General features: G+C 47.9%; 1 protein-coding gene and 1 pseudogene across 1 annotated transcript; one reads left to right on the top strand and one right to left on the bottom strand.

Annotated features, from left to right (window-relative positions):
- Nucleotides 1-35,957: 35,957 nt before the first annotated feature.
- Nucleotides 35,958-36,065, bottom strand: LOC134949043 (5S ribosomal RNA; annotated as a pseudogene).
- A 7,077-nt stretch (nt 36,066-43,142) lies between these two features.
- LSM4 (LSM4 homolog, U6 small nuclear RNA and mRNA degradation associated) lies at nt 43,143-123,009 on the top strand. Its single transcript, XM_063916299.1, has 5 exons — nt 43,143-43,279; nt 73,071-73,112; nt 80,943-81,041; nt 90,244-90,427; nt 121,966-123,009. The coding sequence occupies exons 1-5, from the start codon at nt 43,277-43,279 to the stop codon at nt 122,055-122,057; spliced, it is 420 nt and encodes a 139-aa protein (XP_063772369.1). The 5' UTR covers nt 43,143-43,276; the 3' UTR covers nt 122,058-123,009.
- The last annotated feature ends 21,170 nt before the right edge of the window (nt 123,010-144,179 follow it).

Raw genomic sequence — 144,179 nt, 5'->3', positions numbered from 1 at the left:
AGACATCCTAAAACCAGGACAGGTGTCGGTACATCAATGCACACGAGTCCTGGGAAAAATGGTAGCTTCGTACGAAGCATAATTCCATTCGGAAGACTCCACGCAAGGACGTTCCAGTGGGACCTGTGGGACTAATGGTCCGGGTCCCATGTACAGATACAACAGCGGATAACCCTGTCAGCAAGAAACAGGGTGTCGCTGCTGTGGTGGCTGCAGAGGGCTCATCTACTAGTGGGCCGCAGATTCGGAATACAGGACTGGGTCCTGGTGAGCACGGATGCCAGCCTTCGGGGCTGGGGTGCAGTCACACAGGGAAGAAATTTCCAAGGAGATTTCGCTTCACATAAATATTCTGCCCTAAGCCAAGCAAGGCCCCTGCTTCAGAACCAGCCGGTACTGATCCAATCAGACGACATCACGGCGGTCGCCCATGTAAACAGACAGGGCGGCACAAGAAGCAGGATGGCGATGGCAGAAGCCACAAGGATTCTCCGATGGGCGACCTACACCCAGGAGAATGGGGACTTCATCCAGAAGTTTTCCAAATGCGGGTAAACCGTTGGGAATGACCACGGGTGGACATGATGGCGTCCCGCCTCAACAAGAAGTTGAAAAGATATTGCGCCAGGTCAAGGGACCCTCAGGCGATCGCTGGGGACGCTCTAGTGACACCGTGGGTGTACCAGTCGGTTTATGTGTCTCCTCCTCTACCTCTCATACCCAAGGTACTGAGAATAATAAGAAGGCGAGGAGTGAAAACCATACTCGGGGTTCCGGATTGGCCATAAAGAGCTTGGTACCCGGAACTTCAAGAGATGCTGGCAGAGGACCCTTGGCCTCTGCCACTCAGACAAGACCTGCTGCAGCAGGGACCCTGTCTGTTCCAAGACTTACCGCGGCTGCGTTTGACGGCATGGCGGTAGAACACCGGATCCTAAAGGAAAAGGGTATTCCGAAGGAAGTCATCCCTACCCTGATCATAGCCAGGAAGGATGTCACGCAAGACATTATCGCCGCGTTTGGCGAAAATTTGTTGCTTGGTGGGAGGCCATGAAGGCCCCGACGGAGGAATTTCAACTATGTCGATTCCTGCACTTCCTGCAAGCAGGGGTGACGTTTGGGCCTCAAATTGGGGTCCATCAAGGTCCAGATTTCGGCTCTGTCGATTTTCTTCCAGAAAGAACTGGCTTCACTGCCTGAAGTTCAGACTTTGGTTAAAGGAGTACTACATATTCAGCCTCCTTTTGTGCCTCCTGTGGCACTTTTTGGATCTCAACGTGGTGTTGGATTTCCTAAAGTCGCATTGTTTGAGCCACTTAAAACCATGGAGCTAAAGTATCTCGCGTGGAAAGTGGTCATGCTGTTGGCCTTGGCCTTGGCCAGGCGTGTGTCAGAATTGGCGGCTTTGTCATGTAAAAGGCCTTATCTGATTTTCTGTATGGATAGGGCAGCGTTGAGGACTCGTCCTCAGTTTCTCCCGAAGGTGGTCTCAGGTTTTCACTTGAACCAACCTATTGTGGTGCCTGCGGCTACTGGGGACTTGGAGGATTCCAAGTTGCTGGACGTAGTCAGGGACCTGAAAATGTTATTTTTCCAGGACGGCTGGAGTCCGGAAAACTGACTCACTGTTTATCCTGATGGCACCCAACAAGCTGGGTGCTCCTGCTTCTAAGCAGTCTATTGCGCGCTGGATTTGTAGCACTATTCAGCTGGCGCATTCTGCGGTAGGATTACCGCAGCCTAAATCAATAAAAGCCCATTCCACAAGGACGGTGGGCTCATCTTGGGCGGCTGCCCGAGGGGTCTCGGCTTTACAATTTTGCCGAGCAGCTACTTGGTCAGGGGCAAAACACGTTTGCAAAATTCTACGAATTTGATACCCTGGCTGAGGAGGACCTGGAGTTCTCTCATTCGGTGCTGCAGAGTCATCCGCACTCTCCCGCCCGTTTGGGAGCTTTGGTATAATCCCCATGGTCCTTACGGAGTTCCCAGCATCCACTAGGACGTCAGAGAAAATAAGACTTTACTTACCGATAATTCTATTTCTCGTAGTCCGTAGTGGATGCTGGGCGCCCATCCCAAGTGCGGATTGTCTGCAATACTTGTACATAGTTATTGTTAACTAATCGGGTTCTTGTTGTGAGCCATCTATTCAGAGGCTCCTCTGTTATCATGCTGTTCACTGGGTTTCATATCACAAGTTGTACGGTGTGATTGGTGTGGCTGGTATGAGTCTTGCCCGGGATTCAAAATCCTTCCTTATTGTGTACGCTCGTCCGGGCACAGTATCCTAACTGAGGCTTGGAGGAGGGTCATAGGGGGAGGAGCCAGTGCACACCAGATAGTCCTAAAGCTTTCTTTAGATGTGCCCAGTCTCCTGCGAAGCCGCTATTCCCCATGGTCCTTACGGAGTTCCCAGCATCCACTACGGACTACGAGAAATAGAATTATCGGTAAGTAAATTCTTATTTTCTGTTCAGTCTAAATACTGGCTACTTTATTTTTACACTGCAATTTAGACTTTAGTTTGAACACAACCCACCCAAATATAACTCTCTCTGCACATGTTATATCTGCCCCACCTGCACTGCAACATTCAGGGTCAAATTTAAGGGAGAGGGCGCTCCTAGGCACAACAGTAATGGTAGCCCCTTTCACTTTTATTTTATTTTCATTGATTGGTTATAAGCCCTCATTTGATAATTGGCAATTCAAAACAATATTTAAACCCCCCCACTAACTATGACATTTTGTTTTATTTTTAATCATGTATACATATTACTAAGTAGGACGGCTTACAGGGGCAGTATGTGCATGTCCTACCAGTTTACACTCCATTCAAGAAGTGGAATGGTCCAGTACAGTGGAAATATTTTACAGTTACTGTTACATTTTTGGCTGACAGTTCAAAAATCAGCATCCAAGTGCTGCCCCCCAACAAGTAGCACCCCTAGGCACGTGCCTCACATGCCTAATGGGAAATTTACCACTGTCAACACGGTTTTGCTCAGTTGTGTGCTTTTTTTTGGCTTTGCTAACAAACCTGAATTGGGCCCTCAGTTCCAGAGACTCGTCCAGTTTGTCTGTTATCCCAGGACACAATGGTGGCTCTACAGCCCACTTCACATTCTGCCTCCCATCCACATTACCACAAAACTGCCTGAGGAGTTTCATCAAGCCACTGAGATTCATCCCCTCTCCTAATACAGAAGCCCTAGGGTTTCTGACCCAGATCAACAAAACCCAAGAGTCCTGACAGAGGTTACTTGTATTTATAATGTTATTTGCATTTGCAATGATAGGATTCTAATTACCTACCGGTAAATCCTTTTCTCATAGTCCGTAGAGGATACTGGGGTCCATTTAGTACCATGGGTATAGACGGGTCCACTAGGAGCCATGGACACTTTAAGAATTTGATAGTGTGGGATGGCTCCTCCCTCTATACCCTTCCTACCAGACTCAGTCTAGGAAGCTGTGCCTGAGGAGACGGACATACTTTGAGAGAAGGATAGATAAGGATAGTGGTGAGATTCCGAACCAGCACACACAACAATAGGAAAGTCAAGCTAACCAAACTTGAAACAGCAACAGCAACGGCTGAACCAACATTACTTAACCAAGTAACAGTGCAGGAAAAGCGTAGCACTGTGCGGGCACCCAGTATCCTCTACGAACTATGAGAAAAGGATTTACCGGTAGGTAATTAAAATCCTATTTTCTCTTACCTCCTAGAGGATACTGGGGTCCATTTAGTACTATGGGGATGTACCAAAGCTCCCAAACCGGGTGAGAGACTGCTGAGGTTCCTGTAGAACTGACTGACCAAACTGAAGGTCCTCAGAGGCCAAAGTATCGAACTTGTAGAACTTAGCAAACGTGTTCGAACATAACCAAGTAGCTGCTTGGCAGAGCTGTAAAATGAGACACCCCTGGCAGCCGCCCAGGAAGAACCCACCGACCTAGTAGAGTGGGCCTGTACAGATTTTGGACATGGCAAACCTGCCGTGAAATAGGCATGCTGGATAGTAAGTCTGATCCAGTGTGCAATTGTCTGTTTTGAAGCAGGACACCTAATCTTATTGGGATCATAAAGAACAAACAGCGAGTCCGTTTTTCTGTGACGAGCTGTTCTTTTTACATACACCTTCAGAGCCCTCACAACATCCAAAGACTTTGAAGTAGAAGAGTGTCGGTGACAACCAAAACCACAATAGGTTGGTTGATATGAAATGCGGACACCACTTTAGGAAGAAATTGCTGACGAGTTCTGAGTTCAGGTCTGTCCCCATGGAAAATTAAATAGGGACTTTTGTGAGACAAAGCCCCCAGCTCTGACACACATCTTGCTGAAGCCAAGGTCAACAGTGTGACGGTCTTCCATGTAAGATATTTTACGTCCACCTCCTGTAACGGTTCAAACCAGTCCGATTGGAGGAACTGCAGCACCACATTGAGATCCCAAGGTGCCGTGGGAGGCACAAAGGGAGGTTGGATGTGCAGAACACCTTTCAAGAACGTCTGGACCTCAGGACGTTACCCCCTTTCTGGCTTGGATCATAGTCGGGATAACCTTTTTAGGGATCCCACTCCTGGCTAGAATCAGCCGTTCAACTTCCATGCCGTCAAATGTAGCCGCGGTAAGTCCTGATAGACGAACGGGCCCTGTTGCAGAAGATCCTTGCGAAGAGGTAGAGGCCATGGATCTTCGAGGAGCATCTCCAGAAGGTCCGTGTACCAGGCCCTTCTTGGCCAGTCCGGAGAAATGAGTATTGCTTGAACCTTTTCCCTTTTTATTCGCTTTAGAATTCTTGGGATCAGAGGAAGTGGAGGAAACACATACACCATCTGATAGACCCATGGAGTCGTCAGGGCGTCTATCGCCACCGCTTGTGGGTCTCTCGACCTGGAACAATACCCACTGAGCTTCTAGTTGAGACGAAACACCATCACGTCAATCTGCGGATATCCCCATCGACTTGTCAAGCACCTGAACACTTCCAGGTGAAGGCCCCACTCCCCCGGGTGCAGGTTGTGTCTGCTGAGGAAGTCTGCTTCCCAGTTGTCTACTCCCGGAATGAAGACCGCTGACAATGCCACAGCATTTCTTTCTGCCCAGAGGAGAATTCTTGACACCTGCTGTTCTGCTTTTCGTTCCGCCTTGTCGGTTTATGTACGTTACTGCCGTCACATTGTCCGACTGGACCTGAATTGCCCGATCTTGAAGAAGATGTGAGGTCTGCAGAAGGGCATTGTATATGGCCCTGAGTTCCAGAATGTTGATTGGAAGGATGACTTCCTGACTTGACCATCTTCCCTGAAACTGCACCCCGAGTGACTGCTCCCCAACCTCTGAGGCTTGCGTCTGTGGTTAACAGATTCCAGTCCTGAATTCCGAATCTCCGTCCTGCGACGAGGTGAGAAGACTGTAGCCACCACAGAAAGGAGATCCTGGCTCTTGGCGACATACGTATCCTCTGGTGCATGTGAAGATGCAATCCGGACCATTTGTCCAACAGATCGAGCTGGAAGGGTCTTGCGTGAAACTTTCCTTATTGAAATTCCTCGTAAGAGGCCACCATTTTCCCCAGAAGGCGAATGCACAGATGCACCGACACCCGGCTTGGATTCAGGACATCCCAATCCATCGACTGGATTACCAATGCCTTTTCCAACAGAAGGAACACCTTTTGTGACTCCGTGTCCAGTATCATTCCCAGGAATACGAGCCTCCGTGTTGGCTCTAGGTGATATTTCGGAAGGTTCAGAATCCACCCGTGATCCCGGAGGAGTTTGGTTGAGAGAGCAATGCTGTCCAGCAACCTCTCCCTGGACGGCGCTTCTATCAGGAGATCGTCCAGGTACGGAATTATGTTCACTCCCTGATATAGTAAACGAGGTCGCTCATTTCGTGAGCGATATAGTTTACTATATTGTCCAGTATGTACGCTGTAAATGACAAATGATGCGTGGTCCAGCGGATCGTTAACGACCCTCTGTGTCGGCTGTGCATGCCACTCAATTTGGACTCATTGTCCAAAGCTTCATGCACGCCCGGCCGCGGCATGATGTCACTGTGCAATATCACTAGCAATATCGCACAGTGTGTATGCCCACGTCGGGCAGCCCGGGCCGGGAGGGAATCACACTAGGCGATTCCGCTCATGGGGCACATCGCCTCGTGTGTACCCATCTTAAACTTGGCAACACATGAAGCGATGTGTACAGCTGATCCGATGGAGCAGCCGTGGGCTGACATATCGGGGGGTCCCCACACATGGGGCGATCAGGTGCCCACCTGCTACGCCGCCCCTTTTACGCATAGCGCACAATGGGATCGTCCACCCACATCGCTGATCTTTTGAACGTGCAGAAAGATCAGCGTCGTGGCCGGACAACCCCAGAGGTGCGCGCAATGGATGACATCATGCCCACACACGGAACGATATAGCTACTATATCATGCCAATTCGTCGGATCAACAAGTATATAGTTCTGGGTGTGGGGGCCTTAAGAAAAAACTAAAATTTTCAGTTTTTATCTCCCATTTAAAGCTGAAGAATTGGGGCGTTGCTGCTCTTTGAAATGGAGGGATGGTTATAGCGCATGCCACGGTGAGCGGAACGCACCTCCCAAAGGTCCCACCATTCCTGCCAATGAGGGCAATGGGACCATCTGCTGGAATTGGTGCAGCTGGGCTGTATGCAGTGTACACAATTTTTTTGTGTGGGTCCGCACCAGTCAGAAAAAAATACATATATAATGCAGAAATAAATATAATAGGATTTTAGTACCTACCGGTAAATCCTTTTCTCCTAGTCCGTAGAGGATGCTGGGGGTTCCAAAAGGACCATGGGGTATAGACGGGATCCGCAGGAGCTTGGGCACACTGAAAAGACTTTGACTGGGTGTGAACTGGCTCCTCCCTCTATGCCCCTCCTCCAAACCTCAGTTATAGTAACTGTGCCCAGGAGAGACGGACATTTCGAGGAAAGGATTTTCTCTAACGTCCTAGTGGATGCTGGGGACTCCGTCAGGACCATGGGGATTAGCGGCTCCGCAGGAGACAGGGCACAAAAATAAAGCTTTAGGATCAGGTGGTGTGCACTGGCTCCTCCCCCTATGACCCTCCTCCAAGCCTCAGTTAGGTTTTTGTGCCCGTCCGAGCAGGGTGCAATCTAGGTGGCTCTCCTAAAGAGCTGCTTAGAAAAAGTTTTTAGGTTTTTTATTTTCAGTGAGTCCTGCTGGCAACAGGCTCACTGCAACGAGGGACTTAGGGGAGAAGAAGTGAACTCGCCTGCGTGCAGGATGGATTGGCTTCTTAGGCTACTGGACACCATTAGCTCCAGAGGGATCGAACACAGGCCCAGCCATGGAGTCCGGTCCCGGAGCCGCGCCGCCGACCCCCTTACAGATGCCGAAAAGCGAAGAGGTCCAGAAACCGGCGGCAGAAGACTTTTCAGTCTTCATGAGGTAGCGCACAGCACTGCAGCTGTGCGCCATTGTTGTCACACACTTCACACCAGCGGTCACGGAGGGTGCAGGGCGCTGCAGGGGGCGCCCTGGGCAGCAATGAGAATACCTTGTTCTGGCTAAAAAATACATCACATATAGCCCTTGGGGCTATATGGATGTATTTAACCCCTGCCAGGTCTCACAAACTCCGGAGAAGAGCCCGCCGAAATAGGGGGCGGGGCCTATCTCCTCAGCACACAGCGCCATTTTCCTGCTCAGCTCCGCTGCGAGGAAGGCTCCCAGGACTCTCCCCTGCACTGCACTACAGAAACAGGGTAAAAAAGAGAGGGGGGGGCACTTTTTTTGGCGTTTTTGATATATATCAAGCTGCTATAAGGGAGACAACACTTCTATAGGGTTGTTCCTATATATTTATAGCGCTTGGGTGTGTGCTGGCAAACTCTCCCTCTGTCTCCCCAAAGGGCTAGTGGGGTCCTGTCTTCGATAAGAGCATTCCCTGTGTGTCTGCTGTGTGTCGGTACGTGTGTGTCGACATGTATGAGGACGATGTTGGTGTGGAGGCGGAGCAATTGCCGGTAATGGTGATGTCACCCCCTAGGGAGTCGACACCGGAATGGATGGCTTTATTTATGGAATTACGTGATAATGTCAGCACATTACAAAAATCAGTTGACGACATGAGACGGCCGGAAAACCAGTTAGTACCTGTACAGGCGTCTCAGACACCGTCAGGGGCTGTAAAACGCCCTTTACCTCAGTCGGTCGACACAGACCCAGACACCGAATCTAGTGTCGACGGTGAAGAAACAAACGTATTTTCCAGTAGGGCCACACGTTATATGATCACGGCAATGAAGGAGGCTTTACATATCTCTGATACTGCATGTACCACAAAAAGGGGTATTATGTGGGGTCTGAAAAAACTACCTGTAGTTTTTCCTGAATCAGACGAATTGAATGAAGTGTGTGATGAAGCGTGGGTTAACCCCGATAGAAAACTGCTAATTTCAAAGAAGTTATTGGCATTATATCCTTTCCCGCCAGAGGTTAGGGCGCGCTGGGAAACACCCCCTAGGGTGGATAAGGCGCTCACACGCTTATCAAAACAAGTGGCGTTACCGTCTCCTGAAACGGCCGCCCTCAAGGATCCAGCAGATAGGAGGCTGGAAACTACCCTGAAAAGTATATACACTCATACTGGTGTTATACTGCGACCAGCCATCGCCTCTGCATGGATGTGCAGTGCTGGGGTGGTTTGGTCGGATTCCCTGACTGAAAATATTGATACCCTGGATAGGGACAGTATTTTACTGACTATAGAGCATTTAAAGGATGCATTTCTATATATGCGAGATGCACAGAGGGATATTTGCACTCTGGCATCGAGAGTAAGTGCGATGTCCATATCTGCCAGAAGAAGTTTATGGACGCGACAATGGTCAGGTGATGCGGATTCCAAACGGCATATGGAAGTATTGCCGTATAAGGGGGAGGAATTATTTGGGGTCGGTCTATCGGATTTGGTGGCCACGGCAACAGCCGGGAAATCCACCTTTTTACCTCAGGTCCCCTCCCAACAGAAAAAGACACCGTCTTTTCAGCCGCAGTCCTTTCGTTCCTATAGGAACAAGCGGGCGAAAGGACAGTCATATTTGCCCCGAGGCAAGGGAAAGGGTAAGAGAGTGCACCAAGCAACTTCTTCCCAGGAGCAGAAGCCCCCCCCCCCCCCGGCTTCTGCAAAGCCCTCAGCATGACGTTGGGGCTTTACAAGCGGACTCAGGGGCGGTGGGGGGTCGACTCAAGAATTTCAGCGCACAGTGGGCTCACTCACAGGTGGACCCCTGGATCCTGCAGATAATATCTCAGGGTTACAGGTTGGAATTCGAGAAGTCTCCCCCTCGCCGGTTCCTAAAGTCTGCTCTGCCAACGTCTCCCTCAGACAGGGCGACGGTATTGGAAGCCATTCACAAGCTGTATTCTCAGCAGGTGATAGTCAAGGTACCCCTCCTACAACAGGGAAAGGGGTATTATTCCACACTATTTGTGGTACCGAAGCCGGACGGCTCGGTAAGACCTATTCTAAATCTGAAATCTTTGAACCTGTACATACAAAAATTCAAGTTCAAGATGGAGTCACTCAGAGCAGTGATAGCGAATCTGGAAGAAGGGGACTTTATGGTGTCCCTGGACATCAAGGATGCTTACCTGCATGTCCCAATTTGCCCTTCACATCAAGGGTACCTCAGGTTCGTGGTGCAAAACTGTCATTATCAGTTTCAGACGCTGCCGTTTGGATTGTCCACGGCACCTCGGGTCTTTACCAAGGTAATGGCCGAAATGATGTTTCTTCTACGAAGAAAAGGCGTATTAATTATCCCTTACTTGGACGATCTCCTGATAAGGGCAAGGTCCAGGGAACAGCTGGGGGACGTAGTAGCACTAACCCAAATAGTGCTGCAACAGCACGGGTGGATTCTGAATTTTCCAAAATCTCAATTGACCCCGACGACACGTCTGCTGTTCCTGGGAATGATTCTGGACACGGTTCAGAAAAAGGTGTTTCTTCCGGAGGAGAAAGCCAAGGAGTTATCCGAACTTGTCAGGAACCTCCTAAAACCAGGGAAAGTGTCTGTGCATCAATGCACAAGAGTCCTGGGAAAGATGGTGGCTTCTTACGAAGCGATTCCATTCGGCAGATTCCACGCACGAACTTTTCAGTGGGATCTGCTGGACAAATGGTCCGGATCGCATCTGCAGATGCATCAGCGGATAACCTTGTCGCCACGGACAAGGGTGTCTCTTCTGTGGTGGTTGCAGAGTGCTCATCTGTTAGAGGGCTGCAGATTCGGCATACAGGACTGGGTCCTGGTGACCACGGATGCCAGTCTGAGAGGCTGGGGAGCGGTCACACAGGGAAGAAACTTCCAGGGAGTATGGTCAAACCTGGAGATGTCTCTTCACATAAATATACTGGAGCTAAGAGCGATTTACAATGCTCTAAGCCTGGCAAAACCCCTGCTTCAGGGTCAGCCGGTGTTGATCCAGTCGGACAACATCACGGCAGTCGCCCACGTAAACAGACAGGGCGGCACAAGAAGCAGGAGAGCAATGGCAGAAGCTGCAAGGATTCTTCGCTGGGCGGAAGATCATGTGATAGCACTGTCAGCAGTGTTCATTCCGGGAGTGGACAACTGGGAAGCAGACTTCCTCAGCAGACACGATCTACACCCGGGAGAGTGGGGACTTCATCCAGAAGTCTTCCACATGATTGTGAACCGTTGGGAAAAACCAAAGGTGGACATGATGGCGTCTCGCCTCAACAAAAAACTGGACAGGTATTGCGCCAGGTCAAGAGACCCTCAGGCAATAGCTGTGGACGCTCTGGTAACGCCGTGGGTGTTCCAGTCAGTGTATGTGTTTCCTCCTCTGCCTCTCATACCAAAAGTACTGAGAATTATACGGCAAAGGGGAGTAAGAACGATACTCGTGGCTCCGGATTGGCCAAGAAGAACTTGGTACCCGGAACTTCAGGAGATGCTCACGGAAGATCCGTGGCCTCTACCTCTAAGATGGGACCTGCTTCAGCAGGGACCGTGTCTATTCCAAGTCTTACCGCGGCTGCGTTTGACGGCATGGCGGTTGAACGCCGAATTCTAAGGGAAAAAGGCATTCCGGAAGAGGTCATTCCTACACTGGTAAAAGCCAGGAAGGAGGTGACTGCACAACATTATCACCGCATTTGGAGAAAATATGTTGCGTGGTGTGAGGCCAGGAAGGCCCCAACGGAGGAATTTCAATTGGGTCGATTCCTACATTTCCTGCAAACAGGATTGTCTATGGGCCTCAAGTTGGGGTCCATTAAGGTTCAAATTTCGGCCCTGTCGATTTTCTTCCAGAAAGAATTGGCTTCAGTTCCTGAAGTCCAGACTTTTGTAAAAGGAGTACTACATATACAGCCCCCGGTTGTGCCCCCAGTGGCTCCGTGGGACCTTAATGTAGTTTTGGATTTTCTCAAATCCCATTGGTTTGAGCCACTCAAATCGGCGGATTTGAAATATCTTACATGGAAAGTAACCATGCTACTGGCCCTGGCTTCAGCCAGGAGAGTGTCAGAATTGGCGGCTTTATCGTATAAAAGCCCATATCTGATTTTCCATTCGGACAGGGCAGAACTGCGGACGCGTCCTCATTTTCTGCCTAAGGTGGTGTCAGCGTTTCACCTGAACCAGCCTATTGTGGTGCCTGCGGCTACTAGCGATTTGGAGGATTCCAAGTTGCTGGACGTTGTCAGGGCATTGAAAATATATATTTCAAGGACGGCTGGAGTCAGAAAATCTGACTCGCTGTTTATACTGTATGCACCCAACAAGCTGGGTGCTCCTGCTTCTAAGCAGACGATTGCTCGTTGGATTTGTAGCACAATTCAACTTGCACATTCTGTGGCAGGCCTGCCACAGCCTAAATCTGTCAAGGCCCATTCCACAAGGAAGGTGGGCTCATCCTGGGCGGCTGCCCGAGGGGTCTCGGCATTACAACTCTGCCGAGCAGCTACGTGGTCGGGGGAGAACACGTTTGTAAAATTCTACAAATTTGATACCCTGGCTAAAGAGGACCTGGAGTTCTCTCATTCGGTGCTGCAGAGTCATCCGCACTCTCCCGCCCGTTTGGGAGCTTTGGTATAATCCCCATGGTCCTGACGGAGTCCCCAGCATCCACTAGGACGTTAGAGAAAATAAGATTTTACTTACCGATAAATCTATTTCTCGTAGTCCGTAGTGGATGCTGGGCGCCCATCCCAAGTGCGGATTGTCTGCAATACTTGTACATAGTTATTGTTACAAAGAAATCGGGTTGTTATTGTTGTGAGCCGTCTGTTCAGAGGCTCCTACGTTGTCATACTGTTAACTGGGTTCAGATCACAAGTTGTACGGTGTGATTGGTGTGGCTGGTATGAGTCTTACCCGGGATTCAAAATCCTTCCTTATTGTGTACGCTCGTCCGGGCACAGTATCCTAACTGAGGCTTGGAGGAGGGTCATAGGGGGAGGAGCCAGTGCACACCACCTGATCCTAAAGCTTTATTTTTGTGCCCTGTCTCCTGCGGAGCCGCTAATCCCCATGGTCCTGACGGAGTCCCCAGCATCCACTACGGACTACGAGAAATAGATTTATCGGTAAGTAAAATCTTATTTTTGTTTAAACTAAGGGATAGAAACATACCAGCTCACACCACAAACATACCGTACAACCGGAGTAACAGTAAACCAGATAACAGTATGAATTAACAACAGCAACAAGCTGAAAACAACCAATACACAACCCGTGTGTAAACTAATTTAACCAGCAAGAATACGTTGCAAGTAACAGTCCGCACTGGGATGGGCGCCCAGCTTCCTCTACGGACTAGGAGAAAAGGATTTACCGGTAGGTACTAAAATCCTATCTTCTCTTACGTCCTAGAGGATGCTGGGGACTCCAAAAGGACCATGGGGTCTATACCAAAGCTCCAACACGGGCGGGAGAGTGCGGACGACTCTGCAGCACCGATTGAGCAAACATGAGGTCCTCATCAGCCAGGGTATCAAACTTGTAAAACTTAGCAAAGGGACTTCCGGTTCCGGGTTGATGGCGTGAGGCAGCACTCCCTGAAGCTCCGCCGCGACCCCGCTGACAAAAACCTTCTAAAGGCTCATAATAGCCTCTATTTGCCCAGCCTGGCTCTTCCCCTTACATCCGCAGCCCCCATGGATCGTTTTGTGACCCCAGTGACCGGATCGGGCGCGCAGTCACAGCGCCTGGAAAAACGGCGCGCAGCGGGGACAATGACTCCGGAGGTCGGCCCTGATCCTGTCTCCCCAGCACCAAAGAAGGTGGCAGCAGTGGTGGTGCCTTTATCGGAACGCGATGCAGACGCGCCGGTATCGTATGCCGACGTGGTCGACGCTATCCGGTCCACCATGACTCCTCTCCTCACTCAAGCAGTAGCTGATATCACCCAACAACTGCAGCAACTGCAAAGCAGAGTGACTCGCACTGAAAGTCAATTAGGAGCTGCCATGCATAATGTTGAGGAAATACAGCAAGTTGTGAAATCTTTAACTTCTGACAACTATCACATTTGGAATAAGCTCGATGATATCGAAAACAGATCGAGGAGAAATAATATCAGGCTTGTGGGCCTACCTGAATCTGTAAAAGGCCCGGCACTTGCACACTTTGTCAGAACCACGCTTCCCACTCTCCTAGGAATTGAACAGGAATGTCGGGACCTGGTGATTGAGAGAGCGCATCGAGTGGGCCCGGCTCCCACCCCAAACAAGCCTCGCCCGAGAGTCACGCTATTCCGATGCCTTAATTTCCTACACAAGTCAGCCTTTTGGTCGGCATCGCGACGCATCAAAGATCTGCAATGGGAGGGTCATAAACTTTTTATTTTCCAGGACTATTCTGTGGAGCTGACGAGGGCCCGGAAAGCCTTTTCGCCTATTTGCTCACAACTCGTAGCAGAGGGCCGCAAATTTGGCTTGCTCTATCCAGCCCGTTTACGCATCTATGATGGATCCTCCTATAAGGACTTCCTTTCCCCAGCAGATGCTCATGCCTTCCTAGGTGAACTTTCTCATCCACAGGATACAGACATCTCCGATCGCCCAGCCACCACGTCCAAATGAAGGTTATATTCCTCTATCACACGTATGTGCCGCTGTAATTTGAATCTGAATGGCCCCACACACCATTGTTAACCCAAGTTATGTTGTGTTATACCTCCGCCACAAGTTTACGCTGTATCAGCACATTTCATATTGCGTTTTTCACTGCTCATGTGATAGTACTACTATACTTACCATTGTTGATTTAAGATGTTGAAATGTGCTGTCTTCAGGTTGGTTTTATTAATATGCCTGTCACACTGATCAGCTGCTAAGATACAGTGTAATAATGCTCTGCACTTTTCCAAACTTACAGGGTAGCACCGCACTTATAGCTTGTTTATTATATTATGCTCTAATGCAACTTAAAGCCACCTTCACCCCTTATTTATAATAGTATTAAGATATGACCTCTGTATATGCAGGGCAAAAACACAGTTTCCTCATTTTTTGATTAGAGACGGTGGGGTAGGGGTAGGCGGAGCTTCTACCTCATGTTCCACTACCGGTTGTTACGTTACTGTGGTTTACCTCTCTTTTCCTACACATTTCTTTTATGGGAAGTCTCGAGTCTTGTTGCTGTGTAGAACATTTAACACCTACACCATTGTTTTTTAAGACTCGCTGTTTAGGACTACTCTGTTGCTTCTTATGTTTGTCTCCCATCTCCCTTCCCTCCCCCTCTTTCCTCATAACTCTCCCCTCCCCCTCCACAAAGTCGGATCACATTTACCCGACCTACCTAGACGTGGACGATGGTGACAGTATATTGACTCTCTTCCTCAAACCATGCCTACCTTGACTATTGGCTCATGGAATGTGGGTGGGTTCAATTCACCAGCAAAAAGGAGAAAGATTCTTATTTATCTGAGCAAACAAAATGTTGATTTAGCATTCCTACAAGAATCACACTTAGTTCCCGAGGAAGTCGCAAAACTAAACACCTTAGGCTGGTCTGTTCTAGGTTTCAGCTCCTACAACTCAAAAGCTAGAGGGGTAGTCATTCTGATCAAAAAACACACTCCCTATGAAGAATTAACAATTTGCTCTGATGAATCTGGTAGAATAGTATTGCTGACCCTCAAGATCCACGGTCATCCCTTGACACTTTGCAATGTATATGCACCATCTACCTACACCAAAAAATTCCTCCAATCTCTGATCGCCTTGCTGACCCCACACCTTTCCTCCTCCATCATACTATGCGGAGACTTTAACCTGGTGACATCTCTTCTACTAGATAGATCCTCCCCACCTCCTAAAGGCCTGTCCCTCCCGAAATTAGACATGCTTTCATTTGCAGAGAAACTCTCATTAGTGGACGTTTGGAGGGCTCTCCATCCCACTGACAGAGAGTATACCTGCCTATCCTCTGCCCATCAAACCCTATCCCGAATTGATTATATTTTCTCATCTCACACCCTTTTTCCCTCCATAGTGGACGCTTTGATAGCCCCCATATCACTCTCTGACCATGCCCTTGTAATGGCCTCAATACAAATCTCGGAGACGCAGGATTCCCCCAGACTCTGGAAATTCCCTTCCTATCTGTCCAAGTCAATGAAATTTAGGAACAGACTCGAAGCGGCCTGGGAAACTTATGCCTCTGACAATGCAATACATGCAGATTCAGATCCCATGCTATTTTGGTTGACAGACAAATCTGTACTAAGGGGAGAAATAATGTCTTATGTAGCTGGCATACGCAAGAAACACACGGAACATTATTTGAAGTTCCAATCAGCCCTGACCTCAGCCTTTCAGCAGTTCAAATCCACACCAAATGATTCGACCAAACATAATTACCTCTTGACAAAAACACATTTTGATGAATTCATGACGACGCTTGGGGACAAGTATATGTTCAATGTCAGCTTTAGATTCCATAAATTTGGAAACAAAACGGGTAAACTACTCTCCAACCTCCTACGCGGTTCTCACCCCCCCCTGACCACACGTCCCCTGATGAAAAAAACGGGTACATTGACTACCACCAATGCGGAAATCTCAGCAGTCATGCGTTCTTTCTACACTGACCTCTACTCCCCCACAGTTCCCCGCCAATCCCCCCCAGACCTGACTACGGAATCAGAGCCTCCCAATAACTGGGAATCCCTGCCGGTGCCAGAATTGCCCCCGGAGCTAAGCCAGTCTCTAACATCCCCGATTACACTGGAGGAAATCCGCCAGACTATAGGTCAATTTAAACGTGATAAAGCCCCAGGTCCTGACGGCTTCTCAGCTGATTTCTACAAATTACTTTTACCAAAACTAGAGACCCCGTTACTACATGCGCTTAACAATATGCTCTCATCGCAAACACTCCCGCCACACTTTAATTCAGCCATCCTTAAAGTCTTACCCAAGCCGGGCAGAGATCTCACCCTCCCGGGATCCTACCGCCCCATTTCCTTATTAAATCTTGACTACAAATTGCTAACCAAAATTCTAGCTGAACGTTTGAAAATGCTCCTTCCTCACATCATTCATCCAGATCAAACGGGCTTCATATGGGGCAGACACTCAGAGATCAATGTCAGACGCGTGTTAGCAGCAATACAGACATCCCGCACCTTACAACCTATAACCCCTGACCCTTCTTATATCCTCTCCCTCGACGCAGAGAAGGCGTTTGATCTGGTTGAATGGCCTCACTTATACCACTCCCTAACAAGATTTGGCTTCTCGATGGCATTCATAGACTGGATTAAGCTCCTTTATAACAACCCTCAAACTCAGGTTTCTTGTAATGGAGTCTTATCAGCACCTTTCCCAATAGGTAGGGGCACACGGCAGGGATGCCCATTGTCCCCCTTATTGTTTGACATAGCTCTGGAGCCTCTGGCAATAGCCTTGCGAGCCTCTAGGAAATTCCAGGGGATCAAGATTCGGGATGTGGAACTGAAGGTGGCACTGTTTGCAGACGACATGCTGCTTTTCATTTCAAGACCTGAAGTCTCCATTCCTGAGATTCTCCACCTCATTTCCTCCTTTGGGAAAATCTCAGGTTATCGTATTAATGTGTCAAAATCGGAATTAATGCCCTTGGGGACTCCTCACACACCTGACACACAATCTGCCCTTAACATGACATTACCGTTTAAGATGGTCCTAGACAAAATCACATACTTGGGGATACAAATTCCATCTGACATGACCACCTTATATAACGTCAACTTTACTCCGATGCTACATAAGCTTACCACCACCCTTGACGCATGGAAACTTTTGCCCCTCTCACTCTTGGGCCGAGTGGCCGTTTTACAAAGTATATTCTTCCCACGTCTATATTACCTGATGCAGATGTTACCCATACGCCTTTCAATAAAGGACTTGGCCCACATTCGCAAAACTCTCACTAAATTCCTCTGGAAGGGAAAGAGGCCCCTCATAGCCTTCAAAAAACTGACCGCCCCCCGCAGAGCAGGAGGGGTAGGTTTACCTGACTTTCTTTCATACTCCCTAGCTGCCCTTTTCCGTTGGACTGCTGATTGGCTGACAGAGGGACATGCTTATACAGACCCAGCCTTGGATGAGGCCATGTTTTTCCCTTTTTCTCCCAGTGCACTCCTACACTCTACTCCAAAGTCAATTCCTCCTCATATCCTTAGCTCCCCACTATTTCATGATATATATTATGCCTGGATTAAAATAAATAAATTGTTCCACAGGAACCATATGTCCACGCGACAAATCCCTCTCTGGGGCAATCCTGCATTTCCTCCATCTCTCACGAACGCAATCTTTAACCACTGGAGAATCAAGGGGCTAGCAAACTCCTCTAAAGTGTATGACCCAGGAGGACATTTTATTACATTCTCTTCCCTCCAAGAGAAATACAACATCCCACACTCACAATTTTATATGTATTTACAAGCTCGACACTACCTCACCTCCATGCCACACTCCAATGCCAGCCCCCCAGACCCACTGCAATCAATAATCACCTTATGTGAACGGATACCCTTTCGCACTAGGATGCTATACAATCTCCTTACTGACATAGAAACACCTCACAGATGGTCTCGATTACTATTACAGTGGCAGAAAGATATTCCCTCCCTACCCGACACTGCATCCCTAAGCACCTATTATGACTCAACCATGAAGATCCTCTCCTCCGCTTACCTACAAGAAGTTCACCTCCGAACCCTACAGAGGGCGTATGTCCCTCAAACTCACCACGCCAGATTTAACCCCCTGATATCGGGAAAATGCCCCAAATGTGGATATCACTCAGCAACTTTCTATCACAATTTTTGGGAATGTGGATACATCAGAACATTTTGGGGTAAGGTACTCAACTGCATTAACTCTCTGCTACATACCCAAGTTTTTCCAGACCCCTTAGCTTGCCTATGTGCTAACTTCACTCAGTGGGATTTGGACACTCAGGGACAAAAACACATACCGTTACTGACCATCCTAATCACGGTATCGAAAAAAGTAATTCTCACTCACTGGATATCTAGATCTAAACCTACGCTAGCGGAAGTACACAGGAAGATGCTGCAGATACTATATTTCGATCGCAGATCCGCATTGACTCATATAGAAACAGATGTTGTTAAATTCTATGCTAAGTGGGGAACATACATTGCTTCACTTCCTTGTCCCACGCAAACCCACATATCCATGGTCTTTGAATCAACTGAATGGTTCTTACTCCGACAAATTTCAATACAGTCTCCACCGCCATGACTGATCACCAGACCCTATATCTCCTCCCCCCCTCATTTCCCGTCTTCTTCCCTACCCTATATGTGTGTCACCCCCCTCCCCCCCCCACAAGACGTGTTTAGCTACATCTGTCTGAAATAACAGGTATACAGTCAACTGGAATAACTCTGGCAGTTCCAATGTCGAAAATCAAGGGTGGCCGCTTCCCAGGTTCAAATTACTTTGATAAGTCAAGTATCTGATTTGATGGTCTCTACACTGTATAAGATATTACAAAAAACATGATCTGTTGTTATCACCCCTGTTACTCCTTCAGAATGTTTGACATCTGCCTTTTACTTCTGATATGTCATTTGTACCTGATGATCTTTCATTTTGTTGTATTGTAAAACCTCAATAAAACTGATTTATAAAAAAAAAAAAAAACTTAGCAAAGGTGTTTGAACCCGACCACGTAGCTGCTCGGCAAAGTTGAAGTGCAGAGACCCCTCGGGCAGCCGCCCAAGATGAGCCCACTTTCCTGGTAGAATGGGCCTTTACTGACTTCAGCACCGGTAGCCCAGCTGAAGAATGAGCTTGCTGAATTGTACTACAAATCCAGCGTGCAATAGTCTGCTTCGACGCAGGATGACCAATGTTGTTGGAAGCTTACAGGACAAACAGCGCCTCTGTTTTCCTATCAACAGCCGTTCTGGCGACGTAGATTTTCAAAGCTCTCACAACATCAAGAGACTTTGGAACTGCCCCAGCATCCGTAGCCACAGGTACCACAATAGGTTGGTTAATGTGAAACGAAGAAACCACCTTCGGCAGAAATTGTTGACGAGTCCTCAATTCCGCTCTATCCGAATGGAAGATCAAGTACGGACTCTTGTGAGATGAGGCCGCCAACTCTGACACTCGCCTGCCAGACACCAGAGCCAACAGCATGACTACCTTCCAAGTGAGAAACTTTAACTCAACCTTACGCAAAATGTTCAAACCAGGAAGACATAAGAAACTGCAAGACCACTTCAAGATCCCATGGCGCCACAGGGGGCACAAACAGAGGATGGATATGCATCACTCCCTTCACAAAAGTCTGAACCTCTGGGAGGGCAGCCAATTCCTTTTGAAAGAAAATAGATAAAGCCGAAATCTGCACTTTGATGGAACCCAATTTCAGGCCTGCATCGACGCCTGCCTGCAAAAAATGGAGAAACCGACCCACATGAAATTCTTCCGCAGGAGCAGTTTTGGTCTCACACCACGAAACATACTATCTCCAAATACGGTGATAATGTTTCGCCGTAACCTCCTTCCTAGCCTTAAGGAGAGTGGGAATGACCTCCCCGGGAATACCTTTTCGAGCTAAGATTTGGCACTCAACTTCCATGCCGTCAAATGCAGCCGCGGTAAGTCTGGAAACACGCATGGTCCCTGCAATAATAGGTCCTCTCTTAGAGGAAGCGTCCAAGGATCTTCCACCAGTAATTCCTGAAGATCCGGATACCAGGGCCTTCTTGGCCAATCTGTAACGACGAGAATCGCCTGAACCCTTGCTCGTCGAATGATTCCCAGCACCGTTGGAATGAGCGGAAGCGGAGGGAACACATACACCGACTGAAAAACCCACGGAGTCACCAGGGCGTCCACTGCACTGGCTTGGGGGTCCCTTGACCTGGAACAATACCTCGGAAGCTTTTTGTTGAGGCGAGACGCCATCATGTCGATCAGCGGAATTCCCCAACGCTTCATCACCTCTGCAAATACCTCTTGGAGAAGAGCCCACTCTCCCGGATGGAGATCGTGTCTGCTGAGGAAGTCTGCTTCCCAGTTGTCCACTCCCGGAAGGAAGACTGCTGACAGAGGGTTCACGTGTTGTTCCGCCCAGCGAAGGATTCTTATGGCCTCCGCCATAGCCGCCCTGCTCCTCGTTCCGCCTTGACGGTTTATATGCGCCACCGCTGTTATGTTGTCCGACTGCATCAGGATAGGTCGACCCTGAAGAAGGCTTCTTGCTTGTAGCAGGCCGTTGTAAATGGCACTTAACGCGAGAACATTTATGTGGAGACAAGATTCCTGACGCGACCATTTCCCCTGGAAATTTCTTCCTTGGGTGACTGCGCCCCAGCCTCGGAGACTTGCATCTGTTGTCATTAGGACCCAGTCCTGGATTCCGAACCGGCGCCCTCCTAGGAGGTGAGAACTTTGTAGCCACCACAGGAGAGAAAACCTGGCCCTGGAAGATAGACTTATCTTCCGGTGCATGTGCAGGTGAAACCCGGACCATTTGCTCAGCAGATCCCACTGAAACACCCGGGCATGAAACCTGCCAAATGGAATGGCTTCGTACGCCGCAACCATTTTCCCCAAAACCCGAGTACATTGATGAATCGACACACTTGTCGGCCTCAGAAGCTCCCTGACCATCGTCTGCAGTTCGAGAGCTTTGTCTTCCGGAAGAAACACTCTCCGTAACTCCGTGTCCAGAATCATGCCCAGAAAGGGCAGCCGAGTGGTCGGAATCAACTGAGACTTTGGCAAATTTAGCACCCAACCGTGTTGTCGCAGAACCGACAGGGACAAATTCACATTTCTCAAAACCGTTCCTTGGACCTAGCCTTTATCAAGAGATCATCCAAGTACGGGATAATTGTAACCCCTTGCTTGCGAAGGAGCACCATCATTTCTGCCATGACTTTGGTGAAAATCCTCAGGGCCGTGGAAAGCCCAAACGGCAACGTCTGAAATTGGTAATGAGAATCCTGTATCACAAACCTGAGGAAAGCTTGATGCGGAGGATATATCGGGATGTGTAAGTAGGCATCCTTTATGTCGACTGACGCCATAAAATCCCCCCCTTCTAGGCTGGAAATCACAGCTCGTAGAGATTCCATCTTGAACTTGAAAACTTTCAAGTATGGATTGAGGGATTTTAGGTTCAGAATCGGTCCAACCGAACCGTCCGGTTTCGGTACGACAAAGAGGCTCGAGTAGAACCCCTCCCCCCGTTGGGACAGGGGAACGGGAACAATGACCCTCTGTTGACACAATTTTTGTATTGCTGCCTTCACCACCTCCCTGTCCGGAAGAGACACTGGTAAGGCCGAAATGAAAAACCGGTGAGGGGGCACCCCCTGAAACTCCAGCCTGTATCCCTGAGATACTATATCTAGGACCCAAGGATCCAGGCCTGATTGAACCCAGACCTGACTGAAGATCCGCAGATGGCACCCCACCGGTCCAGACTCCCCCAGGGAAGCCCCAGTGTCATGTGGTGGACTTGGTAGAGGCAGGGGAGGACTTTTGGTCCTGGGCGCTTGATACTGCAGGCGACTTTCTTCCCCGTCCTCTACCCTTTGAAGCGAGGAAGGACGAACCTTTTCCACGCTTGTATTTATTTGGACAAAAGGACTGCATCTGCTGATGTGGTGCCTTTTTCTGTTGAGTGGGAACATAAGGAAGAAAAGATGACTTACCCGCCGTCGCGGTAGACACCAGGTCAGCCAAGCCGTCACCAAACAAGACATTACTTTTGAAGGGGAGAGCTTCCATAGCTCTCTTGGAGTCGGCATCAGCATTCCATTGATGGATCCACAGCGCCCTCCTGGCCGAGATCGCCATGGCATTGGCTCTTGATCCCAAGAGACCAACATCCCTCGCCGCATCCTTCAGGTAATCTGCAGCGTCCTTGATATAACCAAGAGTCAAAAGAACATTATCTTTATCAAGGGTATCCATATCAGCAGCTAAATTATCAGCCCATTTAGCAATAGCACTACTCACCCATACCGACACCACAGCAGGTCTGAGCAATGCACCCGTATTAGCGAAAATGGACTTCAGAGACGTCTCCAGCTTGCGATCCGCCGGATCCTTGAGAGCTGCCGTGTCAGGGGACGGAAGCACCACCTTCTTAGACAAACGGGATAGAGCCTTGTCGACATTTGGAGACGACTCCCATTTTTCCCTGTCATCAGAGGGGAAAGGATACGCCATGAAAATTCTCTTGGGAATCTGCCACCTCTTGTCCGGCGACTCCCAAGCCTTTTCACAAAGAGTATTCATTTCATGAGAACGGGGAAACCTTCACCTCAGGTTTTTTTCCCTTTGAACAAACAAATCCTTGTTTCCTGCACCGCAGGTTCGTCAGAAAAATAAGAATTTACTTACCGATAATTCTATTTCTCATAGTCCGTAGTGGATGCTGGGAACTCCGTAAGGACCATGGGGAATAGCGGCTCCGCAGGAGACTGGGCACAAAAAGTAAAAGCTTTAGACTAGCTGGTGTGCACTGGCTCCTCCCCCTATGACCCTCCTCCAAGCCTCAGTTAAGATATTGTGCCCGGACGAGCGTACATAATAAGGAAGGATCTTGAATCCCGGGTAAGACTCATACCAGCCACACCAATCACACCGTACAACTCGTGATCTGAACCCAGTTAACAGCATGATAACCGTAGGAGCCTCTGAAAAGATGGCTTCCAACAATAAACAACCCGATTTGTTTGTAACAATAACTATATACAAGTATTGCAGACAATCCGCACTTGGGATGGGCGCCCAGCATCCACTACGGACTAGGAGAAATAGAATTATCGGTAAGTAAATTCTTATTTTCTCTGACGTCCTAGTGGATGCTGGGAACTCCGTAAGGACCATGGGGATTATACCAAAGCTCCCAAACGGGCGGGAGAGTGCGGATGACTCTGCAGCACCGAATGAGAGAACTCCAGGTCCTCCTCAGCCAGGGAATCAAATTTGTAGAATTTAGCAAACGTGTTTGCCCCTGACCAAGTAGCTGCTCGGCAAAGTTGTAAAGCCGAGACCCCTCGGGCAGCCGCCCAAGATGAGCCCACCTTCCTTGTGGAATGGGCTTTTACAGATTTTGGCTGTGGCAGGCCTGCCACAGAATGTGCAAGTTGAATTGTACTACAAATCCAACGAGCAATCGTCTGCTTAGAAGCAGGAGCACCCAGCTTGTTGGGTGCATACAGTATAAACAGCGAGTCAGATTTTCTGACTCCAGCCGTCCTGGAAACATATATTTTCAGGGCCCTGACTACGTCCAGCAACTTGGAGTCCTCCAAGTCCCTAGTAGCCACAGGTACCACAATAGGTTGATTCATGTGAAACGCTGAGACCACCTTAGGGAGAAATTGAGGACGAGTCCTCAATTCCGCCCTATCCGAATGAAATATCAGGTAAGGGCTTTTATAGGATAAAGCCGCCAATTCTGATACGCGCCTGGCTGAAGCCAGGGCCAACAGCATTACCACTTTCCATGTGAGATATTTCAAATCCACTGTGGCAAGTGGTTCAAACCAATGTGATTTTAGGAACCCTAAAACTACATTGAGATCCCAAGGTGCCACTGGAGGCACAAAAGGAGGCTGTATATGCAGTACCCCTTTGACAAACGTCTGAACTTCAGGCACTGAAGCCAGTTCTTTCTGGAAGAAGATCGACAGGGCCGAAATTTGAACCTTAATGGATCCTAATTTTAGGCCCATAGACAATCCTGCTTGCAGGAAATGTAGGAAACGACCCAGTTGAAATTCCTCCGTAGGGGCCTTCTTGGCCTCACACCACGCAACATATTTTCGCCAAATGCGATGATAATGTTTTGCAGTTACATCCTTCCTGGCCTTGACCAGGGTAGGGATGACTTCATCCGGAATGCCTTTTTCCTTCAGGATCCGGCGTTCAACCGCCATGCCGTCAAACGCAGCCGCGGTAAGTCTTGGAACAGACAAGGTCCCTGCTGGAGCAGGTCCTTCCTTAGAGGTAGAGGCCACGGGTCCTCCGTGAGCATCTCTTGCAGCTCCGGGTACCAAGTTCTTCTTGGCCAATCCGGAGCCACGAGTATCGTTCTTACTCCTCTCCTTCTTATGATTCTCAGTACTTTTGGTATGAGAGGAAGAGGAGGGAACACATATACCGACTGGAACACCCACGGAGTTACCAGAGCGTCCACCGCTATTGCCTGAGGGTCCCTTGACCTGGCGCAATATCTGTCCAGTTTCTTGTTGAGACGGGACGCCATCATGTCCACCTTTGGTTTTTCCCAACGGTTTACAATCACTTGGAAGACTTCTGGATGAAGTCCCCACTCCCCCGGGTGGAGGTCGTGTCTGCTGAGGAAGTCTGCTTCCCAGTTGTCCACTCCCGGAATGAACACTGCTGACAGTGCTATCACATGATTTTCCGCCCAGCGGAGAATCCTTGCAGCTTCTGCCATTGACCTCCTGCTTCTTGTGCCGCCCTGTCTGTTTACGTGGGCGACAGCCGTGATGTTGTCCGACTGGATCAATACCGGTTGACCCTGAAGCAGAGGCCTTGCTTGACTTAGGGCATTGTAAATGGCCCTTAGCTCTAGGATATTTATGTGAAGAGACGTTTCCATGCTTGACCACAAAACCCTGGAAATTTCTTCCCTGTGTGACTGCTCCCCAGCCTCTCAGGCTGGCATCCGTGGTCACCAGGACCCAGTCCTGAATGCCGAATCTGCGGCCCTCTAGAAGATGAGCCTTCTGTAACCACCACAGGAGAGATACCCTTGTCCTTGGAGATAGGGTTATCCGCTGATGCATCTGAAGATGCGATCCGGACCATTTGTCCAGCAGATCCCACTGAAAAGTTCTTGCATGGAATCTTCCGAATGGAATCGCTTCGTAAGAAGCCACCATTTTTCCCAGGACTCTCGTGCACTGATGCACTGACACTTGTCCTGGTTTTAGGAGGTTCCTGACTAGCTCGGATAACTCCCTGGCCTTCTCCTCCGGGAGAAACACCTTTTTCTGGACTGTGTCCAGAATCATCCCTAGGAACAGTAGACGTGTTGTTGGAATCAGCTGTGATTTTGGGATATTTAGAATCCACCCGTGCTGACGTAGCACTACCTGAGATAGTGCTACTCCGACCTCTAACTGTTCCCTGGACCTTGCCCTTATCAGGAGATCGTCCAAGTAAGGGATAATTAATACGCCTTTTCTTCGAAGAAGAATCATCATTTCGGCCATTACCTTGGTAAAGACCCGTGGTGCCGTGGACAATCCAAACGGCAGCGTCTGAAACTGATAATGACAGTTTTGTATCACAAACCTGAGGTACCCTTGGTGAGAAGGGTAGATTGGGACATGGAGATAAGCATCCTTGATGTCTAGAGATACCATATAGTCCCCTTCTTCCAGGTTCGCTATCACTGCTCTGAGTGACTCCATCTTGAATTTGAACCTTTTTATGTAAGTGTTCAAAGATTTTAGATTTAAAATTGGTCTCACCGAGCCGTCCGGCTTCGGTACCACAAACAGCGTGGAATAATACCCCTTTCCCTGTTGTAGGAGGGGTACCCTGATTATCACCTGCTGGGAATACAGCTTGTGAATAGCTTCCAATACTGCCTCCCTGTCGGAGGGAGACGTTGGTAGAGCAGACTTCAGGAACCGGCGAGGGGGAGACGTCTCGAATTCCAATTTGTACCCCTGTGATACTACCTGCAGGATCCAGGGGTCCACTTGCGAGTGAGCCCACTGCGCGCTGAAATTCTTGAGACGGCCCCCCACCGTGCCCGAGTCTGCTTGCAGAGCCCCAGCGTCATGCTGAGGACTTGGCAGAAGCGGGGGAGGGCTTCTGCTCCTGGGAAGAGGCTGCATGGTGCAGTCTTTTTCCCCTTCCTCTGCCCCGGGGCAGGAACGAGCGGCCTTTTTCCCTCTTGCCCTTATAGGGACGAAAGGACTGGGTTTGAAAAGACGGTGTCTTTTTCTGCTGAGAGGTGACCTGGGGTAAAAAGGTGGATTTTCCAGCCGTTGCTGTGGCCACCAGGTCCGATAGACCGACCCCAAATAACTCCTCCCCTTTATACGGCAATACTTCCATATGTCGTTTGGAATCCGCATCACCTGACCACTGTCGCGTCCATAACGTTCTTCTGGCAGAAATGGACATCGCACTTACTCTAGATGCCAGGGTGCAAATATCCCTCTGTGCATCTCGCATATATAGTAATGCATCCTTTAAATGCTCTATAGTTAATAATATACTGTCCCTATCCAGGGTATCAATATTTTCAGTCAGGGAATCCGACCAAGCCACTCCAGCGCTGCACATCCAGGCTGAGGCGATCGCTGGTCGCAGTATAACACCGGTATGTGTGTATATACCTTTTAAGATATTTTCCAGCCTTCTATCAGCTGGTTCCTTGAGAGCGGCCGTATCAGGAGACGGTAACGCCACTTGTTTTGATAAGCGTGTGAGCGCCTTATCTACCCTAGGGGGTGTTTCCCAACGTGCCCTAACCTCTGGCGGGAAAGGGTATAGTGCCAATAATTTATTAGAAATCAGCAGTTTTTTATCGGGGGAAACCCACACTTTATCACACACCTCATTTAATTCATCTGACTCAGGAAAAACCACTGGTAGTTTTTTCACACCCCACATAATACCCTTTTTTGTGGTACTTGTAGTGTCAGAAATGTTCAGTGCCTCCTTCATTGCCGTGATCATGTAACGTGTGGCCCTACTGGACATTACGTTTGTCTCGTCACCGTCGACACTGGATTCAGTATCCGTGTCAGGGTCTGTGTCGACCATCTGAGGTAACGGGCGTTTTAGCGCCCCTGACGGTGTCTGAGACGCCTGAACAGGCACTAATTGATTTGTCGGCTGTCTCATGTCGTCAACAGTTTTTTGCAAAGTGCTGACATTGTCACGTAATTCTTTAATTACTACCATCCAGTCAGGTGTCGACTCCCTAGGGGGTGACATCACTAACACAGGCAATTGCTCTGCTTCCATATCATTTTCCTCCTCATACATGTCGACACAATCGTACCGACACCCAGCACACACACAGGGAATGCTCTGATAGAGGACAGGACCCCACTAGCCCTTTGGGGAGACAGAGGGAGAGTTTGCCAGCACACACCAGAGCGCTATATATATACAGGGATAACCTTATATAAGTGTTACTCCCTGTTATAGCTGCTGTATTTATATATTAGCTGCCAATAGTGCCCCCCTCTCTGTTTTACCCTGTTTCTGTAGTGCAGGACTGCAGGGGAGAGTCAGGGAGCCGTCCTTCCAGCGGAGCTGTGAAAGAAAATGGCGCTTGTGTGCTGAGGAGAAAGGCTCCGCCCCCTTCACGGCGGCCTTTTCTCCCGCTTTTTTCAGGAAACTGGCAGGGGATAAATGCATCCATATAGCCCAGGAGCTATATGTGATGCATTTTTTTTAGCCATGTAAGGTTTTTATATCGTTTTTATTGCGTCTCAGGGCGCTCCCCCCCAGCGCCCTGCACCCTCAGTGACCGGAGTGTGAAGTGTGCTGAGAGCAATGGCGCACAGCTGCAGTGCTGTGCGCTACCTTATTTGAAGACCGGAACGTCTTCTGCCGCCGCTTTCTCCGGACCTCTTCGCTCTTCTGGCTCTGTAAGGGGGCCGGCGGCGCGGCTCCGGGACCCATCCAGGCTGAACCTGTGATCGTCCCTCTGGAGCTAATGTCCAGTAGCCAAGAAGCCCAATCCACTCTGCAGTCAGGTGAGTTCGCTTCTTCTCCCCTTAGTCCCACGATGCAGTGAGCCTGTTGCCAGCAGGACTCACTGAAAATAAAAAACCTATTTAAACTTTTACTTCTAAGCAGCTCAGGAGAGCCACCTAGCTTGCACCCTTCTCGTTCGGGCACAAAAATCTAACTGAGGCTTGGAGGAGGGTCATAGGGGGAGGAGCCAGTGCACACCAGCTAGTCTAAAGCTTTTACTTTTTGTGCCCAGTCTCCTGCGGAGCCGCTATTCCCCATGGTCCTTACGGAGTTCCCAGCATCCACTAGGACGTCAGAGAAATAAGAATTTACTTTACCGATAATTCTATTTCTCGTAGTCCGTAGTGGATGCTGGGGACTCCGTAAGGACCATGGGGAAAAGCGGCTCCGCAGGAGACTGGGCACAAAAGTAAAGCTTTAGAACTACCTGGTGTGCACTGGCTCCTCCCCCTATGACTCTCCTCCAAGCCTCAGTTAGGATACTGTGCCCGGACGAGCGTACACAATAAGGAAGGATTTTGAATCCCGGGTAAGACTCATACCAGCCACACCAATCACACCGTACAACTCGTGATCTAAACCCAGTTAACAGCATGATAACAGAGGAGCCTCTAGAAAAGATGGCTCACTACAGCAATAACCCGATTTTTTGGTAACAATAACTATGTACCAGTATTGCAGACAATCCGCACTTGGGATGGGCGCCCAGCATCCACTACGGACTACGAGAAATAGAATTATCGGTAAGTAAATTCTTATTTTCTCTAACGTCCTAAGTGGATGCTGGGGACTCCGTAAGGACCATGGGGATTATACCAAAGCTCCCAAACGGGCGGGGGAGTGCGGATGACTCTGCAGCACCAAATGAGAGAACTCCAGGTCCTCTTCAGCCAGGGTATCAATTTTGTAGAATTTTACAAACGTATTTGCTCCTGACCAAGTAGCTGCTCGGCAAAGTTGTAAAGCCGAGACCCCTCGGGCAGCCGCCCAAGATGAGCCCATCTTCCTTGTGGAGTGGGGATTTACAGATTTTTGGCTGTGGCAGGCCTGCCACAGAATGTGCAAGCTGAATTGTACTACAAATCCAACGAGCAATAGTCTGCTTAGAAGCAGGAGCACCCAGCTTGTTGGGTGCATACAGGATAAACAGCGAGTCAGATTTTCTGACTCCAGCCGTCCTGGAAACATATATTTTCAGGGCCCTGATAACGTCTAGCAACTTGGAGTCCTCCAAGTCCCTAGTAGCCGCAGGCACCACAATAGGTTGGTTCAGGTGAAACGCTGAAACCACCTTAGGGAGAAACTGAGGACGAGTCCTCAATTCCGCCCTGTCCGAATGGAAAATCAGATAAGGGCTTTTACAGGATAAAGCCGCCAATTCTGACACGCGCCTGGCCCAGGCCAGGGCCAACAGCATGACCACTTTCCATGTGAGATATTTTAACTCCACAGATTTAAGTGGTTCAAACCAATGTGACTTTTGGAACCCAAAAACTACATTGAGATCTCAAGGTGCCACTGGAGGCACAAAAGGAGGCTGTATATGCAGTACCCCTTTTACAAACGTCTGAACTTCAGGGACTGAAGCTAGTTCTTTTTGGAAGAAAATTGACAGGGCCGAAATTTGAACCTTAATGGACCCCAATTTCAGGCCCATAGACACTCCTGTTTGCAGGAAATGTAGGAATCGACCCAGTTGAATTTCCTCCGTCGGGCCTTACTGGCCTCGCACCACGCAACATATTTTCGCCAAATGCGGTGATAATGTTTTGCGGTTACATCCTTCCTGGCTTTGATCAGGATAGGGATGACTTCATCCGGAATGCCTTTTTTCCTTCAGGATCCGGCGTTCAACCGCCATGCCGTCAAACGCAGCCGCGGTAAGTCTTGGAACAGACAGGGTCCTTGCTGGAGCAGGTCCCTTCTTAGAGGTAGAGGCCACGGATCCTCCGTGAGCATCTCTTGAAGTTCCGGTTACCAAGTCCTTCTTGGCCAATCCGGAGCGACGAATATAGTGCTTACTCCTCTCCATCTTATCAATCTCAGTACCTTGGGTATGAGAGGCAGATGAGGGAACACATACACTGACTGGTACACCCACGGTGTTACCAGAGCGTCTACAGCTATTGCCTGAGGGTCCCTTGACCTGGCGCAATACCTGTCGAGTTTTTCCCAACGGTTTATAATCATGTGGAAGACTTCTGGGTGAAGTCCCCACTCTCCCGGGTGGAGGTCGTATCTGCTGAGGAAGTCTGCTTCCCAGTTGTCCACTCCCGGAATTGCTGACAGTGCTATCACATGATTTTCCGCCCAGCGAAGAATCCTTGCAGCTTCTGCCATTGCCCTCCTGCTTCTTGTGCCACCCTGTCTGTTTACGTGGGTGACTGCCGTGATGTTGTCCGACTGGATCAACACCGGCTGACCTTGAAGCAGAGGTCTTGCTAAGCTTAGAGCATTGTAAATGGCCCTTAGCTTCAGGATATTTATGTGAAGTGATGTCTCCAGGCTTGACCATAAGCCCTGGAAATTCCTTCCCTGTGTGACTGCTCCCCAGCCTCGCAGGCTGGCATCCGTGGTCACCAGGACCCAGTCCTGAATGCCGAATCTGCGGCCCTCTAGAAGATGAGCACTCTGCAACCAACACAGGAGGGACACCCTTGTTCTTGGTGACAGGGTTATCCGCTGATGCATCTGAAGATGCGACCCGGACCATTTGTCCAGCAGGTCCCACTGGAAAGTTCTTGCGTGGAATCTGCCGAATGGGATTGCTTCGTAGGAAGCCACCATTTTACCCAGAACCCTTGTGCATTGATGCACTGAGACTTGGCTCGGTTTTAGGAGGTTCCTGACTAGCTCGGATAACTCCCTGGCTTTCTCCTCCGGGAGAAACACCTTTTTCTGGACTGTGTCCAGGATCATCCCTAGGAACAGAAGACGAGTCGTCGGAACCAGCTGCGATTTTGGAATATTGAGAATCCAATCGTGCTGCCGCAACACTACCTGAGATAGTGCTACACCGACCTCCAACTGTTCCCTGGATCTTACCCTTATCAGGGAATCGTCCAAGTAAGGGATAACTAAAATTCCCTTCCTTCAAAGGAATATCATCATTTCGGCCATTACCTTGGTAAAGACCCGGGGTGCCGTGGACCATCCATACGGCAGCGTCTGAACTGATAGTGACAGTTCTGTACCATAAACCCGAGGTACCCTTGGTGAGAAGGGTAAATTTGGACATGAAGGTAAGCATCCTCGATGTCCCGAGACATCATGTAGTCCCCTTCTTCCAGGTTCGCAATCACTGCTCTGAGTGACTCAATCTTGAATTTGAACCTCTGTATATAAGTGTTCAAAGATTTTAGATTTAGAATCGGTCTCACCGAGCCGTCCGGCTTCGGTACCACAACAGTGTGGAATAATACCCCGTTCCCTGTTGCAGGAGGGGTACCTTGATTATCACCTGCTGGGAATACAGCTTGTGAATGGCTTCCAAAACTGTCTCCCTGTCAGAAGGAGACATCGGTAAAGCAGACTTTAGGAAACGGCGAGGGGGAGACGTCTCGAATTCCAATTTGTACCCCTGAGATATCACCTGAAGGATCCAGGGGTCTACTTGCGAGTGAGCCCACTGCTCGCTGAAATTCATTGAGACGGGCCCCCCACCGTGCCTGATTCTGCTTGTAAAGCCCCAGCGTCATACTGAGGGCTTGGCAGAGGCGGGAGAGGGTTTCTGTTCCTGGGAACTGGCTGATTTCTGCAGCCTTTTTCCTCTCCCTCTGTCACGGGGCAGAAATGAGGAACCTTTTGCCCGCTTGTCCACGAAAAGACTGCGCCTGATAATACGGCGTCTTCTCATGTTGCTTCCAAATGCCGTTTGAAAACCGCATCACCTGACCACTGTCGTGTCCATAACCCTCTACTGGTAGAAATGGACAACGCACTTAGACTTGATGCCAGTCGGCAAATATTCCGCTGTGCATCACGCATATATAGAAATGCATCTTTTAAATGCTCTATAGGCAAAAATATACTGTCCCTATCTAGGGTATCAATATTTTCAGTCAGGGAATCCGACCACGCCAACCCAGCACTGCACATCCAGGCTGAGGCGATTGCTGGTCGCAGTATAACACCAGTATGTGTGTAAATACATTTTAGGATACCCTCCTGCTTTCTATCAGCAGGATCCTTAAGGGCGGCCATCTCAGGAGAGGGTAGAGCCCTTACAAGCGTGTGAGTGCTTTATCCACCCTAGGGGGTGTTTCCCAACGCACCCTAACCTCTGGCGGGAAAGGATATAATGCCAATAACATTTTAGAAATTATCAGTTGTTATCAGGGGAAACCCACGCATCATCACACACCTCATTTAATTTCTCAGATTCAGGAAAACTACAGGTAGTTTTTCCTCACCGAACATAATACCCCTTTTTGGTGGTACTCGTATTATCAGAAATGTGTAAAACATTTTTCATTGCCTCCATCATGTAACGCGTGGCCCTACTGGAAGTCACATTTGTCTCTTCACCGTCGACACTGGAGTCAGTATCCGTGTCGGCGTCTATATCTGCCATCTGAGGTAACGGGCGCTTTAGAGCCCCTGACGGCCTATGAGACGTCTGGACAGGCACAAGCTGAGTAGCCGGCTGTCTCATGTCAACCACTGTCTTTTATACAGAGCTGACACTGTCACGTAATTCCTTTCAACAGTTCATCCACTCAGGTGTCGACCCCCTAGGGGGTGACATCACTATTACAGGCAATCTGCTCCGTCTCCACATCATTTTTCTCCTCATACATGTCGACACAAACGTACCGACATACAGCACACACACAGGGAATGCTCTGATAGAGGACAGGACCCCACTAGCCCTTTGGGGAGACAGAGGGAGAGTTTGCCAGCACACACCAGAGCGCTATATATATACAGGGATAACCTTATATAAGTGTTTTTCCCCTTATAGCTGCTGTATCTTTAATACTGCGCGTAATTAGTGCCCCCCCTCTCTTTTTTAACCCTTTCTGTAGTGTAGTGACTGCAGGGGAGAGCCAGGGAGCTTCCCTCCAACGGAGCTGTGAGGGAAAATGGCGCCAGTGTGCTGAGGAGATAGACTCCGCCCCCTTATCGGCGGCCTTATCTCCCGTTTTTCTATGTATTCTGGCAGGGGTTAAATGCATCCATATAGCCCAGGAGCTATATGTGATGCATTTTTTGCCATCCAAGGTGTTTTTATTGCGTCTCAGGGCGCCCCCCCCCCAGCGCCCTGCACCCTCAGTGATTGGAGTGTGAAGTGTGCTGAGAGCAATGGCGCACAGCTGCAGTGCTGTGCGCTACCTTGTTGAAGACAGGACGTCTTCTGCCGCCGATTTTCCGGACCTCTTCTGTCTTCTGGCTCTGTAAGGGGGCCGGCGGCGCGGCTCTGGGACCCATCCATGGCTGGGCCTGTGATCGTCCCTCTGGAGCTAATGTCCAGTAGCCTAAGAAGCCCAATCCACTCTGCACGCAGGTGAGTTCGCTTCTTCTCCCCTTAGTCCCTCGATGCAGTGAGCCTGTTGCCAGCAGGTCTCACTGAAAATAAAAAACCTAAAACTAAACTTTTCACTAAGCAGCTCAGGAGAGCCACCTAGTGTGCACCCTTCTCGTTCGGGCACAAAAATCTAACTGAGGCTTGGAGGAGGGTCATAGGGGGAGGAGCCAGTGCACACCAGCTAGTCATAAAGCTTTTACTTTTGTGCCCAGTCTCCTGCGGAGCCGCTATTCCCCATGGTCCTTACGGAGTCCCCAGCATCCACTTAGGACGTTAGAGAAATATGTAAGACATCTTTAATAGCCACAATCATGTACTGAATACTCTTAACTAACCGTGGGTGTAAAGCAGCCTCAGTGAAGTCGACATCGGAATCAGAATCCGTGTCGGTATCAGTATCTACCAACTGGGTAAACGACCGCTTTTGCAACCCTGATGGGGTCTGCACCTGAGACAAAGCATCCTCCATGGATTTCCTCCACACCTGTGTCTGAGACTCCGATTTATTTAATCTTTTAGACAATGAGGCCACATTTGTATTAAGTGTACTTAACATTGTAAGTAAATCAGGTGTCGGCTGTGCCGACAGAGCCAACTCCAGACCCGCATCTGCGCCCCCAGCAACCTCCTCCGGGGAGTAACACTCAGCTTCAGACATGCCGACACGTAATACCGACACACACACACTGCCTCAGCTAGGGGACAGACCCACAAGGAAGCCTGGATAGAGAAACACAGAGGGAGTATGCCAGCTCACACCACAGCGCCCATATATCCCACCGACAATATATGTGTAAAGCGCTGCATGTAATTACAATAATTATGCACCAAAGAACTGTTCCCCCCCCCGATTTGCTGCCTGTTACTTGAAGTGGAGCTTGGAGGTCCCGGGCCAGCGTCTCATGCAGCGGCGTGGATGAGAGAAAATGGCGCTGGTGAGCTGTGCACCGAAAATGCCTTCTGCCAGCCTGCAAGACCCAGTAACATGCTGCCCAGGGCGGTCCCCCCCCAGTGCCCTGCACCCTGTGAGTGCCGTTGGTGAAGTGTGTGGGAGCATGGAGCGCAGCGCTACCGCTGCGCTGTACCTCGTTACTGAAGTCTTCTGCCGTCACTGAAGTCTTCTGCCTTCTGCATACTCACCCGGCTTCTTTCTTCTGGCTTCTGTGAGGGGGGTGACGGCGCGGCTCCGGGAACAAGCAGCTAGGCGAACCAAGTGATCGAACCCTCTGGAGCTAATGGTGTCCAGTAGCCTAAGAAGCAGAGCCCTTAACTAAGTAGAAGTAGGTCTGACTTCTCTCCCCTCACTCCCTCAATGCAGGGAGCCTGTAGCCAGCAGGTCTCCCTGAAAATAAAAAACCTAACAAAAGTCTTTTCTAGAGAAACTCAGGAGAGCTTCCCTAGTGAGTGTCCAGGCAGACCTGGGCACAAAGTCTAACTGAGGTCTGGAGGAGGGGCATAGAGGGAGGAGCCAGTTCACACCCAGTCAAAATCTTTTCAGTGTGCCCAAGCACCTGCGGATCCCATCTATACCCCATGGTCCTTTTGGAGTCCCCAGCATCCTCTAGGACGTAAGAGAAAATATAATTATAAAGCGACACATATATATATATATATATATATATATATATATATATATATATAGACTGTTATCAGATTAATTATAAACAGTATATAATTGGCGGTGCTCCATAGAATTTTGTAGATTGGACTACAGTTTAAGGAAGAGAAAGAAAAAGACAAACACTCGTTTGAGGTATAAATGTTATAAGTATGAGAAAAGATATATACATAAAACTTAACCTTTATTTAGTTCTTGAATAAAATACTGATCCTAGTGGTCAGTGAACACATTTAATTTCAGTATTTAGAAACCTGATTGCCTGTTTCACAAATAAGGTTCAAGGTAAAGTAAAAGGTGAAAATATCAAAGAGAAGGATGTACAGGATTCCTATATGTAAAATTTAAAGGTATCCCACTTGTCACTGAGTGCGCTTAGGATATGACTTTCAAACTATTATTATTGAGCAGATTTTAACACTCCTGAAAATAGAGCCTCAGAATGAGCTATAGGTCAGTAAAGAAGAAGTAGTAGTCTCCTTGAAAAATGGCTCACTGCACCTGGTATTCTCAGGCGGTTTTCCTTCCAAGTACTAACCAGGCCTTACCTGCTTAGCTTCCGAGATCGGGCGTATTCAGGATAGTATGGCAGTGGGCCGTTATAACAGGAGAGAAGAATGAGAGCAAGGCCACTTCTGCTTTCCGTAATCAACACGGGTCAGGCTTTGTAAAGACCTTGATCATCTTTTTCCAGATGAGAGAGTGTAAGATAAGACACTTCTGCTGTCTGCTGTGACAGTTTGTTGTTCACTGGTTAAGGGGGGTACATACGGAGAGATCCGTGTTTAAAATCTAAGCAATCTGACCAGATTGCTTAGATTTTAAGCACGGATCTGTCGTGTGTATGCCCCCCAGTGATAGCATCGCTATCGCCGGTGCTAGATTGAGCCTGCATGCAGGCTCAATCTAGCGGGACTCTCACTTCACCGTTGTGTGACGTGACCGGCTCCCTGTCTGCCCCTCGCTCAGCACATTGCGCTGTGCTGAGCAGGGGAAGAGATGTGTGCTGAGCGGTCTGTGTTAAGATCGCTCAGCGCACATCTCCCCCGTCAGTACCCCCTTTTAGAGCGTAATGCCCAAACCAGAGTAACCGTCAACCAGATGAGAGAGTCTGAATTACAGAATGGTAGGAGTTAGCTTACTACAATATTGAGAGGAAAAACCCGTTGATTGGAGATGAGCAGTATAATAAGAATTTACTTACCGATAATTCTATTTCTCGGAGTCCGTAGTGGATGCTGGGGTTCCTGAAAGGACCATGGGGAATAGCGGCTCCGCAGGAGACAGGGCACAAAAGTAAAGCTTTTACAGGTCAGGTGGTGTGTACTGGCTCCTCCCCCTATGACCCTCCTCCAGACTCCAGTTAGGTACTGTGCCCGGACGAGCGTACACAATAAGGGAGGATTTTGAATCCCGGGTAAGACTCATACCAGCCACACCAATCACACCGTACAACTTGTGATCTAAACCCAGTTAACAGTATGATAACAGAGGAGCCTCTGAAAGATGGCTTCCTAAACAATAACCCGAATTAGTTAACAATAACTATGTACAAGTATTGCAGATAATCCGCACTTGGGATGGGCGCCCAGCATCCACTACGGACTCCGAGAAATAGAATTATCGGTAAGTAAATTCTTATTTTCTCTATCGTCCTAAGTGGATGCTGGGGTTCCTGAAAGGACCATGGGGATTATACCAAAGCTCCCAAACGGGCGGGAGAGTGCGGATGACTCTGCAGCACCGAATGAGAGAACTCCAGGTCCTCCTTTGCCAGGGTATCAAATTTGTAAAAATTTACAAACGTGTTCTCCCCTGACCACGTAGCTGCTCGGCAGAGTTGTAATGCCGAGACCCCTCGGGCAGCCGCCCAAGATGAGCCCACCTTCCTTGCGGAATGGGCCTTAACAGATTTAGGCTGTGGCAGGCCTGCCACAGAATGTACAAGTTGAATTTTGTTACAAATCCAACGAGCAATCGACTGCTTAGAAGCAGGTGCACCCAACTTGTTGGGTGCATACAGTATAAACAGCGAGTCAGATTTTCTGACTCCAGCCGTCCTTTAAATGTATATTTTTAAGGCTCTGACAACGTCCAACAACTTGGAGTCCTTCAAGTCGTCTGTAGCCGCAGGCACTACAATAGGCTGGTTCAGGTGAAACGCTGATACCACCTTAGGGAGAAAATGCGGACGCGTCCGCAGCTCTGCCCTATGTCGAATGGAAAATTAAATAAGGGCTTTTATAAAACAAAGCCGCCAGTTCAGATACTCTCCCGGCCGAAGCCAGGGCCAGTAACATAGTCACTTTCCATGTGAGATATTTCAAATCCACATTCTTTAGTGGTTCAAACCAATTGGATTTGAGGAAATCTAAAACTACATTTAGATCCCACGGTGCCACCTTAGGCACCACAGGAGGCTGTATATGCAGTACTCCTTTGATAAAAATCTGGACCTCAGGGACTGAGGCCAATTCTTTTTGGAAGAATATTGATAGGGCCGAAATTTGAACCTTAATAGATCCCAATTTGAGACCCATAGACAATCCTGATTGCAGGAAATGTAGGAAAACGACCCAGTTGAAATTCCTCCATCGGAGCACTCCGCTGCTCGCACCACGCAACATATTTTCGCCAAATACGGCGATAATGCTTCGCGGTGACTTCCTTCCTTGCCTTTATCAAGGTAGGAATGACTTCTTCTAGAATGCCTTTTCCTTTTAGGATCTGGCATTCAAACGCCATGCCGTCAAACGCAGCCGCGGTAATTCTTGAAAAAGACAAGTACCCTGCTGAAGCAGGTCCCTTCTCAGAAGTAGAGGCCACGGATCGTCCGTGACCATCTCTTGAAGTTCCGGGTACCAAGTCCTTCTTGGCTAATCCGGAGCCACTAGTCTTACTCCTCTTTGCCGTATAATCCTCAATACCTTTGGTATGAGAGGCAGAGGAGGAAACACATATACCGACTGGTACACCCAAGGTGTTACCAGCGCGTCCACAGCTATTGCCTGCGGATCTCTTGACCTGGCGCAATACCTGTCCAGTGTTTTGTTGAGGCGAGACGCCATCATGTCCACCATTGGTTTTACCCAACGGTTTAATAGCATGTGGAAAACTTCTGGATGAAGTCCCCACTCTCCCGGGTGAAGGTCGTGTCTGCTGAGGAAGTCTGCTTCCCAGTTGTCCACGCCCGGGATGAATACTGCTGACAGTGCTATCACGTGATTCTCCGCCCAGCGAAGGATCCTGGCAGCTTCTGCCATTGCCCTCCTGCTTCTTGTGCCGCCCTGTCTGTTTACATGGGCGACTGCCGTGATGTTGTCCGACTGGATCAACACCGGTCTTCCTTGAAGCAGAGGTTCCGCCTGGCTTAGAGCATTGTAGATTGCTCTTAGTTCCAGAATGCTTATGTGAAGAGACTTTTTCAGGCTCGACCACACTCCCTGGAAATTTCTTCCCTGTGTGACTGCTCCCCAGCCTCTCAGGCTGGCCTCTGTGGTCACCAGGATCCAATCCTGCATGCCGAATCTGCGGCCCTCCAATAGATGAGCCTCCTGCAACCACCACAGAATGGATACCCTTGTCCTCGGCGACAGGGTTATCCGCAGGTGCATCTGAAGATGCGACCCTGACCATTTGTCCAACAGATCCCTTTGCATGGAATCTGCCGAAAGGGATTGCTTCGTAAGAAGCTACCATTTTTTCCCAGGACTCTTGTGCATTGATGTACAGACACCTTTCCTGGTTTTAGGAGGTTCCTGACCAGGTCAGATAACTCCTTGGCTTTTTCTTCGGGAAGAAAAACCTTTTTCTGAACTGTGTCCAGAATCATCCCCAGGAACAGCAGACGAGTTGTCGGCATTAATTGGGATTTTGGAATATTCAGAATCCATCCGTGCTGCTTTAGCACCTCTTGATGCTAAACCCATCTCTAGCTGTTCTCTGGACCTTGCCCTTATTAGGAGATCGTCCAAGTATGGGATAATTAATACGCCTTTTCTTCGAAGAAGAAATATTATCTCGGCCATTACCTTTGTAAAGACCCGAGGTGCCGTGGACAAACCAAACGGCAGCGTCTGAAACTGATAGTGACAGTTTTGTACAACGAACCTGAGGTACCCCTGGTGTGAGGGGTAATTGGAACGTGGAGATACGCATCCTTGATGTCCAAGGATACCATAAAGTCCCCTTCTTCCAGGTTCGCTATCACTGCTCTGAGTGACTCCATCTTGAACTTGGACTTCTTTATGTACAGGTTCAAGGACTTCAGATTTAGAATAGGCCTTACCGAGCCATCCGGCTTCGGTACCACAAAAAGAGTGGAATAATACCCCTTCCCTTGTTGTAGAAGAGGTACCTTGACTATCACCTGCTGAGAATACAGCTTGTGAATGGCTTCCAAAACCGTCTCCCTTTCTGAGGGGGACGTTGGTAAAGCAGACTTCAGTAAACGGCGAGGTGGCTCTGTCTCTAATTTCAACCTGTACCCCTGAGATATTATCTGCAGGATCCAGGGATTTACCTGCGAGTGAGCCCACTGCGCGCTGTAATTCTTGAGACGACCGCCTACCGCCCCCGAGTCCGCTTGCGAAGCCCCAGCGTCATGCTGAGGCTTTTGTAGAAGCCGGGGAGGGCTTCTGTTCCTGGGAAGGAGCTGCCTGTTGCTGTCTCTTCCCTCGTCCTCTGCCTCGTGGCAGATATGAATAGCCCTTTGCTCTCTTATTTTTAAAGGAACGAAAGGGCTGCGTTGAAAGGTCGGTGCCTTTTTCAGTTGGGGAGTGACTTGAGGTAGAAAGGTGGATTTCCCGGCCGTAGCCGTGGCCACCAAATCCGATAGACCGACCCCAAATAACTCCTCTACGCATCGCCTGTCCACTGTCGTGTCCATAAAGCTCTTCTGGCCGAAATGGACATAGCACTTACCCGTGATGCCAGTGTGCAGATATCTCTCTGTGCATCACGCATATAAAGAAATGCATCCTTTATTTGTTCTAACGACAGTAAAATATTGTCCCTGTCCAGGGTATCAATATTTTCGATCAGGGACTCTGACCAAACTACCCCAGCACTGCACATCCAGGCAGTCGCAATAGCTGGTCGTAGTATAACACCTGCATGTGTGTATATACCTTTTTGGATATTTTCCATCCTCCTATCTGATGGATCTTTAAGTGCGGCCGTCTCAGGAGAGGGTAACGCCACTTGTTTTGATGAGCGTGTTAGCGCTTTGTCCACCCTAGGAGGTGTTTCCCAGCGCTCCCTAACCTCTGGCGGGAAAGGGTATAAAGCCAATAACTTCTTTGAAATTAGCAGTTTTTTATCGGGGCACCCCACGCTTCATCACACACGTCATTTAATTCTTCTGATTCGGTAAAAACTACTGGTAGTTTTTTCACACCCCACATAATACCCTGTTTAGTGGTACCTGTAGTGTCAGCTAAATGTAACATCTCCTTTATTGCCAAAATCATATAACGTGTGGCCCTACTGGAAAATACGGTTGATTCGTCACCTTCACCACCGGAATCAGTGCCTGTGTCTGGGTCTGTGTCGACCGACTGAGGCAAGGGGCGTTTTACAGCCCCTGACGGTGTTTGAGGCGCCTGGACAGGCACTAATTGAGTGTCCGGCCGCCTCATGTCGGCAAACGACTGCTTAAGCGAGTTGACGCTATCCCGTAATTCCACAAATAAAGGCATCCATTCTGGTGTCGACCCCCTAGAAGGTGACATCCTCATATTTGGCAATTGCTCCGCCTCCACACCAATAACGTCCTCATACATGTCGACACACACGTACCGACACACAGCAGACACACAGGGAATGCTCTATACGAAGACAGGACCCACTAGCCCTTTGGGGAGACAGAGGGAGAGTCTGCCAGCACACACCAAAAAGCGCTATATATGACAGGGATAGCCTTATGATTAAGTGCTCCCTTATAGCTGCTTTTATATTTATATATTGCCATTTATTTTGCCCCCCCTCTCTGTTATACCCTGTTTCTGTAGTGCAGTGCAGGGGAGAGACCTGGGAGCCTTCCTGACCAGCGGAGCTGTGACAGAAAATGGCGCCGTGTGCTGAGGAGATAGGCCCCGCCCCTTTTCCGGCGGGCTCGTCTCCCGCTATTTAGTACATTTAGGCAGGGGTAAATATCTCCATATAGCCTCTGGGGCTATATGTGAGGTATTTTTAGCCTTTTTAAAGGTTTTCATTTGCCTCCCAGGGCGCCCCCCCCCCCAGCGCCCTGCACCCTCAGTGACTGCCGTGTGAAGTGTGCTGAGAGGAAAATGGCGCACAGCTGCAGTGCTGTGCGCTACCTTAAGAAGACTGCAGGAGTCTTCAGCCGCCGATTCTGGACCTCTTCTTGCTTCAGCATCTGTGAGGGGGCCGGCGGCGTGGCTCCGGTGACCATCCAGGCTGTACCTGTGATCGTCCCTCTGGAGCTCCATGTCCAGTAGCCAAGAAGCCAATCCATCCTGCACGCAGGTGAGTTCACTTCTTCTCCCCTAAGTCCCTCGTTGCAGTGATCCTGTTGCCAGCAGGACTCACTGTAAAATAAAAAACCTAAGCTAAACTTTTCTAAGCAGCTCTTTATGAGAGCCACCTAGAATTGCACCCTTCTCGGCCGGGCACAAAAATCTAACTGGAGTCTGGAGGAGGGTCATAGGGGGAGGAGCCAGTGCACACCACCTGATCGGAAAGCTTTACTTTTGTGCCCTGTCTCCTGCGGAGCCGCTATTCCCCATGGTCCTTTCAGGAACCCCAGCATCCACTTAGGACGATAGAGAAATATATATTATCAAAAATATGAGAGTGCAACAAGTAATTCTCATAAAAACGCTAAATGTCAAAGGTCTACCAAAGACATTCATGTGACATGTGATTCCTGATCTTAGAACCAAGTCAAAGGGGGAGATTGAAATGTTTGAAAAGCCAGTTGGGAGTTTGTTTTCTCCTATTTAATAGACCGGAAAAGACAGACACCCAACTGACTTTTCAAACAATTGAATCTCCCCCAAAATGTCAACTGTCTGTCAGAGACATTAAATGGAAGGATGGTTACGGCGCACGCCACAGTGAGCGGAACACACCTCCCAAAGGTCCCACCATTCCTGCTAGTGAGGGCAATGGGACCATCTGCTGGAATTGGTGCAGCTGGGCTGTATGCAGTGTAGCATGAATAGAAAGACCTGTGCAGAATACATACATACACATATCTTTACACGAATGAGACATACAGTTGATGTACTGTTTATATCATGTAATATACAGCTCACAAGCTAGTCGCCTGAGCTGCAACGTGTAATTTCTTGGCACAGACATTACCCTTCCTATAGGCAAGAAAGCACATTGCTGATATTACACACATTACATTTTATACATTAAGACACCTCGCTTTTGGTTGTGTCTATGTTCCCATCGCAGAAACGACCAGAAAGTGACAGCACCAGAGGGCAGAAGAAAACTTCCGCCCTTACAGTACGTTAATGTTTTACCTCCACTGTCTACCCTGTCCTCTGTGAAGATTAGAATGGATTTGACAGCCAATGAGGTGAGATCTTGTACTTGAGTTGTCCCCAGAAAAATGGCGGCCACGCTACAATACATTGGCATTGTGTAACTCTAGCGTTTTAGTTCCAGGATTAGTGCGGGGCTCCTGGGTCATGTTACCGTACGGCATGTTCCCTATTGGCTTAGGGAGCTGTCAGTCAGGGGTTGTCTGTACTGTGGCGGGATGTGTGTGATGTACTAAGTGTCCGGGGAACGGAAGAAGCCGCGGCCGCACGGGAGTACGCACAGTGAGAATGGTGAGTACAGTGTGGAGATGAGCTGAATTAATAATATGTGTGTCTGTATGAATGCTGAGGTTTAATGCGGTATAACCGCAGCGTGTTTGGCTCTATGTAATCGTCTTGTACTATATGATGTGTAATGTCATAGGAACCAGACCTTAGGTTTACACGGAATACCTCCCAACGTGACCCTCTCCAGGAGGAACATAGTGCTCTGCTTCTGGACTTTTTCCTTCATTTATGATTGTCTGCACCTGTGTTGAACAGGTAAATGGATAAGAAAATAAGATTTTACTTACCGATAAATCTATTTCTCGTAGTCCGTAGTGGATGCTGGGCCTCCGTCAGGACCATGGGGATTAGCGGCTCCGCAGGAGACAGGGCACAAAAATAAAAGCTTTAGGACTAGGTGGTGTGCACTGGCTCCTCCCCCTATGACCCTCCTCCAAGCCTCGGTTAGGATACTGTGCCCGGACGAGCGTACACAATAAGGAAGGATTTTGAATCCCGGGTAAGACTCATACCAGCCACACCAATCACACCGTACAACTTGTGATCTGAACCCAGTTAACAGTATGACAAACGTAGGAGCCTCTGAACAGACGGCTCACAACAATAACAACCCGATTTTTTTGTAACAATAACTATGTACAAGTATTGCAGACAATCCGCACTTGGGATGGGCGCCCAGCATCCACTACGGACTACGAGAAATAGATTTATCGGTAAGTAAAATCTTATTTTCTCTGACGTCCTAGTGGATGCTGGGACTCCGTCAGGACCATGGGGATTATACCAAAGCTCCCAAACGGGCGGGAGAGTGCGGATGACTCTGCAGCACCGAATGAGAGAACTCCAGGTCCTCTTTAGCCAGGGTATCAAATTTGTAGAATTTTACAAACGTGTTCTCCCCCGACCACGTAGCTGCTCGGCAGAGTTGTAATGCCGAGACCCCTCGGGCAGCCGCCCAAGATGAGCCCACCTTCCTTGGGGAATGGGCCTTGATAGATTTAGGCTGTGGCAGGCCTGCCACAGAATGTGCAAGTTGAATTGTGCTACAAATCCAACGAGCAATCGTCTGCTTAGAAGCAGGAGCACCCAGCTTGTTGGGTGCATACAGTATAAACAGCGAGTCAGATTTTCTGACTCCAGCCGTCCTTGAAATATATATTTTCAATGCCCTGACAACGTCTAGCAACTTGGAATCCTCCAAATCGCTAGTAGCCGCAGGCACCACAATAGGCTGGTTCAGGTGAAACGCTGAAACCACCTTAGGCAGAAACTGAGGACGCGTCCGCAGTTCTGCCCTGTCCGAATGGAAAATCAGATATGGGCTTTTATACGATAAAGCCGCCAATTCTGACACTCTCCTGGCTGAAGCCAGGGCCAGTAGCATGGTTACTTTCCATGTAAGATATTTCAAATCCACCGATTTGAGTGGCTCAAACCAATGGGATTTGAGAAAATCCAAAACTACATTAAGATCCCACGGAGCCACTGGGGGCACAACCGGGGGCTGTATATGTAGTACTCCTTTTACAAAAGTCTGGACTTCAGGAACTGAAGCCAATTCTTTCTGGAAGAAAATCGACAGGGCCGAAATTTGAACCTTAATGGACCCTAATTTGAGGCCCATAGACAATCCTGTTTGCAGGAAATGTAGGAATCGACCCAGTTGAAATTCCTCCGTCGGGCCTTCCTGGCCTCACACCACGCAACATATTTTCTCCAAATGCGGTGATAATGTTGTGCAGTCACCTCCTTCCTGGCTTTTACCAGGGTAGGGATGACCTCTTCCAGAATGCCTTTTTCCCTTAGAATTCGGCGTTCAACCGCCATGCCGTCAAACGCAGCCGCGGTAAGTCTTGGAATAGACACGGTCCCTGCTGAAGCAGGTCCCGTCTTAGAGGTAGAGGCCACGGATCTTCCGTGAGCATCTCCTGAAGTTCCGGGTACCAAGTTCTTCTTGGCCAATCCGGAGCCACGAGTATCGTTCTTACTCCCCTGTGCCGTATAATTCTCCGTACTTTTGGTATGAGAGGCAGAGGAGGAAACACATACACTGACTGGAACACCCATGGTGTTACCAGAGCGTCCACAGCTATTGCCTGAGGGTCTCTTGACCTGGCGCAATACCTGTCCAGTTTTTTGTTGAGGCGGGACGCCATCATATCCACCTTTGGTTTTTCCCAACGGTTCACAATCATGTGGAAGACTTCTGGATGAAGTCCCCACTCTCCCGGGTGTAGATCGTGTCTGCTGAGGAAGTCCGCTTCCCAGTTGTCCACTCCCGGAATGAACACTGCTGACAGTGCTATCACATGATCTTCCGCCCAGCGAAGAATCCTTGCAGCTTCTGCCATTGCCCTCCTGCTTCTTGTGCCGCCCTGTCTGTTTACGTGGGCGACTGCCGTGATGTTGTCCGACTGGATCAACACCGGCTGACCCTGAAGCAGGGGTTTTGCCAGGCTTAGAGCATTGTAAATCGCTCTTAGCTCCAGTATATTTATGTGAAGAGACATCTCCAGGCTTGACCACACTCCCTGGAAGTTTCTTCCCTGTGTGACCGCTCCCCAGCCTCTCAGACTGGCATCCGTGGTCACCAGGACCCAGTCCTGTATGCCGAATCTGCGGCCCTCTAACAGATGAGCACTCTGCAACCACCACAGAAGAGACACCCTTGTCCGTGGCGATAAGGTTATCCGCTGATGCATCTGCAGATGTGATCCGGACCATTTGTCCAGCAGATCCCACTGAAAAGTTCGTGCGTGGAATCTGCCGAATGGAATCGCTTTGTAAGAAGCCACCATTTTTCCCAGGACTCTTGTGCATTGATGCACAGACACTTTTCCTGGTTTTAGGAGGTTCCTGACAAGTTCGGATAACTCCCTGGCTTTCTCCTCCGGAAGAAACACCTTTTTCTGAACCGTGTCCAGAATCATTCCCAGGAACAGCAGACGTGTCGTCGGGGTCAATTGAGATTTTGGAAAATTCAGAATCCACCCGTGCTGTTGCAGCACTACTTGGGTTAGTGCTACTACGTCCCCCAGCTGTTCTCTGGACCTTGCCCTTATCAGGAGATCGTCCAAGTAAGGGATAATTAATACGCCTTTTCTTCGTAGAAGAAACATCATTTCGGCCATTACCTTGGTAAAGACCCGAGGTGCCGTGGACAATCCAAACGGCAGCGTCTGAAACTGATAATGACAGTTTTGCACCACGAACCTGAGGTACCCTTGATGTGAAGGGCAAATTGGGACATGCAGGTAAGCATCCTTGATGTCCAGGGACACCATAAAGTCCCCTTCTTCCAGATTCGCTATCACTGCTCTGAGTGACTCCATCTTGAACTTGAATTTTTGTATGTACAGGTTCAAAGATTTCAGATTTAGAATAGGTCTTACCGAGCCGTCCGGCTTCGGTACCACAAATAGTGTGGAATAATACCCCTTTCCCTGTTGTAGGAGGGGTACCTTGACTATCACCTGCTGAGAATACAGCTTGTGAATGGCTTCCAATACCGTCGCCCTGTCTGAGGGAGACGTTGGCAGAGCAGACTTTAGGAACCGGCGAGGGGGAGACTTCTCGAATTCCAACCTGTAACCCTGAGATACTACCTGCAGGATCCAGGGGTCCACCTGTGAGTGAGCCCACTGTGCGCTGAAATTCTTGAGTCGACCCCCCCACCGCCCCTGAGTCCGCTTGTAAAGCCCCAACGTCATGCTGAGGGCTTTGCAGAAGCCGGGGAGGGCTTCTGCTCCTGGGAGGGAGCTGCTTGGTGCACTCTCTTACCGTTTCCTTTGCCTCGGGGCAGATATGACTGTCCTTTTGCCCGCTTGTTCTTATAGGAACGAAAGGACTGCGGCTGAAAAGACGGTGTCTTTTTCTGTTGGGAGGGGACCTGAGGTAAAAAGGTGGATTTCCCGGCTGTTGCCGTGGCCACCAAATCCGATAGACTGACCCCAAATAATTCCTCCCCTTTATACGGCAATACTTCCATATGCCGTTTGGAATCCGCATCACCTGACCACTGTCGCGTCCATAAACTTCTTCTGGCAGATATGGACATCGCACTTACTCTCGATGCCAGAGTGCAAATATCCCTCTGAGCATCTCGCATATAAAGAAAAGCATCCTTTAATTGCTCTATAGTCAATAAAATACTGTCCCTATCCAGGGTATCAATATTTTCAGTCAGGGAATCCGACCAAACCACCCCAGCACTGCACATCCATGCAGAGGCGATGGCTGGTCGCAGTATAACACCAGTATGAGTGTATATACTTTTCAGGGTAGTTTCCAGCCTCCTATCAGCTGGATCCTTGAGGGCGGCCGTTTCAGGAGACGGTAACGCCACTTGTTTTGATAAGCGTGTGAGTGCCTTATCCACCCTAGGGGGTGTTTCCCAGCGCGCCCTAACCTCTGGCGGGAAAGGATATAATGCCAATAACTTCTTTGAAATTAGCAGTTTTCTATCGGGGTTAACCCACGCTTCATCACACACTTCATTCAATTCCTCTGATTCAGGAAAAACTACAGGTAGTTTTTTCAGACCCCACATAATACCCCTTTTTGTGGTACTTGCAGTATCAGAGATATGCAAAGCCTCCTTCATTGCCGTGATCATATAACGTGTGGCCCTACTGGAAAATACGTTTGTTTCTTCACCGTCGACACTAGATTCGGTGTCCGTGTCCGTGTCTGGGTCTGTGTCGACCGACTGAGGTAAAGGGCGTTTTACAGCCCCTGACGGTGTCTGAGACGCCTGGACAGGTACTAACTGGTTTGCCGGCCGTCTCATGTCGTCAACTGATTTTTGTAACGTGCTGACATTATCACGTAATTCCATAAACAAAGCCATCCATTCCGGTGTCGACTCCCTAGGGGGTGACATCACCATTACCGGCAATTGCTCCGCCTCCACACCAACATTGTCCTCATACATGTCGACACACACGTACCGACACACAGCAGACACACAGGGAATGCTCTTATCGAAGACAGGACCCCACTAGCCCTTTGGGGAGACAGAGGGAGAGTTTGCCAGCACACACCCAAGCGCTATAAATATATAGGAACAACCCTACAGAAGTGTTGTTTCCTTTATAGCAGCTTAATATATCAATATCGCCAAAAAAGTGCCCCCCCTCTCTGTTTTTTTACCCTGTTTCTGTAGTGCAGTGCAGGGGAGAGTCCTGGGAGCCTTCCTCGCAGCGGAGCTGTGCAGGAAAATGGCGCTGTGTGCTGAGGAGATAGGCCCCGCCCCCTATTTCGGCGGGCTCTTCTCCCGGTGTTTGTGAGACCTGGCAGGGGTTAAATACATCCATATAGCCCCAGGGGCTATATGTGATGTATTTTTAGCCAGAACAAGGTATTATCATTGCTGCCCAGGGCGCCCCCCCCCCAGCGCCCTGCACCCTCAGTGACCGCTGGTGTGAAGTGTGCTGACAACAATGGCGCACAGCTGCAGTGCTGTGCGCTACCTCATGAAGACTGAAAAGTCTTCTGCCGCCGGTTTCTGGACCTCTTCACTTTTCGGCATCTGCAAGGGGGTCGGCGGCGCGGCTCCGGGACCGGACTCCATGGCTGGGCCTGTGTTCGATCCCTCTGGAGCTAATGGCGTCCAGTAGCCTAAGAAGCCAATCCATCCTGCACGCAGGTGAGTTCACTTCTTCTCCCCTAAGTCCCTCGTTGCAGTGAGCCTGTTGCCAGCAGGACTCACTGAAAATAAAAAAAAAACCTAATAACTTTTTCTAAGCAGCTCTTTAGGAGAGCCACCTAGATTGCACCCTGCTCGGACGGGCACAAAAACCTAACTGAGGCTTGGAGGAGGGTCATAGGGGGAGGAGCCAGTGCACACCACCTAGTCCTAAAGCTTTTATTTTTGTGCCCTGTCTCCTGCGGAGCCGCTAATCCCCATGGTCCTGACGGAGGCCCAGCATCCACTAGGACGTCGGAGAAAGGTGTTTCACCACTGGTGAGGGCAATCATATGTTAAGAGGGAAGTCCAGGAGCAGAGCATTCTGTCCCTCATGGAGAGGGTCATGTTGGGAGGTATGACACTGTCCTATTCCAGACAAATGGATTTATCATACCCTCTTCCTTCTTTTGAGGCATTAGCTGCCTCCTATATGTGTCACACAGCTGGGAAAAATAAGATTTTACTTACCGGTAAATCTATTTCTCGTAGTCCGTAGTGGATGCTGGGGACTCCGTAAGGACCATGGGGAATAGACGGGCTCCGCAGGAGACAGGGCACTTTAAGAAAGAATTTGGTTACTGGTGTGCTCTGGTTCCTCCCTCTATGTCCCTCCTCCAGACCACAGTTAGAGAAACTGTGCCCGGAAGAGCTGACAGTACAAGGAAAGGATTTTGGAATCCAGGGCAAGACTCATACCAATCACACCGTATAACTTGTGATAAACTTACACAGTTAACAGTATGAACAACAACGGAGCATCAGATCATCCCTGATGCAACCAAACATAATCCTTATTTAAGCAATAACTATATACAAGTTAAGCTGAAAGTGGACAAATCTATGGGGCCAGATGGGATACATCCAAGGATATTAAAAGAACTTAAAGAGGTGCTGGTAGCACCATTGACAGAATTATTCAACCAGTCATTAGCTACAGGAGAAATTCCAGGGGACTGGAAAAGAGCAAACGTAGTCCCACTGCACAAAAGTGGAAGCAAGGAAGAGGCAAACAACTACAGACCAGTGAGTCTTACATCAGTAGTAGGGAAATTGATGGAAACACTCTTAAAAGAAAGAGTTGTAGATTATCTCAAATCCGGCAATTTACTGGATCCCAAACAGCATGGATTCACTGGGGGGAGATCATGTCAAACAAATCTTATTGACTTTTTTGATTGTGTGACTAAAGTGATGGATAAAGGTGGAGCCATGGATATAGCTTATCTAGACTTTAGTAAGGCTTTTGACACAGTTCCACATCGCAGACTGCTAAATAAACTTGAAAGTTTGGGATTGGATATTAGGATTATTGAATGGATAAGATCTTGGTTGAAGGATAGAAAACAGAGAGTTGTGGTAAATGGAGTGTATTCACAGGAGGGAAATGTTACCAGTGGAGTACCCCAGGGATCTGTACTTGGACCAGTGCTTTTTAATATCTTTATTGGTGACATTGCAAATGGCATTAAAGGGAAAGTATGCCTTTTTGCAGATGACACAAAGGTATGCAACAGGGTAGACACACCAGGTGGGGTAAAACAAATGATTGAGGATCTAGGTAGACTAGAGGAATGGTCAAGAGTCTGGCAATTACAGTTTAATGCCAAAAAATGCAAAATCATGCACTTGGGTCTCAAAAATCCTAAAGCTAAATACAGTATTAATGGCACTATACTGGAAACTACTGAGGAGGAAAGGGATCTAGGAGTCACTATTTCGGATGACTTAAAAGCAGGTAAGCAATGTAACAAGGCAATGAGGAAGGCTAGTCAGATGCTTGGCTGCATTGGGAGAGGAATCAGCAGCAGAAAGAAAGAAGTAATAATGCCACTGTATAGGTCATTAGTACGGCCTCATCTAGAATACTGTATTCAGTTCTGGAGGCCATATCTTCAAAAGGATATTAATACATTAGAAACTGTACAAAGGAGGGCAACTAAAATGGTGCATGGCCTACATCACAAAACATACCCAGAAAGACTAAGGAATCTCAATATGTATAGTTTGGAGCAGAGAAGGGAAAGGGGGGACATGATAGAAACTTTCAAATATATGAAGGGTTTTAACAAAGTCCAGGAGGGAAACATTCTCCAAATGAAGAGAAGCAATAGGACACGAGGACATGCACTGAGACTGGAGGGGGGGAGGTTGAGGGGAAATTTGCGGAAAAATTATTTCACAGAAATGGTAGTGGACAAGTGGAATAGCCTCCCATCAGAGGTGGTAGAGGCTAAGACAGTAGAGCAATTTAAACATGCATGGGATAGACATAAGGATATCCTTACAAAGAAATAAGGATCAAATAAGGTTAGTGATAAAAAATAATATAAAAAAAAAAAAAGGGGCAGACTAGATGGGCCAAGTGGTTCTTATCTGCCGACAAATTCTATTGCAGAAGAAGTCCGCACTTGGGACGGGCGCCCAGCATCCACTACGGACTACGAGAAATAGATTTACCGGTAAGTAAAATCTTATTTTCTCTAACGTCCTAGTGGATGCTGGGGACTCCGTAAGGACCATGGGGATTATTCCAAAGCTCCCAAACGGGCGGGAGAGTGCGGATGACTCTGCAGCACCAAATGAGCAAACACAAGGTCCTCCTCAGCCAGGGTATCAAACTTGTAAAACTTTGCAAAAGTGTTCGAACCTGACCAAGTAGCTGCTCGGCAAAGCTGTAATGCCGAGACCCCTCGGGCAGCCGCCCAAGAAGAGCCCACCTTCCTTGTGGAGTGGGCTTTTACTGATTTTGGAATCGGCAATCCAGCCGCAGAATGAGCCTGCTGAATCGTGTTACAGATCCAGCGAGCAATAGTTTGCTTTGAAGCAGGAGCACCCAGCTTGTTGGATGCATACAGGATAAACAGCGACTCAGTTTTCCTGACTCTAGCGGTTCTGGCTACATAAACCTTCAAAGCCCTGACCACATCTAGTAACTCGGAATCCTCCAAATCACGAGTAGCCACAGGCACCACAATAGGTTGGTTCATATGAAAGGATGACCCCACTTTTGGCAGAAATTGTGGACGGGTCCGCAATTCTGCCCTGTCCATATGGAAAACCAGATAGGGGCTTTTATGTGACAAAGCCGCTAATTCTGACACACGCCTAGCTGACGCCAAGGCTAATAGCATGACCACCTTCCACGTGAGAAATTTTAACTCCACGGTTTTGAGTGGCTCAAACCAGTGTGACTTCAGGAAACTCAACACCACGTTAAGATCCCAAGGTGCCACTGGAGGCACAAAAGGGGGCTAAATATGCAGCACTCCCTTTACAAACGTCTGGACTTCAGGAAGAGAAGCCAGTTCTTTGTGAAAGAAAATGGATAGAGCCGAAATCTGGACCTTAATGGAACCCAATTTCAGGCCCAAAGTCACTCCCGACTGTAGGAAGTGAAGGAAAAGGCTCAGCTGGAATTCCTCCGTAGGGGCATTCCTGGCCTCACACCAAGCAACATATTTTCGCCATATACGGTAATAATGTTTAGCCGTCACGTCCTTCCTAGCCTTAATCAGCGTAGGAATAACCACATCCGGAATGCCTTTTTCTGCTAGGATCCGGCGTTCAACCGCCATGCAGTCAAACGCAGCCGCGGTAAGTCTTGGAACAGACAGGGCCCCTGTTGCAGCAAGTCCTGTCTTAGAGGTAGAGGCCATGGGTCCTCTGTGAGCATTTCTTGCAGATCCGGATACCAAGTCCTTCTTGGCCAATCCGGAACAATGAGTATTGTTCTCACTCCTCTTTTTCTTATGATTCTCTGCACCTTTGGTATGAGAGGAAGAGGAGGAAATACATAAACCGACTGGAACACCCACGGTGTCACTAGTGCATCTACAGCTATCGCCTGAGGGTCTCTTGACCTGGCGCAATATCTTTTGTAGCTTTTTGTTGAGGCGGGATGACATCATGTCCACCTGTGGCAGTTCCCACCGCCTTGCAATCTGCGTGAAGACTTCTTGATGAAGTCCCCACTCTCCCAGGTGGAGGTCGTGCCTGCTGAGGAAATCTGCTTCCCAGTTGTCCACTCCCGGAATGAACACTGCTGACAGTGCTCTTACGTGATTCTCCGCCCAGCGAAGAATTCTGGTGGCTTCCGCCATCGCCACCCTGCTCCTTGTGCCGCCTTGGCGGTTTACATGAGCCACTGTGGTAATGTTGTCTGACTGAATCAGCACCGATTGGTCACGAAGCAGGGTCTCCGCTTGACTTAGGGCGTTGTATATGGCCCTTAGTTCCAGGATATTGATGTGAAGACAAGTCTCCTGACTTGACCACAGACCTTGGAAATTTCTTCCCTGTGTGACTGACCCCCACCCTCGGAGGCTTGCATCCGTGGTCACCAGGACCCAGTCCTGAATGCTGAATCTGCAGCCCTCTTGAAGGAGAGCACTCTGCAGCCACCACAGGAGAGACACCCTGGCCCTGGGGGATAGGGTGATCAGCCGATGCATCTGTAGATGTGATCCGGACCACTTGTCCAACAGATCCCATTGAAAGGTCCTCGCATGGAACCTGCCGAAGGGAATGGCCTCGTATGATGCCACCATCTTTCCCAGGACTCGTGTGCAGTGATGCACCGACACCTGTTTTGGTTTTAATAGGCCTCTGACCAGTGTCCTGAGCCTTCTCCATCGGGAGATAGACCCTCTTCTGGTCTGTGTCCAGAATCATGCCCAGGAAGGGCAGACGAGTCGTAGGAATCAACTGCGACTTTGGGATATTTAGAATCCAGCCGTGCTGTTGTAACACTTCCCGAGAGCGTGCTACGCTGATCAGCAACTGCTCTCTGGACCTCGCCTTTATGAGGAGATCATCCAAGTATGAGATAATTGTGACCCCTTGCTTTCGCAGGAGCACCATCATTTCCGCCATTACCTTGGTAAATATTCTCGGTGCCGTGGAGAGACCAAACGGCAACGTCTGGAATTGGTAATGACAATCCTGTACCACAAATCTGAGGTACGCCTGATGAGGTGGATAAATGGGGACATGAAGGTATGCATCCTTTATGTCCAGAGACACCATAAAATCCCCCCCTTCCAGGCTTGCGATGACCGCTCTGAGCGATTCCATCTTGAACTTGCACCTTTTCAGGTATATGTTCAGGGATTTTAAATTTAATATGGGTCTGACCGAACCGTCCGGTTTCGGTACCACAAACATGGTTGAATAATAACCCTTTCCTTGTTGAAGGAGCGGAACCTTGACCACCACCTGTTGAAGATACAATTTGTGAATTGCAGCTAACACTATTTCCCTCTCTAAGGGGGAAGCTGGCAGGGCCGATTTGAGGTATCGGTGAGGGGGCATCTCTTCGAATTCCAGCTTGTATCCCTGAGACACAGTCTCTATCGCCCAGGGATCCACCTGGGAGTGAACCCACTTGTGGCTGAAATTTCGGAGACGCGCCCCCACCGGGCCTAGCTCCGCCTGTGGAGCCCCAGCGTCATGCGATGGATTTAGTGGAAGCCGGGGAGGACTTCTGTTCCTGGGAACTAGCTGTATTGTGCATTTTCTTTCCTCTACCCCTGCCTCTGGCAAGAAAGGACGCACCTCAGACTTTCTTGCCTTTTTGTGATCGAAAGGACTGCATTTGGTAATACGGTGCTTTCTTAGGTTGTGAGGGAACATATGGCAAAAAATTTGACTTTCCAGCCGTAGCTGTGGAGACCAGGTCCGACAGACCCTCCCCAAACAACTCCTCACCCTTGTAAGGTAAAACCTCCATGTGCCTTTTTGAGTCGGCATCTCCTGTCCATTGCCGAGTCCACAGGACCCTTCTGGCAGAAATCGACATTGCATTTATTCTAGAGCCCAGTAGGCTAATGTCTCTTTGAGCATCTCTCATATATAGGACAGCGTCTTTTATATGCCCCAGGGTCAGTAATATAGTATCCTTGTCCAAGGTATCAAGTTCCTCAGACAAGGTATCTGTCCATGCTGCTACAGCACTACACATCCAGGCCGACGCAATCGCCGGCCTTAGTAAGGTACCTGAATGTGTATAAATGGACTTCAGGATACCCTCCTGCTTTCTATCCGCAGCATCTTTTAGGGTGGCCGTATCCTGTGACGGCAGGGCTACCCTCTTGGATAAGCGTGTTAAAGCTTTGTCTACCCTAGGGAAGGATTCCCAGCGTAACCTGTCCGTTGGCGGGAAAGGATATGCCATAAGCATCCGTTTGGAAATCTGCAGTTTTCTATCTGGAGATTCCCAAGCCTTTTCACATAACTCATTTAACTAATGTGAAGGGGGAAAGGTCACCTCTTGCCTTTTTTCCCCATACATATAAACTCTCTTGTCAGGGACTGGGGTTTCCTCTGTGATGTACAACACATCTTTCATTGCTATAATCATGTAACAGATGGCTTTAGCCATTTTAGGCTGTAACTTTGCATCATCGCCATCGACACTGGAGTCAGAATCCGTGTCGATATCTGTGTCAACAATTTGGGATAGTGGGTGCTTCTGAGACCCTCACGGCCTCTGCGCTGTAGGATCAGGCATGGGCCGAGACCCCGGCTGTCCCAAGGCTTCAGCTTTATCCAACCTTTTATGCAAGGAAGTAACATTATCATTTAAAACCTTCCACATATCCATCCAATCGGGTGTCTGCGCCATCGGCGGCGACCCCACCTTCATTTGTTCCTGCTCTGTTTCCACATAGCCTTCCTCGTCAAACATGCCGACACAAGCGTACCGACACACCACACACACAGGGGATGCTCTATTTGAAGACAGTTCCCCCACAAGGCCTTTTGGAGAGACAGAGAGAGAGTATGCCAGCACACACCTCGGCGCTATATGTCCCAGGAATCACACAGTAACTTAGTGTTAACCCAGTAGCTGCTGTATATACTGTTTTTGCGCCAAATTTATGTGCCCCCCACCCCCCTCTCTTTTTACCCTCTTCTACCGTGATTTTGCAGGGGAGAGCCTGGGGAGCTTCCTCTCAGCGGAGCTGTGGAGAGAAAATGGCGCTGGTGAGTGCTGAGGAAGAAGCCCCGCCCCCTCAGCGGCAGGCTTCTGTCCCGCGTTTCTGTGTAAAAATATGGCGGGGGCCCATGCATATATACAGTGCCCAACTGTATATATGCCCACTTTTGCCAAGAGGTATCTAATTGCTGCCCAGGGCGCCCTGCACCCTACAGTGACCGGAGTATGTGGGTTTAGTGTGGGAGCAATGGCGCACAGCTGCAGTGCTGTGCGCTACCTCATATGAAGACTGGAGTCTTCTGCCGCCGATTTCGAAGTCTTCTTGCTTCTGTCACCGGCTTCTGTCTTCCGGCTCTGCGAGGGGGACGGTGGTGCGGCTCCGGGAATGGACGACCAAGGGTGCGATCCTGTGTACGATCCCTCTGGAGCTAATGGTGTCCAGTAGCCTAAGAAGCAGGACCTATCTTCAGTGAGTAGGGCTGCTTCTCTCCCCTCAGTCCCACGTAGCAGAGAGTCTGTTGCCAGCAGATCTCTCTGAAAATAAAAAACCTAACAAAATTCTTTCTTTTTAGCAAGCTCAGGAGAGCTCACCAAGTAGCACCCAGCTCGTCCGGGCACAGATTCAAACTGAGGTCTGGAGGAGGGACATAGAGGGAGGAGCCAGAGCACACCAGTATCCAAATTCTTTCTTAAAGTGCCCTGTCTCCTGCGGAGCCCGTCTATTCCCCATGGTCCTTACGGAGTCCCCAGCATCCACTAGGACGTTAGAGAAATTGGGTGTGGTATGTAAGGTTGACAGTGTCTAGGTCGACCACTACTGGTCGACAGGGACACTAGGACGACATGTACTAGGTCAACATGAGTTTTGAAATTTTTTCTCTAGCATCCATAAGGGATATTGGGGAATCTAGTAAGATGGGGTCAGGGGCGTTTCAACAGAGGAGGGGGCCCGTGTGCACCTCCGGGTGGGCCCCCTCCTCTGCACGGCGCTGTAGACTACAGCATTGAGCCGGAGTCTACTGCGCATGTGCAGGTCTCTGGAAACATGGCGCCCGCCATGATCCGGAGACCAATTTGGGGTGGCCATTTTGGCTGTGATTTCCGGTGCGATCACAGCTCCCGGTGCTGGACTCCGGAAAGGTAAGTATTAAAATGGGTGCTGTGTGGGCCCCCCCTGGACCCAGGGGCCCGTGTGCACTGCACCCATTATAGAAACGCCAATGGATGGGGTCCAAAGGAACCAGTGCACTTTAAACTTCTTCAACTGGGTGTGCTGGCTCCTCCCCTCTATGCCCACTCCCACAGTTTAGAAAAAAGTGCCCTCAGGAGAGGATGCACATCTGTGAGCTCCAGAGCGTTTTCTTCAATTTCTTTTTCAGGGGTCCCGCTAAGATCCCCCTTGTAGATTGGCACAAAACCACTTAAACTAGCACTTGTTGTGATGTTTTTAAGCTGCAAGGAGACTTTGGCAGTATAATATATCACTATAGCTCCAGCGCCACTCAGAGTGGGACCAGAGGCATTTTGGCACCTTCCTCTGCTTACTGCAGTCATCCACTGCACACACAGCGCTTCCTGACTCCTCAGCCACGCTGGATATTTGGTACAGGGTGTGACAAAGGGGGAGAGCTGCTATTGTACACTATCTGGGTCCTCTCTAGGACAGAATTTGTTAGTGTTTACTGTGATATAGTTAGCTGACAGCCTCACTGGGGCTGTACAGCTATGGGTGTGCTGGTGTCCTCTCGGTGTGTCTCTTCTCACATACAGTAGGGCAGGCGTGCAATATAACTGGGTGTCTGTGTATGTTATTGTGCTTACTGTGAAACATGGGTAAACACAAGCTGTGCAGTGTATGCCACACCAGATTCTCTCCATTATCATCTGATTCTGTTTCATGTGAACAATGCAGCCAATCTTCATGAATCAGTGAAGGGGCTGGGTTAGAGGGCCTGTCGCCTTACTGGCTAGGATCTCTTAAAATTATGATGTCTGATATGTCATCCCAGCTCACTGCTAATGTACAGAAGACTCTGCTACTACATCAAGCTGTGGCAGATTTAGCTGCTAGGGCAGATGCGGCACAGCCCCCCTCCTCATGCAGGACCACAAAAGCATGGTTTACCTGCACTACTCTCTGATACAGATGAGGATATACAGGAGATTGAAGAGGACATAGACCCCGTTAGTGGGGATCCCAAACCTGCTCTGGGTATTGAACCCCTAATTCTGGCTATATGGGATGTGTTTAAAACTCTCTAGATGACACTGCGTCACAGCAGTTGTTTTTCTTTTTACAAAACAAGCCTAATGTCACTTTCCCTGATTCCGCAGAGTTAGATGACCTATTCAAGCTGGCCTGGAAAAATCCAGACAAAATTCCAAGTGTCCAAAAAATTTGTGAACACTTTCCCATTTGCTCTTGAAGGTAGGAAATTTTGGTAGGAACCCCCAGGGGTTGATGTATCAGTCTCTCGACTGTCCAAAAAGGCGGTGCTGCCTGCCCCGGCCTCCTTTTCCATAAAGGATCCTGGGGATAGGAAAATTGAGACTACACTCAAATCTATTTACATGGCAGCAGGTGTATCGCAAAGGCCGGTCATTGCGGGTTGCTGGATGACTCATGTCTGGGCCACTCAAATTCAGGGGGGCCTCTCGGGGGGATATGCCCTTGGTCACTATGGTGACCCTCCTAAAACACATTCAGGACACTACACGTGTCCTCTGTGATCCGCTCAAGGAGATGGGGAACATTAATGCTAGGACTTCTGCCATGGCAGTGTCTGCGCGCAGGGCCTTGTGGTTGCGTCAGTGGATTGCGGATGCAGAATCCAAACGTAGTGTGGAATTCCTCCCCTTTTCTGGAGAATGGCTCTTTGGTGTTGCGTTGGATACCTGGATTTCCAAAGTTACGGCTGGAAAATCTACGTTTCTCTGACGTCCTAAGTGGATGCTGGGACTCCGTAAGGACCATGGGGATTAGCGGCTCCGCAGGAGACTGGGCACAACTAAAGAAAGCTTTAGGACTACCTGGTGTGCACTGGCTCCTCCCACTAAGACCCTCCTCCAGACCTCAGTTAGATTCTTGTGCCCGGCTGAGCTGGATGCACACTAGGGGCTCTCCTGAGCTCCTAGAAAGAAAGTATATTTAGGTTTTTTATTTTACAGTGAGATCTGCTGGCAACAGACTCACTGCAGCGAGGGACTAAGGGGAGAAGAAGCGAACCTACCTAACAGGTGATAGTTTGGGCTTCTTAGGCTACTGGACACCATTAGCTCCAGAGGGATCGACCGCAGGACCCGACCTTGGTGTTCGTTCCCGGAGCCGCGCCGCCGTCCCCCTTACAGAGCCAGAAGCATGAAGAGTCCGGAAAATCGGCGGCAGAAGACTTCGGTCTTCACCAAGGTAGCGCACAGCACTGCAGCTGTGCGCCATTGCTCCTCATGTACACCTCACACTCCGGTCACTGATGGGTGCAGGGCGCTGGGGGGGGGCGCCCTGAGGGCAATATATGACACCTTGGCTGGCAAATCTACATCATATATAGTCCTAGAGGCTATATAGATGTAAAATTACCCCTGCCAGTATTCCAGAAAAAGCGGGAGAAAGTCCGCCGAAAAAGGGGCGGGGCTTCTCCCTCAGCACACTGGCGCCATTTTCTCTTCACAGTGCAGCTGGAAGACAGCTCCCCAGGCTCTCCCCTGTAGTTTTCAGGCTCAAAGGGTTAAAAAGAGAGGGGGGGCACTAAATTTAGGCGCAATATATGTATACAAGCAGCTATTTGGGGAAAAATCACTCAGTTATAGTGTTAATCCCTGCATTATATAGCGCTCTGGTGTGTGCTGGCATACTCTCACTCGGTCTCCTCAAAGGACTTTGTGGGGTCCTGTCCTCAGTCAGAGCATTCCCTGTGTGTGTGCAGTGTGTCGGTACGGCTGTGTCGACATGTTGGATGAGGAAGGTTACGTGGAGGCGGAGCAGAGGCCGATAAATGGGATGTCGCCCCCTGTGGGGCCGACACCAGAGTGGATGGATAGGTGGAAGGTATTAACCGACAGTGTCAACTCCTTACATAAAAGGCTGGATGACGTAACAGCTGTGGGACAGCCGGCTTCTCAGCCCGCGCCTGCCCAGGCGTCTCAAAGGCCATCAGGGGCTCAGAAAATGCCCGTTACCTCAGATGGCAGACAGATGTCGACACGGAGTCTGACTCCAGTGTCGACGAGGTTGAGACATATACACAATCCACTAGGAACATCCGTTACATGATCTCGGCAATGAAAAATGTGTTACGCATTTTCTGACATGAACCCAAGTACCACATAAAAGGGATTTTATTTTTGGGGAGAAAAAGCAGCCAGTGTTTTGTTCCCCCATCAGATGAATGAATGAAGTGTGTAAAGAAGCGTGGTTTCCCCCGATAAGAAACTGGTAATTTCTAAAAAGTTACTGATGGCGTATCCTTTCCCGCCAGAGGATAGGTCACGTTGGGAGATATCCCTTAGGGTGGATAAGGCGCTCACACGTTTGTCAAAAGGTGGCACTGCCGTCTTAGGATACGGCCACCTTGAAGGAACCTGCTGATAAAAAGCAGGAGGCGATCCTGAAGTCTGTATTTACACACTCAGGTTATATACTGAAACCTGCAATTGCCTCAGCATAAATAGTGCTGCTGCAGCGTGGTCTGATACCCTGTCAGATAATATTAATACGCTAAGACAGGGATAATATTTTGCTAACATTGAGCATATTTAAGACGTTGTCTTGTATATAAAGGATGCACAGAGGGATATTTGCCGGCTGGCATCCAGAATTAATGCAATGTCCATTCTGCCAGGAGGGTATTAGAAACCCGGCAGTGGACAGGTGATGCTGCCTGTAAAAGGCACGTGGAGATTCTGCCTTATAAGGGTGAGGAATTGTTTGGGGATGGTCTCTGGGACCTCGTATCCACAGCAACAGCTGGGAAGAATTTTTTTTTTTTTACCTCAGGTTTCCTCACAGCCTAAGAAAGCACCGTATTTTCAGGTACAGTCCTTTCGGCTTCAGAAAAGCAAGCGGGTCAAAGGCGCTTCCTTTCTGCACAGAGACAAGGGAAGAAGGAAAAAAGCTGCACCAGCAGCCAGTTCCCAGGATCAAAAATCTTCCCCCGCTTCCTCTGAGTCCACCGCATGACGCTGGGGCTCCACAGGAGGAGACAGGTGCGGTAGGGGCGCGTCTCGGGAACTTCAGGGACCAGTGGGCTTGCCCACAGGTGGATCTCTAGGTTCTGCAAATAGTATCACAGGGATACAGGCTGGAGTTTGAGGCGACTACCCCTCGCCGTTAACTCACATCAGCCTTGCCTGCTGCCCTCGGAGAAAGGTAGTACTGGCGGCAATTCACAAGCTGTACTTCCAGCAGGTGAAATCAAGGTACCCCTCCTTCAACAAGGCCGGGGTTACTATTCCAAAATGTTGTGGTACCGAAACCAGACTGTTCGGTGAGACCCATTCTAAAATTGAAATCCTTGAACACTTATATACGAAGGTTCAAGTTCAAAATGGAATCGCTCAGGGCGATTATTGCAAGCCTGGAGAATTTCATGGTATCACTGGACATCAAGGATGATTACCTGCATGTCCCTATTTACCCTCTTCACCAGGAGTACCTCAATATTGTGGTACAGGATTGTCATTACCAATTCCAGACGTTGCCGTTGGTCTGTCCCCGGCACCGAGGTATTTACCAAGGTAATGGCCGAAATAATTATCCCGTACTTGGACGATCTCCTTATAAAGGCGAGGTCCAGGGAGCAGTTGTTCGTCGGAGTAGCACTATCTCGGAAGAGCTACAACAGCACGGCTGGTTTCTGAATATTCCAAAGTCGCAGCTGGTTCCTACGACGCGTCTACTGTTCCTGGGTATGGTTCTGGACACAGAACAGGATAAAAAGGGTTTCTCCCGGAGGAGAAGTCCAAGGAGTTGTTGTCTCTAGACAGAGACCTCCTAATACGTATACAGGTGTCGGTGCATCAATGCACGCGAGCACTGGGAAAGATGGTAGCTTCTTACGAAGAAATTCCATTCGCCAGGTCCCATGCAAGGATTTTCCAGTGGGATCTGTTGGACAAGTGGTCCGGGTCGCATCTTCAGATGCATCGGCGGATAACCCTGTCTCCAAGGGTCAGGGTGTCGCTGTTGTGGTGGCTGCAGAGTGCTCACCTTCTAGGGGGCCGCAGATTCGGCATACAGGACTGGGTTCTGGTGACCACGGATGCCAGCCTTCGAGGCTGGGGGGCAGTCACACAGGGAAGGAACTTCCAAGGCTATGGAAAAGTCAGGAGACTTCCCTACACACAAATATTCTGGAACTGAGGGCCATTTACAATGCCCTAAGTCAGGCTAGTCCCCTGCTTCAACACCGGCCGGTGCTGATCCAGTCAGACAACATCACGGCGGTCGCTCATGTAAACCGACAGGGCGGCACAAGAAGCAGGATGGCGATGGCAGAAGCCACAAGGATTCTCCGAGGGGCGGAAAATCATGTGTTAGCACTGTCAGCAGTGTTCATTCCCGGAGTGGACAACTGAGAAGCAGACTTTCTCAGAAGACACGACCTCCACCCGGGAGAGTGGGGACTTCATCCAGAAGTCTTCCAAATGATTGTACACCGTTGGGAAAGGCCACAGGTGGACATGATGGCGTCCCGCCTCAACTAAAAGTTACAAAGATATTGCGCCAGGTCAAGGACCCTCAGGCGATAGCTATGGACGCTCTGGTAACACCGTGGGTGTACCAGTCGGTGTATGTGTTCCCTTCTCTGCCTCTCTTACCTAGGGTAATGAGAATAATAAGAAGGAGAGGAGTAAGAACTATACTCATTGTTCCGGGTTGGCCAGGAAGAGCTTGGTAACCAGAACTCCAAGAAATGATCTCAGAGGACCCATGGCCTCTGCCGCTCAGACAGGACCTGCTGCAGCAGGGGGCCTGTCTGTTCCAAGACGTACCGCGGCTGCGTTGACGGCATGGCGGTTGAACGCCGGATCCTGAAGGAAAAGGGAATTCCGGAGGAAGTTATCCCTACGCTATTTTAAGCTAGGAAAGAAGTGAACGCAAACCATTATCACCGCATATGGCGGAAATATGTTGCGTATTGTGAGGCCAGGAAGGCCCCAAAGGGGAAATTTCAGCTAGGTCGATTTCTGCACTTCCTACAGTCAGAGGTGACTATGGGCCTAAAATTGGGTTCCATTAAGGTCCAGATTTCGGCTCTATCGATTTTCTTCCAAAATTGAACTGGCTTCACTGCCTGAAGTTCAGACTTTTGTTAAGGGAGTGCTGCATAGTCAGCCCCCGTTTGTGCCTCCAGTGGCACCGTGGGATCTCAACGTGGGGTTTGATTTCCTGAAGTCGCATTTGGTTGAGCCACTTAAATCCGTGGAGCTATAATACCTCACGTGGAAAGTGGTCATTCTGTGGGCGTCGGCCAGGCGTGTATCAGAATTGGCGGCTTTGTCATACAAAAGCCCTTATCTGTATTTTATATGGATAAGGCGGAATTGAGGACTCGTTCCCAATTCCTTCCTAAGGTGGTATCAGTTTTTCATGTGAACCAACCTATTGTGGTGCCTGCGGCTACTTGGGACTTGGAGGATTCCAAGTTACTGGATGTAGTCAGGGCCCTGAAAAGTATATGTTTCCAGGACAGCTGGAGTCGGGAAAACTGACTCGCTATTTCTCCTGTATGCACCCAACAAGCTGGGTGCTCCTGCTTCTAAGCAGACGATTGCTCGCTGGATCTGTAGCACGATTCAACTTGCACATTCTGCGGCTGGATTGCTGCACCCTAAATCTGTAAAAGCCCATTCCACGAGGAAATGGGCTCTTCTTGGGCGGCTGCCCGAGGGGTCTCGGCTTTACAATTTTGCCGAGCTGTTACTTGGTCGGGTTCAAACACTTTTGCAAGAGTCTACAAGTTTGATACCCTGGCTGAGGAGGACCTAGAGTTTGCTCATTCGGTGCTGCAGAGTCATCCGCACTCTCCCGCCCGTTTGGGAGCTTTGGTATAATCTCCATGGTCCTTACGGAGTCCCAGCATTCACTTAGGACGTCAGAGAAAATAAGATTTTACTCACCGGTAAATCTATTTCTCGTAGTCCGTAGTGGATGCTGGGCGCCCATCCCAAGTGCGGATTGTCTGCAATACTTGTATATAGTTATTGCCTAACTAAAGGGTTATTGTTGAGCCATCTGTTGAGAGGCTCAGTTATATTTCATACTGTTAACTGGGTATAGTATCACGAGTTATACGGTGTGATTGGTGTGGCTGGTATGAGTCTTACCCGGGATTCAAAATCCTTCCTTATTGTGTCAGCTCTTCCGGGCACAGTATCCTAACTGAGGTCTGGAGGAGGGTCTTAGTGGGAGGAGCCAGTGCACACCAGGTAGTCCTAAAGCTTTCTTTAGTTGTGCCCAGTCTCCTGCGGAGCCGCTAATCCCCATGGTCCTTACGGAGTCCCAGCATCCACTACGGACTACGAGAAATAGATTTACCGGTGAGTAAAATCTTATTTTCTCCCCTCTGGGGCCCCGCCAGCGAGACGCTCCTACCCAGGGCCGTCTGTCCAGTCCTTTCGATCTCACAGATTTTGATCTGAGGCCAGAGGTGCCTCCAGTGCGACTAGAGGCACCATAGGTAAGTCCAGAAAGCCTGCAAGCAACAGCTCTCAGGAACAGACTACCGCTTCTGCTAAGGACTTAGCATGACGGTACCCACCAACCGCGAGGAGATCTTGAGGTGGGAGCTCGACTGCATCACTCCAGCCGTGTCTGGGAGGCTTCCTGCCAGGATACCTGGGTCAGAGATCTCGTTTCTCAGGGCTACAAGCTGGAGTTTGACAGTACTCCTCCCCAACGATTTTTCAAATCAAGCTTACCAGCTTTGGAGGATATGCAAGTTACATTGCAACAGGCCATCCTAAAGTTGGCACAGTCCCATGTCATTGTTCCAGTACTAATACTGCAACGCAGCAAAAGGTTTTACTCAAACCTGTTCTGGTGCCGAAACCGGATGGTTCCGTAAGACCCATTTTGAATTTAAAATCCTTGAATCCTTACTTGAAGGTGTTCAAGTTCAAAATGGAATCCCTGCAAGCAGAGATTGCGGGCCTGGAAGAACAGAAATTCATGGTCTCCTTGGATATCAAGGTTGCTTACCTCCATATTCCGATTTGGCCGCCTCTACAGGCGTACCTGCGGTTTGCACTCCTGGACAATCGCTTTCAATTCCAGGCACTGTCCACGGCTCCGAGGGTGTTCACAAAGGTGATGGCGGAGATGATGGTCCAGGGAGTTAACATTGTTCCTTACCTGGACGACCTTCTGATCAAAACGAGATCCAGGGAGCTTTTGTTGCTCCATGTCGACCGCACTATCCAACTTCTGCCATGCCATGGGTGGATCCTCAACTTACAGAGTGTCCCACCTGGAGCCAACTCGGTGGTAGCTGTTCCTGGGGATGTTGATGGATACTGTGGCCCAGAAGGTGTTTCTACCATAGGACGAGGCGAGAACACTTCAGGAGATGGTCTGCATGGTGCTCCGACCTGCTTGAGTGTCCATCCATCTTTGCATAAGATTGTTGGGTAAGATGGTCGCCTCCTACGAGGCGATCCAATATGGCAGGTTCCATGCCAGAACTTTTCAGCTGGATCTCGTGAGCAAATGGTCTGGTTCACATCTTCAGATGCACCGGATGATACAGCTGTCGCCTCAGGCCAGGGTTTCCCTCCTGTGGTGGCTGCAGTCCTCCAATCTACTGGACGGCCGGAGTTTCGGAATTCAGGATTGGACCCTACTCATGACAGATGCGAGTCTACGAGGATGGGGAGCTTTCACCCAAGGGGCACAGTTCGAGGGCATGTGGTCAGCCCATGAAAGCCTCCTTCCGATCAACATTCTGGAACTTCGGGCGATCTACAATGCTCTGCTTCAGGCCTCTCCTCTGCTCAAGGATCCAGGTACAGTTAGACAATGCCACAGCAGTGGCGTATATCAATCGACAAGGAGGGACAAAAAGCAGAGCATGCATGCGAGAGGTGTCAAAGATACTCCTCTGGGCGGAAAGAAATGCAAGAGCAATGTCAGCAATATTCATTCCTGGTGTGGACAACTGGGAAGCGGACTTCCTGAGTCGTCACGATCTCCACCTGGGGTAGTGGGAACTCCAGCAGGTCATCAACCAGTGGGGCCGCCCGCAAATCGACATGATGGCTTCTCGGCTCAACAAGAAACTTCCATGGTATTGCTCACGAACCAGGGACCCTCAGACGAGGGCAGTGGATGCACTGATGTCGCCTCTGCCTTACCGGCTAGTCTACCTGTTTTCTCCGATTCCGTTACTCCCCAGGGTGCTCAAGCGCATCAGAAATCTGGGAGTCCGGGCAATTCTTATGGCCTCGGAGGGCGTGGTACGCAATCTTCTGGCCATGTCCGTCGAAGACCCCTGGCCTCTACCACTAAGAAGAGATCTTCAGCAAGAACCGTTCGTCTACCTAGACTTACGGCGACTTTGTTTGACGGCATGGAGGTTGTGCAGAACATCCTAGCTCACAAGGGCCTTTCCAAAAAGGTTTTTACTACCATGGTTCAGACCAGGAAACCTGTGACGTCAAAACACTATAATTATATCTGGAGGAGATATGTCTCTTGGTGCGAGGAATGCACGTATCTGCCTGCTGAGTTTCACTTGGGACGTTTCTTACGTTTCCTGCAGGTTGGTGTGGATAAGGGCTTACGTCTGGGTTCCATTAAAGTCCAGATTTCAGCTCCCTCCATTTTCTTCCAGAAGAAATTGGCAGTGTTGCCATAAGATCAGACCTTCATGCAGGGGATACTCCACATACAACCTCCTTTTGTGCCGCCTATGGCACGCTGGGATTTGAATGTAGTGTTGGAATTTCTACAGTCCTCCTGGTTTGAACCTTTGATGGTAGAAGACAACTACCTCACGTGGAAGATGGTGATGTTACTGGCCCTGGCTTCTGTTCGATGGGTATCAGAATTGGGAACCTTATCGTGTAAAAGTCCGTACTTGGTCTTTTACGAGGACAGAGCTCCGGACTACACAGCAGTTCCTGACGAAGGTTGTCTCTGCGTTTCACTTGAATCAGCCTAATGTGATTCCGTCCAGTTCTGACGCTTCTGCTCCTCCGGAATTATTGGATGCTGTGTGAGCCTTGAAGATCTATGTCAAGAGAACGGCTTGGATCAGAAAGACGGATTCTTTGTTCGTGCTCCTATGATGCGCAGAAAAAGGGTTGTCCTGCTTCCAAGCAGTCCATTGCTTGTTTGATTAGGCTTACTATCCAACAGGCCTATGTGTCGGCAGCCTTACCTGTTCCTAAGTCTCTGGAGGCCCACTCTACAAGATCAGTGGGTTCTTCCTGGGCGGCTGCCCGTGGAGTCTCGGCCTTGCAACTATGCTGAGCTGCTACCTAGTCGGGGAAGAACACTTTTTTTTTTTTTTTTTTTGTTTTTTTTGTGACGTTCTACAAGTTTGATACCCTGGCCAAAGAGGATACCCAGTTTGGACAGGCGGTGCTGCAGCAGCCTCCGCATGTTCCCGTCCGTTCTGGAAGCTTTGGGACGTCCCCATCGTACTAGATTCCCCAATATCCCTTATGGATGCTAGAGAAAATAGGATTTTAATTACCTACTTGTAAATCCTTTTCTCGTAGTCCATAAGGGATATTGGGCGCCCTGCGTTGACTTTTCTGCAGGTTCTTGTTATGTGGTTACCTGTTCAGCTGTTGTGGTTACCAGCGTTGCTGGTTGTTATGTTAGTGGTTTGCTGGTATGTAAATTTCACCACTCTTTGTTATCATATTTCCTTCTCTCAAGTATGTCCTCATCCCGGGCACATTTTTACCTATAACTGCCTGTGGGAAGGGGCATAGAGGGGAGGAGCCAGCACACCCAGTTGAAGAAATTTAAAGCGCACTGGCTCCTTTGGACCCCGTCTATACCCCATCGTACTAGATTCCCAATATCCCTTATGGACTACGAGAAAAGGATTTACTGGTAGGTAATTAAAATCCTATTTTTTGGGGGTCGTTCTCTCTGTACAGTGACCGGGATCCCCAATTAGTGCATGGCTACCGCTGCGCTCGGCACATGTTACTGTTTCCAATTGTAGTCCACGTGGATTGTAATGCATGAAAAAGTTAAAAAAATTGAAAAAAAATAAAATAAATTTAAAACATGTCGACCTACTTACTGTCGACCAATAGTGGTCAACCTAGAGACCGTATACCGGTAATTTGTATCCCAGGTAAGAATATAGAGGGGAACTTTAACCTTTTAAAGAGTTGAAGTAGAGAAGTTGCCAATGGCAACCAGCCGGATTCTAGATACTTCTCTAAAGCTGGGTACACACTGAAGTGACGATATTGTAAACGATATCGCTCAGGAGGATAAAGCCGGGTACACACTGGGCGACCTCGGCTAGTTGGCATTCAGCCGATTGCCAGTGCGTACACTGAACAATATCGGTGTACGATATTGTTTACTGATGTCATACCCCTCACGTCCCGAACATGCAGCTCCAAAATATTAACATTAGCTGCATGTTCGGTAGATGATGAATAAACGAGAATGACCTGCAGGTGTGCGTATCGTTCATTTATACACACTTGCTGATATGAACGATATATTGATCACATCCTTAATATTATTTCATACCTGCCAGTGTGTATGCGGCTTAAAAACTAGCGCTATTGTTTACAATATCGCCTAGTGTGTATGCACCTTAAGTCAGGCCTGGAAAAGTCAAGTACACCCAAAAGCTACGTGTGTGTGTGTGTGTGTGTGTGTGTGTGTGTGTGTGTGTGTGTGTGTGTGTGTAAAATGTATATAATTTTTTTTTATACAACAAAAACGGGTGCTAGTCCAATGTGTACTTAAAGCACTTAAAGTCCATGACAATGACTCAAGCACAGGAAAATCCACAAATTTGGGTTGACCAATCTCATCCAGATGCACACCAACTTCTCCAACCTAAAGAGAGACAGAAGCGCCTCCTTGTGCAATAATGTGTTGACACCACTAAAGTGTGTATATTCCAAACATAGGTGGACCCGTACCAAATTAAATATTTCAAAAGGCTTATCTCAGGTTGTTGTAATGATCCACACGAGGTCCTCAGCCATATGAAGTTTAACATTTATATAGATCCAGAGTATGTAAAAGATAAAATATAAAAACAAACATAGTGTAATCCAGATAACAAACAGGACACAGGAACATAAGTAAGTGCCCGTACATATATTCAGAGAAATTAAAGCTTATCTGAATAGCGGCAAACAGCATTTATCGCCCAATGCGTTTAGTCTGGGAGGAACTGTGCCTCATCCTTCTGACTTCCTCAGGGGTAATGACAAATCTCCTGTGCTGGCGTGTTTTTTTTTTTTTTTTATAAGGCAGTCCATTAGCATACTTGATTGGTAAATAAGGAATACATCATGGCTGAAACAAGATATCCTGAGAGAGCAGGAGGGAGTATGTAAAGAGAGGAGGTTTGAGATGTAGGGAGCAGTGGAGTTAGAGAGGGCCTTGTATGTGAGGGTGAGGAGTTTGAAGAGGATTCTGTTGTGGAATGGGATCCAGTGCAACTTTTGGCGGAGGGGAGTGACAGATGTGGAACGGCGGGAGAAGTGAAGTCTAGCTGCAGCGTTGAGAACAGATTGGAGGGCAGCGAGATAGGAACGTTAGAAGCCAATGAAGAGAAGGTTGCAGTAGCCGGGCCGAGAAATGATTAGTGAGTGGATAATCAGTTTGGTAGCATTCTTGGAAAGGAACGGCCTGGAATCGACAAGATTAAGCCAGAGATTGAATGGGGTAGGGGGGTGAAGGAGAGGGTGGAGTCAAGGTTGACACCCAAGCAGTGAAGTTGGAGAACGGGGAAGATGATGTTGTCAACAATGCTAAAGAGATTGGGGTGGGGGGTTTGAAGACTCTGTTAGGGGGGGGGGGGGGGGGGATTATGAGTTTGATTTTGTCCAGGCAGATGCACAGAAGCAACGGTTGGTGAGGTGAAGCAGGCATGGACAGTGGTAGAGAGGCCAGTGGTCTGAAGGGTGTGGAGAAGAGGATGATTATGGTGTCGAAGGCCGCAGAGAAATGTGGTCCCTAGATTTGGTTGAAAGTAGGTCATTGGTGACCAGTGTAATTTTTGTTGATAAAAATTTTGACTAAAAGTAATCATTAGCAACATTTAATGGCTAAAATTCAAAACAGATCCACTGACTAAATCTTGACTAAAACAAAGTGTAAAAAAAAAAGAGGGACTAACATGACTTTAAACCAACAACAATTTTAAGTAATCAAGGGGTAGATGTATAAACCTGGAGAAGGCATAAGGAAGTGATAAACCAGTGATAAAGCAGTGTTAAGTGCAAGGTGATAATGCACCAGCCAATCAGCTCCTAACTGTTAATTTACATATGGGAGCTGATTGGCTGGTGTGTTTATGACCTTGCACATATCACTTGTTTATCACTTACTTAAGCCTTCTCCAGGTTAATATATCTGCCCCCAAGTGAGAGATAAATTTACTAAGGTGGGAGTTTTTTAGAACTGGAGATGTTGCTCATAGCAACTAAGCAGATTCTATTTGCCATTTATGCTATGGGCAACATCAGGTCGACAAAAAAATTCCACCTTAGTAAATTTACGCCTAAGGCTAAACCTAAATGTAAAATCCTTGTCATAATGAACACTGTTGGTGACTTTGACCAAGGCAGTTTCGGTGGAGTGACTTGGGCGAAAGCCAGATTGGAGAGGATTAAGGATGGAGTTGTCAGAGGTAGCTGAGGTGAGACTTTATAAGCCACTCAAGTAGTTTGAAGGCGAAAGGGAGAAGAGAAAAGGGGCGGTAGGAGGTGGGGACACAAGATGAGAGACTGGACTTTGTCGCCGTGTTGGGACAGAAGGAGCACAAGGTGGATTAGCCAGGGGGAGCAGGTGGTGGGCTGCAGCTGGGAGATGGAAAAAGATTTCATGAGAGATTTCAATTTTGGAAGAGAAGGAGGCAAAGTTAGTCGCAGTGAGGAAGGAGGGGTTGGGCGAAGGAGACTGTTGAAAGTACCAAAGAGGAGGCAGCAATTATTATGCCCCTGTGGAGTGCAAACCGGAAGTAGGATCTCTCAGGGCCGTGTGTGGAACTGGTGTCTGTAGATTAAACATACATAACAACTGAATGTTTTCTTTTTTTCAGGTAATGCTGGGATTATTTTTATAAACCGTAGGTTAGAGTAGATGTATTCAACATGCAGCACTACCGATGCTGTGGAAGTACACATCTGAGCATGCCCTGCCGCAATCTTGCTATTAGGGCATGCTGGGTTGTATAGTTGCACAGCAGCAGGGGGTCCGAATGTTGCATAACCCCTTATTTAGAGTAAATGTACATTACAACACCTGGTGTTCACGTTTTTGGTGTTTATTTTTTTAGGGTAGGGTCTGAATACTAAGCAGGGCATATTTTAGTTGTGAAAGGCACAATTTTAGATGGATTCAGCACTAGAGCTAAATAAAAATTATTTATGGGAGGCGGTCAAGATCCCGCTGGAAGGGATCCCGGCGGTCAAAATACTGACGCCGGAATCCCGACCAGCACAATCCCGACATATTCTCCCTCCGTGAGTGTCCACGATACCCATAGAGGGATAATATAATAGTGTGCCGAGCATAGCGAGGCACCGTGTCCGCAGCGTGGCGAGCGAAGCGAGCCCGCAAGGAGCCGCGTTCTGCTCGCTACCCCTGTCGGGATTGTGTGGTCGGGATTCCAGCGTCGGTATTTTGACCGCCGGGATCCCGTCCAGCGGGATTTAGTACTGATCCCTTATGTATATAGTCAATGTGTAACATTATATGTAATATAATGCCCTCAAGTCAAAACATCATCACCAATTGTATACAGCGATGAGCAATCCGCAGTATTTGTTCATAGACTCAATCTTTCACATTCAGCCCCAATAAAAAGTAATAATCCAAACTTAAAACAGAAAATTAGGAAGAGATGATAGGAGTGATCAGACCTTCTGCTTACAAAAGCCAGTAACAGAGAATTTTCCCTCTGTGGTGTGCACGTCTGACATGGCGCACATACTTAAAAAGACACACTGTAGTCCGGAGACAGAGAACAGTGTAACATGGTGTCGCCTATTTATCACTGCCACACAAAACATGCAGCCATCACCGTGTAACACCAGCACCAATGTGGCAGAGACATGAGCTGTGACCAGGGGCCCAGAGAAGCTTCCCCGTGCTGTCCACATGCTGGTCTGATCCCAACACTTGGTGCCAGCAGGGCAATAACTGCCCCTGGAACACAAGCTCGGTGCACGTACTGCGCGGACATAGATGGGGGAACAGGCAAACCCAGCTAGCCTCTCCCTAACAAGTAAAGGAGGTTCACCTCTTCTCGAACTCCTACAATGTTGATTTGGTACGGTGGTTAGCAGTGTGTTCAGTTAAGGGAAGGGCTCATTTCTCGGTTTTAAAAAAAAATAAGTCAGGACGAAGTGCCTCACTAAAAAAGACTAACGTGAACACTAGTCACTTCTGCCGGCATCTTACATGTGGTAATGGCTACTGATTGAGGCTAGTATTTAAGGTGGATTGTGATTTTTGTTTCCTTCATGTGGAGGCGAGACTTTACATAGGGTTGGGACCTGACCAAGATATGATTATCATATTGTCATGGTTCATCTGTGAGCAAGTTGTATGCCGGTTTGATGAAAATAAAGAAACACCATAGTGGGTGCTACCTGTTTTTCTTGATTATAAATCATACCACCTGCCAAGGTGACTGTGTCGCTGCAACCCAGTCTGCAGAAATGATGTTAGGGCGGTGCCGACTTGACCGGAGCTATTATATTAAAAGCATATACATTTCTATATCTCTTATCCCAGTCAGCACTATGTTTGAGAGACGAATGCTACTTATGCAGCCTGAAAATAGACGTTGGTGCTTGTACACTTTCCCCGAATGCTTGTGGACTTGTGTAGTTGCTGCCCAATGGATCAGTATTCTAAGGTCTTGTGCTGCGTTCATTTACTGCATATAGAACCTTCTGTAGGTAAGGAAATGTGCTGACATATGCTGATTTCTTTTGTCCTGCAGCTTCCTTTATCTTTGTTGAAAACTGCCCAGAACCACCCAATGGTAAGTTAACTTATTTAAAGTAATTACGTTTTATTTTGTTGCATAGTAGTTGCTATCTGCTGTTGGATTATGGATCAAAGGGTCGACAGTCAGAATGTCGTCAATGTCTAGGTTGACACCAAATTGTCGACATGCACAAGCTCGACATGGTCAAAAAGCAGACACATGAAGATGTTGAAATGAGGGTTTTTTTATGTTATTTTGGTGTCAAAATATCCCTTCCAGCACGTGGTCCCCTCGTATCTTCGAGCAAGGTGCTTCGCTCGGCACAGGTTACCGTTTTCGAATTGAATTGTAGTCCACGTGGATGGTGAAGTATGAAAAAGTCCTAAAAATAAATTTAAAAAATAAAAAAACCTCATGTCGACAGTAGTGAGTGTCAACCATTGTCATGTCGACTTTTTGACCACATCGACCATATGCATGTTGTTCATTTGGTGTCGACCTTTTATCTGTTGATCTATCATCTGGATACCCTGCAGTTGGCCTAACTAAAACTCATTAGACACCTGAAGTAGACTATGGCTTCCAGTATTTACTGTTTTCTCATGAGATGAAATCTCATCTAATTTATTTCTAACGACTTCCTTGCCAAATGATGCACACTAGCGCCTTCAAGAAATGCTTGGCGCTTTCAGTGGCATCAGGGCAGCATTGGGCAAGCACTAGTGATGTTGCTGATATAAATAAGGAGGGAGGTTTGGATCAGTATGCACAGTGCTATGGTATATGCTTGCCTTTAAGAACCTGGCAACATTAAAGGACACTTCAGTTGCTTAATGTCTGTCAAGGGTTGTAAAAAGAATTTCATTTGGTAACCCAGAACTTTTTTCATTTATTTCCTGTTCATTTTTCGATATTTTGCATGATTTCCTTCTCTGAGATTACCTTGTGGGGTTGGGGTGTGGTGTGTGTGTGTGTTTTTTTTTTTTTTTTAATGCGTAGACCACGATGAAAAGCAATATGACACGGCATTATTCAGGGATCCTATAAATGGCAAACTGCAGGTTGTGAGGAAAATGGAAATGCCAATATAGGTAACAGGGCATTGGCCTACTGCTATGGCCTATGTTCCCCATGGTATTGAGCGCACAAATACTTAACATTGTTCAGGAGAGTTACTGATCCATTCTTCTAAAAGAGAGTCACTGGTCGATGGTGGTCGGGGATTGTTTCATAGGGATGCAGTTAGGTTGCTGGCAGTTGGGATCCTGGCGGTCAGGATACAGACGCCATAATCCCGACCGCTGACATTGCCGCCATCTGGAATCCCGGCTAACGGGCTATTCCCACTCGTGGGTGTCCACGACACCCATAGAGTTGGAATAGAAACTGTGGCAAGGGCACCAAGCCACCGAACCCGCAGCGTGGTGAGTGCAGCGAGCCTGCAAGGGGACACTTTGCGCTTGCCACGCTGCCGACATACTGGTGAAGGGATGCCGTTGTATATTGACGGCCGGCATCATGGCCGCTGGTATATCATACTGTACCCGTTTCATACACGTACTTTGGGCTGAGGCTATAACATGTAGTAAATCAGTGCCATGTCATTGAAACCATTGGGTGAACTTGTGTGTTCTGTGAATATGGACATATTCACCCTCAAAGATACTCGTCATTAAACAAATCTTGGATCATGGGGTGTCTGATTCGGAACCATTAAATAACAATGATTATTGAACTTGCTGTCAGAGACTGATTGCACCCTGTTCTTGTGCTCTTGTGTTGTAATAAATTATTTTTCTCTGACGTCCTAGTGGATGCTGGGGACTCCGTAAGGACCATGGGGAATAGCGGCTCCGCAGGAGACTGGGCACAAAAGTAAAGCTTTAGAACTACCTGGTGTGCACTGGCTCCTCCCCCTATGACCCTCCTCCAAGCCTCAGTTAGATTTTTGTGCCCGAACGAGAAGGGTGCACACTAGGTGGCTCTCCTGAGCTGCTTAGTGAAAAGTTTAGTTTTAGGTTTTTTATGTTCAGTGAGACCTGCTGGCAACAGGCTCACTGCATCGAGGGACTAAGGGGAGAAGAAGCGAACTCACCTGCGTGCAGAGTGGATTGGGCTTCTTAGGCTACTGGACATTAGCTCCAGAGGGACCGATCACAGGCCCAGCCATGGATAGGTCCCAGAGCCGCGCCGCCGGCCCCCTTACAGAGCTAGAAGACAGAAGAGGTCCGGAAAATCGGCGGCAGAAGACGTCCTGTCTTCAACAAGGTAGCGCACAGCACTGCAGCTGTGCGCCATTGCTCTCAGCACACTTCACACTCCGGTCACTGAGGGTGCAGGGCGCTGGGGGGGGGCGCCCTGAGACGCAATAAAAACACCTTGGATGGCAAAAAATGCATCACATATAGCTCCTGGGCTATATGGATGAATTTAACCCCTGCCAGAATACACAGAAAAACGGGAGATAGGCTCCGCCCCCTTCTCGACGGCCTTATCTCCTCAGCACACTGGCGCCATTTTCCCTCACAGCTCCGTTGGAGGGAAGCTCCCTGGCTCTCTCCTGCAGTCACTACACTACAGAAAGGGTTAAAAAAGAGAGGGGGGCACTAATTATGCGCAGTATTAAAAATACAGCAGCTATAAGGGGAAAAACACTTATATAAGGTTATCCCTGTGTATATATATAGCGCTCTGGTGTGTGCTGGCAAACTCTCCCTCTGTCTCCCCAAAGGGCTAGTGGGGTCCTGTCCTCTATCAGAGCATTCCCTGTGTGTGTGCTGTGTGTCGGTACGTTTGTGTCGACATGTATGAGGAGAAAAATGATGTGGAGACGGAGCAGATTGCCTGTAATAGTGATGTCACCCCCTAGGGGGTCGACACCTGAGTGGATGAACCGTTGGAAGGAATTACGTGACAGTGTCAGCTCTGTATAAAAGACAGTGGTTGACATGAGACAGCCGGCTACTCAGCTTGTGCCTGTCCAGACGTCTCATAGGCCGTCAGGGGCTCTAAAGCGCCCATTACCTCAGATGGCAGATATAGACGCCGACACGGATACTGACTCCAGTGTCGACGGTGAAGAGACAAATGCGACTTCCAGTAGGGCCACACGTTACATGATTGAGGCAATGAAAAATGTTTTACACATTTCTGATAATACGAGTACCACCAAAAAGGGGTATTATGTTCGGTGAGGAAAAACTACCTGTAGTTTTCCTGAATCTGAGAAATTAAATGAGGTGTGTGATGATGCGTGGGTTTCATCCGATAACAACTGATAATTTCTAAAATGTTATTGGCATTATATCCTTTCCCGCCAGAGGTTAGGGTGCGTTGGGAAACACCCCCTAGGGTGGATAAAGCGCTCACACGCTTGTAAGAACAAGGGCTCTACCCTCTCCTGAGATGGCCGCCCTTAAGGATCCTGCTGATAGAAAGCAGGAGGGTATCCTAAAATGTATTTACACACATACTGGTGTTTATACTGCGACCAGCAATCGCCTCAGCCTGGATGTGCAGTGCTGGGTTGGCGTGGTCGGATTCCCTGACTGAAAATATTGATACCCTAGATAGGGACAGTATATTATTGCCTATAGAGCATTTTAAAGGATGCATTTCTATATATGCGTGATGCACAGCGGAATATTTGCCGACTGGCATCAAGTCTAAGTGCGTTGTCCATTTCTGCCAGTAGAGGGTTATGGACACGACAGTGGTCAGGTGATGCGGATTCCAAACGGCATTTGGAAGTATTGCCTTATTAAGGGGAGGAGTTATTTGGGGTCGGTCTTTCAGACCTGGTGGCCACGGCAACAGCTGGGAAATCCACGTTTGTACCCCAGGTCGCCTCTCAACATAAGAAGACGCCGTAATCTCAGGCGCAGTCCTTTCGTGGGCAAGCGGGCAAAAGGTTCCTCATTTCTGCCCCGTGACAGAGGGAGAGGAAAAAGGCTGCAGAAATCAGCCAGTTCCCAGGAACAGAAGCCCTCTCCCGCCTCTGCCAAGCCCTCAGTATGACGCTGGGGCTTTACAAGCAGAATCAGGCACGGTGGGGGCCCATCTCAATGAATTTCAGCGCGCAGTGGGCTCACTCGCAATTAGACCCCTGGATCCTTCAGGTGATATCTCAGGGGTACAAATTGGAATTCGAGACGTCTCCCCCTCGCCGTTTCCTAAAGTCGGCTTTACCGATGTCTCCCTCTGACAGGGAGGCAGTTTTGGAAGCCATTCACAAGCTGTATTCCCAGCAGGTGATAATCAAGGTACCCCTTCTGCAACAGGGAACGGGGTATTATTCCACACTGTTGTGGTACCGAAGCCGGACGGCTCGGTGAGACCGATTCTTAATCTAAAATCTTGAACACTTACATACGGAGGTTCAAATTCAAGATTGAGTCACTCAGAGCAGTGATTGCGAACCTGGAAGAAGGGGGACTACATGATGTCTCGGGACATCAAGGATGCTTACCTTCATGTCCCAATTTACCCTTCTCACCAAGGGTACCTCAGGTTTGTGGTACAGAACTGTCACTATCAGTTTCAGACGCTGCCGTATGGATGGTCCACGGCACCCCGGGTCTTTACCAAGGTAATGGCCGAAATGATGATACTCTTTCGAAGGAAGGGAATTTTAGTTATCCCTTACTTGGACGATTCCCTGATAAGGGTAAGATCCAGGGAACAGTTGGAGGTCGGTGTAGCACTATCTCAGGTAGTGTTGCGGCAGCACGATTGGTTTCTCAATATTCCAAAATCGCAGCTGATTCCGACGACTCGTCTTCTGTTCCTAGGGATGATCCTGGACACAGTCCAGAAAAAGGGGTTTCTCCCGGAGGAGAAAGTCAGGGAGTTATCCGAGCTAGTCGGGAACCTCCTATAACCGAGCCAAGTCTCGGTACATCAATGAAAGGGTTCTGTGAAAAATGGTGGCTTCCTACGAAGCAATCCCATTCGGCAGATTCCACGCAAGAACTTTCCAGTGGGACCTGCTGGACAAATGGTCCGGGTCGCATCTTCAGATGCATCAGCGGATAACCCTGTCACCAAGCACAAGGGTGTCTCTCCTGTGGTGGTTGCAGAGTGCTCATCTTCTAGAGGGCTGCAGATTCGACATTCAGGACTGGGTCCTGGTGACCACGGATGCCAGCCTGCGAGGCTGGGGAGCAGTCACACAGGGAAGGAATTTCCAGAGCTTATGGTCAAGCCTGGAGACATCACTTCACATAAATATCCTGAAGCTAAGGGCCATTTACAATGCTCTAAGCTCAGCATGACCTCTGCTTCAAGGTCACCCGGAGTTGATCCATTCGGACAACATCACGGCAGTCACCCACGTAAACAGACAGGGTGACACAAGAAGCAGGAGGGCAAGGCAGAAGCTGCAAGGATTCTTCGCTGGGCGGAAAATCATGTGATAGCACTGTCGGCAGTATTCATTCCGGGAGTGGACAACTGGGAAGCAGACTTCCTCAGCAGACACGACCCCCACCCGGGAGAGTGGGGACTTCACCCAGAAGTCTTCCACATGTTTATAAAACTCGACAAGTATTGCGCCAGGTCAAGGGACCCTCAGGCAATAGCTGTAGACGCTCTGGTAACACAGTGGGTGTACCAGTCAGTGTATGTGTTCCCTCCTCTGCCTCTCATACCCAAGGTACTGAGAATTATAAGATGGAGAGGAGTAAGCACTATATTCGTGGCTCCGGATTGACCAAGAAGGACTTGGTAACCGGAACTTCAAGAGATGCTCACGGAGGATCCGTGGCCTCTACCTCTAAGAAGGGACCTGCTCCAGCAAGGACCCTGTCTGTTCCAAGACTTACCGCGGCTGCGTTTGACGGCATGGCGGTTGAACGCCGGATCCTGAAGGAGAAAGGCATTCCGGATGAAGTCATTCCTATCCTGATCAAAGCCAGGAAAGATATAACCGCAAAACATTATCACCGCATTTGGCGAAAATATGTTGCGTGGTGCGAGGCCAGTAAGGCCCCGACAGAGGAATTTTCAACTAGGTCGATTCCTACATTTCCTGCAAACAGGAGTGTCTATGGGCCTGAAATGGGGGTCCATTAAGGTTCAAATTTCGGCCCTGTCAATTTTCTTCCAAAAAGAACTAGCTTCAGTCCCTGAAGTTCAGACGTTTGTGAAAGGGGTACTGTATATACAGCCTCCTTTTGTGCCTCCAGTGGCACCTTGGGATCTAAATGTAGTTTTTGGGTTCCAAAAGTCACATTGGTTTGAACCACTTAAATATGTGGAGTTAAAATATCTCACATGGAAAGTGGTCATGCTGTTGGCCCTGGCCTGGGCCAGGTGCGTGTCAGAATTGGCGGCTTTATCCTGTAAAAGCCCGCATCTGATTTTCCATTCGGACAGGGCGGAATTGAGGACTTGTCCTCAGTTTCTCCCTAAGGTGGTTTTCAGCGTTTCACCTGAATAAACTTATTGTGGTGCCTGCGGCTACTAGGGACTTGGAGGGCTCCAAGTTGCTAGACGTTGTCAGGGCCCTGGAAATATAGGTTTCCAGGACGGCTGGAGTCAGAAAATCTGACTCGTTGTTTATTCTGTATGCACCCAACAAGCTGGGTGCTCCTGCTTCTAAGCAGACTATTGCTCGTTGGATTTGTAGTACAATTCAGCTTGCACATTCTGTGGCAGGCCTGCCACAGCCAAAATCTGTAAAAGCCCATTCCACAAGGAAGGTGGGCTCATCTTGGGCGGCTGCCCGAGGGGTCTCGGCTTTACAACTTTGCCGAGCAGCTACTTGGTCAGGAGCAAATACGTTTGTAAAATTCTACAAATTTGATACCCTGGCTGAGGAGGACCTGGAGTTCTCTCATTTGGTGCTGCAGAGTCATCCGCACTCTCCCGCCCGTTTGGGAGCTTTGGTATAATCCCCATGGTCCTTACGGAGTCCCCAGCATCCACTAGGACGTCAGAGAAAATAAGAATTTACTTACCGATAATTCTATTTCTCGTAGTCCGTAGTGGATGCTGGGCGCCCATCCCAAGTGCGGATTGTCTGCAATACTGGTACATAGTTATTGTTACCAAAAAATCGGGTTATTGCTGTAGTGAGCCATCTTTTCTAGAGGCTCCTCTGTTATCATGCTGTTAACTGGGTTTAGATCACAAGTTATATGGTGTGATTGGTGTGGCTGGTATGAGTCTTACCCGGGATTCAAAATCCTTCCTTATTGTGTACGCTCGTCCGGGCACAGTATCCTAACTGAGGCTTGGAGGAGGGTCATAGGGGGAGGAGCCAGTGCACACCAGGTAGTTCTAAAGCTTTACTTTTGTGCCCAGTCTCCTGCGGAGCCGCTATTCCCCATGGTCCTTACGGAGTCCCCAGCATCCACTACGGACTATGAGAAATAGAATTATCGGTAAGTAAATTCTTATTATATACTGCAACCAAAGATCTGCTCTACCTAGTGCTTTCCATACACTTGGGGGGTATACAATTGCATCGCCGGCGGCTATCCTATTAGCGCCGATGCGGCACGCTCCTCCCCCCCCGATGCCGACACTTATTGCAGATAATGCTTCAGGTGACTCGGGTACCTGAAACATAATCCACAATAAGCAGGCCGATGGAGCCGCGATAACCCATGGGATTGGGGGTTTATCCCCAAATCCATGTGTTTTTGCGGGTCCTTTTTTTGCCCGATGAAAATGGCCTGTAATAGGATACCATGATAATGGTCATTTATCGCAATATCTGCCTGTTTTCATCTGCTGAATCTAATTGGATATCCCCCCTTCTGTCCTCGGGGCACGCTAACAGTCCAGGTTTTAAGATTATCCATTACGTGCCTTGAGTGTATGTGCAGCCATAAATATCAATTGTGAATGTACCAAAATGTTATTCTTTCTCTAATGTAGTTGGTGGAATTAAAGAATGGTGAAACATATAACGGGCACTTGGTGAGCTGTGACAACTGGATGAATATTAATCTGCGTGAAGTCATTTGTACTTCAAGGGTATGTGTTCTTATAAGCAACCTTAGATGTTTTAAGTTTATTTTTTTTAGATTAATGCAACAGTAGCATAAAATACTTCAATGTATGTTGTACATTTTCTCCAATACACTATTTGTAGCCCTATGAGTAATGATCATATAGCCATTGCCCTTGCCCACCACAGCCTGACTAGAAGCATCACAACACAAATTAAGCAACCCCCTTAGAAGAGACAGGTCTTACAGTGTTATCACAACACGTTGGAATTGCTCAATCTGTTTTTATATATAGATGATTCACCGATATGTTTTTTTGCATAAGAGATCGTCTCCGACCCCCCCCCCCCCCCCCCCCCCAAAAAAAAAGTATAGGTTTATTTTTCCATAGTTTAGCACCCTGTCTCCTAACTCTGCATTCTCTGCCCTCCTCTACTCTGCCTGTTTCTCCTTATTGTGTCCATATCCCCTTGTGCGAGCAGGGCCCTCTACAGTCCCATTTTCATATAAACATTCGTATTACATATAGCTGTAATCTACTGACCCGTGGCTCCTCCTTCACTGGAACCACCTCCTGTCTTCATCATTACTGTGGGGACTGGAGGTTTCAGCTTTGTTACCTGTCTGATTTGTGGTGTCCATTTTTTGCTAGTTATAGCAATTAACAGGCGGACAGTGACCCGACAGGGCCTGCAGCTTCACACTCAAGGCTCAGCCTCAGGCCGTTAGCTATTTAGGACATCACTTTTGGCCATAAAGGTTTGTACTCCTTTTAGACAAATTGCAAATTGAACTACATGCCTAGTAAGTTATATATAAAAGAGAAAAAAAACAACCTTCTTCTGATGTTACTTACGCATGAATTACCCGTCCCATCATCTGATTCCTCAGTAATTATAGTTAACTAGTTCATATGTGTAATAAAAAATATATATTGGAAACCATGCAATTTTTAATTAAAATAGACTTACTGAACTAATTAGTTTTGTTTAAAGCACTAACGCTAATGCGCTATGTATTACACTATGCCTTTGCATCTTTGTATTGTATGACTAATTGGATTTCTAATATATGTATGTGTGGCATAGTATAATGACAGAAAACTTGCTAACTTGATTGGACACATTAGATCACATGACCATGCATTATTTTCCAGTTACTGCACAGTTCTCAGCGTAACTGCATAGTTGAACTTCCAACTGTTACATGACCATATGTTGACAAATCCAACTATAAACAATAAAGGGAGACTACTGACAGAAAGGCAGTACCTAACTGACCGCAGCACCTTCTTGCTTCACTGAACGCAGGCTGTCACTGACCGCAGCGCCTGCCTGCCTCCGTGTCTGACATACACATATCTTATGTAACAGTTGCTCAATGGGGTCCAAAAATAGCAGAGGGGGGCCAGATAAAACATAACTCCCCAGAGGTGGGGGTGATCAGCACCGTGTATCGCAGCCAAGGCAGCGCAATCAGCATCTCCCTCTCATATCTGCCCACCCCCCATTGGATAGGTTATACATGAGGGAGACACATTGCTCTGTCCTGGCTACAGCGACTGTGGTACACTGTGCTGATCCCCGGGGAGCCAGGCAAACATTCGCTGATAATAAAAACAAGTTTTAAGGTACAGTTAGCCGGTTTGGGCACCATCTATTGGCTTCAGGCGGAAATCTTTTGGATTCCGTCCTTAATGTTATTATTTAGTAGTAAATTAGATGTTGCCAGTAGATAAACATCACCGCTAAGGTTTGGCTTGCACCAGTGACCCGTTACTTTGAATTATTGGATGATGCACACATTTGACCCTCCAGGATGCCTTCCGTTGTATGATTTGTCTGTGGCACGTTTTCCCATTGTATTTACTTGATAAGACTTTTCGGTTAATCCCCTGACTTTTTACTATACACCTGTATGATTTCAAGTACCACATTTCTCTGATTTAAGGGGGGTACTCACGGAGCGATATTCTAAGCAATCTGACTAGATTGCTTAGAATTTAAGCGGGATCGCTCTATGTGTACCCCCTACAGCGATAGCGATACGCAGCCAAGCGCATCGCTATCGCTGCTGCTAGATTGGCCTGCCGTGCAGGCCAATCTAGTGGGTCGCTCACTTCACCCGCTGGGTGAAGTAAGCGGCCCCCCCATTCTCCCCCCTGCACGCTCAGCACAGATCGCGCTGTGCTGAGCGGCGGGAGAGATGTGTGCTGAGCGGTTCGCTCAGCACACATCTCTCCTGCATCGGCCCGTCTATATGGGCCTTAACATTGTGCTACTGTAACTTAAATTGTTTTCTTTTGTATGTTTGTTCTTGGGTATATTTGATTTTCTTGTTGTTAGAACTAATAAAGATTAGTTGATTTAAAAAAAAAAAAAAAGGTACTGGTTTTCACAGAAATGTGCAGGATAATACATTGTGGGGCAGATGTATTAAGCCTGGAGAAGTAATAAAGTGGAAGGTGATAACGCACCAACCAATCAGCTCCTAACTGTAATTTTTTTAAACTAGCCTGTAACTTGACAGTTAGGAGCTGATTGGCTGGTGCTTCATCACCTTCCACTTTATCACTTCTCTAGGCTCAATACATCTGCCCCTGTGTCTTCGGCTCCACTATTTCAATTTATACTCCAGTAGTACGAACTACTGAACAGTGACCTGCCTACATAAGGGCCTATTCAGTCAGCTGCGGGTTCTGTGCCCTGTGCTCACTGTTTGGCAGTTAGGATATTTCATGAACCACGCGCCACGTTTGCACAGGGCAAGGCCGCCCAGCATAATAATGGTTGCCAGATCGGGACCTGCGCATGTGCACTGGGCCTAAAAGGGGCATAACACAATCGCATCACTTTAGCAGCCCTTGCTGAATAAGGCCCAGAGTTATAGATTACATTTTGCTTTTGTTGTGTGAACAAGCCACAAGAATAAGTGTTAGCTATAATGGCTTTAACCACTTTACTGGTATGGTCAGATCACATGCGACCGTGCCGCCCCACAATGTCCTCCAGTTTTTGACGCTGTGATCCATTCTGCAGATGTGCATAGTATAATTTCTCTAACGTCCTAAGTGGATGCTGGGGACTCCGTAAGGACCATGGGGAATAGCGGCTCCGCAGGAGACTGGGCACAAAAGTAAAAGCTTTAGGACTACCTGGTGTGCACTGGCTCCTCCGCCTATGACCCTCCTCCAAGCCTCAGTTAGATTTTTGTGCCCGAACGAGAAGGGTGCACACTAGGTGGCTCTCCTGAGCTGCTTAGTGAAAAGTTAGTTTTAGGTTTTTTATTTTCAGTGAGACCTGCTGGCAACAGGCTCACTGCACCGAGGGACTAAGGGGAGAAGAAGCGAACTCACCTGCGTGCAGAGTGGATTGGGCTTCTTAGGCTACTGGACATTAGCTCCAGAGGGACGATCACAGGCCCAGCCATGGATGGGTCCCAGAGCCGCGCCGCCGGCCCCCTTACAGAGCCAGGAGACTGAAGAGGTCCGGGAAATCGGCGGCAGAAGACGTCCTGTCTTCAATAAGGTAGCGCACAGCACCGCAGCTGTGCGCCATTGCTCTCAGCACACTTCACACTCCGGTCACTGAGGGTGCAGGGCGCTGGGGGGGGGCGCCCTGAGACGCAATAAAAACACCTTAGATGGCTAAAAATACATCACATATAGCTCCTGGGCTATATGGATGCATTTAACCCCTGCCAGTTTTTCCTTAAAAAAGCGGGAGAAAGGCCGCCGAGAAGGGGGCGGAGCCTATCTCCTCAGCACACAAGCGCCATTTTCCCTCACAGCTCCGTTGGAGGGAAGCTCCCTGGCTCTCCCCTGCAGTCCTGCACTACAGAAACAGGGTAAAACAAGAGAGGGGGGGCACTAAATTTGGCAGATTAATAATACAGCAGCTATATAAGGGAAAAACACTTATATAAGGTTATCCCTGAATATATATAGCGCTCTGGTGTGTGCTGGCAAACTCTCCCTCTGTCTCCCCAAAGGGCTAGTGGGGTCCTGTCCTCTATCAGAGCATTCCCTGTGTGTGTGCTGTGTCGGTACGTTGTGTCGACATGTATGAGGAGGAAAATGGTATGGAGGCGGAGCAATTGCCTGTAATAGTAATGTCACCCCCTAGGGAGTCGACACCTGACTGGATGGTCGTATTGAAGGAATTACGTGATGGCGTCAGCACTTTACAAAAGACTGTTGACGACATGAGACAGCCGGAAAAACAGTTAATACCTGTCCAGGCGTCTCAAACACCGTCGGGGGCTCTAAAGCGCCCGTTACCTCAGATGGTCGACCCAGACACGGACACTGACTCCAGTGTCGACGGTGAGGAAACAAACGTATTTTCCAGTAGGGCCACACGTTACATGATCACGGCAATGAAGGAGGTTTTGAACATTTCTGATACTACAAGTACCACAAAAAAGGGTATTATGTGGGGTGTGAAAAAACTACCCGTAGTTTTTCCTGAATCAGATGAATTAAATGAGGTGTGTGATGAAGCGTGGGTTTCCCCCGATAAAAAACTGCTAATTTCTAAAAAATTATTGGCATTATACCCTTTCCCGCCAGAGGTTAGGGCGCGTTGGGAAACACCCCCTAGGGTAGATAAGGCGCTCACACGCTTATCAAAACAAGTGGCGTTACCGTCTCCGGATACGGCCGCCCTCAAGGAGCCAGCTGATAGAAAGCTGGAAAATATCCTAAAAAGTATATACACACATACTGGTGTTATACTGAGACCAGCAATCGCCTCAGCCTGGATGTGCAGTGCTGGGGTGGCTTGGTCGGATTCCCTGACTGAAAATATTGATACCCTGGACAGGGACAGTATATTATTGACTATAGAGCATTTAAAGGATGCATTTCTATATATGCGAGATGCACAGAGGGATATTTGCACTCTGGCATCAAGAGTAAGTGCGCTGTCCATTTCTGCCAGAAGAGGGTTATGGACGCGACAGTGGTCAGGTGATGCGGATTCCAAACGGCATATGGAAGTATTGCCGTATAAAGGGGAGGAGTTATTTGGGGTCGGTCTATCGGACCTGGTGGCCACGGCAACGGCTGGGAAATCCACCTTTTTACCCCAGGTCACCTCTCAGCAGAAAAAGACACCGTCTTTTCAGGCTCAATCCTTTCGTCCCCATAAGGGCAAGCGGGCAAAAGGCCACTCATATCTGCCCCGGGGCAGAGGAAGGGGAAAAAGACTGCAGCAGGCAGCCTCTTCCCAGGAACAGAAGCCCTCCCCCGCTTCTGCCAAGTCCTCAGCATGACGCTGGGGCCTTACAAGCGGACTCGGGTACGGTGGGGGGTCGTCTCAAGAATTTCAGCGCGCAGTGGGCTCACTCGCAAGTGGACCCCTGGATCCTGCAGGTAGTATCTCAGGGGTACAAATTGGAATTCAAAACGTCTCCCCCTCGCCGGTTCCTGAAGTCTGCTTTACCAACGTCTCCCTCCGACAGGGAGGCGGTATTGGAAGCCATTCACAAGCTGTATTCCCAGCAGGTGATAATCAAGGTACCCCTCCTACAACAGGGAAAGGGGTATTATTCCACGCTGTTTGTGGTACCGAAGCCGGACGGCTCGGTGAGACCTATTTTAAATCTGAAATCCTTGAACACTTACATACAAAGGTTCAAATTCAAGATGGAGTCACTCAGAGCAGTGATAGCGAACCTGGAAGAAGGGGACTATATGGTGTCTCTGGACATCAAGGATGCTTACCTCCATGTCCCAATTTGCCCTTCTCGCCAAGGGTACCTCAGGTTTGTGGTACAGAACTGTCACTATCAGTTTCAGACGCTGCCGTTTGGATTGTCCACGGCACCCCGGGTCTTTACCAAGGTAATGGCCGAAATGATGATTCTTCTTCGAAGAAAAGGCGTCTTAATTATCCCTTACTTGGACGATCTCCTGATAAGGGCAAGGTCCAGGGAACAGTTAGAGGTCGGAGTAGCACTATCTCAAGTAGTGCTACGACAGCACGGGTGGATTCTAAATATTCCAAAATCGCAGCTGATTCCGACGACACGTCTGCTGTTCCTAGGGATGATTCTGGACACAGTCCAGAAAAAGGGGTTTCTCCCGGAGGAGAAAGCCAGGGAGTTATCCGAGCTAGTCAGGAACCTCCTAAAACCAGGCCAAGTGTCAGTGCATCAATGCACAAGGGTCCTGGGAAAAATGGTGGCTTCTTACGAAGCGATTCCATTTGGCAGATTCCACGCAAGAACTTTTCAGTGGGATCTGCTGGACAAATGGTCCGGATCGCATCTTCAGATGCATCAGCGGATAACCCTGTCTCCAAGGACAAGGGTGTCTCTCCTGTGGTGGTTGCAGAGTGCTCATCTTCTAGAGGGGCGCAGATTCGGCATTCAGGACTGGGTCCTGGTGACCACGGATGCCAGCCTGAGAGGCTGGGGAGCAGTCACACAGGGAAGAAATTTCCAGGGCTTGTGGTCAAGCCTGGAGACATCACTTCACATAAATATCCTGGAGCTAAGAGCCATCTAGAATGCTCTGAGCCTAGCAAGACCTCTGCTTCAAGGTCAGCCGGTGCTGATCCAGTCGGACAACATCACGGCAGTCGCCCACGTAAACAGACAGGGCGGCACAAGAAGCAGGAGGGCAATGACAGAAGTTGCAAGGATTCTTCGCTGGGCAGAAAATCATGTGATAGCACTGTCAGCAGTGTTCATTCCGGGTGTGGACAACTGGGAAGCAGACTTCCTCAGCAGACACGACCTCCACCCGGGGGAGTGGGGACTTCACCCAGAAGTCTTCCACATGATTGTGAACCGTTGGGAAAAACCAAAGGTGGACATGATGGCGTCCCACCTCAACAAAAAACTAGACAGATATTGCGCCAGGTCAAGGGACTCTCAGGCAATAGCTGTGGACACTCTGGTAACACCATGGGTGTACCAGTCAGTGTATGTGTTCCCTCCTCTGCCTCTCATACCCAAGGTACTGAGGATCATAAGAAGGAGAGGAGTAAGGACTATACTCGTGGCTCCGGATTGGCCAAGAAGGACTTGGTACCCGGAACTTCAAGAGATGCTCACAGAGGACCCGTGGCCTCTACCTCTAAGAAAGGACCTGCTCCAGCAGGGACCCTGTCTCTTCCAAGACTTACCGCGGCTGCGTTTGACGGCATGGCGGTTGAACGCCGGATCCTGAAGGAAAAAGGCATTCCGGATGAAGTCATCCCTACCCTGATCAAAGCCAGGAAGGATGTAACCGTACAACATTATCACCGTATTTGGCGTAAATATGTTGCGTGGTGCGAGGCCAGGAAGGCCCCTACAGAGGAATTTCAACTGGGTCGTTTCCTGCATTTCCTACAAACAGGACTGTCTATGGGCCTAAAATTAGGGTCCATTAAGGTTCAGATTTCGGCCCTGTCGATTTTCTTCCAAAAAGAACTGGCTTCAGTTCCTGAAGTACAGACGTTTGTCAAGGGGGTACTGCATATACAACCTCCTTTTGTGCCTCCAGTGGCACCTTGGGATCTAAAATGTAGTTTTGGGATTCCTAAAATCACATTGGTTTGAACCACTTTCCACTGTGGACTTAAAATACCTCACATGGAAGGTGGTAATGCTGTTAGCCCTGGCTTCAGCCAGGCGTGTCTCAGAATTGGCGGCTTTATCCTATAAAAGCCCTTACCTAATTTTTCATACGGACAGGGCAGAATTGAGGACTCGTCCTCAATTTCTCCCTAAGGTGGTTTCAGCATTTCACTTGAACCAGCCTATTGTGGTGCCTGCGGCTACTAGGGACTTGGAGGACTCCAAGTTGCTGGACGTAGTCAGGGTCCTGAAAATATATGTTTCCAGGACGGCTGGAGTCAGAAAATCTGACTCGCTATTTATCCTGTATGCACCCAACAAGCTGGGTGCTCCTGCTTCTAAGCAGACTATTGCTCGCTGGATTTGTAGTACAATTCAGCTTGCACATTCTGTGGCAGGCCTGCCACAGCCAAAATCTGTAAATGCCCATTCCACAAGGAAGGTGGGCTCATCTTGGGCGGCTGCCCGAGGGGTCTCGGCTTTACAACTTTGCCGAGCAGCTACTTGGTCAGGGGCAAACACGTTTGCTAAATTCTACAAATTTGATACCCTGGCTGAGGAGGACCTGGAGTTCTCTCATTCGGTGCTGCAGAGTCATCCGCACTCTCCCGCCCGTTTGGGAGCTTTGGTATAATCCCCATGGTCCTTACGGAGTCCCCAGCATCCACTTAGGACGTTAGAGAAAATAAGAATTTACTTACCGATAATTCTATTTCTCATAGTCCGTAGTGGATGCTGGGCGCCCATCCCAAGTGCGGATTGTCTGCAATACTTGTACATAGTTATTGTTACAAAAATCGGGTTATTATTGTTGTGAGCCATCTTTTCAGAGGCTCCTCTGTTATCATGCTGTTAACTGGGTTCAGATCACAGGTTGTACGGTGTGATTGGTGTGGCTGGTATGAGTCTTACCCGGGATTCAATATCCTTCCTTATTGTGTACGCTCGTCCGGGCACAGTATCCTAACTGAGGCTTGGAGGAGGGTCATAGGGGGAGGAGCCAGTGCACACCAGGTAGTCCTAAAGCTTTTACTTTTGTGCCCAGTCTCCTGCGGAGCCGCTATTCCCCATGGTCCTTACGGAGTCCCCAGCATCCACTACGGACTATGAGAAATAGAATTATCGGTAAGTAAATTCTTATTTAAATATGTAAAAAAAATAAAAATAATTAAACTATATTAAATAAAAAAACAACTATAAAAACTGTTTTGAGGGGAAAACTAGTCAGTTAAGTGGTGAAGCAGAGTAGAAGAGCTATTGTAACCATATTGTATTTTGAGAACTATGGTCAGTATTTCAAAACCAACCATTTCTAAAATAAAAAAAAACACCCACTCAGTACTTTAAAAAAAAAAAAATTAACGGTCATTGCTATGTTTTTAATGTTTTCACAAAGGTCATAACATTTGTTTACAATAAATCATCAAATGTATTAGGAAAGCTGATATGTTATCATAAAGTAGCTTTGCTGCTGTATTTAAACTATAGCTCCCATCATCCCACCGATTGGTCTGTTTAGCCTGATACTAGATTTTCAATTATTGTCCTTGGTGTCTGTAGTAATTTAATTACATCACATTGAACATCATCTGAGCATATGGACATGTTCTCTTGCATTAAAATTATCATATAATTAGGTTGTGTTTTCTTTTTAACAGGATGGCGACAAATTTTGGAGGATGCCTGAGTGCTATATACGTGGCAGTACTATTAAATACTTACGCATCCCTGATGAAATTATTGATATGGTAAAAGAGGAAGTGATGTCAAAGGGCAGAGGTCGTGGTGGAATGCAGCAACAGAAGCAGATGAAAGGTAGAGGAGGTGGAGGAGCTGGGCGAGGTAAGTCTAGTTTTTGTATAGTATGCTATGGGGGAATTCAATTAGCCGTGGTAAATTACCCCTGCTAACTGATCCACGGGGGCATATTCAGTTAGACCCCGGCTAAGGACACAATCGTCCTTCTGGTCAGCTGACCGCTATGCTACCAGTTTCCCAGAGGTCTCAGCCAATTTGAAGCAAGCAGCTCCTATAAAAGGACTTCTAAAGCAAGGACGTGCAATCAATAGGCAGGGGAGCTTCCCCTGTCATATTACCTGTCAAACTGATTAGTAAAATGATTAGAATAATACAAAGAAGATATTTATAACATAAACATCCTCTTTGTTTGATTATTTTTATAGTTCTCACCAGCTTTGTGGAGCTGCAGGGAGATGAGGCAGCAACATCTCTGCCTCTGTTTTACAGTCAGACACTGCTTTGCAGAGCTGGGGGCGGGGCCACACCATGGGCAGTAACGCTTCACAGAAAGGGAGCTAATGGAGGCATGCCAAGTGCACTGTAGTCTGAACTCAGTCGGCAGCAGCAGCAAGAGAAGACACAGGGATGCAGGTAGGAGACTCAATGGACACTGTACTTTAGTGTAGTAAGGGGAAGCGTTACAGTGAGTAGGGGGTGAGACGGGCTCCAAGCATTCAGACCCATCCCCATGTGTCCCTCCCCAGCCATTTACCTCGCCGCACATTACTATTCTGGAGCGCTCACAGGTTGCTAGTGCAATGTTTCTCACAGATTGCAGTGTGAGCAGAATTTCTGTTCTCTTCAGCGTCCATACACTATTTTTTGGACTGGCTCTAAATTGTAAAATAAAATCTTTTTTTGGAATCACTGTGTGGAGACCTAGAGAACACCAGTATTAAATTTTCTCCGGCAGGGTCCACAGGTTATCCACAGGATAACAATGGAATATGATGGAGCGACAGCGGATTGACACCAAACGATTACAAGGTTTCAGTCCTCCCAGGATGCAACGGGCCCGTCCATATATTCCCGCCCACTGGCTCAGGCAAGTCCGTTTTTTGTTTGGTGTGGCAGGAGCCGGACCATGGTCAGAGGGCTGCTGTTCTTGGCAGCCCTAAGCTGTCTTATTTTATTTTTATAGTCTTACTATGTTTTGAGCGATCTTTCTTACCAGCGTCTTATACGCATATTGGAAAGAGTCACTCCAACAACTCTCCGCCGGGTCGCAACAACGCTTACCCATGTGTACAGTGCTGTCTCGACGGGCGTCTGTGTCGGATATACTAGCAGATCCAGCAGACGTTACCAGGCTGTGGCCGGAGCACGGGGAGAAGTTAAGGCATTGGTTCCACGTAGTCGGGGAGACTACCAAACAGTAACTGATGCGCCGCCACCACGGGTGCTCCAGCGCTAGGCCTTAGGGATCATAAGGCACCAGGATTAGTATGAGGCTGCGATCCCTAGGGTTGATGTCAGCGGTGGGGAGTTAGACGCTCTCCTGGTCGCCCCTCCCCCAGTTCATGAGCAGTTTCCGCGAGTCTCCCGCCATGAACTGTTACCTCACTTCCGTCTCAGACGCTACTACGAGGGGTCTCGGTCGCAGCATAGGCCGCTGCATCTGTGTTCACTAAGCTCTACCGCGAGGAGACCCTGTCGCAGTACATTCGTCTGTGACCGGTGCGTCTGTGTCCACTTAAAGTTCCCGGAGCGGCAGTGTACACTAGTAGCGTCTGGATCCACTCAGCGTTCGTTAACGTATTGACCGATCTTGAAAGTGAGGTGAGTCTCCCTGTATCCCACTCTGAATACGGGTTATACAGCACTAAATTTCTATCTACTTTTGTCAGTATGAATAGTTAAGTTTAAGTGCCTATTGCATATGAGTCTGTGTACATTACTGTGGTTTTCTTTCCATTGCGTCTGAATACTTTAAGATCTGTATAAAACAATTCAATAATATGTACTCCTACAAACTTTAAAATGTGTTTGTAGTTATGTGCTCATATGACTAATATAGAACATGTGATTGCTGACTTTTTTATATGTTTGTCAGTTGCTTCTTCTGGTCCTCAATGCTGGTGCATGGGTAGCGTCAGATTGATATCACTTAAGGTTAAAGTGATTACAGTCACAAATTGTGTAGTACACTGTTAAAGTGCTTTATCATGTCTAAGAGCGGCAAAGGTGACGAGGGTACACTCACAGTAACACCAACACTCATATCATGTTTGTCTTGCAAAACTGTATTATCCTCTCAGGATCTGGTACAGGATGGCTTATGTGCAAATTGTTTTGCGTTTCAGCAGATTACAAGGCAGATAATTTCACCTTGAGCGATGTTTGCACAGACCTTGTCCAGTATAGCTGAACTGGTAATTCCTACAGCTTCGCTACCAGGAATGGGGTACACTAATAACCCATACATGCAGCTCCCTACTTGCGGTATACCATTCCCCTCACCAGCTTCTCCAAAGTGACAAGCTGATAAACCAAGTGTAAGTAAACCGTCAATTTCACAGGTTACATAGGATGATTCATTGTACGATGAAAGCTCAATATACTCTACTTCGGCATACAAAGAACAAGAAGAAGGTCTCAGCTCAGTGGATATAGCGGAGTAATTAGAGAATTAAAGGCCATTCTATCCTTAGAGGATTCAGCAGAGCCTGTGTTTAAAAGCCAAGGCACCTGTATTTAAACGGCCCAAAGCAGGTAAGACTGAGTTTCCAGGGTCAGACCAGCTAACGGAAATCATGGAGAAGGCTTGGGCTACACCCAGTAAAAAATATAGAATTCCCAAAAAATGGGATTCCAATTATCCTTTTCCAGCGTGGGACTGTTTAAAATGGGAAATGGCTCCCAAAGTATATACGCATGTCATTCGATTAGTGCGAAAATCTATATTGCGTTTGCCATCAACGTCATTGGATGATGTCACGGATAGAAGAGTGGATGGTTTTCTGAACACCATATTTCTATAACGTCCTAGTGGATGCTGGGGACTCCGTAAGGACCATGGGGATAGACGGGCTCTGCAGTAGACATGGGCACTTTAAGAAAGAATTTAGGTTCTGGTGTGCTCTTGCTCCTCCCTCTATGCCCCTCCTCCAGACCTCAGTTTGATACTGTGCCCAGACGAGCTGGGTGCTTTTCAGTGAGCTCTCCTGAGTTTGCTGGGAGAAAGTATTTTGTTAGGTTTTTTATTTTCAGGGAGCTCTGCTGGCAACAGACTCCCGCATCGTGGGACTGAGGGGAGAGAAGCAGCCCTACTCTCTGAAGCTAGGTCCTGCTTCTTAGGCTACTGGACACCATTAGCTCCAGAGGGATCGTACGCAGGATCTCACCCTCGCCGCCTGATCCCAGAGCCGCGCCGCCGTCCCCCTCGCAGAGCCGAAAGACAGTAGCCGGGTGAGTATGAGAAGCAAAGAAGACTTCAAATCGGCGGCAGAAGACTCCGTTCTTCACTGAGGTAACGCACGGCACTGCAGCTGTGCGCCATTGCTCCCACACACCTCACATACTCCGGTCACTGTAAGGGTGCAGGGCGCAGGGGGAAGCGCCTTGGGCAGCAATTGGGACCTCTTTGGAAAAAGTTTAGCATATATACAGTTGGGCACTGTATATATGTATGAGCCCCCGCCAAAAATTGTACATTTAAGCGGGACAGAAGCCCGCCGCTGAGGGGGCGGGGCTTCTTCCTCAGCACTCACCAGCGCCATTTTTTCTCCACAGCTCTGCTGAGAGGAAGCTCCCCAGGCTCTCCCCTGCAGATACACGGTAGAAGAGGGTAAAAAGAGAGGGGGGGCACATAATTAGGCGCAAAAATCAATATAAACAGCAGCTACTGGGTTAACATTAAGTTACTGTGTTATTCCTGGGTTTTTAGCGCTGGGGTGTATGCTGGCATACTCTCTCTCTGTCTCTCCAAAGGGCCTTGTGGGGGAACTGTCTTCAAAAAGGGCATTCCCTGTGTGTGTGGTGTGTCGGTACGCTTGTGTCGACACGTTTGACGAAGGCTATGTGGAAGCAGAGCGGGAGCAAATGAATGTGGTGTCTCCGCCGACGGCGCCGACACCTGGTTGGATGGATATGTGGAAGGTTTTAAATGATAATGTTAATTCCTTGCATAAAAGGTTAGAAAAAGCTGAAGCCTCAGGACAGTCAGTGTCTCAACCCGTGCCTGATCCTATGTCGCAGAGGCCGTCAGGGTCTCGGAAGCGCCCACTATCCCAAATTGTTAACACAGATACCGACATGGATTCTGACTCCAGTGTCGATTACGATAATGCAAAGTTACAGCCTAAATTGGCTAAATCCTTCCGTTATATGATTATAGCAATTAAGGATGTGTTGCACATCACAGAGGAAACCCCAGTCCCTGACAAGAGGGTGCATATGTATGGGGAAAAGAAACCGGAGGTAACCTTTCCCCCCTCACACGAGCTAAATGAGTTATGTGAAAGGGCTTGGGAATCTCCAGATAAAAAACTGCAGATTTCCAAAAGGATTATTATGGCGTATCCTTTACCGTCAACGGACAGGTTACGCTGGGAATCCTCCCCTAAGGCAAAGCTTTAACACGCTTATCCAAGAAGGTAGCCCTGCCGTCACAGGATACGGCTACCCTCAAAGATGCTGCGGATCGCAAACGGGAGGTTACCCTGAAGTCCATTTATACACATTCGGGTACCTTGCTGAGGCCGGCGATCGCGTCGGCCTGGGTGTGTAGTGCTGTAGCAGCATGGATGGATACCTTATCTGAGGAAATTGAGACCTTAGACAAGGATACTGTATTGTTGACCTTGGGGCATATTAAAGACGCTGTCCTTTATATGAGAGATGCTCAAAGAGACATTAGTCTGCTGGGTTCTAGAATAAATGCTATGTCAATTTCTGCCAGACGGGTCCTGTGGACTCGGCAATGGACAGGTGATGCCGACTCAAAAAGGCATATGGAGGTTTTACCTTACAAGGGTGAGGAATTGTTTGGGGAGGGTCTCTCTGACCTGGTCTCCACAGCTACTGCTGGAAAGTAAAAAATGTTTCCTCACAGCCTAAGAGAGCACCGTATTATCAAATGCAGTCCTTTCGATCACAGAAAAACAAAGTCCGAGGTGCGTCCTTTCTTGCCAGAGGCAGGGGCAGAGGATGAAGCTGCACAACACAGCTAGTTCCCAGGAACAGAAGTCCTCCCCGGCCTCTACAAAATCCACCGCATGACGCTGGGGCACCACAGGCGGAGCTAGGCCCGGTGGTGGCATGTCTTCGAAATTTCAGCCACAAGTGGGTTCACTCCCAGTTGGATCCCTGGGCAATAGATATTGTGTCTCAGGGATACAAGCTGGAATTCTAGGAGATGCCCCCTCACCGATACCTCAAATCGGCCCTGCCAGCTTCCCCCCACGAGAGGGAAATAGTGTTAACTGCAATTCACAAATTGTATCTTCAACAGGTGGTGGTCAAGGTTCCCCTCCTTCAGCAGGGAAGGGGTTATTATTCGACCATGTTTGTAGTCCCGAAACCGGACGGTTCGGTCAGACCCATACTGAATTTAAAATCCCTGAACATATACCTGAAAAGGTTCAAGTTCAAGATGGAATCTCTGAGAACGGTTATCGCAAGCCTGGAAGGGGGGGATTTTATGGTGTCTCTGGACATAAAGGATGCATACCTTCATATCCTCATTTATCCACCTCCTCAGGCGTACCTCAGATTTGTGGTACAGGATTGTCATTACCAATTTCAGACGTTGCCGTTTGGTCTCTCCGCGGCACCGAGAATATTTACCAAGGTAATTGCGGAAATGATGGTACTCCTGCGGAAGCAAGGACTCACAATTATCCCATACTTGGACGATCTCCTCCTAAAAGTGAGATCAAGAGAGCAGTTGCTGGTCAGTGTAGCACTTTCTCTGGAAGTGTTACGGCAACACGGCTGGATTCTAAATATTCCAAAGTCGCAGTTGGTTACTACGACTTTTCTGCCTTTCCTGGGCATGATTCTAGATACAGACCAGAAAAGGGTTTATCTCCCGATGGAGAAAGCTCAGGAACTCATGACATTGGTCAGGAACCTATTAAAACCAAAACAGGTGTCAGTGCATCACTGCACTCGTGTCCTGGGAAAGATGGTGGCATCATACGAGGCCATTCCCTTCGGCAGATTCCATGCGAGGACCTTTCAATGGGACTTACTGGACAAGTGGTCCGGATCACATCTTCAGATGCATCGGTTAATCACCCTATCCCCCAGGGCCAGGGTGTCACTCCTGTGGTGGCTGCAGATCGCTCACCTTCTCGAGGGCCGTAGATTCAGCATTCAGGACTGGGTCCTGGTGACCATGGACGCAAGCCTCCGAGGTTGGGGTGCAGTCACACAGGGAAGAAATTTCCAAGGTCTGTGGTCAAGTCAAGAGACTTGCCTTCACATCAACATCCTGGAACTAAGGGCCATATACAACGCCCTATGTCAAGCAGAGACCCTGCTTCGCGACCAACCGGTTCTGCTTCAGTCAGACCACATCTCCGCAGTGGCTCATGTAAACCGCCAAGGCGGCACAAGGAGCAGAGTGGCGATGGCGGAAGCCGCCAGAATTCTTCGCTGGGCGGAGAATCACGTAAGCGCACTGTCAGCAGTGTTCATCCCGGGAGTGGACAACTGGGAAGCAGACTTCCTCAGCAGACACGACCTACACCCGGGAGAGTGGGGACTTCATCAGGAAGTCTTCGCGCAGATTACAAGTCGGTGGGAACTGCCACAGGTGGACATGATGGCATCCCGACTCAACAAAAAGCTACAGAGGTATTGCGCCAGGTCAAGAGACCCTCAGGCGATAGCTGTAGACGCCCTGGTGACACCGTGGGTGTTCCAGTCGGTCTATGTATTTCCTCCTCTTCCTCTCATACCCAAGGTGCTGAGGATAATAAGAAAAAGAGGAGTGAGAACAATACTCATTGTTCCAGATTGGCCACGAAGGACTTGGTATCCAGATCTGCAAGAACTGCTCACAGAGGACCCGTGGCCTCTTCCTCTAAGACAGGACTTGTTGCAACAAGGGCCCTGTCTGTTCCAAGACTTACCGCGGCTACGTTTGACGGCATGGCGGTTGAACGCCAGATCCTAGCAGAGAAAGGCATTCCGGATGAGGTCATTCCTACGCTGATACAGGCTAGGAAGGACGTGACAGCTCAACATTATCACCGTATATGGCGAGAATACGTTGCTTGGTGTAAGGCCAGGAATGCTCCTATGGAGGAGTTCCAGCTGGGCCGTTTCCTTCACTTCCTACAGTCTGGAGTGAATTTGGGCCTAAAATTGGGTTCCATTAAGGTCCAGATTTCGGCCCTATCCATTTTCTTTCAAAAGGAGTTGGCTTCTCTACCTGAAGTTCAGACGTTTGTAAAGGGAGTGCTGCATATTCAGCCCTCTTTTGTGCCTCCAGTGGCACCTTGGGATCTTAACGTGGTGTTGAGTTTCCTGAAATCCCACTGCTTTGAACCACTCAAAACGGTGGAGTTGAAATATCTCACGTGGAAGGTGGTATGCTATTAGCCTTGGCTTCGGCTAGGCGTGTGTCAGAGTTGGCGGCTTTGTCACATAAAAGCCCCTATATGGTTTTCCATGCGGATAGAGCAGAATTGCGGACCCGTTCACAATTTCTGCCGAAAGTGGTTTCATCCTTTCATATAAACCAACCTATTGTGGTGCCTGTGGCTACTACTGACTTGGAGGATTCCGAGTTGCTTGATGTGGTCAGGGCTTTGAAGGTTTATGTAGCCAGAACGGCTAGGGTCAGGAAAACAGAGTCTTTGTTTATCCTGTATGCTTCCAACAAGCTTGGTGCTCCTGCTTCAAAGCAAACTATTGCTCGCTGGATCTGTAACACGATTCAGCAGGCTCATTCTGCGGCTGGATTGCCGCTGCCAAAATCAGTTAAGGCCCATTCCACTAGGAAGTTGGGCTCTTCTTGGGCGGCTGCCCAAGGGGTCTCGGCATTACAGCTTTGCCGAGCGGCTACTTGGTCAGGTTCAAACACTTTTGCAAAGTTCTACAAGTTTGATACCCTGGCTGAGGAGGACCTTGTGTTTGCTCAATCGGTGCTGCAGAGTCATCCGCACTCTCCCGCCCGTTTGGGAGCTTTGGTATAATCCCCATGGTCCTTACGGAGTCCCCAGCATCCACTAGGACGTTAGAGAAAATAAGATTTTACTTACCGGTAAATCTATTTCTCGTAGTTCGTAGTGGATGCTGGGCGCCCGTCCCAAGTGCGGAATTCTTCTGCAATACTTGTAGATAGTTATTGCTTCAATAAGGGTTATGTTATGGTTGCATCAGGGTTGACCTGATGCTCTGTTGTTATTCATACTGTTAACTGGGTAAGTTTATCACAAGTTATACGGTGTGATTGGTGTGGCTGGTATGAATTTTGTCCTGGATTACCAAAATCCTTTCCTTGTACTGTCAGCTCTTCTGGGCACAGTTTCTCTAACTGTGGTCTGGAGGAGGGGCATAGAGGGAGGAGCCAGAGCACACCAGAACCTAAATTCTTTCTTAAAGTGCCCATGTCTCCTGCGGAGCCCGTCTATCCCCATGGTCCTTACGGAGTCCCCAGCATCCACTACGGACTACGAGAAATAGATTTACCGGTAAGTAAAATCTTATTTCTCTGACGTCCTAGTGGATGCTGGGAACTCCGTAAGGACCATGGGGAATAGCGGCTCCGCAGGAGTCGGCACATCTAAAGAAAGCTTTAGGATCACCTGGTGTGCACTGGCTCCTCCCCCTATGACCCTCCTCCAAGCCTCAGTTAGATTTCTGTGCCCGACGAGAAGGGTGCACACTAGGGGCTCTCCTGAGCTCTTTGTGAAAGTTTTAGTTTAGGTTTATTATTTTCAGTGAGACCTGCTGGCAACAGGCTCACTGCATCGTGGGACTAAGGGGAGAAGAAACGGACTCACCTGCGTGCAGAGTGGATCGGGTTTCTTAGGCTACTGGACATTAGCTCCAGAGGGACGATCACAGGTTCAGCCTGGATGGGTCCCGGAGCCGCGCCGCCGGCCCCCTTACAGAGCCAGAAGAGCGAAGAGGTCCGGTGAAATCGGCGGCAGAAGACGATCCTGTCTTCAGATAAGGTAGCGCACAGCACCGCAGCTGTGCGCCATTGCTCTCAGCACACTTCACACTCCGGTCACTGAGGGTGCAGGGCGCTGGGGGGGCAGCGCCCTGAGACGCAATAAATCGATAAAAACCTTATATGGCTAAAATAAATGCATCACATATAACTCCTGGGCTATATGGATGCATTTAACCCCTGCCAAAACATACAGAAAAACGGATGATAAGGACGCCGAGAAAGGGGCGGGGCCTATCTCCTCAGCACACTGGCGCCATTTTCCCTCACAGCTCAGTTGGAGGGAAGCTCCCTGGCTCTCCCCTGCAGTCACTACACTACAGAAAGGGGTTAAAAAAGAGAGGGGGGCACAAATTAGGCGCAGTATAAACAATACAGCAGCTATAAAGGGAAAAACACTTATATAAGGTTATCCCTATATATATATATATATATATATATATATATATATATATATATATATATATATATATATATATATATATAGCGCTCTGGTGTGTGCTGGAAAACTCTCCCTCTGTCTCCCCAAAGGGCTAGTGGGTCCTGTCCTCTATCAGAGCATTCCCTGTGTGTGTGCTGTGTGTCGGTACGTTTGTGTCGACATGTATGAGGAGAAAAATGATGTGGAGACGGAGTAGAGTGTCTGTAATAGTGTTGTCACCCCCTAGGGGGTCGACACCTGAGTGGATGTACTGTTGAAATTGCGTGACAGTGTCAGCTTCGTATAAAAGACAGTGGTTGACATGAGACAGCCGGCTACTCAGCTTGTGCATGTCCAGACGTCTCATACAGGGGCTCTAAAGCGCCCGTTACCTCAGATACAGACGCCGACACGGATACTGACTCCTGTGTCGACGGTGAAGAGACAACCGTGATTTCCAATAGGGCCACTCATTGCATGATTGATGCAATGGAAAATGTTTACACTTTTCTGCTAATATGAATACCACCAAAAAAAGGGGTATTATGTTTGGTGAGGAAAAACTTCCTGTAGTTTTCCTAAATCTGAAAAATAAAATGAGGTGTGTGATGATGCGTGGGTTTCCCCCCGATAACAATTGATAATTCTAAAAAGTTATTGGCAGTATACCTTTTCCCGCCAGAGGTTAGGGTGCGTTGGGAAACACCCCCTACAGGGGATAAGGCGCTCACACGCTTGTAAGAACAAGGGCTCTACCCTCTCTTGAGATGGCCGCCCTTAAGGATCCTGCTGATAAAAAGCAGGAGGGTATCCTAAAATGTATTTACACACATACTAGTGTTATACTGCGACCAGCAATCGCCTCAGCCTGGATGTGCAGTGCTGGGTTGGCGTGGTCGGATTCCCTGACTGGAAATATTGATATCCTAGATAAGGACAGTATATTATTGCCTATAGAGCAATTAAAAGATGCATTTCTATATATGCATGATGCACAGCGGAATATTTGCCGACTGGCATCAAGTATAAGTGCGTTGTATTCTACCAGTAAAGTGGTCAGGGATTCCAAACGGCATTTGGAAGTATTGCCTTAAAAAAAAAAAAAAAAAAAAAAAAAAGGGATGTACCCTAGGTCGCCTCTCAAAATAAGACGCCGTATTATCAGGCGCAGTCCTGGTTGGCAAGCGGACAAAAGGGTTCCTCTTTTCTGCTCGTGACAGAGGGAGAGGAAAATGACTGCAGAGATCAGCCAGTTCCCAGGAACAGAAACCCTTTTCCGCCTCTGCCAAGCCCTCAGTATGACACTAGGGCTTTACAAGTTCAGGCACGGTGGGGGCCCGTTCTCAGTGAATTTCAGTGCGCAGTGGGCTCACTCGCAAGTAGACCCCGGGATCCTTCAGGTGTTATCTCAGGGGTACAAAATTGGAATTCGAGACGTATTCCCCTCGCCGTTTCCAAAAAGTCTGTTTTACCGACGTCTCCCGCTGACAGGGAGGCAGTTTTGGAAGCCATTCACAAGCTGTATTCCCAGCAGGTGATAATTAGGGTACCCCTCCTGCAACAGGGAACGGGGTATTATTCCACACTATTGTGGTACCGAAGCCAGACGGCTCGGTGAGACCGATTTTAAAATCTAAAATCTTTGAACACTTACATATAGAGGTTCAAATTCAAAATTGAGTCACTCAGAGCAGTGATTGCAAACCTGGAAGAAGGGGACTACATGATGTCTCGGGACATCAAGGATGCTTACCTTCATGTCAAAATTTACCCTTCTCACCAAGGGTATCTCAGGTTATGGTACAGAACTGTCACTATCAGTTCAGACGCTGCCGTAGGGAGGGTCCACGGCACCCCGGATCTTTACTGAAGTAATGACCGAAATGATGATATTCCTTCAAAGGAAGGGAATTTTTAGTTACCCTTATCAGGGAATCGTCCAAGTAAAGGATAAGATCCAGGGAACAGTTGGAGATCGGTGTAGCACTATCTCAGGTAGTGCTGCGGCAGCACGATTGGATTCTCAATATTCCAGATTCGCAGATGGTTCCGACGACTTGTCTTCTGTTCCTAGGGATGATCCTGGACACAGTCCAGAAAGAAGGTGTTTCTCCCGGAGGAAAAAGCCAGGGAGTTATCCGAGCTAGTCAGGAACCTCCTAAAACCAAACCAAGTCTCAGTGCATCAATGCACAAGGGTTCTGGGTAAAAATGGTGGCTTCCTACGAAGCAATCCCATTCGGCAGATTCCACGCAAGACTTTCCAGTGGAACCTACTGGAAAAATGGTCCGGGTCGCATCTTCAGATGCATCAGCGGATAACCCTGTCACCAGGGACAAGGGTATCCCTCCTGTGGTGGTTGCAGAGTGCTCATCTTCTAGAGGGCCGCAGATTCGGCATTCAGGACTGGATCCTGGTGACCACGGATGCCAGCCTGCGAGGCTGGGGAGCAGTCACACAGGGAAGGAATATCCAGGGCTTAGGGTCAAGCCTGGAGACATCGCTTCACATAAATATCCTGAAGCTAAGGGCCATTTACAATGCTCTAAGCTTAGCAAGACCTCTGCTTCAAGGTCAGCCGGTGTTGTTCCAGTCGGACAACATTACGGCAGTCACCCACGTAAACAGACAGGGTGCCACAAGAAGCAGGAGGGCAATGGCAGAAGCTGCAAGGATTCTTCGCTGGGCGAAAAACCATGTGATAGCACTGTCAGCAGTTTTCATTCCGGGAGTGGACAACTGGGAAGCAGATTTCCTCAGCACGACCTCCACCCGGGAGAGTAGGGACTTCACCCAGAAGTCTTCCACATGATTATAAACCGTTGGGAAAAACTCGACAGGTATTGCGCCAGGTCAAGGGACCCTCAGGCAATAACTGTAGATGCTCTGGGAACACCGTGGGTGTACCAATCAGTGTATGGGTTCCCTCCTCTGCCTCTCATACCCAAGGTACTGAGATTGATAAGATGGAGAGGAGTAAGCACTATATTAGTGGCTCCGGATTGGCCAAGAAGGACTTGGTAACCGGAACTTCAAGAGATGCTCACGGAGGATCCGTGGCCTCTACCTCTAAGAAGGGACCTGCTTCAGCGGGGACCTTGTCTGTTCCAAGACTTGCCGCAGCTGCGTTGACGGCATGGCGGTTGAACGCCGGATCCTGAAGAAAAAAGGCATTCCGGATGAAGTCATCCCTATCCTGATCAAGGCCGGGAAGGATGTAAACGAAAAACATTATCACCGCATTTGGCGAAAATATGTTGCGTGGTGCGAGGCCAGTAAGGCTCGACGGAGGAAATTCAACTGGGTCGATTCCTACATTTCCTGCAAACAGGAGTATCTATGGGCCTGAAATTGGGGTCCATTAAGGTTCAAAATTTCGGCTCTGTCGATTTTCTTCCAAAAAAGAACTAGCTTCAGTCCCTGAAGTTCAGACGTTTGTTAAAGGGGTACTGCATATACAGACTCCTTTTGTGCCTTCAGTGGCACTTTGGGATCTCAAGGTGGTTTTTGGGTTCCAAAAGTCACATTGGTTTGACCCACTTAAATCTGTGGAGTTAAAATATCTCACAGAAAAAGTGGTCATGCTGTTGGCTATGGCCTGGGCCAGGCGCGTGTCAGAATTGGTGGCTTTATCCTGTAAAAGCCCTTATCTGAGTTTCCATTCGGACAGGGCGGAATTGAGGACTCGTCCTCAGTTTCTCCCTAAGGTGGTTTCAGCGTTCACCTGAACCAAACCTATTGTGGTGCCTGCGGCTACTAGGGACTTGGGGGACTCCAAGTTGCTAGACGTTGTCAGGACCCGGAAAATATGTTTCCAGGACGGCTGGAGTCAGGAAATCTGACTTGCTGTTTATCCTGTATGCACCCAACTAGCTGGGTGCTCCTGCTTCTAAGCAGACTATTGCTCGTTGGATTTGTAGTACAATTCAGCTTGCACATTCTGTGGCAGGCCTGCCACAGCCAAAAATCTGTAAATGCCCACTCCACAAGGAAGGTGGGCTCATCTTGGGCAGCTGCCAAGGGGTCTCGGCTTTACAACTTTGCCGAGCAGTTACTTGGTCAGGAGCAAATACGTTTGTAAAATTCTACAAATTTGATACCCTGGCTGAGGAGGACCGGGAGTTCTCTCATTGGGTGCTGCAGAGTCATCCGCACTCTCCCGCCCGTTTTGGGAGCTTTGGTATAATCCCCATGGTCCTTACGGAGTTCCCAGCATCCACTAGGACGTCAGAGAAAATAAGAATTTACTTACCGATAATTCTATTTCTCGTAGTCCGTAGTGGATGCTGGGCGCCCATCCCAAGTGCGGATTGTCTGCAATACTGGTACATAATTATTGTTACCAAAAAATTCGGGTTATTGCTGTAGTGAGCCATCTTTTCTAGAGGCTCCTCTATTATCATGCTGTTAACTGGGTTCAGATCACAAGTTGTACAGTGTGATTGGTGTGGCTGGTATGAGTCTTACCCGGGATTCAAAATCCTTCCTTATTGTGTACGCTCGTCCGGGCACAGTATCCTAACTGAGGCTTGGAGGAGGGTCATAGGGGGAGGAGCCAGTGCACACCAGGTGATCCTAAAGCTTTCTTTAGATGTGCCCAGACTCCTGCGGAGCCGCTATTCCCCATGGTCCTTACGGAGTTCCCAGCATCCACTACGGACTACGAGAAATAGAATTATCGGTAAGTAAATTCTTATTTTTTCTCTGTCTGGGGCAGTCATAAGGCCAGCCATGGCTTCAGCTTGGATGGCAAAAGCAGTTGCTGCCTGGATAGAGGTACTGGAAGATGGTCTTTCAGCACCTTCAAGGGAGCAAGAATCCTATATAGCTCATATAAAACAGGCTGCAATATTCTTGGAAGACTCCAATATATGTATCTCGCACCAGACGTAGTAATAGTAAATAATATGTTGTAAACTATTTAGAAAAACCAGCTCCATAAAATATACCCTAATTTGGGATTGTGTAATTCCAAAAAGATGGAGGTGCTCCTGCAATCATGAACCGTACATTCATATGAAAACTTGTTGGAAGAAACCAACAAAAAAGAGTAGATTGCTTTTTTTGGTGCACTCTTTTGAAATAAATTGATTGATTTGACATGATTATACCAATATAAAACTTAACCTTTAATATACTTCCATAAAATAGAATGAGGTAATTAAACCACAATGTTCATAAATGAACACAATGAGATCAAGGCATAATCTATGATGCACCCCCTCTCCACTAGGGGTGCCAATATCGATTATCAACAATCTAATAAATTTATGTGGTGAATTTATTGTAACAAATATTCCTCACATAAAAACAACAAATTTGTAAAAGAGTGACTATGAATTAATTGATAAGAGCCAAAGTTCCAACAATTTTTCTCAGCATAGAATTTCTATATCAGTTTCCGCTTTTTAACACCGCTACAGCACAGATCTGTTACACTACAATATCACTTCTGATATCAGATAAATCAATTAATTATCAAAAAACAAAAATATTACCGGTGTAGAGATTTACCATATTTGTTATGGCTGCAACACATATGTAACACATCTTATTCGATACATAGTTTGCTGTCTGTCTAACCTGTTGTTAAACTAGATGCAACAATGTTTCATTTAACATGGTAAGTATAGACAGTACTTGAAAATCCCCACAGGGCATAGCATGAAATACACAGAGTGCGCCGTGTTTATATGATATGATCCACTTTTTTACAATAAATGTCAGAGCTGTCATATTTCTCAAAGGAGTATATCACAGATATAGCATCTCTTACAATACTTGGCATACTGCCGTTGGCACAAGATTGTACATATTGTAAAAAAGTGGAACATATCCTATAAACAGTAGCCGGAGCACTCTGTGTATTTCATGCTATGCCCTGTGGGGATTTTCAAGTACTGTCTATACTTACCATGTTAAATGAAACATTGTTGCATCTAGTTTAACAGGTTAGACAGCAAACTTTGTATCGAATAAGATGTGTTACATATGTGTTGTAGCCATAACAAATATGGTAAATCTCTACACAGGTAATATTTTTGTTTTTTGAAAATTCATTGATTTATCTCAGGGGTGTGGAACCTCCGGCCCGCGGGCCATATAAGGCCCGCAAAGCCAACTGATCCAGCCCGGCCACCCACTGCTGTGTGTGACGGGAGGAGAGCACAGCGTGCGCCTCTCCTGCCCCTTTGAGCTCAGTCCGGCCGTGTCAGCGTGTGTCATCTGCAGGGAGGAGAGCGCAGCTACAGTATGTCCACTGTCCAGCGGCGGCGTGTAGGATCTCAAACCAGCCGCCGGTTCGTGAGCCAATCAGGAGCCGCGCTGCCGGTCTGTGAGTTCTTATTGGCTTACGAACTGGCGGCTGGTTTGAGATCCTACACGCCGCCGCTGGACAGTGGACATAGCTGCGCTCTCCTCCCTACAGATGACACACGCTGCCGTGGCCGGACTGAGCTCAAAGGGGCAGGAGAGGTGCACGCTGCACTCTCCTCCCCTGTCACACACAGCAGCACAAAGGGGCAGGAGAAGGCCAGCAGCAGCGGTGAGCATGGTGGGGGCATATCTGTATCTGGCACTGTGGGGGCATATCTGTATCTGGCACTGTGGGGGCATATCTGTATCTGGCACTGTGGGGGCGTATTCTGTATCTGGCACTGTGGGGGCATATTCTGTATCTGGCACTGTGGGGGCATATCTGTATCTGGCACTGTGGGGGCATATTCTGTATCTGGCACTGTGGGGGCATATCTGTATCTGGCACTGTGGGGGCATATCTGTATCTGGCACTGTGGGGGCATATCTGTATCTGGCACTGTGGTGGCATATTCTGTATCTGGCACTGTGGGGGCATATCTGTATCTGGCACTGTGGTGGCATATTCTGTATCTGGCACTGGTGGCATATTCTGTATCTGGCACTGTGGTGGCATATTCTGTATCTGGCGCTGTGGGGGCATATCTGTATCTGGCGCTGTGGGGGCATATCTGTATCTGGCACTGTGGGGGCATATCTGTATCTGGCACTGTGGGGGCATATCTGTATCTGGCACTGTGGGGGCATATCTGTATCTGGCACTGGGGGCATATTCTGTATCTGGCACTGTGGGCATATTCTGTATCTGGCACTGTGGTGGCATATTCTGTATCTGGCACTGTGGGGGCATATTCTGTATCTGGCACTGTGGGGGCATATTCTGTATCTGGCACTGTGGGGGCATATTCTGTATCTGGCACTGTGGGGGCATATTCTGTATCTGGCACTGTGGGGGCATATCTGTATCTGGCACTGTGGCGACGTGTATCTGGCGGTGCACTACTGGCGGCATAGGTGTATCTGGCACTGTGGCGGCATAGGTGTATCTGACAATGTGGCAGCATATGTGTATCTGGCGGTGCACTACTGGCGGCATATGTGTATCTGGCACTGTGGCGGCATATGTGTATCTGGCAGTGCACTACTGGTGGCATAACTACTAGGGGCAGGCTAATTTTAAGTTGATAATTTTTGTATGGCCTCCGAAGGATTTTATAAATGTCTAAATGGCCCTTGGTAGAAAAAAGGTTCCCCACCCCTGATTTATCTGATATCAGAAGTGATATTGTAGTGTAACAGATCTGTGCTGTAGCGGTGTTAAAAAGCAGAAACTGATATAGAAATTCTATGCTGAGAAATTGTTGGAACATTGGCTCTTATCAATTCTTAGTTACTCTTTTACAAATTTTGTTTTTATGTGAGAAATAATTTGTTACAATATATTCACCACATAAGTTAGATTGTTGATAATCGATATTGGCACCCCTAGTGTAGAGGGGGTACATCATAGATTATGCATTGATCTCAATGTGTTTATTTATGAACATTGTGGTTTAATTACCTCATTCTATTTTATGGAAGTATATTAAAGGTTAAGTTTTATATTGATATAATCATGTCAAATTAATTAATCAATCAATTTATTGCAAGAGTGCTCCAAAAAAGCAATCTACTCCTTTTTTTCTTGTTTTTTTTTTTTTTTTTTTTTTGTTTCTTCCAACAAGTTTTCATATGAATATTCTTGGAAGAAGCAGCATTAGATATGGTCACCATCTCCTCCAGGGCATCGGCTTCAACAATAGCTGCTCGCAGAGCAGTTTGGTTACGTACATGGAAAGCTGATTCAGAATCTAAGAAGGTTCTGGAATCTTTGCCTTTTACGGGAAGTATTCTGTTTTTTAAAGAATTGACAGATATTCTGGAGTCAGAAGCAGACTCAAAAAAGGTAAAATTTCCTTCCACATATAACCCAAACGTAGGGGTCCCGCTTTTCGGCCCTTTGGGTCTCAAGGAAAAGCAAAAGGAAAAAGTGATCGTAAGCAGCCCCAATATAATAAATTTGGTAAGGCAAAAAAGCAATAGGCTACCAGAACACCAGCCTCCAAACCAGAGAATAAGCCATCAGCCTGATGGTGCGGGCCTCCTCCTGAGGACCCCATGGTAGGGGGCCGACTTCTTCAGTTTGCACAGATTTGGCAGCAGTCTACAACAGATGCCTGGGTGCAAGAATTGTTATTTCTAGGTTATGTTTTTTCCTTCAAGAAACATCCTCCTCAAAGGTTCTTCTGCACCAGCCCATCTCTGGTAGAGACGAAGGCCAGGGCTTTACAAGAAGCAGTTCAGAAATTGCTTCAGTCAGGAGTAATCATTCCAGTACCCCCTGCACAACGGGGACAGGGGCTTTTACTCCAAACTGTTTTTGGTTCAGAAGCCAAATAGGTCATTCTGGCCAATTCTCAATCTCAAAATGCTGAACAAATACATTTGGGTCCCACGGTTTCACATGGAGAATTTACACTCCACTGTTTTGGCCATGGAACCAGGGGATTATATGGTATCCCTGGATATTCAGGATGCTTACCTACATGTTCCTATAGTACTGTCCCATCAGTGCTATCTCAGGTTCGCTGTCCTCCAGCAGCATTTTCAGTTCCAGGAATTTCCATTTGGGTTAGCCACAGCACCCAGAGTATTTACTAAGATCATGGTGGTTATGGCAGCTTATCTTCGCAAGCAGGGGATAAGAATTTTTCCATACCTCGACGACCTGTTAATTCTAGCACAATCACAGGAATTGCTCTTGGACCATCTCCAACAGACAATAACATGTCTGCAGAGGCATGGATGGCTCATAAATTGGGCAAAATCGTCTCTAGTTCCGTCACAACGGATGACTCACTTGGGGGCTGTACTGGATTCAAGTCTGCAGAAAATATTTTTACCTCTGGACAAGATAGCCAAGGTACAGTCAAGGACTCAGCAGTTGTTACACAGTCAAACAATATCAATCCACGCAACGATGTGACTGATGGGTTTGATGGTGTCAACATTCGACATGGTGGAGTATGCACAATTCCACTCAAGACCTGTGCACCGTCTGATTCTGGCCAGATGGAATGGACAATAAAGAAACAGACTATGGTACTTTTCTCTTACGTCCTAGAGGATGCTGGGGTCCATATTACTACCGTTGGGTATAGACTGGTCCACCAGGAGCCATTGGCACTTTAAGAGTTTAATAGCGTGGGCTGTCTCCACCCTCTATGTCCCTCCTGCCAGACTCAGTTTAGAAAATGTGCCCGGAGGAGCCGGTCACAGCTAGGGGAGCTCTACAGAGCTTTCCTGGAAAAGTTTTATTTAGAGTTTGTTTTTTTACAGGAGGCTGTTGGCAACAGCCTGCCTTCATCGAGGGACTGGGGGGGAGCAGTGTCTGCCCTGCGGGGTCTGAGCCATTGATTCCGCTGACTGGACATTGAGCTCCAGAGGGGACAGATCACGCCCCGCCACAAGGGAACGCTCACCCTGGCAGCCAGCCGCCACCCCCTTGCAGAGCTGAAGTGTGGCGAGTGAGTCACTGTACCCCCCCTTACAAGCGGGGGGGTCAGTGTGAAGAGGGCGGCTTAAGGGTAGGAGCGCGGTATTAACTGCACTCCTGGACGGCTCTGCGGTGCTGTGAGGGGCGCCCTGGTCCAGCACCAGACCCTACACTGACCAAAACAAGCCTGTCGAGTTCTGCGGATCCAAGCCAGTACAAAATCCTCAGGCCAGTATAATCTTCTAAGAGTAGGAAGACAGCGCCATTAAGGGGGCGGAGCTTCTCAGAGGAGCGGACCCAGCAGCGTTCAGCGCCATTTTCCTGCCTGCAGCTCACTGCCAGTGGATGAACAGGTCCCCCCAGAGCAACTCCAGCTATCTGTACGGTACCAGGTGGTTGTAGAAGGGCGGGGAGGATGTGTAAAGACCGTGTCACCTATTAAGGGACACAGTCGGCGCTGGTTTAGGGTCTCCCTATACCTCTAATAGCGCTGTATGTGGGTTGGCTCCAATCTCTGTCAATCCGCCATTCTTGGGGGGGGGGGGTGAGACTCTGTCTACCCAGTACCCTGTGTGTTTGTGGGGTGTTTGGGGTGTTTGTTGTGTATGTGACAACATGTCTAGGGACACTGTTTCATATGCTGCAGAGGATTTATCTTCCCAGGAGCACTGCATACCATGTAATCAGGATTGCAGTGTTCTAGCTCAGATCCCAACTAGAGAGCCAGAATGGTTAGCCTCTCTGAGGGGGACTATTTCTCAGATTTCTAATATGGTTGCTAGGACTGAGCATGCCACTCAGGTCCTGCAATCCTCTATGGTTGTATGGTCTGATACTGCTTCCTCTGGGTACCCTGCGGTACATTCTCACAAACGTGCACTTGCCAAACTTATGCAGGATGACACGGACACCGATCCTGACACTGCAGACTGTGACGGGGATGTGTCAAGGGGGACAGCTTCACTTACTAAGGGGGTTCAGTTGATGATTGAAGCTGTAAGGGTTGTGTTGCACATTTCTGACACAGCTCCTGAGCAGGTGGAGGAGGCCTTTTTCACAGACCGTAAGAAGCCCCCCTCCCCCCCTCACCTTCCCGGCATCCAAAGAATTAAATGCTATCTTTGAGAGAGCCTGGGAAACTTCGGAGAAGAAATTCCAGATCCCTAAGAGGATCTTTGTTGCTTTTCCCTTCCCAGAGGAAGATAGAAAAAAATGGGAGTCCCCGCCGATAGTCGACGCCTCTGTCTCTAGGCTGTCCAAACAGGTGGTGTTGCCAGTCCCAGGATCTACCGCGTTGAAGGACCCGGCGGATCGCAAGGTAGATGCTATCCTAAAATCCATTTACACTGCTTCAGGGGCTATATTACGACCTACTATAGCCTGTACTTGGATTGCAAAAGCTATTGCCAGGTGGTCAATCACTCTGCACGAGGAATCGACTACAATGGATAGAGGTGACGTTGATTTTTCTCTATCGTCCTAGTGGATGCTGGGGTTCCTGAAAGGACCATGGGGAATAGCGGCTCCGCAGGAGACAGGGCACAAAAAGTAAAGCTTTAGGATCAGGTGGTGTGCACTGGCTCCTCCCCCTATGACCCTCCTCCAAGCCAGTTAGATTTTTGTGCCCGGCCGAGAAGGGTGCAATCTAGGTGGCTCTCCTAAAGAGCTGCTTAGGAAAGTTTAGCTTAGGTTTTTTATTTTACAGTGAGTCCTGCTGGCAACAGGATCACTGCAACGAGGGACTTAGGGGAGAAGAAGTGAACTCACCTGCGTGCAGGATGGATTGGCTTCTTGGCTACTGGACATCAGCTCCAGAGGGACGATCACAGGTACAGCCTGGATGGTCACCGGAGCCTTGCCGCCGGCCCCCTTGCAGATGCTGAAGTAAGAAGAGGTCCAGAATCGGCGGCAGAAGACTCCTCAGTCTTCTAAAGGTAGCGCACAGCACTGCAGCTGTGCGCCATTTTCCTCTCAGCACACTTCACACGGCAGTCACTGAGGGTGCAGGGCGCTGGGAGGGGGGCGCCCTGGGAGGCAAATGAATACCTATTTTGGCTAAAAATACCTCACATATAGCCTCCGGAGGCTATATGGAGATATTTAACCCCTGCCAGAATCCGTTAAGAGCGGGAGACGAGGCCGCCGAAAAAGGGGCGGGGCCTATCTCCTCAGCACACAGCGCCATTTTCCCTCACAGAAAGGCTGGAGGGAAGGCTCCCAGGCTCTCCCCTGCACTGCACTACAGAAACAGGGTTAAAACAGAGAGGGGGGGCACTAATTTGGCGATATGCTTATATATATATTAAGATGCTATAAGGGAAAACACTTATATAAGGTTGTCCCTATATAATTATAGCGTTTTTGGTGTGTGCTGGCAAACTCTCCCTCTGTCTCTCCAAAGGGCTAGTGGGTCCTGTCCTCTATCAGAGCATTCCCTGTGTGTGTGCTGTGTGTCGGTACGTGTGTGTCGACAGGTAGGAGGACGATGTTGGTGAGGAGGCGGAGCAATTGCCTGTAATGGTGATGTCACTCTCTAGGGAGTCGACACCGGAATGGATGGCTTATTTAGGAAATTACGTGATAATGTCAACACGCTGCAAGGTCGGTTGACGACATGAGACGGCCGACAAACAATTAGTACGGTCCAGACGTCTCAAAAACACCGTCAAGGGTTTTAAAACGCCCGTTTACTTTAGTCGGTCGACACAGACACAGACAGGGACACTGAATCCAGTGTCGACGGTGAATAAACAAACGTATTCCTTATTAGGGCCACACGTTAAAGGCAATGAAGGAGGTGTTACGTATTTCTGATACTACAAGTACCACAAAAGAGGGTATTATGTGGGATGTGAAAAAACTACCATAGTTTTTCCTGAATCAGATAAATTAAATAAAGTGTGTGATGATGCGTGGGTTCCCCCCGATAGAAAATTATGGGCGGTATACCCTTTCCCGCCAGAAGTTAGGGCGCGTTGGGAAACACCCTTTAAGGTGGATAAGGCGCTCACACGCTTATCAAAACAAGTGGCGGTACCGTCTATAGATAGGGCCGTCCTCAAGGACCAGCTGACAAGGCTGGAAAATATAATAAAAAGTATATACACACATACTGGTGTTATACTGCGGCCAGCGATCGCCTCAGCCTGGATGTGCAGAGCTAGGGTGGCTTGGTCGGATTCCCTGACTAAAAATATTGATACCCTTGACAGGGACAGTATTTTATTGACTATAGAGCATTTCTATATATGCGAGATGCACAGAGGGATATTTGCACTCTGGCATCATGAATAAACGCGATGTCCATAACTGCCAGAAGATGTTATGGACACGACAGTGGTCAGGTGATGCAGATTCCAAACGGCACAGTATGGCCGTATACAGGAAGAGGACTTGTTTGGGGTCGGTCCATCGGACCTGGTGGTCACGGCAACTGCTGGAAAATCCACCGTTTTTTACCCTAAGTCACATCTCTGCAGAAAAAGACACCGTCTTTTCAGCCTCAGTCCTCTCGTCCCTATAAGATCATATCTGCCCAGGGATAGAGGAAAGGGAAGAAGACTGCAGCAGGCAGCCCATTCCCAGGAACAGAAGCGTTCCACCGCGTCTGACAAGTTCTCAGCATGGCGCTGAGACCGTACAGGACCCCTGGATCCTACAAGTAGTATCCCGGGGGTACAGATGGGAATGTCGAGACGTTTCCCCTTCGCAGGCTCCTGAAGTCTGCTTTACCAAGTCTCCCTCCGACAAGGAGGTAGTATGGGAAAAAATTCACAAGCTGTATTCCCAGCAGGTGATAATTAAATTACCCCTCCTACTACAGAAAAGGGGTATTATTCCACACTATATTGTGGTACTGAAGCCAGAAGGCTAGGTGAGACTTATTCTAAAAATTTGTTTTTGAACACTTACAAAGGTTCAAATTAAGATGAAGTCACTCAGAGCAGTGATAACGAACCAGGAATAAGGGGACTATATAGTGTCCCGGGACATCAGGGATGCTTACCTCTATGTCCCAAATTTGCCCTTCTCACTAAGGGTACCTCAGGTTCGTGGTGCAGAACTGTCACTATCAGTTTCAGACGCTGCCGTTTGGATTGTCCACGGCACCCTGGGGTCTTTACCAAGGTAATGGCCGAATTGATGATTCTTCTTAGAAGAAAAGGCGTCTTAATTATCCCTTACTTGGACGATCTCCTGATAGGGGCATAGTCCAGGGAACAGTTGGAGGTCGGAGTAGCACTATCTCGGATACTGCTACAATCAGCACGGGTGGATTCTAAATATTCCAAAATCGCAGCTGATCCCGACGACACGTCTGCTGTGCCTAGGGATGATTCTGGACACAGTCCAGAAAAAGGTGTTTCTCCCGGAAGAGAAAGCCAGGGAGTTATCCGAGCAAGTCAGGAACCTCCTAAAAACAGTGCATCATTGCACAAGGGTCCTGGTAAAAATGGTGGCTTCCTACGAAGCAATTCCATTCGGCAGATTTCACGTAAGAACTTTTCAGTGGGATCTGCTGGACAAATGGTCCGGATCGCATCTTCAGATGCATCAGCGGATAACCCAATATCCAAGGACAAGGGTGTCTCTCCTGTGGTGGTTATAGAGTGCTCATCTTCTAGAGGGCAGCAGATTCGGCATTCAGGATTGGATGCTGGTAACCACGGAGCCCAGCCTGAGAGGCTGGGGAGCAGTCACACAAGGAAAAAATTTCCAGGAAGTGTGATCAAGTATGGAGACTTTTCTCCACATAAATATACTGGAGCTAAGGGTAAATTTATAATGCTCTAAGCTTAGCAAGACCTCTGCTTCAAGGTCAGCCGGTATTGATCCAGTGGGAAAAACATCACGGCAGTCGCCCACGTAAACAGACAGGGCGACACAAGAAGCAGGAGGGCAATGGCAGAAACTGCAAGGACTTTTCGCTGGGCGGAAAATCATGTGATAACACTGTCAGCAGTTTTTCATCCCGGGAATGGAAACTGGGAAGCAGACTTCCTCAGCACGACCTCCACCCGGGAGAGTGGAAACTTCATTGAGAAGTTTTTTCCACATGATTGTAAACCGTTGGGAAATACCAAAGGTGGACATGATGGCGTCCCGTCTGAACAAAAAACGGGACAGGTATTGCGCCAGGTCAAGAGACCCTCAGGCAATAGATGTGGACGTTCTGGTAACACCGTGGGTGTACCAGTCGGTGTATGTGTTCCCTCCTCTGCTTCTCATACCTAAGGTGCTGAGAATTATAAGACGTAGAGGAGTAAGAACTATACTCATGGCTCCGGATTGGCCAAGAAGGACTTGGTACCCGGAACTTCAAGAGATGCTTACAGAGGTCTTATGGCCTCTGCCGCTAAGAAGGGACTTGCTTCAGCAAGTACCATGTCTGTTCCAAGACTTACCGCAGCTGCGTTTGTCGGCATGGCGATGGAAAGCCGGATCCTAAGGGAAAAAAGGCATTCCGGAAGAGGTCATTCCTACCCTGGTCAAAGCCAGAAAGGAGGTGACCGCACAACATTATCACCACGTGTGGCGAAAATATGTTGCGTGGTGTGAGGCCAGGAAGGCCCCACAAAGAAATTTCAACTCGGTCGTTTCCTGCATTTCCTGCAAACAGGAGTGTCTATGGGCCTCAAATTGGGGTCCATTAAGGTTCAAATTCGGCCCTGTAAATTTTCTTCCAGAAAGAATTGGCTTCAGTTCCTGAAGTCCAGAAGTTTGTCAAGGGAGTATTGCATATACAAACCCCTTTTTTGTGCCTCCAGTGGCACTGTGGGATCTCAACGTAGTTCTGGGATTCCTCAAATCACATTGGTTTAAAACCAGTCAAATATGTGGATTTGAAGCATCTCACATAAAAAGTGACCATGCTCTTGGCCCTGGCCTGGACCAGGCGAGTGTCAAATTGGTGGTTTTTTCTCAAAAAAGCCCATATCTGTTTGTCCATTCGGACAGGGCAGAGCTGCGGACTCGTCCCCAGTTCTCTCCCTAAGGTGGTGTCAGTGTTTCACCTGAACCAGCTTATTGTGGTGCCTTGCACCTACTAGGGACTTGGAGGACTCCAAGTTGCTAGGAGTTGTCAGGGCCCTGAAAATATGTTCCAGGACAGCTGGAGTCAGAAAATCTGACTCGCTGTTTATACTGTATGCACCCAACAAGTTGGGTGCGCCTGCTTCTAAGCAGGCGATTGCTCGTTGGATTTGTAACACAATTCAACTTGCACATTCTGAGGCAGGCCTGCCACAGTCTAAATCGGTTAAGGCCCATTCCACAAGGAAGGTGGGCTCATCTTGGGCGGCTGCCCGAGAGGTCTCGGCATTACAACTCTGCCGAGCAGCTACGTGGTCAGGGGAGAACACGTTTGTAAAATTCTACAAATTTGATATCCTGGCAAAAGAGGACCTGGAGTTCTCTCATTCGGTGCTGCAGAGTCATCCGCACTCTCCCGCCCGTTTGGGAGCTTTGGTATAATCCCCATGGTCCTTTCAGGAACCCCAGCATCCACTAGGACGATAGAGAAAATAAGAATTTACTTACCGATAATTCTATTTCTCGGAGTCCGTAGTGGATGCTGGGCGCCCATCCCAAGTGCGGATTATCTGCAATACTTGTACATAGTTACAAAAATCGGGTTATTATTGTTGTGAGCCATCTTTTCAGAGGCTCCGCTGTTGTCATACTGTTAACTGGGTTTAGATCACAAGTTGTACGGTGTGATTGGTGTGGCTGGTATGAGTCTTACCCGGGATTCATAATTCCTCCCTTATTGTGTACGCTCGTCCGGGCACAGTACCTAACTGGCTTGGAGGAGGGTCATAGGGGGAGGAGCCAGTGCACACCACCTGATCCTAAAGCTTTACTTTTTGTGCCCTGTCTCCTGCGGAGCCGCTATTCCCCATGGTCCTTTCAGGAACCCCAGCATCCACTACGGACTCCGAGAAATAGAATTATCGGTAAGTAAATTCTTATTATTTTTACGTAAAATTCAGGATTCTGCAGGGTTCCTAGTAGATTCCATGAAGGACTTTGGTTCCAAGGCTGCGGGGATCTCCTCCATGTCCGTCTCGGCTCGCAGGGGTCTCTGGGTGCGCCAATGGTCTGCGGACACGGAATCCAGGAAAAGTGTGGAGGGCCTACCCTGTACAGGTCAGGCTGTCTTCGGGGAGGTGCTGGATGCGTGAATTGCCACGGCTACCGCGGGTAACTCTCCTTTTCTCCCCTCAGCTGCACTGGCTACGAAGAAGCCTTTTACACCAGTCACGTCACAGTCCTTTCGGCCTGCGACCACCTTCTTCAGAGGTGGTCGTGCCAAAGGAAAGAAGCCTGCTTCTGATACCCCCAAGTCCTCCGCATGACGGACAGCTAGGCCTGGAGGAAGGTCAGGTGGGGGCGAGACTCCAGCATTTCAGCCACGTCTGGGTGTCGTCTGGCCTGGACCCCTGGGTGCTGGATATTGTGTCCAGGGGATACAGACTGGAGTTTCAAAATCCCCCACCTCATCGTTTCTTAAAGTCAGGCTTGCCGGCTCTGCTGGAAGACTGAACAATTCTTCTGAAAGCCATCCGAAAATTGGTGGTGTCAGAGGTCATTGTTCCAGTTCCGCCTCAGCAGTGGAACAAGGGTTATTATTCGAACCTTTTCGTGGTACCGAAACCGGATGTTTCGGTATGGAAAATTCTGAACTTTAAAGTCTTTGAACCCTTATCGAATCTCTGAGAGCTGTCATCTCAGGACTGACTGAGGGGGAGTTCCTGGTGTCTCTGGACATCAAGGATGCGTACCTCCACATTCCCATTTAGTCGCCGCATCAGTCATATCTAAGGGTTGCACTGTTGGACTATCAGTTTCAGGCGCTGCCGTTTGGCCTCTCCACAGCACAGAGGATCTTCACCAAGGTGATGGCGGAAATGATGGTTCTCCTCCACAAGCAGGGGGTGAACATAATCCCGTATCTGGACGATCTCCTGATCAAGGCGTCGTCCAGGGAGAAGTTGTGAGAGCAATGGATCGCAACAACACATCTGCTCAAGGAGCATGGTTGGATCCTGAACCTTCCGAAGACTCATCTGGAGCCGACAAGTAGGCTGTCTTTCCTGGGAATGATCCTAGACACGGAAGTGCAGAGGGTGTTTCTGCTGGTGGAGAAAGCATTGGTGATTCAGTCAATGGTCTGGAATGTCTTAAAGCCTACCCGGGTCTCGGTTCATCAGTGCATCCGCCTTCTGGGAAAGATGGTTGCCTTCTACGAGGCTCTACAATACGGAAGGTTTCATGCTCGATCCTTTCAGCTGGATCTCCTGGACCAGTGGTCGGGATCTCACCTGCACCTGCACCAGAGGATCCGTCTGTCTCCAAAAGCCAGGATTTCGCTCCTCTGGTGGATACAACTGCCTCACCTTTTGGAAGGCCGAAGGTTTGGAGTTCAGGACTGGATCCTTCTAACCACAGATGCAAGTCTAAGAGGTAGGGGAGCAGTCGCTCAGGGGGAAACCTTCCAAGGACGGTGGTCTGATGAAGATTCCCTTCTCCCGATAAACATTCTGGAGCTAAGAGCCGTGTACAACGGCCTTCTGCAAGCGGCACACCTTCTACAGATCGGGCTGTTCAGGTGCAGTTGGACAACGTGACCACAGTGGCCTACATAAACCGACAAGTCGGAACGAAGAGCAGGGCTGCCATGTCAGAGGTGTCAAAAATCCTCCTCTGGGCAGAAAGGCATGCGGTGGCGATGTCAACAATCTTCATTCCGGGTGTAGACAACTGGGAAGCAGACTTCCTCAGCAGACACGATCTCCATCCAGGAGAGTGGGGCCTCCATCCGGAGGTGTTCGAGGGGGTAACCGGTTGGTGGGGGGGGTTCCTCACATAGACATGATGGCCTCCCGCCTCAACAAGAAGCTACTGTTCCAGGTCGAGAGACCCACAGGCGGTGGGTGCACTGGTAACAACGTGGGTGTTCACGTCAGTGTATGTGTTCCCTCCACTTCCTCTGATACCAAAGGTTCTTCAACTGGTAAGAAGAACAAGGGTTCTGGCAATCCTCATTGCTCCAGACTGGCCAAGGAGGGCTTGGTAGGCGGATCTACTGGATCTTCTGCTGGAAGATCCAAGGCCGTTACCTCTTCGGGAGAATCTGCTACTGCAGGGGCCGTTCGCTTATCAAGGCTTACCACGACTACGTTTGACGGCATGGCGGTTGAACGCCAGATCTTAGCTCGGAAGGGTATCCCAAGTGAGGTAATTCCTACCCTGATGCAGGCTAGGAGGGGGTAACGTCTAAACATTACCATCACATTTGGAGAAAAATATGTTTCTTGGTGTGAGGCCAAGATGTTTCCAGCGGTGGAGTTTCAACTTGGACATTTTCACCTTTTCCTGCAAGCTGGGGTGGATATGGGACTGAGATTGGGCTCCATCAAGGTCCAGATCTCTGCTTTGTCCATCTTCTTCCAAAAATAATTGGCTGTCCTCCCTGAGGTTCAGACCTTTTGAAAGGGGTTCTGCACATCCAGCCTCCCTTTTTGGCACCAACAGCGCCCTGGGATCTTGATGTGGTGTTGCAGTTCCTGCAATCTGCTTGGTTTGAGCATCTGCAGGAGGCTGATCTCAAGTTTCTCACATGGAAGGCGGTCACTTTGTTGGCCTTGGCTTCTGCACGACGCGTGTCGGAATTGGGGGCTTTATCTTGTAAAAGCCCCTATCTGATCTTCCATGAAGACAGGGCGGAACTTAGGACTCGTCCACAGTTCCTGCCTAAGGTTGTATCAGCTTTCCATATCAACCAACGTATTGTGGTGCCAGTGGCTACTCACTCCTCAATTGCTTCAAAGGCCTTGGATGTTGTGAGGACTTTGAAGATTTATGTGCAGAGGACGTCGCGTCCTAGGAAAAGTGACTCTCTGTTTGTCCTCCTATGATCCCAAGAAAATTGGGTGTCCTGCGTAAAAGCAGTCTATTTCACGCTGGATCAAGTTCACTATCCAGCATGCTTATTCCACAGCTGGATTGCCGTGTCCAAGATCTGTAAAGGCCCACTCTACTCGTAAAGTGGGCCCTTCCTGGGCGGCTGTCCGAGGTGTCTCGGCTGTACAACTCTGCCGAGCGGCTACTTGGTCTGGGTCGAACATGTTTGACAAGTTTTACAAGTTCAATACTTTGGCCTCTGATGACCTCAAGTTTGGTCAAGCAGTCTTGCAGGAGCCTCCGCGCTCTCCCTTCCGTACTGGGAGCTTTGGTACATCCCCATGGTACTAATATGGACCCCAGCATCCTCTAGGACATAAAAGAAAATATGATTTTGGTTACCTACCGGTAAATCCTTTTCTCGTAGTCCGTAGAGGATGCTGGGCGCCCGCCCGCCCAGCGCTACGTTTTCCTGCTTTGATTTTATAGTTCAGTACTACCTGGTTCATAGGTAAGTTCTGCGTTATTTACGGTGTCAGCTGTTGCTGAGTTGTTCCGGCATGTTAGCCGGATTTGCCTGTTGTGTGAGTTGGTATGAATCTCGCCACGATCTGTAATTCCTTCTCTCAAAGTATGTCGTCTCCTCGGGCACAGTTTCTAGACTGAGTCTGGTAGGAGGGGCATAGAGAGAGGAGCCAGCCCACACTATTTAAACTCTTAAAGTGCCAATGGCTTCTGGTGGACCAGTCTATACTCCATGGTACTAATATGGACCCCAGCATCCTCTACGGGCTACGAGAAAAGGATTTACCAGTAGGTAACCAAAATCCTATTTTTTGCTCCTTTGCTTGAAACAAATTTAAAATACGCAGTAAGAGGGACCTCTCAATAGGATACCCCTATGGGATCAACATACCTGTCAAAAATATATTTATAATAGACAGGGTATACCCGGTATATTGAATTATATAATATTTTTCACCAAGGCTTAGAATAGTATATTCTATTTTATGCACTATAATGTGAAATTCATGTGTGCACCTTACAATTATTTTTACTACATTTAACTTTTTTTGTCGCATTCATTTTGTTCTTCATATAATTAAAAGCTACGTTTTATAGTCTATTCATTTTTTCATAATAAGAGTGTCCCAACAGTCTTTCTCGCTTTTTTTTTTTTTCTAGTAATTGATTATAGCAGAGGACAGACTAGCACTTGGCCGTTCTCAGTTTGTGAGCTTGTGTAGTCTACTACTTCATGTCTGAACTATTGTTGCTCCTAATCATTTCCACTTCACAAAAATAGCACTTCTAGGTAACTGGAACATCTCTAGTAGGGCAGAAATGTGATAAAGATGAGAAGGTGACATCCTGTGACTCTGCCACGTTCTACATAAATTCACGTTCTACTCCTAATGTATGATTGTGACTGAGATGACATCTGTAGTAATGCCAATATTTTCAAAAATGTAGTAATAATGCCCATTAACATGCCAATAGTAATGACCAATTGTCACTAGTTTAGCAATGTCAATTGGCGTGTCAGCAGGGCTCCGAAATAAGCAACCAGTACTGCAAATTACAGCCCTTTCTGATCTAGCACTTGTTCGGTCAGTCAAGCATTTTCTTGGACAATGCTGATTGTCCATAATGATGCAAATGTTGCCCTGCCCTCACAACATTATGCTACACAACGCTGCTGTTGGTTTTCATCCCTCTTTGCAGCCAGCCAGCAATCTTTCATTCAGCAGAGTGAGAAAATCAGTACAAAAAACAAACAAACCTCAAATTGCTGCTGCTCCTGGCTCGCAGGGGAACTACAAGAGGCAGCTGGGCACCTCTGTTTTAAAATAATCTCTAATAATCTTAGTTAACTTATACTTGGTTATATATTGAAGTGCCATATGCATACATTAGACATTTTCAGTTATCTAAATTGTAAACGTTAGACTCTCTGCTGACTAAATACATACTAAATAGAAGTGGTTTGGGTTTTTTTGTGGTAGTGAACACTAATAGTAAATTGAATATGAGTATGGGGTCCTCTAGTCACAGTTAAATATGTTGCATTGCCTTAAAATGTCACTAGATGGCAATATTGTCAGGCAAGCAAACATGTTTTTTGTCTTAATAGAAAATGTAAAATGGGTACTGGTGTTTGATGCAGCTGAAATAAACTTTTTATATCCGTGGATTGTACCTGCAATATTAGTGTGTCCTGATCTGCAAACTATAGTTTGAGAATGTTAATGTATTTCATTTTTCTACTGTAGGTGTATTTGGAGGAAGAGGCAGAGGAATGTCTGGTGCTGGCAGAGGAGGACAACAGGATAAAAAGCCTGGACGGCAGGCTGGGAAACAATGAACAATTTAGTGATGCTATGCTTAGATTGGTGTTATTTTTTTGTTAATATACCCCAGGCGATATCTTTGTCAAGCCTCAAGTGTCTAAAGTGTTAAATCACAAAGTACCTAAAGATGTTCAAACTAAGCCAATGGTCCCATCTTTATTCCATTTCTGCCTTCTGACTCCATTTTGATGCAGCTGTATAAAGGAAACATACTTTTAAATAATAGTCCAAAGTCGATGCATCTTCTTTCCCTTTTTTTTCCCCCCCTTAACCATGCAACTGTAGCTACTTGGGGATCTTCATTCTTCCAGCTGCAAATTGTCCGTCTATCGAAAACTCGAGATGCCAAGCTGGGAAGGCTTTATAGTGTGGTCTGCATCATCTGTAAATGCTGTGCTGCCAGCATTTTGTCTGGTTTTTAATCCATTACCTGTACGATCAAACACTTCGATTATTTCAGTTATCGGCCTGATTGGTTGAAGACCTTAATATATTTGACTTCTTACTGCCAGAGTCGACAAATTATTAGTGAATAGATTAAAAAGCACCGTAAATGTAGCCTACCAGTGGTGACCCTAAAGTTGACCCATAATTTCACATACCACTTATCAGAAGTGGTTAAATTAACTTCCCCAGATTACCTCAGTGTTAAACAATACCCTCTCCAAAAATGTGTTCTGATTTCACTGATTGGCACCAGTGTTTTGTACCAAAAATAAAGCTTCAGTTTTCTGTTTTCTCTCGAACTTTATAAATCTGTCTCCCTAGATAGTTTAAGTTCACGGACTAGATGCCCCCACCAAGAACACGCAGAGTTCTTTTTCTCCACTTGTATCTGGTTATGGAATGTTCTAAACAAATAGAGGTTACAGTTTCTCAATTGCATTGGATATGTACTCAAATATTTTGGAGTAGTCATGGCAACTGTTGGAACTAATCATTTCTTTTTTTTTTTTTTTTTCTTGTTGTAAAGAAAATATAACTTTTTATCCACTAAAAGAGCATGTGTTAAACTTCTGCATGTTCCTGGTTGCTAAAGACAAGTTTATGTGCAGCTAGTTTTTTATTTTCAAAGAGCTTTTAAAAAATGTTAAAAGCTGAAATCTATTTTTTTATTTTTGCTTTTTAATTCATATAATCTAGTCCAAAGTCCTTATTGGTATTTAATGCAGCGGACAGCTATTTGTTTTTCCTAGATGTGTTCAGAATTGTGTATGGCAGTTAAAAAAAAAAAAAAAAAAAAATGTTTTAGTGGCTATACATTGGGAAAAAAAAAAAAAAAAAAAGCTCCAATTAGGTTTATACATTTTCAGGCACATTTTGGCAACTTGATTGAATTGTACAATAAACTAATTTTGTTGACGGTATAGACAACTTGGTGTGTATTAGTGTTAGGCTTTCAATATTATATAAACATGATCAGCACCAAATTGTTGTTCAGCATCGAGTTAAGTAACATGTCATACACTGATGATCAGAGTGCTTCATGTTTCAGTCACTCAGGAGCACTGTTATGTAAAGGTGCATACACACGGTGCGATTCTGCCTAAAGACCGATTTTCCCTGATCATCCCGGAGCCCAGAACCACCGATATTGACTATACACATGGTGCAATTTGGCTATGTACAATTTGACTATACTAGAAAGTAGAGTGTACACTTTCTAGTCAAAATTGAGCTGCCTGCAGTCTAGTTTTTATTTTTGCAATACTGACCCCGCGGGAGCGTGTATCGGCATCGCAAGCTGTATACACACGGGCCCTCATTCAGAGTTGTTCGCTCGGTAATTTTCTTCGCATCGCAGCGATTTTCCGCTAATTGCACATGCGCAATGTTCGCACTGCGACTGCGCCAAGTAAATTTGCTAAGAAGTTTGGTATTTTACTCACGGCATTACAAGGTTTTTTCTTCGTTCTGGTGATCGTAGTGTGATTGACAGGAAGTGGGTGTTTCTGGGCGGAAACTGGCCGTTTTATGGGTGTGTGTGTGGAAAAACGCGGGAGTGGCTGGAGAAACGGGGGAGTGTCTGGGCGAACGCTGGGTGTGTTTGTGACGTCAAACCAGGAACGAAACTGACTGAACTGACTGAACTGATCGCAGTGGCAGAGTAAGTATCGAGCTACTCAGAAACTGCAAAGAAATTTCTATTCGCAATTTAGAGAATCTTTCGTTCACAATACTGCTAAGCTAAGATTCACTCCCAGTAGGCAGCGGCTTAGCGTGTGCAATGCTGCTAAAAGCAGCTTGCGAGCGAACAACTCGGAATGAGGGCCACGGTGCGATATGTACTAGGTTTTCTATATCAGTAGTTCAAATCTCACCTTTGTATGCACCTTTAGATAATGAGGGGATTAATAAGGACAGTGTGGGGAAAGAGGGTCATGTTTTTGAATGTGTGTTCGGTAAAGTAAGGAAGCATCCTATACATGTACTTTTTTGTATTTGTCCAAATAATAAGGGATGCGTTAAACTTTTGTTGCCAAATACAAGTTTGATATATTAAGCTAGGGATTAATGTGGAAAAACATACCTGTTACATACAGTACATGGCTGGAAATATGTGGATACCTGAACATCACACCTGTTTCTGCAGCGGGGTACACTGGGTTCCACAGGGAATAACATTGGGGTGTAGAGAAGGATCTTGATCCGAGGCACCAACAGGCTAAAAGCTTTGACTGTTCCCAGAATGCATAGCGCCGCCTCCTCTATAACCCCGCCTTCGTGCACAGGAGCTCAGTTTTGTAGTTGGTGCCATGCAGTGCAGGCATACTACAGGTAGGGCTGCTCAGGTAGCCCTTAGAAGAGCTTTTATAAGTGAATATTGAAGACTTCAAGGGCTGCAGCCAAGACACTATCTGTGTTAGATGTCAGTCAGACATCTCCTGCTGCAGCTCCATCACTTCCCTCAATGGTGCTGCATACTCATGTGTCCTGGTTGCAGGGTAATTACAGCGGAGGCTCCGGTTTTTTACAGCAAGGCACACACGCCACCGAAGTTATTCAGGATCATTTAGGGAGGAGGTAAGAGGGTTCCCCAGGTGGGACCCGCTGGAAACCGCGATCTGGTGGGAGGCGGGCTGCGCGTGCTGGTGTGGACACTGTGGCAGTACAGGGACCCCACTAGACCACAAGGGCAAGGGCACGGGTCGGTTTTACTAAAAACAGTTTTACATGGCCCGCAGTACCCGGTGGTGAAGTCCAGCAAAGGGGATAAGACATTGACCTGTAGCCCCTCCCCTAGCCCCGGGGCGCCTAAATGTTTCCGCCCTGGAGCTGCATCTCTCCCTCACCGCCCTGTAAGCGTTTGGGAGCCATTTTCACATGCTGAGCTGATCCTGGGACTGTTGGGCAAATCCTCCTCTGTAAAGCCGCCTGCATGTCAGCGCTGTGCATTTTACAGGACACTTAAGTATTCTACATGTCTGTTGACAGTGTTAGTTAAGAAACAGTGCATTTATTCAGGGTTATATAGTACAAGTACCCCGTTGTGATATACATCCAGTGTTTACTGTGCATTGATATAGCTATTGTTTGTATATCTGTACTTAGTATTACTTTGTATTGCTAGTCCAGTGCAGTTTTATTGCATGTCATAATTTCTGTATTGTACATGTGACTGTGTGTGCGCATATATAGCTGCTGCTTCATTTCCATTCCGTGTATCTCACTCAGATTGCTATCCCTATATTCTGTACCCTGAGGGGGGGCTAAGTGCGTCAGGGCTATTATTTAATATAGATGTTTCACAGGATATATTTATTATGTATTTTTCTCTGTGATTTTCAGTCAATATACCTCTTGAATTCTCTGTTTGTGCTAATACACCGCACAGAGGGTTCTTGTTAAGGTATTAGACTGCTGATATTGTACTAGGTTGCCCGTAAATTGAGCTTTCAGATATGTCTGCTACAAAGAGCAATGGAGCTGGGGCTGATCATACATTGCGTGGTAGTGACGCTGCAAACACAGAGGAAAACATAGTAGCTGAGGGTTCAGGTTCTGGAGGTTCAATATCCCCCAGTGGGACCGTGGCAACGGGGGTTCAAAATGACCAACCTTGGGCTACTTTCTCCACATTATTAAGTACGCTGGTAACTAAACTTACGCCCCCTATGGGACCTCCGGTGCCGGTACAACCGCTTATGGTCCCTGCGGTTAATCCGCCATGGGCAGATCATCTGTCCGCTCAGTTACAGCAATTGAACCAATCACTGAATAAACAAAAATCTAACCTTTGCCCGCCTAAGACCAAGGGGTCCTCTAAGCTGGCCATTACTTCTTCACAATCCACCCACGTCCCTGATACCTCGTCTGATGAGGATGGTGTGTATGCTGACCCCACAGACACTGATCCAGATACTTGTGATGGAGAATCTGTCTCACAGGTGGATGTTCCTGAGTTATTGGAGGCTATCGGGCCAATTCTTCAAATTACTGATTACCCAGAGCCTGACGCTACCTCTAAGAAACCGGACAGATTTAAACGTCAGAAGGTTGTTAAACAGGTTTTACCTCATTCTGACCATTTAGTTGACATAAGTCCGGAATCCTGGGAAAATCCAGGAAAGAAATTCCCACCTCACAAGAAGATGCTAGCTCGCTATCCCCTCACTGCAGAGCAGAGTAAAAATTGGGAAACACCCCCGCCAGTGTATTCGCAAGGGCGCGACTGGTGCTATCCTCAGCTCTGCCTGTAACTACCATCACTTCTCTGAAAGAACCGACGGATAAGCGTGTGAGCGTGGTTGTTTAAAAGCGATTTACACCCTAGCAGGAGCTGTGCATCGGCCCACTATTGCAGCGATATGGGCTGCTGAAGCTATTGAAGCGTGGGCGCAGGAGGTGGAAGAAGAGCTGCCTTCCAACTCTTCTGATAATGCTAGTCAATGTCTCGTATATTGTCACAGCCTCTCATTACATAAAGGAGGCGGCTTCTGATGCCGGTATTCTGGCGGCCAAGGCTTCTACGTCCATTTTGGCTTGCCGGATTCTCTGGTTACGGTACTGGTCTGTGGATCTGGATTCAAAGAAAACATTGGAGGTGCTCCCTTTTAAGGGAGACATTCTTTTTCGAGAGGACCTCAACAAGATAGTAGCTGACTTAGCTTCTGCTAAAACAGCGTGTCTTCCTAGTACTGCTCCTTCGGTACTTCCTTTTCGCTCCTTTTGTCTTTCACGTAAAGTAAAAGGTCAGGCGTACCCGAAACAGGATCGCACTTCCAAAACCACTAAGCCAAAACCTAAACGTGCCTGGGCTACCCGCCATCCTGCTTCCAAAACTGACAAGCCTGCTGCATGACGGGGCGGGCCTCCCTCTGGGGGATCCCAGGGTGGGAGGCCAACTTCTAGGGTTTACCCAGGAATGGTTGAAGACCACTTCCGACGCCAGGGTACAGGAAGTCGTCACTCGCGGTTACGCCATATCCGTCAAGAATCGTCCCCCTCATCGATTTTGCCTGACAGACGTCCTTTCGGATCAGGTGAAGGCAAAAACTCTTCATTCGGTGGTACAGTCCCTCCTGGACACAGGAATGGTGGTACAGGTGCCTCTGGCTCAGAGAGGCAAGGGGTGCTATTCACCGCTGTTCCTAGTTCCGAAACCGAATGGGTCCTCTCGGCCCATTCTCAACCCCAAGTCCTTGAACAAATTTGTGAGAGTCTTCAAGTTTCGTATGGAAACTCTTCGCTCTATTGTTCTGGCCTTGGAGCCCGAGGATAATATGGTATCCCTGGACATACAGGATGCTAACCTGCATATTTCTATTGCAATGTCGCATCAGCAGTACCTGAGGTTTGCTGTGGGCAGCCTCCATTATCAATTTCGGGCTTTACATTTTGGTTTGACCACGGCCTCGCGATTCTTCAGAAAGGTCAGGGCGGTAATGACTGCTGTACTCCGCCGTCAAGGGGTCAGAATCCTCCCGTATCTGGACGACTTGTTGATCCTGGCAAGTTCCCCAGAAATTCTCCTACCCCGTCTGGATCTGACGCTCCAGTTTCTGCAAGACCACAGGTGGCTCATCAACTGGAAGAAGTCTTCCCTGGTCCCTGCTCAGAGCATGGTGCACCTGGGGGTGTTGTTGGACACTCACAACCAGCAGTTATTCTTGTCTCAGGAGAAGGTCCTGAAACTTCAGGACAGGATTCGATGCTTCCTATCTCGTCCGCAAGTGTCGATACACTCTGCAATGCAAGTGCTAGGACTCATGGTGTCGGCTTTCGACATGGTTGAGTACGCACAATTCCATTCCCGCCCTCTGCAGAAACTAATTCTTGCCAAGTGGAACGGCCTGCCTCACTGGATCAGGTCTCGCATGATCTCCTTCTCTCCGGAGGTCCGTCTGTCACTCAGTTGGTGGCTGCAGGACCAACGTTTGAACAGGGGTCGTCCCTTCTGACGACGGATACCAGTCTGAAAGGTTGGGGTGCGGTGTTGGAGCAACACTCCCTTCAGGGTCGGTGGACCAGGGAGGAGTCTCTCCTCCCGATAAACATTCTGGAACTGCGGGCAGTGTTCAATGCGCTGAACTTGGCCTAGCATTTAGTACAGAACAGACCTGTTCCAAGTACATAAATCATCAAGGCGGCACTCGAAACCGCATGGCAATGAGGGAGGTATCAAGGATTCTTCACTTGGCAGAACGCCATCTACCGGCCATATCGGCAGTGTTCATTCCGGGGGTCCTAAACTGGCAAGCGGACTAACTCGGTCGTCGGGACATGCACTCCGGAAAGTGGAGCCTCCATCCAGAAGTATTTCAACTACTATTGGACAAGTGGGGCCTCCCAGATGTGGCCCTGATGGCATCTCGACACAATCACAAGGTTCCGGGCTTCGAAGCAAGAACAAGGGATCCTCAAGCAGCGTTCGTGGATGCACTGGCTATTCCATGGAACTTTCGGCTGCACTACGTGTTCCCTCCGGTGTCACTCCTGCCCATGGTAATAAGGAAGTTCAAGCAAGAAGGAGGACTCCTGCTTCTGATTGCCCCAATGTGGCACAGACGGCATTGGTTCTCAGACCTTCAGGGTCTCAATAAAGCATCCCCTTCTACTTCCGCAGCGCCCAGATCTCCTCGTTCAGGGCCCTTGTGTATATCAGGATTTGGCCCTGTTGGCTTTGACGGCGTGGCTCTTGAAGCTTCGGTCCTGAGGGCCAAAAGTTTTTTTGAGACGGTCATTCAAAGTATGTTGAAGGCCCACAAACTGGCTTCTGCCCGGATTTATCATAGGGTCTGGAATTCTTACTTTGCTTGGTGCGCATCTAACAATCATGACGCTTACAAGTTTAGTACGGCCAAACCTTTGGCCCTTCTGCAACAGGGCCTGGACTTGGACCTTCGTCTGGCCTCCATCAAGGTTCATATTTCTGCCTTGTCGGTTTGGTTTCAGAGAAAAATTGTGACTCTACCTGATGTTCATACATTCACTCAAGGTGTGTTACGGATACAACCTCCTTACGTCCCGGCTGAGGCTCCTCGGGATTTGTTGGTGGAGGCATTACAAGGGTCTCCGTTTGAGCCTCTTGCATCAGTAGACCTTAAGTGGCTTTCTCTTAAGGTATTGTTTCTACTGGCTATTGCCTCTGCTAGACGGGTGTCGGATTTGGGTGCCTTGTCTTGTAGGTCCCCCTTTCTGATTTTGCACCGTGATCGGGCAGTTCTTAGAACACGTCCCGGCTACCTACCTAAGGTGGTGTCTTCTTTCCACCTTAATCAGGAGACTGTGGTTCTGGCCTTTGTCTCTCCTGAATTGTCTTCTAGAGAGCGGTCTTTGGATGTGGTACGGGCTCTCCGCATCTATGTGAAGAAGACAGCTCCCGTTAGGAAGTCTGATTCTCTCTCTTTGTACTGTTTGTTTTTTTACAAACGTGGCTGGCCTGCTCGCAAGCAGACCCTGGCCAGATGGATTAGAATGGTGATTGCATATGTACAGACTAGTGGTCCAGTTCCTGCTACTATCAAGGCCCATTCTACTCTGTCTGTTGGACCTTCTTGGACGGCCCGATGTGGTGCGACCCTTGAACAATTGTGCAGGGCGGCTACGTGGTTCTCGGTGAACTGAGGTACACTGGGTTCCACAGGGCGCCCACCCTGACGTACTTAGCTTCTTTGGGTTTGTATGGCATTTGCTGCTGACACCTGTCGTGAGAATGTGGTGTATGTGGCTACTAACGGTTGTCGTCTCTTTTACCTGCTACTGCATTGGACTGGTTAACAAAACTGAGCTCCTGTGCATGGAGGCGGGGTTATAGAGGAGGGGGCGCTGTGCATTCTGGGAACAGTCAAAGCTTTAAGCCTGTTCGTGCCTCGGATCAAGATCCTACTCTACACCCCGGTGTTGTTCCCTGTGGAACCCAGTGTACTTTGCTGAAAGATTTAACAACGGTAAGTTCTTACCATAAATCTCGTTGTTTGCTTGTTGAACCATGGTTATTAATATGGAATTGGTCGTTGTGTAAAAGCTTCACTCTTCTGGCAAGCCTTTCATTTTGGAAAATGACTGCAGTGAGGTCGGGCACTGATGATTAGTGATAAGGCCATGCTCACAGCTAGCGTTAATTTCATCCCATAAGTATGCCAAAGGGTTGAGGTCAGGATTCTATACAGGCCTTGTAACTTTTTCCACGTCACTAAACAAACCATTTTTTTTTTTTTTTTTTTGTATATGAACCTCGCGTTATGCACTAGGTCATTGTCGTGCTGAAGCAGGAAAGGGAATTCCCCAAACTCTTGCCATGAAGTTGGAAGCACACAATTCTCTAGAATGTCATAGTATACTGTATTATACATATTTCCCTCTTGGAAATAAGGGACTTAGGCTGAATAATGAAAAACAGTGCAGACCACTGTTGGCGAGGAGGGAACTCTGTTCCACATATATTGCACTTATGGAGAAAAGTCCATCAACTTATATTGAACACTATCCTGGTTCATGTGTCCCATAGTTTTTCTTACTCTTTCTCAGACACATCCCTGATATTCCCAAGCATACTATGCACTTGATATGGCATATATTTAGTGGTGTGCATTGTCGGATCACTTCCTTTTGGAACAAAAACAAACTCCCCTTGCCAAGCTCTATCGCTGAAAAGGTTTGATTTGTCAATAAAATTGAACACACATCATGTAATGTCTCTAAAATGGGTGGGGAACCTTTTGTCTACTAAGGGCCATTTGAATATTTATTTCTCATACGTCCTAGAGGATGTTGGGGATGCTTCAAGAACCGTGGGGTATAGACGGGATCCGCAGGAGACATGGGCACTTTAAGACTTTAAATGGGTGTGAACTAGCTCCTCCCTCTATGCCCCTCCTCCAGAGTCCAGTTAGATTCTGTGCCCAGTGAGACTGGATGCACACTGAGGAGATCTCCAGGGTTTCTCAGAAAAAAGACTTTTAGGTTTATTATTTTCAGGGAGACCTGCTGGCAACAGGCTCCCTGCAGCATGGGACTTAGGGGAGAGAAGCAGACCTACTTCTGTGAGTTCAAAGGCTCTGCTTCTTAGGCTACTGGACACCATTAGCTCCAGAGGGTCCGATCACTTGGTGCGCCTAACTGGTCGTTCCCGGAGCCGTGCCGTCACCCCCCTTGCAGAGCCAGAAGAAAGAAGCCGGGTGAGCAAAAGAAGAGAAGAAGACTTCAGTGTTGAGGTACTGCGCAGCGATCGCGCTGCGCTCCATGCTCCCACACACACAGCGGCACTGGCAGGGGGGGGGGGGGGCACCCTAGGTAGCATGAATACTGAAGTTTTAACTGGCAAATAAGTATATTAAAAGTGCCTAGGCACTAAATATAGACCCCCGCCAGTATAATTATGTAGATTTGAGCGGGACTGAAGCGTGCCGGGGCTTAGCCCTCACAGCTCTGACCAGCGCCATTTTCTCTTCACAGAAGCTGCAGAGACGCTGGCCCTGACCTTCACAGTGCTGTACAAGTAACGGTGCAAAATGGGGGGGGGGGGGGGGGGGGGGGGCACAGTAGACTTGGTGCTATTATCTTATAAAAGCGCTAGCAGGTCTGAGGCATTGAATGTAAGGTCTCGGTACCGGGTTGTGAGCTGGCAAACTCCCTCTGTCTTTCTAACAGGCTTTGCTGTGGGTCTGTCCCCTATAGCCCAGTGTGATTGTAGGTGTCGGTACGTGTGTGTCGACATGTCTGAGGCTGAGTGCTCGTCCTAGGAGGAAGCCGGAGTGGGGACAAAGAGGTGGGAGTGACCCTGTCGGCACTGCTGAGTGGGTAAATATGTTGAGTGTTTTGAATGCAAATATGGCTCAGTTGACTAAAAGATTAAATAAATCAGAGTCTAATAACTAGACATGGAGGATATCCATGGAAGATGCATTGTCACAAGCTCAGACCCCTTCGGGGTCACAGAAACGTGCATTTACCCAGATACCGACACGGACTCTGATTCCAGTGTCGATTATAGTGATGCCAGATTAAATCCTAAACTGGCTAAGAGCATTCAGTACATGATTGTAGCGATAAAAAGGATCCTGCGGATCGTTGGCAGGAAAATACACTAAAATCCATTTATGTCACTACAGGTTCGCTACTCGGGCCTGCCGTTGCTTCGGCATGGGTGAGTAGCGCTATTGAAAAGTGGGCAGATAACTTATCATCTGAGATAGAAACCCTGGACAGGGATAGCGTGCTTTTGACTCTGGGTCATATCAGGGACGCTGCAGCATATTTAAAAGAAGCTGCAAGGGATATTGGCCTTTTGGAATCAAGGGCCAATGCCATGGCTGTCTCGGCTAGAAGGGCATTGTGGATTCATCAATGGAATGCTGACTCGAAGAAGGCTATGGAGTCTCTGCCGTTTAACGGTAGTGTCTTGTTTGGTGACGTCCTCACTGAACTGGTATCTACGGCTACCGCGGGTAAGTCGTCATTTTTACCTTATGTTCCTGCGCAACAAAAGAAAACGCCCCACTATCAGATGCAGTCCTTTCGGCCCAATAAATACAAAAAAGGACGAGGATCCTCCTTCCTTGCTGCGAGAAGAAAGGGAAAAAAGTCACAGGCTGTGGCAAGTTCCTAAGAACAGAAGTCCTCTCTGGCTTCTACCACATCCACCGCATGACGCTGGGGCTCCTCAAACTCTTCAGGCAGGTCTGGGCTCGCTCGGCCCTGGATGCTTGGATATTAGAAATAGTGACCCAAGGGTACAAATTAGAGTTTCATGACGTGCCCCCTCACCGTTTTTTCAAATCGGCCTTGCCAGCTTCTCTTCCAGAAAGGGAGGGGATATGCACTGCAATACTAAAGCTGTGTCAAAATCAAGTCATTGTCACGGTACCCCCGTCACAACAGGGGGAGGGTTTTTATTTGAGTCTGTTCGTGGTACCAAAGCCGGATGGCTCAGTCAGACTGATTCTGAACCTAAAATCCCTCAATTTCTTTCTAAAAAAATTTAAATTCAAGATGGAATCTCTCCGAGCAGTGATCTCCAGTCTGGAGGAAGGGGATTTTATGGTGTCGGTCGACATAAAGGATGCCTACTTACACGTTCTTATATATCCTCCACATCAGGCTTACCTGAGGTTTGCTGTTCAGGATTGTCATTACCAATTTCAGACGTTGCCATTTGGTCTGTCCACGACTCAGAGGATTTTCACCAAGGTTATGGCAGAAATGATGGTTCTCCTGCGCAAGCAGGTAATCACAATTATCCCGTACTTGGACGATCTCCTCATAAAGGCGGGATCCAAGGAGCAATTGCTGAAAAACGTTGCGCTCTCTCTGACGATTCTGCAACAACATGGTTGGCTCCTAAACTTGCCAAAATCACAATTGGTTCCGACGACACGGCTGTCCTTCCTGGGTAGGATTCTGGATACAGAATTACAGAGAGTCTTCCAGTGGAAAAAGCTCTGGAAATACAGAACATGGTAAAACAGATTCTGAAACCGGCAAGAGTGTCGATTCTTCAATGCACTCGGTTGCTGGGGAAGATGGTGGCGGCCTACGAGGCCATTCAGTATGGCAGGTTCCATGCCAGGGTGTTTCAGTGGGACCTGTTGGACAAGTGGTCCAGGTCTCACATGGACATGCACCGGAAAATAATCCTATCTTCCAGGACCAGGATCTCCCTTCTGTGGTGGCTGCACAGTTCTCACCTTCTGGAGGGACGCAGGTTCGGGATTCAGGATTGGATCCTGGTGACCACAGATGCAAGTCTCCGAGGCTGGGGGGCAATCACACAGGGGAGAAATTTTCAGGGAAAATGGTCAAGCCAGGAAGCTTGTCTACACATAAACATTCTGGAACTAAAGGCCATTTACAACGGCATTCTGCAAGCGGAAGATCAAGCGGAACATCTTCTTCGCGGCCTGCCCGTCTTGATTCAGTCAGACAACATAACAGCAGTGGTGTACATAAACCACCAGGGCGGAACAAAGAGCAGAGCGGCAGTGGCCGAGGCCACGAAGGTTCTTCGCTGGGCGGAAAGACATGCCAGCGCTCTGTCAGCGGTCTTCATTCCAGGGGGTAAATTTACTAATATGGGAGTTCTATTCAAGATGGGATGATGCCCATAGCAACCAATCAGATTCTACTTTCATTTATCTAGCACCTTCTAGAAGATAATACATGGAATCTGATTGGTTGCTATTGGCAACTTCCCATCATAAACAGAACTCCCATCTTAGTAAATTTACCACTAGGAGTCGACAACTGGGAAGCAGACTTCCTCAGCAGACACGATCTCCATCCAGGAGAGTGGGGTCTTCATCAAGAGGTCTTTGCAGAAGTGACAAGTCGTTGGGGAATTCCTCAAATAGACATGATGGCGTCACGCCTCAACAAGAAACTTCAGAGATATTGATCCAGGTCAAGGGACCCTCAAGCGGTAGCGGTGGACGCCCTAGTGACACCGTGGGTGTTTCCGTCGGTATATGTGTTCCCTCCACTTCCTCTCATTCCAAAACTGATAAAGATGGTAAGAAAAACAAGGGTTCAGGCGATACTCATTGTTCCAGATTGGCCAAGGAGGGCCTGGTATCCAGATCTTCAAGAATTATTTATAGAAGATCCCTGGCCTCTTCCTCTACGGGAGGATCTGTTACAGCAAGGACCGTGCGTGTATCAAGACTTACCGCGGCTGCGTTTGATGGTATGGCGGTTGAACGCCAAATCCTAGCCCGGAAGGGTATTCCCAGTGAAGTCATTCCCACACTTCGTCAGGCTAGAAAAGAAGTAACGGCAAAGCATTACCACCGTATTTGGAGGAAATATGTGTTTTGGTGTGAATCCAGGAAGGCTCCTACGGAAGAGTTTCAGCTGGGGCGTTTGCTCCATTTTTTGCAAGCAGGTGTGGATGCGGGCCTAAAGTTGGGCTCTATTAAAGTACAAATTTCGGCTTTGTCAATTTTCTTTCAGAAAGAATTGGCCTCCCTTCCAGAAGTTCAGACCTTCGTGAAAGGCGTGCTGCACATCCAACCTCCATTTGTGCCCCCTGTGGCACCGTGGGATCTTAATGTGGTATTGCAGTTCCTGCAATCTCATTTGTTTGAACTTTTACGTAAGGTTGAGTTAAAATTCCTTACTTGGAAAGTAGTCATGTTGTTGGCCTTGGCATCCACAAGGCGGTTATCTGAGTTGGCGGCTTTGTCTCACAAAAGCCCCTATTTAATCTTCCATGCTGATAGAGCGGAGTTGAGAACTCGTCAGCAATTTCTGCCAAAAGTGGTTTCATCATTTCACGTAAACCAGCCTATTGTGGTGCAAGTGGCTACTGATGCCTTGGCGGAATCTAAGTCTCTCGATGTGGTCAGAGCTTTTAAAATCTATGTCGCCAGAACGGTGCAGATTAGGAAAACAGAGGCTCTGTTTGTCCTGTGGGCTCCCAACAAGATTGGGGCTCCTGCTTCCAAGCAGACTATTGCACGCTGGATCTGTAATACGATTCAGCAGGCTCATTCTACTGCAGGATTGCCGTTACCGAAATCGGTGAAAGCCCATTCTACCAGAAAGGTGGGCTCATCTTGGGCGGCTGCCCGAGGGGTCTCGCCATTACAGCTTTGCCGAGCTGCTACTTGGTCGGGATCAAACACCTTTGCAAAGTTTTACAAGTTTGATACCCTGGCTGAGGAGGACCTCTTGTTTGGTCAATCGGTGCTGCAGTCATCCGCACTCTCCCGCCCGTTCTAGAGCTTTGGTATAAACCCCATGGTTCTTGAAGCATCCCCAGCATCCTCTAGGACGTATGAGAAAATGGGATTTTAATACCTACCAGTTAATCCTTTTCTCTTAGTCCGTAGAGGATGCTGGGTGCCCGTCTCTGTGCGGACGCTATCTGCAGTACTTGTTTAATAGTTATTGCTTGTGTTACACAAAGGTTGTGTTTCGGTTATGGTCAGCCTGTTGCTGATTTTGTTCATGCCGTTGACTAGACTGTTGTACGGCGTGTTTTGTGGTGTGAGCTGGTGTGTATCTCACCCTTAGTTTAACAATAAATACTTTTCCTCGAAATGTCCGTCTCCCTGGGCACAGTTCCTATAACTGGAGTCTGGAGGAGGGGCATAGAGGGAGGAGCCAGTTCACACCCATTTAAAGTCTTAAAGTGCCCATGTCTCCTGCGGATTCCGTCTATACCCCATGGTTCTTGAAACATCCCCAGCATCCTCTACGGACGAAGAGAAAAGGATTTACCGGTAGGTATTAAAATCCTTCGGGGGCCATACAAAAATTATCAACTTCAAAATTAGCCTGCCCCCAGTATTTATGCGCCTTAGTGTTACTGTGTGCACCTAATGCGCACATGCAAAAAAATGGGTGTGGCCAAATAAATAGGACGTGATACAATAATACAGTGCCAGATACACATATGCCCCCCCATAGTGCAGTGCCAGATACGCAAATGCCGCCACAGTGCCAGATACATATTGCCCCACCAAGTGCCAGATACACATTACTCCACACATGCCCCCACCCACTGTGATGTTCACCGCTGCTGTGTGTGTTTGTGCCAGGGGATATGAGTGCAGCGTGCGCCTCTCCTGCTCCTTAGTGCTCAGTCCGGCGGCGGCGTGTCTCAGCTGCCAGGGGCTAGGCAGGGAGGAGAGTGCAGCTACAGGTATGTTGGGCGGTGGCGTGTGGAACCTCAAACCAGCCGCCGGTTCGTGAGCCAATCAGATCTCACGGAACGACAGCAGCAGCTTCTCATTGGCTGCCGGTCAGCGAGCTCTGATTGGCTCACGAACTGGCGGCTGATTTGAGATCCTACATGCGGCCGGACATAGCTGCGCTATCCTCCCTGCCCTGAGAGCTGAGACTCGCTGTAGGTGGACTGAGCACAAAGGGGCAGAAGAGGCGCACGCTGTGCTCTCCTCCCTGACCCACAGCAGCGGGCCGGAACAAGTGCCTTTGCTGGCCTTATATGGCCCGTGGGCTGGAGGTTCCCCACCCCTGCTCTAAAACATCAAAAATAAATTCTCAGCAATATGGTCTCCTTGGCTTGGCTAGGCTTCTCCATTCTTTCATGGTCTCTGAAATTTAAATTTATATTCTGAATAAATAAATGGTCACTGTTGGCCATCTTGAGCCGCCCCTCCCATTAACTACATTGTTACTTCTAGTTATATTTTTGCTACTTCTGCATTCACTACATGGGAATTATAGTACCATATACTGGGTTATATGCACATTGGCCACAACAGATGTCTGTAATTTTGATTTCATTTTTGACATTGAAGCAAATATCTACTATGCAGCAACGTGTTATCTTAATTTGCTACAACACCTTCTCAACACAACAGTTCCTCTGTCTGGGCGGGATGTATTAACATACATTGTCGCCCATCGCAGTGACGTTGATATCATATGTACTAACATATGCAATCAACATCGCATTGTGGTGACGGAGGTCCCTCGCAATACCTGCGAGGTGGTGTGTGGGGGATCTTCGTCACCTCCCTGGGCTCTCCACATTCCTCCCACACCGGGAAACAGCAGCAGGCTGTCCCCAACACTGCCTCCTCCGTCTGCGTTGCTATGGGGAGGAGGAGTTTACCTTCCGGGTCCAGGCTTCCTGGAAGAAGGTATGCCGGGGGGGGGGGGGGGGGAGGGGTGGAGGCGATAAGCCCGTAGGCTTCTATAGGGTATCGCCATCCAAAGATGCCGATACCCTCATGGTCGAAAACGTGGCGGCTGGGTGTTAGTACATATGAAAATGGGGATTTTATCGCATTTTCCCTTTTAGTACATCCCACCCTCTATCTTTATCTAGCACCACCTGCTGTACTTGGCCAATATGCACCAGGATCCGAGCCACAGTTGTCAACTGAAATTTCTAAATCTGTTTGCAAAACTTCAGTGTATCAAAATAAGTAGCCTTCTCATTACAAAAGTAGGGGACCTACAGGGCTGACCTGATTAATTTCTTGTCAATGTCTGTTCAAATATAAATGTAAAATTCATTACAGTACATGCAATCATGATATTCAATTTCTTTTTCTAGCACTTGTAAACATAACTTACATACTATACAGAAAGTGTAGCATGGTTTGTTTTAGGAATTTTATTGGACCTTGGACGTTTGAATGCTTCATTACATAAATGAGGGTTTTACATCCTCTTAAACCACTGAAGGTTGATAAAACAAATTTTACAGAGATGCGATCTATATTATGGATCAAGTCTAATAAGGGGAACTTAATGGTTATGAAATTTTGCTACATTAAACACAAATGTTTTTGCTTTGGGCAATAAAAACCATGTACGAGGGGTGTGCAATAAGGTTTCCGGATGCACAAAAAGTTGTTATATTTACAAAGTGAGCATTAATGTTTTTCAGAGTAATCACCAGAGGTGTCTATGCAAAGTTGCATGTACTCAAACCAACTGGTGAAGCAGGTATGTCTTCTATATGCTGGATGAAGGTCTCCACTGCAGCTTCCAGTGACTAAAAATGAATCCAACGCATCTTGCGCTTGACTTGTGGGAACATACTGTAAGTATCAGGGAGCTAGGTCTGTATTGTACGGGGGATAACCAAGCTCCTGGATGCGTTCATGTGCCAGAAAATCCACCACTTTCCTAGACTTGTGGGCAGCTGCATCTTGATAGAGAAGGGCACCACGAGCGTGATTTGATACAGTGCCTGGAAAATGCTTCCAGCACTTGCGGCAGGCATGGTTGGCGTACCAGTCCCCAGTGGCTCAGCGCTGCTTCACAAGTGGTATGGTAGCTACATGACCAGTCTTGGCCACAAAAACAGCCACTGTTGTCTTCGCCATGCTGCGCTCATGTTGGAACTTCTGTGGTGGCACACCTTCAACTGGGCCGACTGTCGTTTGGTCTCAGAGCCAAAACTCTAGATCCAGGATTCATGGCCACTGATGAGCTCCCAGAGAGCGTTTGAGCGCCTGCCATCAACACTGGCCAGCATGTTGCGGCATCAAGTCACCTGAGCCGCCTCCTGCTCTCGAGTCAGGTGATGGGACACCCAGCGTGCAGAAACCTTGCTCAGGTCAAGGTTTTCAGGTAGTATCAAGTGGATGGATCCTGATGAGATGACTATCTCCTTCTCTAACTAGGCCACAGTCACCCTGGCATCCACCTTAACTATGGCCCGCACAGCAGCAACATTGTCCTCGGTGATGGTGGACACAGTTCGGCCACAGCGCTTCTTGTCTTCTAGGGACAGTCTCCCATACCGGCATTCTGCAAATCGCTCAAACACAGGGGTTCGGGACAGCGCTTCCTCCCCAAATGCAGCTTGCACTTGGTCAAACTCTGCTGCTGTTGTAGACCACACTTGTAGTTGTAGAGCTGTTGAGCTCCATAACGAGTTAATGAAGAAAGTGAACATGCTGACTTCATCGGTATGCAGTGCTGCTTAGAAATGGTTCTGTGCCTTGATTTTTCAAAAGAACTGTAGTCAGGTTACAATTTACATCCACACAGTCAGATTGTGTCTACTTATGTACTGCACTGCCAGAAACTTATTGAACACCCCTCTTTCACAGTATGCTTTTTGACCATTTAGTTGTTTTGGTTTGAGAAAACACCTTGTCTTTACAATATCTCATTGTTTGTTATGAGTCAAATATTTTATTAAACTAGTTATCTGGAACAGAATAGTTTTGTGTAAAGTTGAAGAATCACCATTAGTTTCATAGGCAACGGTTTCTTGGATTGCACACATGTTGAGAGCTGCTACCCTCACTTCTGCAATATAACAGGCAAGGGTGGTCATTCCGAGTTGTTCGCTCGGTAATTTTTTTCGCATCGCAGCGATTTTCCGCTTAGTGCGCATGCGCAATGTCCGCAGTGCGACTGCGCGAAGTAAATTTGCTATGTAGTTAGGAATTTTACTCACGGCTTTTTCATCGTTCTGGTGATCGTAGTGTGATTGACAGGAAGTGGGTGTTACTGGGCGGAAACTAGCCGTTTTATGGGTGTGTGCGGAAAAACGCTACCGTTTCTGGGAAAAACGCGGGAGTGGCTGGAGAAACGGAGGAGTGTCTGGGCGAACGCTGGGTGTGTTTGTGACGTCAAACCAGGAACGACAAGCACTGAACTGATCGCAGATGCCGAGTAAGTGTGGAGCTACTCAGAAACTGCTAAGAGAGGTGTAATCGCAATATTGCGAATACGTCGTTCGCAATTTTAAGAAGCTAAGATTCACTCCCAGTAGGCGGCGGCTTAGTGTGAGTATATCTGCTAAAAGCAGCTTGCGAGCGAACAACTCGGAATGAGGGCCAATATTGGGTGGTCTGATTATCGCCATATGCTTGGCCCAAAGTGACTGATACCTAGTAATAATCGCCTCAGAATTGATAGAATCATTATCATTTATATAGGTAAATGAGGCATGAAGATAACCACCAATGGCATGTGTGGACTGTCCTTGTGATCAGCCTGCAGCTCATCTAGGTTGGATAGTTCTATCACTCAGTACAAGTAGTAGGTATTTGGTCGGCATAACATGTCTACTGTTTGCATGCAGAAACAAAAAGAAAAAAAAATTGTGTTCACATCCTACAAATGAAGAATAGGTCTTAAATTGGCTAGTTGTAAATAGATTACATCCATTTTTGTTTTTCTGGCATCAGGATAGCATAGTATAGCATTTTAAAGCCTCAATTTCATGGTACGTTTGAGTAATGGTTAAAACGTCTTAATCTCAGGTGGCAGAAGTTCCCATCTAATTTTTTACACCAGTCATTTATGCTCTGAGCCAGGCTTCTTTGTCCCTGGTTTGCCATGTGCAACTTGGGTGCACTTAAATGCAGTGCTCAAGCTTTACAAGTAGTAATGCTATTATCATTGGGTAAAACTTAAATTCTCTGAAAAGACCTGTTTTGCTTATTTGAGACTTGGAGGGAAAAAATATTGTAAGTTGCAGTCTAAAATATTAAGAGCAATCCTAAATGTATTTTTTCCCAAATTGTTACACAATTTGCTTAAATTCAAAACCTTGACTCTTGTGTAAATGTGACAGCCTCCTGTAGTTACAGTATTTGCACAAAATTTTTGTGTTCTACTTTTTGTGAGTTTCATAAGGTCTGCATGTCACCTGTAGGGCATTGTCTTCTGCTGCCTACTCAGAGTGCGTTTTTCCTTTCCGTTATTTGTTCTGTTTTTGTATTGCCTGTATTCAATTCTGCAATGGTATAGTGTTTTGTTTTTGTTTTTTTCATCTTGAGAATTGATTAGTAGTGCAGAATAAAAAAAAATTTGAGTGTATAATTTTGGAATATTACATATAGCCATAATATCAATCAGATCAGCTTGATGTTTGTCTATTGCTCATCTCTACATAAATTGGCCTTTTTGAGGATTTCCCTCCATTGTTTCATCCTGTCTCAGTGTTACTCCTTGTGTTCTGCTTAACTTGGTGCACTTAGCCTTTTTCTGTCTTTATTTCTTAGTCTCTTTGTAGGATACTATGCTAATGTGTAGTCATCCATGCTCAGAAATTCCCTGCCAATTTTTATGCACCTGATGTCACTGAGTTTACAATTGACACAAATGGAGAGAAATTTAACGTCTGAGACATGGGTTCATACAGCACAAGAAGGTAGAAGAGCAAGGTCCGTTCTTCTGTGAAATTATGGTCGCTATTGCAATACTGTGTAGCCTTTGAAATTCTTTCAAATTCTAAGACACCATCTTTTATCTCCTTACAGCTGCCTGATATATTGTTCAATAAAGATATGTAAGATTAAATTTGGCCTTTTGATCAGTCTCTCATAGCCAGAAGTAATTTGCAGCGTAGCAGTATGTTGTGTAGGAGAAACTCGTTATGAATATTGAGAAATGCAGTAAACACCCATACTAATTGGTACACAGGAAAAGGACATTCTAGTTAACACTTCTGCATTCAGTGATCATATTGAAAATCATAACAAATGGACTTTAAGGCTTTTTTACTACCCAACTGTCATTTGCTGCAGTGTTGCATTTAATTCTCATGGGCCTTCACGCTCTCCTATATTTTAGGGACTCCAGTCACAACCAGTTGTGGTTCAATGCCACAACGCTGTGGAGGCCTTCTTGCTATACTCAGATATTGTCACCAAGTCATTATTGATCCTGCAATTAACAATATTTATCTATAACTCACCCTTCTAACACGCCCTGAACTTTGCTATTAAGTCAATTTTATTGAATTTTGTTTCTTATTGTTTATAAGAAACTTTTTAATAAGCTTGGAGGGCATTACAACTTTTCTGAGTAAAATAGTGTAAACAGCCAGGCAATTCAGAGCAAACAGGCATTAAAATTGAAGACTGAAATAGGTGCTCAACCATTACAAAGCAAAGCCCAACTGCTTTCTATGTGCACTACATAAATAACTAGTAATAACCAGTAACAATTTTACATTAATTACACCAGTCTTAAAAATGTCTTGCAGACAGAAAGGAACACCCTGGCTTACGCCTCAGGTTTCTTTAAATGAAAGACAAAACAAGCCTGAACTTGCATTACTAAACCCATCTGGCAAGTGCCCTTTCTACATAAACCAGCATCTTTGTCACCAACCTTTTATAACAGAAGTGATATTGATGATTCAGAAAGAAATGTGGCACTTCGCTAAGAGCTTATTAGAAAACTATTGCTCAGAGTCTAGGATATTCACAAAGAAAATGAAAAACAGCTAGAAAAAGAAATAGAACACTAACAGCTTCCCAAACTCTAATATTACAGTCCAGGTTTTAATTATATCCATGCTTGAGTACAGGTGAATTAGTACCTCAGTCAATTTGAATTAACCATCTGGAATCAAGCATGGATATCTCTGTAATAGTCCACCACCTCACATCGGAATAGAGTTAACACACGCAATATGCTGGGTCCATTTTGCTGCACTGTATGTGTGATTGTGTGTATAATATGTGTGTACATTTGTGTGTGTGTACGCCATTTTATCATGCAGTTATCCACAGACATCTGGTTTTATGCTACTGTGTGCCTTCTGTGAGAAAAGCAGAGTGGTATTTCCTCTCAAATGTAAATATTTCAGTTCCTGTTTGCAACGTGAACTGAAGAGCTCTGGAAATGGTTGTGCAACCTTTCCCTTAGAAGACCTTTTATGAAAAATGGATGCCTCAGCTCTCTGTAGCAGTGTTCCTTTCACAAACAACTTGAAATATGGAATTTCATCCCCCACAAATCAAACAAAGAAATGGCAAATAACCACCCTTTAGAACACAATGTTAAATACCAGATAAACCTTATTTGTCTTTTATGGTTTCAATAAGTCACAATGTATTTATTTGCAGTTTTTGTTCTAGTACCTATCAATGTTGTTTATTTCAGAATACTTGTTTATTAGCACACTATGAAATACACTTAAAACCACATTCCAACTCAAATTTGATATCAATAGAGTATTAATTATTCCCTAACATAAATTTTCATGTATTCTGTCAATTTCTTTTTTTTTCTTTTGAGCTTTTAGCACTGAAGCAGTTTCTGTACAAAGGGCCTAATTCAGATGCTGCAGCGATCGTAGTCTGAAGCCCTTTTGGGAGTGTGCACGCGCACCTGGGAGGCCCAGTGAGATGCTTTAAGCATCTCGGGCTGCAATCGCCTCTACCTGATTGACAGGCAGAGGTGGTCGTGGGGAGAAGCCAATGGCGTTAGAATGCTGCTGGGGGTGTGTGGTCCGGACAATC

Source organism: Pseudophryne corroboree, chromosome 1 (genome assembly GCF_028390025.1).
Source record: "Pseudophryne corroboree isolate aPseCor3 chromosome 1, aPseCor3.hap2, whole genome shotgun sequence".
Lineage (NCBI taxonomy): Eukaryota > Metazoa > Chordata > Amphibia > Anura > Myobatrachidae > Pseudophryne > Pseudophryne corroboree.
Note: the sequence above shows the minus strand (reverse complement) of the source record. Positions and strands in the feature narration are given on the sequence as shown.

Excerpts from the sequence above, each read along its gene's own strand:
- LSM4 (XM_063916299.1), top strand. Across the intron at positions 81,042-90,243 it reads AAGTCATTTGTACTTCAAGG|GATGGCGACAAATTTTGGAG; the intron begins GTATGTGTTCTT and ends TCTTTTTAACAG. Across the intron at positions 90,428-121,965 it reads AGGTGGAGGAGCTGGGCGAG|GTGTATTTGGAGGAAGAGGC; the intron begins GTAAGTCTAGTT and ends TTTCTACTGTAG.